Source organism: Melospiza melodia, chromosome 9 (assembly GCF_035770615.1).
Source record: "Melospiza melodia melodia isolate bMelMel2 chromosome 9, bMelMel2.pri, whole genome shotgun sequence".
In the NCBI taxonomy this organism is placed as follows: domain Eukaryota; kingdom Metazoa; phylum Chordata; class Aves; order Passeriformes; family Passerellidae; genus Melospiza; species Melospiza melodia.
In genome coordinates this window covers 36,031,995-36,173,386 of record NC_086202.1, presented here as the reverse complement: position 1 = coordinate 36,173,386, position 141,392 = coordinate 36,031,995, and the positions used below count along the sequence as shown (strand labels likewise).

The following is a 141,392-nucleotide window of genomic DNA, read 5'->3' as shown; positions in this document are numbered from 1 at the left end:
GGACCATTTTGGTTCCTCTTGGGTTCATTTTGTGACCATTTGGGTCCACCTTGGGTTCATATTGTGGCCATTTGGGTTTATCCTGGGTTCATTTTGTGACCATTTGGGTTCATCTTGGGTTCATTTTGGGACCATTTTGTTCCTCTTGGGTTCATTTTGTGACCATTTTGGTTCATCTTGAGTTCATTTTGTGACCATTGTGGTCCACCTTGGGTTCATTTTGTGACCATTTTGGTCCATATTGGGTTCATTTTGGGACCATTTGCGTTCCTCTTGGGTTCATTTTGGGACCATTTGGGTCCACCTTGGGTTCATTTTGTGGCCATTTGTGTTCCTCTTGGGTTTATTTTGGGACCATTTGGGTTCCTCTTGGGTTCATTTTGGGACCATTTTGTTCCTCTTGGGTTCATTTTGTGACCATTTTGGTCCATATTGGGTTCATTTTGGGACCATTTGGGTTCACCTTGGGTGCAGCCCTGGCTGAGCTCTTGTGCTGCCCAAGGTGCATCCATGGAGATCTTTTCAATAAATCCCTGCTTTATTCTGTAACTCTGTCTAGTTTCTGTTCTAGCTCAGCCTTACAAGGCACCAGCAATAGCACAGCAGCTTTGCTGCTGCTCCAGCCTCTCCCAGCTGCCTGTGGGATCCCTGAGGAGCAAAGGGCATCCTCCCCACCCTTTCTGTGGAGTTGTGTGTGTGCTGGTCCAGCAGCCAACATCTGCAGCGCCTCCTGTGCGGCGGGAGCAGGAGGATGGATGGGCTGCTGGTCCCTTGCCAGGTGAGCTGGCAGAAACCTGCACATCACTCCTCAAAACTCTCCACGGGGTCTGATGGATGCTCAGAGCGTTTTGGGGCTGTTTAATTGGCAGGTTTGATGAGAGGCTCTCACCTGTCCCCAGGGAATTCCCAGGGCTGGCAGAAGCAGCGGGGGAACGGTCCCCTGAGCTCTTCTGTTTCTGAGTTTTGTGTTTGGAGCAAATGCGGGATGAATTTTAAAAGGGTCGTGCTTGGTTATGCTCGTGCAATGGTAAAAGGTAAAACTTGGCTTTTCCCACCTCCGCCGTGGGCAGATGGAGCTGTGTTAGAAACGACCCCTAAACTTCATCCCTCAGTGTGTGGGAACAGAAACCTGCTGGGGCACTGCAGCTGAAAGTCACCTTTTGGGTGGGCTCAGAGCTTCCAGAGACAATCCCAGCTCTCATCCAAAACTAATGGAGAGAAAATTTCCCCAGGAAATAGCGACACGGGCCTGAGAGCATTTAACTGGAACTTTACACCAATTAATAGCCAGATAATTACAACCCATCCCCTCCTTCTCGCCACTGACTTCCCCATGTAATTTTCTTTTAATTTTTGCTTAATAGGCATGCAGGAAGGATGAGTTAAGGAAAGGAAAGGAAAAAGAAGAAAGCAGAACTGCAGACTTTGGCGAGCATTAAATTGAAGCAGTGCACAGGCTCTGTTTTGGTTCCCAGGCACAAGCACAAAGTCTCAACTCTCCCCCTGCCTGCTCTCTGATAACGGTGCTGCCCACAGGCTAAGCCCAGCCCGGGGGTGATATGCAAAACAAGAGGGGAAGAAATAAAAGAAAGCACCAGCCTTGCGTTGCCTGGTAAATGTAATTTCAGGTGTCGTGGCCTCTCTGGTTACTCCTGTTCCCTGGCTTCCAGGAAGTGAATTCTGCAGAAGGAAAAGCCCAGATGCCTGATCCATTCCCCTGGTGGAGCTTCTCTTCTCCAGGATCCCACTTCTCTCAGCCTTTCCCTATAGGACACGAGCTCCTTCCCCAACCTCACCTTCATGGCTTGCTCCAGGAGTCCTGTCCCTTATCCCAGGGCAGCTCCTGCTGCTCCACAGGCGCCGGGGCCTCTCCCTGCTGCACTTGTTAAGGTAATGAGATAACTGCTGCCAAGACACTCGTTCATTTAATCAGTATGCTAATTGGTATTGACCAACGTGTGGCAGGCTCTTTGTCACGTGCCAATTAGCAGTGCCTGGAGCTGCTCCAGATCTCCTGGTGGCCACATCTTCAGGTGGTTCCCGTTACAATGCAATAAATCTTGTGTCCTGAATATTCTGGTACAACATACAAATCCTATAGCATTTACATACAGCCTATAAGAATCACTACATTACCACACTGTGCCACATTTTAAACCCTAAAAACTCCTCTTTGGGCCCCTTCTGCCAAGCTGTAGGGTCTGCTCTGAGCCTTGGGCCTGTCTGCAAGCAGAGGGTGTTGTTCCATCAAAAGGGGATTACCTTCAGCTGGCCACACCATTGTTTTCCAGTTGTTCAGTAACTGAGGTATCTCAAAGCTTGCCTTCATTTCAATCTTGCTTACAGTTTCCACATTCTCAAAATCTTTTTCCAGGCAATCATATTTACAAGGCTTTCTTGTTTCATCTTCCCCAGCACAGAGCCTGGTGGTCAGCATCTCCAGGTGGGGACCCAAGGAAATGCCCAGGCAGGGGTGGGGTGAACACGGGGAATCTGAGATTACACAGCCCTGTAATCATTCAGGGCTTGCTTGGGATGGATTGAGGAGATCAGCATCAACCACAGTGTTTTCAGTTGTGCCTCCAGGGGAGTGGGAGGTGGGATAAAACAGTGGGATGGAGCCAGGGCAGGCCAGACAGGATGGTGGCTGTGGAGGAGCCCAGCTGCAGCTGGGGGCAGAGCTGATGCTCAGCACAGGAAAGGGACAAACCCTCAGCCACAGCTGCTGTTGTCCCCTTGAGGTGTTCAGTACTGGCTCATACTCTTCCTGCAGCCCCACTTCACCCAGTGTATCCAACAAAGTGAGTGTTAGCCCTCCCCCATTCCCCAGAAATGTTCTGCAAAATGTTCTCCTCCCATTTTTCCTTCTGCTGCGCCGGCAGCCGCTGGGACGCTCTGGTTTGTCTGGGGTGGGTGATTTACGGCCACCATTAATTAATTTCCCTTGGCCAGGAAGGACACGTCCTCTGGGACTGTCTGTGTGCTGGAGACCATGACTGCATTGGTGTCACCGGAGCCCCTGGCTGCTCCTGGCCTGGCACAATCCATCAAGCGGCGCCGCTCGGCCCCGTGGCTAACCCTGAGCTTGGCCCTGGGGTCTCTTCCCAAAAAGGAGCCCAGGCATTGCATGGAAAAGGCCATTTCCTTCTCCAGGTGGTGCTCTGGAGTTCCTGCCTCCCTCCCACCCCAAAATGGGGGCTCCTGCCCTCAGCTGTGAGTGCTGAGCTGAAAAGGCGGAGCAGAAGTTGGTGCTGGTCCCTCTTGGCTTGGCCCAAATTCAGCTTTTTGTGCAGGAGAACAGCCCTGGCCTTCTCCAGGCTTGGCACACATAACTGCTCCTGGAGCACCTCAGCAAGGGTGAGGGAGCAGGAGCTGCTTGGGTTTATGAGCTATCAGGAGCCCATTTCTCAGAAATACACTGACCTAATCTCGCTCCTATTGATTGGGAGCTATATTTGTACACGCACATGGGGACAGGCAAGTGCTGCTGAAAACACAAAATCCTGTACTCCTGGAAGGGCAAAATTGTTTCCTCCAGCTTTGTTTTCAGAAACAAAGGAGCAGGCAGAGAGCCTGACCCAGTTTCTGGAGGGTCTGTGAGATGAGTCCCCATCCCCAGCACTCACGAGTGTGGTCCAGGCTACATTTTAAGGAGATGCTCCTTCCCAATCCCCAAGGTACCCAGCTGCCCAAAAGCATCGCTTGCTGCTATCACTGCCTCCCTCCCTGGGACATGCAAAGCGGGAAGAGAAAAAGCCCCAGAAAATTAGGCAGAGCAGTTTATCTGACAGGCCAGAGCTCTCCCAGATAAAGGAACAAACAGAGTTTGTCTCCTGGTCAGGGTGACACTTTGCCACAAAAGAAGAGCGGGGAGAAGTTAATTAAACTCTGAAGAAGCCATTTATTAGGAAAGGGAAGTAAGACATGGCTTTTCTTCAATACTGCAGAAAGGTTCATTACAGAGGAAAGGCGTCCTTTAGCAGTTAATAAACTATTTTCTCCCACCTGGCTTTGAGGGATGGCTAACAGAGGGCCCATGGCTCATTTTAATGGGCACTTCTCCAAGGTGTCCATGGCCCATTGGCTGAAAGGGCTTAGAAAACAGCTGTTTCTGAAAGCCAGGGCTGTAAACAAAGGCAGAGCCTTTTCTGGAGCATTTTCCATTGTCTGTTTCCATTTCCAGTGCTTCCATGCTCTGCTCTGTCACCGGGATAAAGGGTTTTCCTCTGCTCATCCCTCCAGTGAGACAGCAGGAGCCTTCATCAGGGGCAGCCTTTTCCTGCTGAGGCATGACGCGCTCAAGAATCCATTGCCACTGGATTGATATGTCAAAACAAAACAAAACAAGCTCACCCAAACCTGATTTCAGATGATGAGGACTGGGAAACCCTTTAAATCCCGAGTCTCTGTTTGCTCCCTGCTGCACTCTGCTCATTCCCTGCCCTGGGCTGGGAAACTGAAACCTCTCACTGTCCCCAGGCTCTGGGATCACAGCTGGAATTCCAGAGGAGAATTTACCAGGAATTTGGAAAGATTACTAGTCACTGTCACATTTTCTAGAAAAATCCTTTCGCCAGGATTTCTTCTCCTGGGAAACTGAGAAGCCTCAGAGAAAAATGAAAACAATAATTATCTGATTTGCTTCTCCTGTGTTTTGCTGCTTTGGAATGTGGCTTGGAGATTGTTTATCCAACATGTGAATTGTTTTTGCTTAATGACCAATCACAGCAGGCTGGAAGGAGTCAGGAGTTTTTAATTAGTGTCTTGTTAAACCTTCTGTAAGTATCCTTTCTGAATTCTTTAGTATAGTTTTAGTATAGCATAATATAATATAATATAATGTGATGTAATATAATGTAATGTAATATAATGTAACGTAACATAACGTAACGTAACGTAACGTAACGTAACGTAACATAACATAACATAACATAACATAACACAATATATAACATAACACAATATAATAATGAATTAGCCTTCTAAGAACATGTAGTCAGATTCTCAATTCCTCCTTCATCCTGGGCATGCTGAAAATACCACATTTTAGAGAGCCTTTTTCTCATTTCAGCTCTGCTAAAATTCAACAGCCTTGTTGTCTATAAAGGCACTGTGCCTGGTGGTGGACGTGACTTTGTCACCTGAGTCCTCTGCCCTGTGGAGCCTTGAGAAGATGCTTTTGCACTTGGTGACATTTTAATATTGACAAGCCTTTTCTTGTGCATCAGTCCCCTGAATTTTGGGAGTCCAGGTGAGTCTGGGAGAAAATAAAAATATAAGCAAGAACATTTGATGGCAATGCTTAGTTAATACCAAAAAGATGAAAACACAGCCAACCTCCAAGAGTGGGAAAAGGACCTTGTGATATTTAGTGAGCAGATAATAAAACAGCAGATGAAATTCAAGGCTGCTAAATGAAAAACAATGCACAGGGGGGAAATCACTGGGCTCTGAACTGGCTGTTACTGCTTGGGAAGGAGGTCTGAGAGTTGTGCTGGAAATATCTGTCAAAATGACACTGCTGGTCCATAGTAGTCCAAAAAAAAAAAGCCAGGGAGGTAAAAGAAGCCAAAATGGGGAATGTTATTGTGCTGCTTAATGAATGTCTGGTATCTCCTGCCTCGAGCAATTTGTGAGGAGCCCACAAAAATGGATGGGAAGAAGCCTAGAAAATTATCCACAGAAGGCAAGGATTGATAAAGAAAGGGCCAGGCATGAAATTGTGTGCGTTGTAAAGCTGAAGAATTAATCAGCAGTGATGGCTCAGCTCAAGGTACACTTGGAATGAGGAGAATCCCTGAATCCCAGAATGGTTTGGGATGGAAGGGACCTCAGGGATGCTCCATTCCAGCCCCTGCCATGGGCAGAGAACCCTTCCCCTGTCTCAGGTTGCTCCAAGCCTGTCCAGCCTGGCCTGGGACACTTCTCTTGTTGAACCCCATGGGGTTCACACTGTCCCAGCTGTCCTGCTGTCCCTCTGGGTGCCATCCTTCTGTCCTGGACACAGGGAACAGCTCGAGAATCTCCCAAAAGTGAAGGCAAGCTCTTCACCCAGCAGCCTGTTAAGAAGTAGGGCTTGATTCCACAGGAAATTTTAGGTAATGGAGGCTTACATAGACTGGGAAAGTGGTTAGATTTTTTCACATGGGGACAAAAAAACAGGATGAAATGTTTTTTTCTCCCCATCCTGATCCAGAGCAGTTGGAGTGAGAAGACAGAGGCTCACTAGTGCCTTGTGTCCCATCCTGATGGTGTCTTGGACTCTCTGCCTTTTCCACCTCCATCCAGACCTGCTGAGCAGCTTCTTGGTGATTCTGAGTGGGCAGAGACAGCCTCTGCAACAGCTTTGTTAGCCAAGCATGGAATACTCCTCATTACTTTTCCTGTGAGCATTTAATCCGTGTGCTGAAGGTGCTCGTGGTGTTCTCCCTCTTGCAAATCCATTGGGAACATCCCCTCATCCCGCTTGGCATCCTCTCCCCAGGGATCTGTGGGATCTTCCCTGGTCAGGGATTTGCAGGCACAGCATCCTGGGAGCCTGGAGCTGATGCTCCACTCCCCAGCAGAGCCTGGCTGCTGGATATCACCTGCCCAGTGGTCCCCTTTATGGCCGGGCAGACAGGCTGAAATTCACAGCCACCGCTTACCAAAGAATAATGAAACACTTCCTGAGGTGGCAATAAATATATCCTGCCATGGCAGCACTCCTCTTCGATCCAGGGAAATGCTTTAAAACTCAGAAAAGTGGGGGTTTTTAAAATTTTTTTTTTATTTTAATGCCTCTCTACTTGCTTATTGCAGCTGGGTGAGGGGAGCGTGGATGGGGTTTGTTGCTCCCTGGGGAATTCCAACACTGGCCCTGTAAGGCAGAGGGTGACTGTGGAAAGCTATGGGTTTTTCAAACCCAGCCCCTGAATCAGGCTCATGGTTGTGGTGGCTTGAAACTGTAATAAATTTCAATGAAATAAAGGGGGTTGGGGTCTGCAGGGGGAACAGGAGCAAGGGGAGGCAGGAGACATCAGATGGCAGCAACCAGCAGAGGAGATTGACTTAATGGGATCAGCCCTCGTTTTGTTCTTATTACCAGCACCTTGGGAGTGCAGCTTCTCTTAATTAATTCCTTTGGTCTCTCAGACATGCAGCTGAGGCCTGTGTCCCATCCTGTGGGCCAGGACAGGCTCCTGCGCCAGAATCCCAAAATGGTTTGGGTTGGAAAAGACCTGAAATCTCCTCTCATCCCATGGGCAGGGACAACTCCCACTAGACCAGGGTGTTCAGAACAGATCTCCTTAATCTGGCTGCCCCCACAGGACACTCGTGGAAGATCCCAAAATCAGCATCTATTTTAAATGCTGGCTACAAATTCTGCTGTAACGTAGGATCCTCTTGCTGGCTGCGTAACTGGGGTGAAACACAGCCAGACCTGGCTCTCCTTTCTCCTGCCACCATTCACTGGCTGGGTGGGGGAAATCTCTTCCCTCAGCCTCCCTTCAATGGTTCACCAGGTTTTTAACGTGGAGCAGGGAAAAAGAAAAGAAAGAAAGAAAGAGCTCAGTTTATGCTCTTGGTATCACTCAGCATTTTCTACGCCCGTGGTTAAGTTGTGATTGCTATCAAGGCTGAGGAAATCTCCAGAGGCTGAAAATCAAGGTGAAAGCTTGCTTTCATGGATTATTTCCAGTCACTTTTCTTCTGGCTCTGCTAAAAATAACTCAGGAATAGCTTTCTTGGAGCATTCCTATTCCCTCCTGGCTGGAACAGAGAAGGTCAGGAGGATGAAAGTGAGCAGCACTGGGGGGAAGGAGCCGCAGCACATCCTTGCTTCTGTGGGTTTGGATGAGATTTGTTTGCTGGTTTGTCTGGGTTTTTCACTTTGATCTCAACCTGATTAACTTTCTCTCTGCATTTCTTCCCTTTAGCCCATAGCTGGGTGTTTTGGTCCTACTGAAGCAAAAAACTTGCTGCTTGGTTTTACCCACTTCTGTTTAAAAATCCATGAGAAACGTCCCCAAATCTAGATGGGGATGACAGTATTTTAAGATTTTATCCAAGACCTTGAGATGATGCTGTGCTGTGCCTCTTGTGTCAGGATAGCCAGCCTGCTTTCCCTTGCAATGGTTATGGATTTTCTTAATTGCTGGTTTGGCCTCTAAATTTCCTGCAGATTTTTAGTCTGGATTGTTTCATGGGATCTAACAGGAGATAATGGTACCCCAGGAGACAGCCAAGGTGTTTTCTCAGGGTGGTGTCCTGGATTGTGAGGTAAATGTGTGTTCTATCCCCATCTGTCAGAGGTGGGGCAGTTATCTTCTGTCCATGGGGCAGTTTGCTTTATGTCTTCCAAAACCCATCCTCCCTCCAGGAGATCTCTGCTGTCCAAGAGCTATTAATTATTAATTCTCTTCTGTCCATGGCCAGTGAGTGTCCCTGCAGGGCTGAGCCAATCCCACCATCCCATGGGGAGATGCTCCGCCCAGGGGAGGAGCCAAGCATTCCTACCTGGATCCAATCTGAGGTTGGAGCACCCCAGCAGCCTTTGCCCGCTGCACTGCCAGAGGAGCAGCTTTCTGCTGCCCTGCATGGCCAGAGGGAGCCCAGGCCCATCTGCAGCCACCGTGGGATGGGGCTGTGCCACCACCCTGACACACAGGGGGACAGGGCCTGCTCTGACTCTTCCAGTGCTTTATTTTGTACTATTGCATTTGTATTTTTAATTTTCCTAATAAATAACTGTTATTCCTACTCCCATATCTTTGCCCGAGAGCCCCCTTAATTTCAAAATTATAACAATTCAGAGGGAGGGGGTTTGCATTTTCCATTTCAAGAGAGGCTCCTGCCTTCCTTAGCAGACACCTGTCTTTTCAAACTGAGACAGGTGAGTATCCAGGTGAGGCAGAATGGAAATTTTCCAGGGCAGAATTCCATTTTGATTTAGGTGAAATGTACATTTTTGAGTTGAGCCTGTGGTTAGAAAACATAGCTATTTAGCCTGATTGCAAGGCCTAGGCTCAGAGAAACTACTTCAGAGAAGGACAGAGATTAGGGGTGGGAGACAGAGGGGGATAGAGAGAGACAGTCTGCTGTGAGAGCAGGGCAACCTGACCTAGGAATTATTTCTGATAAAAGAAGAACTAGCAGCAAATGTCACGCGAAATTCATAAAAATGAATACGTATGAACCTATTGTGAAATTGTATGTGTATGTATTTGAGAGGGGGATAAAAAGGGACCTGAAGTTCCCAGAGGTACGCATGTAATTTCAGGGGAATGGTTCCTGATGTGCCCAGCGCTGAAATAAACATTCCAGCCTTACAACTTCCACAAAAGTTGTGGAGCTGTGAGCTCCTGGAGGAGATCCCGGTGCCAGGCAACTGGAGCAGAATTCCTGCTGTGGCCTGGCTAATGAGAGCCTGACTGCAGCGCTCGGGTGGACCTCGGGTTAATTAGAGGGGGAAACATCTTTCATTTGCAGATAAAACAACTTTCATTTGCAGATAAAACACTTTTCCTGCTGCTCTGCTGCTCGCCCTGAGCTGGCACAGCAGCAAGGGGGACACTCAAGGCATCCCAGCCTTCTTTCCCCAAAATTGCTGCTTCTGGGCCGACCCAAAGAGCTGATTGCCACACGGAGGAGATTGTCTCACAAGAGATTTGTCCCTGTGGAGCCAGCAGAGCCCTGCCGGTCCCGCAGCAAGGCTGTTGTGGGGATTTCTTTGGGTTGGTGCCAATTGCAAGTGCCAGGGTTCTTTGGTCCTGGATCATTGATCCAAGCACAGGAGTTTCTGCCTTGTGTTGTCCCAGCTTTGCCAAGGATGGCTTTACAGGAACGTGGCCCAGGATGGAAGTGGTGGGAGGATAACCCTGGACAAGCAAAAGGAGAAATGTGTGTTTCTCCAAGGGTTGTGGTACAAACCCTGACTCAGGCAGGGCTTCCTGGAGAAGACATTACAGCTTTTTTTCAGCTTTTCCAAGGGGGGCAAAGCCAGGGTTTTCCTTATTCTGGGAGAAAGGTTCAGGTTTTGAAGCAGTGTGCAGAGGTATAAGACAAGGGTCTTTGAGGGTGTTAGAGGTGGTCCAGGGGGAAACTAGAAGGGAGCAACAGCCAAAACCTGAGGCAGCAATAATCCCTTCAGCCCTGGAAAGCACCAGGGCATAACCCAGGGCAGAGGCAGCAGAATGAGAGAGCATTCCAAGGCAGCTGGGGGTATAAAGTGGGTCACCAAGAGCTCAGGTAGACTTTAAAAAAGATTTTTTTTTTTTTAAAAAGCAACATGTGGAAGCATTTGGCAAAATTCCTACTGAATTGAGAAAATTTATACTTATACTTATATTTATATTTATATTTATATTTATATTTATATTTATATTTATATTTATATTTATATTTATATTTATATTTAATTTTTATTTTTGGTTTTGGTTTTATTTTTATTTTATTTATGGTTTTGTTTTAGTTTTAGTTTTATATCTATATTATACTTTTATTTAATTCTATTTTTATTTTTATTTTTATTTTTATTTTTATTTTTATTTTTATTTTTATTTTTATTTTTATTTTTATTTTTATTTTTATTTTTATTTTTATTTTTATTTTTAATTTATGTTTATTTTTCTTTTTATACTTATATAATATTTATATTTATTTTTATGTTTATTTTTTCTTTTTATACTTATATTTATATTTATTTTATGTTTATTTTCCTTGATATATTATATTATATTATATTATATTATATTATATTATATTATATTATATTATATTATATTATATTATATTATATTATATTATATTATATTATATTATATTATATTATATTATATTATATTATATTATATTATATTATATTATATTATATTATATTATATTATATTATATTATATTATATTACATTTATATTATTTAGATTTATGTGCATAGATACAATCCAGCAGCTCTTCCAAAATTGTGGTCCTCTTATTTTTCAAAGGGGGAAGGAAGCCTACAGCACACCTGACAGGTAAAGGTAGGCAAATGCAATGCTGTATTTTTAGGGGCATGGCCATCGTGCAGAGTTCAGCTGGAATGTGTTCCCAAAGATGAGGACCCGACAGGCATTTACAGCATGGAATCCTCAAGTGGATTGTGTTGGGAGGGACCTTAAAGACCATCCCATCCCAACCCCCTGCCATGGGCAGGGACCTTAAAACTGCAGGAAAATATGCTTAGCAAGGTAGTAGAAGGTTTAAGCTTAATAATGAATGATTCTGTATTGTTGATAGAAAGCAGACAAGCAAGCACTGTGTGAAGCAGGTGTACATGTACTTTTAGTAATGTAGAGCAATTGTAGAATCTAGAACAATTGTCTGTAAACTTTAGCAATATGCTATTGGCTAGAAAGTTTTAAAAATGCTCTGTAACAAGGAAATCTTTGGCTGCTGCTGGCTGTACATGATCTTTTGCCATCTTCCTGTTGTCTCAACCACGTAATGAGGGCGATGCTGCAATAAAAGCTCAAGGACTGTACCCCAGCAGTCCCGTTCTGTTTGTGGAAACAAACTCCAAGCAGAGGTGAGCTCTGGGCCAGCAGCAGCCCGTGGATCACACGGAGTGGTCACTCCAGCTGTTTGCTCTTCCTTGGTGGAGCCTGGGACTGATCACTGGCATTAACCATCCTGGCTTCTGCACTCTGATTAAATTCCTGCAGTTCTGGGAGAAGTGGGATAATAAATAACAAATCCTGAGCAGAGAATAAAAAGTGCCTCTGCTTGTGCCCAGGGGCGCTTCTTTGCAAAAACGAGGAGTTTTTGCAAACTCTTGCTCTCTGCCTGTGACTTTTTGTTGCTGTGATGGCTTTGGGGGTGTTGTCTGTTTGGATGTGCATAACCCAGGAGAGCAGTGGCAGCATTTTGGACAGAGAAGTTGTGGGTGACCCATCCCGGGACTGCTCAAGGATGGAGCTTTCAGCAGCGGAAGGTGGAACAAAATGATCTTTAAGGTCCCTTCCAGCCCAAACCATCCTAGGACTCAGCCAGCTCAGAATCCACTGCAGAGCCTTTAGGCAGAGGAAAACAACACACAATAAGCCCTGGGGGAGGGGAGGAACCTGACCCTAAAACTTTTAAATAAAGGGCCAAATACGATCAGCCAGGCAGCAAAATGAAATTAGGATCAGGGTTTGCTGTTTTTCTGGCCGGGCTCTTCTCCCTGTGCACTGCTGGCAGAGCTCTGGCCGTGTCAGCAAAGGCTGGGAAGGTGCTGGGTTGTTTTTTCCTCTTCCAGCTGCTGGGATGGAGTCACCTCCTGTGTCACCCCTGCTCTGATGTCCTTTGGAGGCTGGCTGTGTCACCTTTCCAAAAGTGAGTGTAAAGCTGGAGCTCTTCCATAGCTTTGCTGAAACGCTGGGGGAAAGGGGCAGGAAGGATATGGGAGATAAATTGTCTTTTCCTGCCCATCTGAAAAAAAAAAAAAAAAACAAAAAAAGGAAAAAAAAAAAGAAAAAGAAGGAAAAAAAGAGAAAATAAAAAAGAAAAAAAGAAAAAATCCCTACCAGAAGGGAGTTAAAAGCCCCTGCAAACTCCAGTGTGTCACTGTCATATTTTCTGAAAAAATCTCTTTGCCCAGGATTCTTCTCCTAGGAAGCTGAGAAGCCTCAGAGAACAGGGGAGGCTTTTTAGGTAAAAAAGAGAAAGCAATATTATTTTTTTTTTTACCTTTTTAGGTAAAAAAGAAGGAAAACCATATTATCTCATGTGCTTCTCCTGTGTTTTGCTGCTTTGGAATGTGGTCTGGAGATTGTTCATCCAACATGTGAATTGTTTTAACTTAATGACCAATCACGGTCTGGCTGTGTTGGACTCCGGAGAGACAGTCACGAGTTTTTCATTATTGTCTTTTTAGCCTCCTGTAACATCCTTTCTGTATTCTTTAGTATAGTTTTAGTATAGCATTCTTTAATATAACATAGATATTAGAATGTAATATAAAATTATATATTAGAATAACATATATATATTATTCTAATATGTAATTATATAATACTTTTTTAATAATAATAATAATTATATAATATATATAACATAATATATAATATATGATATATAATATATTTTATATCTATATAATATATATAGATATAATATATAATATATTATATATAATACATAGAATATATATTATATCCAATATATATATTATATATCTATATAATGTATTTATATATATTAGAATATAATATAAAATAATAAATTAGCCTTCTAAGAACATGGAGTCAGATTCTCAATTCCTCCTCCATCTGGGGAACCCAGAGAATGCCACACCAGTGCCTTGCTCTGTGCATGGCAACAGCACTGCCAGCTCCTTCTCCCTCCAATTTGATTTCTCCCCTCTTCTTTCTTATTTTCCCTAAGGACTTTTGAAATATTCTGCTGATTGTTTTGATCCCCCCCTAGTTTAGGAAAGGCCACCAGGAAGGTCTTGTCAGCAATTTAATGGGGAGATAAAAAGGAGATGGGAGAGGGGGATTGCGAGCGCCTGACATCTGGACGGGGCTAATGTGTGATAAGACGGGAGGGCTGGAGCAAATCTGCTCTGCTTGATCTCTGGCCAAGGCAGGGCTTGGGCCCGATGGCTTCAAAGCCAGGTCCATGAGGATGGAGCCTGCCCTGCCCAAATCCCTGCCAGGGCCTGCGGATCAGGTAGATGGAGGCCTGGGGTCCCGCTCGCCCGAGTTTAAAGTCTTTTCTGGCTGACTTCAAAGGGCTCTAAACCCAGATTATCTGCAGTGTCTGCTTTGACTGGGCGAGATAAAGAATGGAATAAATGAAAAAAGGAAGCTGCTGCTTCCAACCCGCGTGCCCAGAAGATGGAAAATGCTTGCAGGACCAGCCAGGGGCTGCAGAAAGCCCCATGATCCACCCAAACCCACACATGGAGCAGGAGCTAGGAAGAACAATTTTAGTTTTTGAGCTTGTTAATTATTTGGTTTATCTCAGTGTTTTTCCATTCCTCCAAGGGCTTGGAGCAGCTGGTTTTCACTACAAACCAGGCAAGCAAACAGGGACATGTTTGGGTGCTGCTTTGGGGCTTCCAACACCCTTTGGCTCCTGTGGAATTGAGTGCTCCAGCTGACTGGGTTTGTAGCAGCTCCCTCACCTTGTCCCCAGCCCAGCATGGATCTGGGGGACAGCTCCGAATCCAGGCTCACTTTTGCCACTTTTGCTCCATTTTGGGTTTCTGCTGGGCTCCTTCTGCAAAGTTTTGCTCTGTGCCAGAGAAAATCCCAATGACAAAAACTCAGCTTCTGGGAAAGGAGTTTTCCCATGAGTGCAGAAGTTTGTGCGCAAGGAGAGCAAAGAAGTTGTAGTCGAATGCGCAAAATCCCTTCTTTTGGTCCAAGATAGGATTTTGTAATTTTTTTTTTTTTTTTTAAGGACAAAGAAGGTGACAATTAGGCACGAAAATAATTTGGGCTGCTGCCTGTGCTGGAGATAACTCTCCATGAGAGATGCTGGCTCGGACGTTTCTTTCTCTCCATCCACAGGTGAGAATAACTTCAAAACTTAAATCCAACACAGAAAGGCAGAGAGGGAAAGGTTTAATTGTCCTGATTCTGCTGCAGGCTGATAAGCTCCCATTGATTTTCTGTAGCCAAGTCTCCAGAGTGAACGTGGGTGATGTTCCTGCAGGTGAGTGCGTGAAAGTTTCTCACTCCTTGGGTATTCCTAATTCTGTATTTCCTGTTTCTCATGCAGAGAGCTTGATGCTTCCTCCAGTAAGTGACCATTTGCAGCACTAATTTTTTAGGGTTTTGGGTTATTTTTTACATCTCCTTTTCACCCTTTCTGTTGGCTTCCTATGAAGGGTGAGGAGAGATGTCTCAGGAGAAAATGTCCCTTCACCAAGGTGCATCCCTCAGCCTGAAGCAGCTTCGTATTCACCCTGTCCTTTAAAACCCTCTGCTCCAGTGGTCTGAATCCCTCCCTGTTTCTGCCTGCAAACTCAGACAGAGGGAAAAAACACAAATAAAGGCAGTACCCAGCCAGGGATCTCCCAATAACTTAAACTATTTTATCCTGGAGAACACAAAAATATCCAACTGACTCTTCATCTATTTGTTTTGAGGATTTATTGGAAAGAAAAATAAATGAACAAAGGAAGAAGGGAGAGTCCAGCAAGTTTTTTGTGCATTTCAGAAACCTACAAGCTCCAAAAATGTTGGATGTCTAGCTGGAACCTGGCTGCTTATCTCACCTGAGCCTCCAAACCCACAGAGACTTTTTTTTAAAATCAGTGCTAATTATAAAAGATTGGTTTGTAGTGAAGGAGAAATGTCCCGAGGAGCCCAAAAGGAGCCAAGCAGCATTCAGACGGGGGGATAGGAAGAAGAGAAAGCCCCAACCTCCCTGGAGATGTAATAGGCTTAGTGGTCCTGCTTGACACATGTCGGATAAAATAAAAAAAAGAACCCACAACAATGTTTATAAGAAGATTAGCTTGAACACGATGTAATTTCTCCAGGGACTGGCCATGTTTGAAGCTCAAACCACCAACTCCCTGAGCCTTATCAGAGTAATGAATTTCCACCACTTTGGGCCATTAAAAAACCTCACACCAGCCCCTTTCCCCACCTGGAGCATCTCGGATTTGGGGCACATCTGTGGGGCTGGGTGGGTTTGTGCTGTCCCCTCTCGCTGGGCAGGAGGGGCAGCCTTGGGAGTTAACTTGCTGGAAATAACTGGATGTGACTGTCTAATTTGTGGCTGCCATCCCTGCAGGGAGAAATCCCTGTCTCTGGGCAGCAGATTATCCTCAGGCTCATTACAACATTGTTCCCAAACAAATCCCCCAGACTCCTGCCTGTAATCACTTTTGCATACGTGTGGGCAAATATCCCTCCAGGTGGGGATGGACCAGGAGCCGTGCGAGAAATGGCAGCAGGGATGTGGCCACAGCCCCAAATGGAAACCACCAGCACTGACCACTGGGCAAATTTCAACCAAAACCTCGTCAGAACCAGGTTTGGTTTCCCTGGAAACCAGTGGACATTGGGTTTGTTGGCCTTTCTCTTGGTTTGCTGAGTTTGGGGGGCTTTTTTGGTTTTTTTTTTTTGTTTGGTTTTTTATTTTTTTTTAAATTTTGTTTTATTTTATTTTATTTTAAGAAAAGCAACTAAAGAGCAGGCATAAAGCAACCAGCTTTTAAAAATTCAGCTGAAATTCTCAGCAGGTTTTAGGTTATCCTATACTTCCTGTGGCTGTTGCAGCAGGGCCATGGAGCTGCTCCAGTGCTTGGTCCCTGCAAGCATTGCCTGGGGCTATTTTCCTTCAGCTCACTTTTTCCAGGAGTGTCCCATGCTAAAATCGATAATTCTTGTGGTTTTAACCCATATATTTTGTATTTTGGTGTATCAGAAGCAAGAGGAAACAGCCAAGTGGCTCTTTGGTATCTGCTCGATAAGAGTGGGGATGGTGCCAACCCCGAGAGCAGGATGGTCACCTGTAGCCAGTCCTTAAACCCTCTTTGGAGACATTTGGGGGACCTCTTTGGTGACATTTTGGGGACAGCCTCTGGGGGAACACGTCAGGGGACAGGTGGGGTTGAGGGATTTTCAAGATGCTTGGTGATGGTGGTGATGTTTGTGGGGTACAAGGTGAGGAGACTGTGAGGTTTTGGGACGTTTGTGGGATATGGAGGGCAGGCTTGTGGTGCTCAGGGGATTTGGGTGGGATTTGTGATATTTTGGAAGGTCTGAAGGAGCGTTATGGCATTTTGGAAATGCCCAGATCCACAGTGGAGCAGCTGGTGGGGGAAGATCCTTGTATCCCACTCACCTTTCCCCTGCTCTCCTGCCTGTCCAGGGACCAATTCCTGCTGGCCCTGCAGGCTCCTATGGGAAGAGCCATGCAAAGCATGGTTTTTCACGGTTGCCCTCGCTTTAAAAATCATTTTTTGCAGGAATCCTCCATGGCCAGAGCGCCCTTGCTGGGGCAGACACTCGGATTGGGTGGTGCTCTCTGGGAGATCCCTGCCTTTACCTCCTTTCCACGATTTATAATCCTCCTCCTGTCATCCCCCTGCTCCAAACAGTGAGGAAATTATTTATTTAGCAAAGGAGGGGCTGTTAAGAGAGATGGATGGTGCATCTGTGCTTTAAACACAGGGAAAAGGGAGAAAATACCCTTCTTCCTTCTTGTTCCCCCCTTCTCCTCCATCTCCCTTGGTGGGCTTGGGCCCACATCTCCTATTTTTCATCCAAATGGAAGGGTTTATTTTTATCTCTCTGGAAAAATAAGCCTTAAAAGTTCCAAGATGGATCACCCGCGTGCAGCTCCTGCAGGGGAAGGAAAATGGGGGGAGTTTTGTGGCCGAGAGGAGCAGGAAGGAATCAGTCAGGAATACTGTGTGGAGCTGAAGGGTGCCTGGACCATTCATTCCCATTAGGGAGAGGTGCAGCACCATTAATAATCATTTCACCAGGAGCCAGCAGGGCTGGGCTGCATTTCTGGAGAGGGAATTTGGGTTTAATAACAGAAACAACGCTGTGCATGCGAATGAGAAGGGGCGGCAGGGCTCTCTTCTGCTCCCTGATATTTATTATTGCTCCACCTGCCCTGGAACAGGAACATTTATTTGGTTAACAGGCATTAGGAGGGCTGTGCCTGCTGTATTTCCTTTCCCAGCCCAGAATCCTTGGCTGTGAAGCTCCAAAAGTGCTGGGTTCTGAGCAGCTGTTACCCCTCAAGGAGGACAGGACCATCTCACCTGGCTGAAGGCATCCAACCAGCAGAAATCACATTTTTTCCATGTTTTCAGGGGGTTCTACACATCACTGCACAGTGAGGCTGGAGTTGGTCAAAACTTATCTTTTCTGGAATTTTTTTTTTTTTTTTTCAGGAGATCATTCTTTTCTGGTTTTTTGGTTTTTGTTTTTTTGTTTTTTTGTTTTTTTGTTTTTTTGTTTTTTTTCCCAGGCACTCATTCTTTTCTGGAAAATTCTTTTATGTTTTTTTTTTCAGGAGGTCATTCATTTCTTATTTTCATTTTTTTTTCAGGAGCTCATTATTTTCTGGATTTTTTTTCCTTCAGGATCTCAATCTTTTCTCGAAAATTCTTTGGGTTTTTTTTTCCAGGAGCTCATTCTTTTCTGGAAAATAATTTTCTGGTTTTTTTCCAGGAGCTCATTCTTTTATGTTGGGGTTTTTTTTCCCAGGCACTCATTCTTTTCAGGAAAATTCTTTTCTCTTTTTATTTTTTCAGGAGCTTGTTCTTTTTTATTTTTTCTTTTTCTGAAGCTCATTCTTTCCTGATTTTTTGTTTTCAGGAGCTCATTCTTTTCTGGAAAACTGTTTTTCTGAGTTTTTTTCAGGAATTCATTCTTTTATGTTTGGGATGTTTTTCCAGGCACTCATTCTTTTCTGGAAAATTCTTTTATATTTTTATTTTCTCAGGAGCTCATTCTTTTCTGGAAAATTCTTTTCTGGGATTTTTTAGGAGCTCCCTCTTTTCTGTTTTTCTTTTTTTCAGGAGCTCATTCTTTTTGGGAAAATTCTTTGGTTTTTTATTTTGTTTTGTTTTCCCAGGAGTTCATTCTTTTCTGAAAAATTATTTTCTTTTTTTCAGGAGCTCATTCTTTTCTGTATTTGGTTTTTTTTTTTTTTTTTTTTTTTCCTTTCAGGAGCTCATTCTTTTCTGGAAAATTATTTTCTGGTTTTTTTTTTTTTTTCAGAAGCTCAATATTTTCCGGATTTTTTTTTTCCAGGAGCTCATTATTTTCTGGACTTTTATTTTTGCCATGAGTTCATTCTTTTATGGTTTGGTTTCTTTCTTTTTTTTTTTTTTTTTTTTTTTTCTTTTTTTTTTTCTTTTAGGAGCTCATTCTTTTCTGGAAAATTATTTTCTTTTATTTTTCCAGGAGCTCATTCATCTCTGGAAAATCAGCGGAGCACAGGTTCTGGAGGTGGAGCATCGCTGCATATTTTGCCCATAAACCCAAATGGTTTAAAATGGACAAAGACATTCCCTTTTAAAGGAATAAAGGGGTAGAAACCTTTTGGGTCTTTCATGAAGCAGCTGCCAGAAAAAAAAAAGCTTTTAATCCTGGTGATTTAAGAGGGCTGCGGAATTAGCTTTTAACCAGCCACTCCCTGCCTATAGAAATATATAATTCCATAAATATATTACATGTTCTCCTGGCACCTCACTCCCTGCCACCTCTGTGGGCAGGATCATCTCAAGACAGACCCCAAGGAACTTGGATTTGGATACAGTTTGCTGATGGCACTTTGATTCCAAAGGGAATTTAACCAGTTTATCCTCAGGAAACTGTGGGGTTTTAATTAACACAGAGGAAAAAAAAAAAAAAAACCAGAGTGAGAACACAACATCAGCTGGGCTCCTGCTACGTCTGACACCTTCATCTCCCCCTCCTGGGGAAGCTCCTGGCCATTGTTTCCTTCTCTGGATGGGCAGGGACGAGGGATGACAGGGAGGGGACAGAGCCACTGGGACACCCACCCTGACAGCAAACCCCTTATTCCAGGTAAAAACTGGATCCAAGGAGGCGTCTCCTCGTTTAGGTGAGCCACTTCAATCCTCTGTCCAGGAAGATCCAGTCCTGTGGAACTGCCTTGGTTTTGCAGGGGCAGGAACAGCCCCTCACAGCCTCTGCCCCAAAATCCAGAGGATCAGAGCCATGGAACGGTTTGGTTTGGAAAGGACATAAGAAATCATCTTGTTCCATGAGAAATCATCTTGTTCCATGAGAAATCATCGTGTTCCATAAGAAATCATCGTGTTCCATAAGAAATCATCTTGTTCCATGAGAAAGCACCGTGTTCCATAAGAAACCATCGTGTTCCATAGGAAATCCTCTTGTCCCAGCCCCCTGGGAGGACAGGGACACCCCCAGGTTGCTCAGGGCTCCATCCAGCCTGGCCTTGAGCGTCTCCAGGGATGAGGCACCCACAGTTTCTCTGTTCCACCTCTTGTGGGGATTTGTTGTGGCCTCTGCACAGATTTCCTCTAGAAGAAAACAGAAAATCCAACAGCAGGGAGGGATCCCAGCTGCCTGTTCTCCTCCTTAGGAAAGGAGGCAAAAAAAGGTAAATTAGTGAGATTTGGGTTTCCTCTCTGGTGATCCACAGCCTCCCGCCTCGCCCAGTACCCCCAGCTCTTATCTCTTATCTCATACCTGCCCTTTCCATCTCGCAGAGTTTGGAAATTGGGCTCCATCTGCTTCTTTCTGATGCAGAGATAGTGTATCACAGGCAAGGCAGGCAGGCCTCTGTAATTAATGGTAATTAATCCCTTAATCCCGGGGAGGTGGGAGGGATGAGCTGCCCACTGGGCACACAGAGGTGGCAGACCCAGAGCAGGAACACTGCCCAAACAACACAGCACCACAGAGATTTTCTGCCCTCGGATTAGCTACATTTCTAATTTCTCTACTTCAATAATTAAGTATTAGCGCAAGAGTTTTTTCCCCCCATTGTAATCTGGTGAAACCACTTTTGCCACTGAAAAAACGGGAATTTTTAAATTTTAATTTTTATTCTTTTTTGGGTTTTTTTAAATGGTTTTTTATTTTTGAGGAGATTTAGAGGTGAAGTTTGCTAGGACAGCTTTGATTCCCTTCTGTCTTTCCTCCTGGCATCGACATTTTGATTTAGAGGTGCCAAAAAGCACCGTTCCACTTGGACCATTTACCACGTTTCATCTGGAACTTTCCTCATTGCTTTCATCCAGTCAATCAAATCTGTTCATCTCTCAGCTTTGCAACATGAAAATACCCCTTTTCTTTTTTGTTTTTTTTTAGGGAAAAAAAAAATTGTGCATGTCAGTTCTTCAGCACCACCAACGAGCAAGAGCAGAAAACATCCAGACTGTGTAATTCCCATGGAAAATGGCATTTGAATGGAGAAAAATTTCTCCTTAGAATGTTAGTTTTAATTTAAAAATATATGTATTTATATTTATATATTTGGCTATATACATATATATATAAATATAAAAATATAATATCTATATATATTTATGTATTTGACTAACTATACATAAATAAATATAAACATATGCAATATAGATAAAAATATATATAAATATATATAAACATATGCAAAACAATATATTTAATATATAAAATACATATATTTATAGAATTATATTTATATATCCTTATATAATATATAATGTATTTATATATATTTTATAAATACAAATAAATATGTATAAAATATAATGATATAGTATAATATAGTATAATATAGTATAATATGATGTAATATAATATAATATAATATAATATAATATAATATAATATAATATAATATAATATAATATAATATAATATAATATAATATAATATAATATAATATAATATAATATAATATAATATAATATAATATAATATAATATAATTCTACATTCCATTTTAATATATTTATATTATTTATATGTTTTTAGATCTTATTTATATTTATTTTAGTTATATTTATCTTATATGTTATATATATAATTTAAAAATATTTATGTATTTATACATATATATAGATTTTTTTTTTCATATATATATATATTTGACTAATTCTGCTTCTTCTGGTGCCTGTGTTTCCTCCTGCAGCAGGAAAGCACCACACCCCAGTGCATGCCAGGAGGCACAATTGGCCTGCAGGATTAAGGCCACGGTGACACATCCTCCATCCTTTACCTCCCCTCCTTCCCACTGGCACACTTTGAGCTCTCAAAGCCACTGGCCCAGCAGGAAACAGCAGGGCACTGTTTTGATGGCCTAAATTTCTCCTGAGCCACCTTAGCAGTGCCTTTCTCCTCTTTAATTGGCGCTGGGTTTGTTGTGTTCCCTGTTTCTGTGTCTCCCATTGCCACTGCTGAAATTTGGGTTCCCTGTTCCTGTGCCTCCCATTGCCACTGCTGAAATTTCTGTTCCCTGTTTCTGTGTCTCCCATTGTCGCTGCTGCAATTTGGGTTCCCTGTGTCTGTGTTTCTGTCCATCAGCCTTGGGTGAGCATTGAGGAGTTTTTGGGTCTGGCACAGGGGTGATTTTACCCCTGGATTTGTGCTGGCCTGGGATTTAAAAGGCTGGGAGATCTCTGTGGGATGGGAGGAGGGCAGAGCATGAAAAGAAGGGGGATGCTCTGGTAAACTTTGTTACAAAATGACACAAATTTGGGATTTGTTGAAATTTGTGACATATGTGGAGCTCCTGGGAGAGGCTCACACCCTCTCCAATGGTTCCTGAGGGACCTTCTCCACCAGGGTGGTCTGTGCCCTGTGCCAGCATTCCCTGCCCCTCCCTGGATTCTTAGTTCTTTTTTTTTATTATTTTTTTCGTTCCTTTTTTTTGTTCCTTTGGCTGTTTATTAGTTCTTATTTGTGCTACAGTCTCACAAACTGTGAGTTCTACAGTGCTTTTTAATACGGTGAGAATAAAGCTGCATCTTTCCTTTTAAAGTTTTTTGAAGGGTAAATTGTCTCATTAAGAAATTATATTTAAATTATTTTTGGTTTTTAACTCAATAACTAACTACGTGTGACCCGCAGCGTGGATTTTATTATTTAATTACACAATATTACTTAAACTCGTGGAGAAGAAGGTAAAGAAGGAGTAGTTTCTGACTTAAAACTACTAAATAGAATTATATATAAATATATATATATAAATATATATACATATAATATATACATTTGTATATCATATGTACAAATATAAATAATATATTATATTACATTATATTACATTATATTATATTATATTATATTATATTATATTATATTATATTATATTATATTATATTATATTATATTATATTATATTATATTATATTATATTATATTATATTATATCTTTGTATAATAGAAGTTTTACATATATTTTTATATATTTTATATGTATATATATTATATATTTTATTTATATATATATATATATTTATATTAATTTTTTATATATTAATATATTCTAGAGCTTTGAACTCTAAGTTTTCTGCTACATGGTATTACACATTTTTATTCAAACTACACACTCATAATCTCAGTTCTATCATTCAATTTTGGAGGTTTCTCTGTGGTCTGAGGTTCTCTTGGGGGTCAGTGTTTATCAGCACAGAAATTCTAAAATTCTCAGCAACCAAGGTTCCAACAAGGATCCACCCTGGATTGGCCAGGGTGTAAGATTTAGGAGCTTTTCCTTTTTTTCCTCAGTGTTAGCAGGCTTGTAGGAAAACTAAAACCTGGCTTTCAAATCAAAAATGAAGCCTAATACCATCCCCGGTAGGTGCCATTAAAACAAAGGACTTTCCTTCATAAATCAGCCTCTGCTGGAAATTCTGGTAAATTTTATTATTTAATTACACAGTATTATTTAAACTCATGAAGAAGAAGGTGAAGAAGAAGGTAAAGAAAAAGGACTAGTTTCTGTCTTAAAAATTCTAAATAGAAGTTTGATACATATGTTTTTTTAATAGAATAATCCATTAATAACAGATTTGTATAATAGAAGTTATTATTTATGTTATATACACATAATATGTATTTATGTATACATAATATATATGTATATAAACAAATTTATATTTTTAATAGAATAATACATTAATAATATATATGTATAATAGAAGTAAAAATTGATGGGATGGGATGGGATGGCATGGCATGGGATGGGATGGCATGGCATGGCATGGCATGGCATGGCATGGCATGGCATGGCATGGCATAGGATCAATGGGATGGGATGGGATGGGATGGCATGGCATGGCATGGCATGGGATGGGTTGGGATGGGATCAATGGGATTATCTCGTGGCACTTGGAGCAGCCTTTGGGGTTTTTTGGGGTTTCAGGGTGGTTTTTTGGGTGGTTTTTTTTTGGTTTTTTTTTGGTTGGTTTTTTTTTTGTTTGTTTGTTTCCTTTTTTTTTGGGGGGGGGTTGGTTTTTTGGGTTTTTTTTTGGTTTGTTTTTTTTTATTTAGTTTTTGGCGGATTTTAGGGTTTTTGGGGGTTTTTTTTTGGAGGTTTTTTTTGGGTTTTTTTTGTGGAAACTGCACGTGGAAATGGCTGGGAAGCCACAAAAGGTGCCTGATGTGAATCCAGGAAAGATGCCCGCTGAAAAGCATCTTGGAAGAGCAGCAACCCTTGATGTAGGAGGGAAAAAATAGCCCTGGTGCTGTGCTGTGTGCTGATGCTGTGTGTGTGCAACGTGGATAAAACCCCAGCTGTGTTTAGCTTTGGTTTTATGTTGCTTTGGATGGCTGAACCGGAAAAGGAAAAAAATGAAAAAAGAGCTGCACATGCACAAAAAACCAGAGCTGGATAAGACCTGGGTCATCTACTCAATACTTTCCTGCCACCAGATGATTGTTCCTGGACTCAAATCTCTGCTCTGAGTTGTGGCTGGGAATACATTAACCTTTAAAACAACAGTATTAGATTTTTATATATTTTCTTTAACCACAGGGCTGGAAACCTGGTAAATGTGAAGGGCAGGTCACATTGAGCGAGTGGTCCCCCAGGAAATTGGATTTTGGGGGGTTTATTCTGAAGGAGCTCTCAGCATGTTGGAACTCCCTTGGAGGTGGTGCTGACCTGGGGCCCAGCAAAAGATTTTGAGAATCTGGAAACTATAAGCGAGACTGAAATGAAGGCAAGCTCTGAGATACCTCAGTTACTGAACAACTGGAAAACAATGGTGTGGCCAGCTGAAGGTGATCCCCTTTTGATGGAACAACACCCTCTGCTTGCAGACAGGCCCAAGGGTCAGAGCAGACCCTACAGCTTGGCAGAAGGGCACAAAGGGGAGTTTTTAGGGTTTAAAATGTAGCACAGTATGGTAATGTAGTGATTGTTACAGGCTGTGTGGAAATGCTATAGGATTTGTATCTTGTACTAGACTGGTTGGTGAGAATCAGAATATTCAACACAGAAGAAGATTTATTGTATTGTAACGGGAACTTCGCTCTCTTACCTCTTGGCTCTTAGCTCTTGCCTTTTACACTCTTACCCCTTTTACTCTGTTACCCTTTACTCTCTCATCCTCTCATCCTCTCTGCCCCTCTCTTCTCTGGGGCCTGCTCTGGGCTGTGGCTGGCAGCTCCCAGCAGGGCCCTGCACCCAGGCCCTCTGCAATAAACCACAAGTTCCACAACCAGAAGAAGATTTATTGTATTGTAATGGGAACCTCGCTCTCTCATCCTCTTTCCCACTCTCTTTACCCCTCTTTCTCTCTCTGGGGCCTGCTCTGAGCTGTGTCTGGCAGCTCCCAGCAGGGCCCTGCACCCAGGCCCTGTGCAATAAACCCCAAATCCCAGCAGGGCCCTGCACCCAGGCCCTGTGCAATAAACCCCAAATCCCAGCAGGGCCCTGCACCCAGGCCCTGTGCAATAAACCCCAAATCCCAGCAGGGCCCTGCACCCAGGCCCTGTGCAATAAACCCCAAATCCCAGCAGGGCCCTGCACCCAGGCCCTCTGCAATAAACCCCAAATCCCAGCAGGGCCCTGCACCCAGGCCCTGTGCAATAAACCCCAAATCCCAGCAGGGCCCTGCACCCAGGCCCTGTGCAATAAACCCCAAATCCCAGCAGGGCCCTGCCCCAGGCCCTCTTCAATAAACCCTAAGTTCCTGACCTGGCTGCAGAAATCTGTCATCTCCACTGCCAGGGCCTGCCCATCCTGCCAGCCAGCAATTCCTTCCCAAAATCCCATCTAACCCTACCTCTGGCAGTGGGAGCCATTCCTTGTGTCCTGTTCCTCCATCCTTGTCCCCCCATTCCCTCTCCAGCTCTCCTGGAGCCCCTTCAGGCCCTGGAAAGGGCTCAAAGTTCTCTCCCAGATCCTTCTCCTCTCCAGGTGAGCACCCCCAGCTCTCCCAGCCTGGCTCCAGCCCCTGGACCATCTCCATGGCCTCCTCTGGACCCCCTCCAGCAGCTCCAGCTCCTTTCTCTTGCAGCATGGAAACCAGCAGGGAATGTTTCTCCCAGAGCTTTGTTGGTGCCCAGGAAGTGACTGCAGTAGGAATGATTTGCCTGCGCCTTTCAAAGTGGTTCCCTTACATTTTCCATCTTTGCATTTCCTTCCTTTATTATTATTTTTTTTTTGCCTGTGTTTCACAGGCAAGACAAGCAGGACACCAGACCAGAGGAGCTCTGCCTGCTGCCTCATCCTCTGAGCATTTCTTCCCATCCTGAGCCTGTGCTGCTGAATTCTTGTGTGCTGAGGTGGTGCTGCAGTTTGAAGTGGCTGGAAACTTTTTCCAAAGGAAGAGCAGGTCCAGTTTGGAAACAACATCTTTTTTAATCTTCTCTCTTCTCTGTTGTCTGCTGCTTTTCTGAGTTATTCAGCAACTCGCAACACAAAGACACAAAGAGAGATGTACTGTTATTATTGGTGGTTGTTGTTCCTAAGTCTTTATTGATTTTTATGAAAGAAATAATAACAATGTGCATGAGGTATCCAGCTAACAAAAGAGGTCCTGCAGTACTCATCTCGAATTAAATACAGAGAAGCAGAATCCAGCTGGGATATTGACAGGCAAAGACAAAGCTCTGCGTTTCAGGGTAGTGCTGGAGTGAAAGCAGGACTCTGCCCACCTTGATGAGGAGACAGCCAGCATTGTTCTGCTCTGCAGCTCCCCAGCAAACACCTCCTGGGGCCAGCAAGGAGCATGTGCTCAGGGGGAGGGAGCTGCTCCCCACGCTCAATGGGATCAGTGGGATGGGATGGGATGGAATCAGTGGGATGAGATGGGATGGGATGGGATGGGCTCAATGGGATGGGCTCAGTGGGATGGGATGGGATGGGATCAATGGGATGGAACAGGGCTGGGCTTCACCTGGGGGGAACTGGGGTATCCCCAGGGCACCAGGTGAGAGCCCATCCCTGCCAGGCAGGTGGGTCCGAGTGCTGAGCTCCAGCCCACAGAAGTGTTTCTGCAGGGTTTTCTGCTTTGTCTGAGGTTCTGGTACATCAAAGCCAGGCTTGGAGAAACCTGGGGGAGCAGGAGGTGTTCCCTGCCTACAGCAGGGCATTGGAGCTGGGTGGTTTTAAAGCTCCTTTCCAATCTGTCAGAACTCAGTGCATCCTTCTGGGTGTCGAGAGTTGCTGGGACCCTGCCACGGGGCTCACAGACCCTAGCACACAGCCCAGAACACCTGGGGATTTGATTGTGACCCCTGGAGCAAGTTACCAGCTTTGTATGAGGACCTGAAAGTCACACAGGTTTGAATGGCGTAATAAAAAAATGATGACAGGGGGAAAATGTAGATTTTAGGATTTTTGGTACGGGGGTTTTGGGGACAAGATGGAGGAACTTGGGCGTGTCCAGCCTTTCTCCTTCTTCTTCTTGTTCTCCATTTTCTGCAGTGATGCTGGCACTTTGGGATTGGTTTAGAGCAGAAGCTCACTGTCTAACACAGGTGATGGGTATTGGGAATTAAGTGTAAATATGTTATAGGTAGTTTATAGTATAAAAGGACAACACAGAGAGTGCCTGTGGCTGCCCTGCTGAGCAGATCTCGGCTGGGCAGAAGAAAATTTTACAGATAAGAATTAATAAACAGCCTCAAGACCAAAAAGTGAAGAGTCCAGACTCGCTCTTCAGTTGCGCAGGCTGAAGCAGAGACACCCTGCACATCTGGGGGGCAGCAATTGACAACCAAAACCTGAGACCAACCCAAGCTGTTCCACGGTTCCCTGACCAGCTCAGGGCATCCTTTTAGCAATGAGAAGGTGGTGAGTGTGAAAATCACCTGGTTTTAAAATTTTAAAAGTTTAATAGTAATAAAATGGTTATAAAAATAGTAACACAATTAGAGTAATAATAATTTGGACAATTTGAATTAGGACAATATGAGACAATAAAGACAAAGAGTTACAGACAGTCCAGGTACCTTTTCTGGGCAGCATAAGTCAGAAAAAGGACACCTGTTAACAGAGGATTAACCCATAAAAGCAGCAGCCTGTTGCATATTCATACACCTCATCCATGATGCATAAATTCCATTCAAATACAGGATTCTGTCTGCGCAGTGTCAGTTTCTTCCTCTGAATCCTAACAGAACCTTCGAGGCAGGAAGAAGTTCGTTTCTTCTGATAAGAGGGCAATAAATTCTCTTCCTCTGAAAGACTGAGGTGTTCTGTGGCTGCTATCTCGCTGCGAGTCCTTTCTTTAAAAAAATACCGTACATAGCATCGTTTCTATTTTAACAATTTTTATAACCTAAAACTATATTTAACACAGTACTTGAGAGAATTAACACAGCATTACTTTCTAACACAACACATATAATATTCATTTGAATATTTGCGAAAAGCCAATCATAAAACACATGCATTTTTGACAGTGAGGAAGGAATGCAGAGAGGAGATCTGTCCCTCGAGGTGGGTCTGACCTCCCTCCTGCTGGGTCAGTTCTGCCTCAAGGGTTGGTGCATCCCTGGCAGGGCAGGGAGGGAGGCACCACCTCTGGCCCTGCTGCTCTGAGCTCCATCCTCTCTATCCAGAAATCTTGGAAAAGCTCCCTCTCCTCCTTTTCCCCCCTTCCCTTCCTGCTGCATGTTCTCACACGTGTCAGGACACGGCTTACACGAGAGAGGCGGCGCTGCTGCTGTTCCACCTGAGAACAAGGGCTCCCAGACACCACATAAAGAAGTGTCACCGTCTTTGTGGCTGGGTTCTCACTCCAAGAATACTCTGATAAGCTCAACGAGGCTCAGGTAATGTCAGAATTTGTCTCCCCCTTGACTTTACAAGGAATTCCTGAGCACGATATTGAATCACAACCATATTGAATCACAGCCCTATCTCTGCTCTTAAATCATTTCCTCCAGCAAAACATCACCCCACAGAGGAAGTCCTTTCAGCCAAGACAAAAATGAAAGTGTTTATTGGTTTGAAAAGATCCCTCTGTGTGCCAGAATCAGTGAGAGAGAGAGGATGGGAGTGTGAGTGCCTCTGGCAATGCCTTCTCAGGGCACTTTGTCATCCAGGCACGAGAAGGAGCTGAGCAAACACAAATATTCAACTAAACTAATATTTTTGGCACTGGGTGAATTTTGATTGTCAGCTTGTGGTGCCCGAGGCAGCAGACAGGAATGAGATGCAGCATCCTTAAGCTTTGTATTCATGGCTGAATTGATGCTCCTTTTCTATTTATTTATAGGTGTGTGTGTGTGTGTGTGTGGCTCTGGGTATTGCTATTTATCTGTTGTGTGAGGGAGAGGTGCTAACGAGGACCTGGACAAGGTAAAACAGCAAAACAAATGGGGTTTGGTCCTCAGGATGCCTAAATCCACCCCAAACTGATGATGTGCCAATTTTCTGTGCTCAAATGGGATTGGAGAGAGGGCCAAGGATGTGCAGGATGGCTGGAACAGGCCCCACAGTTTCCAGGGTCAGAATCCTTCATCCTACCAAGATGTGAGGCAAAAAGAAAGGAAAGCAGAGGAGTGGTTGATCACCAGAAAGTCAAAGCTAAATCTGAGGCTTTTGCAGAGCTGTGGGATGGAAACCTGTCCCCTTCCTCCAGCTGTGCCCCAAATTGGTGCTGCCAGGCTCGACCTGGAGGAGCTGGGCTGGTGGTTTTTGGTTGGTTTGTGGTTTTGGTTGGTTTGTGGGTTTTTTGGTTTGTATTTTTATTCTTGGACAGACACAGAGGAAAATAAACAAGGCTGTCAACCCATGACCCTTCTGAAAAGACAGGGCCACCTTTGGAGCTCCAAATGGTACTGCTGTGGTTGAGAGGCATTCTGTGAGGGCTGCACCAATTCTGTGGGATTTTTCAGAGTTATTTCCTGGAGTGAGCAGGGGAGAGGCTGAGAGGTGGCACACAGCTTTGGGAGGGAGCTGAATTAACCCAGAGCCAAACTGGACTCCCTGGGAGTATCACAAGCTCCGTGTGCTGAGCATTTCCCAGCTCACTTGTCCAGCACCAGGTTTGTTCATCTCCCAGGTTGTCCTTATGGGAAAATGCCAGAACCAAGCTCCTTCCTATAAAAAGATTCAAGAAAATTCCCCTGTTGTGCTCCTTACTCACTGCTGGGTGAAAAATTGAGCTGAAAGACGGAGAGGAAAAGGACAAGAGGTTGTCTCTCTGTTTCTCTTCTCGGCTATCTTTGAGGGTGATTCACCCTCCCCAAATTCCTGGCAATTTCTCTCAGTGACCAGCAGCTCTATCTTGTGTTTCTGACTCATCAGCTGCTGGAAGCTTCTCTGGCTGAGTTCAGACTAACAAAAATGTAAGCACTGGGTTTGATCCTGCATGAAGTTGTTCTGTAGAGGGGCAAACCAAGCAGGAGATGCAGTGAGGAAGAGGTAAAGACGAAGGAACAAGAGGTAAAACCCCAAAAAGGAAACCTGGATGTGGATTTTGAGCGATGGAGAAAAAAAAAAAACATAAAATCATCAGTTCCGAGGCCAAACAAATGAATAAAATGATGAAGGATGCAAAACTCTGAGCTGTGGTTGGTTTCCAATTGTGGCAGTGATATTAGTAATAAAATCAATAGCATTATTAGCTGGGCCTAATAACTGCACAGATCAGATTGTGGGTATTACTCCTCCTGATAACCTGCTTCTGTTGCCATTGCACCCTAGGTAGGCAGGGGTATCTTGTCTTTTAATTAAAGCACATTGATTCACTTGTAGTCATGACTGGAAATGGCTGGTCCCTAGCCCAGGTGTTAAACCTGTCCTGTAGGCTCTTGGAAATGAAAATAAAGGCAGATTCCATGGGGAATCCTCTGCCTGGCAGCCTCAGAGCTGTGTGTGGCACGTGCGACAACCCAGAGCAAGGCACTGAGCATCAAGGTGGCTAAAACCAGGCTTGCCATGAGCTTTGGGCCATTAAAACCCTCCCAAAAATGGAATTTGCAGTGAATTTTGGAGAGTCTGACATTACCTTCCAATGCTCCATTTGATATTGGAGCATCACCAAAGCCCTCTGGATGTTTGTTGACTACTAAGCCCCTCCCAAAATGGGCTTTGCACTGAATTTTGGAGAGTCTGACTTTTTTTTTTCTTCATTATTATCTTTTGAGCATTCAGTAAGTATCTTTTCTGTATTCTTTAGTATAGTATAGTATAGTATAGTATAGTATGGTATAGTGTAGTATAGTATTCTTTAATATAATATAGTATCATAAAATAATAAATTAGCCTTCTGAGAACACGGAGTCAGATCCATCATTCCTGCCTGGAATTGCAGCAGATTTACAGCAATTTCCTCCATCCCTGCAGAGCAAAGGGATCTTTGCTTCCTCTCCACCTCTTGCCAGCCTGCTCTGGGCCTCGAGTTTTTCTCCAAACACTCCAGCCCAAATTGTGAAAAATGCCAATCGCTTGTTTTTAAAATTTTAAAAGTTTAATAGTAATAAAATGGTTATAAAAATAGTAATATAATTGGAGTAATAATAATTTGGACAATTAGGATTTAGGACAATATGAGACAATAAAAACAAAGAGTTACAGACAGTCCAGGTACCTTTTCTGGGCAAAATAAGCCCGAAAAAGGAGCCACATTAACAGAGGATTAACCCTTAAAAACAACAGCCTGTTGCGTATTCATACACCTCATCCATGATGCATAAATTCCATTCAAACACAGGATTCTGTCTGGGTAGTGTCACCTTCTTCATCTGCATCTTCAGGGCTGAGCAAGGCAGGAAGAAGTTCATTTCTTCTGATAATGGAGCAATAAATTCTCTTTCTCTGAAAGATTTGGGTGTCCTGTGGCTGCTATCTTAGTGCAGGGTGTTAAATATTGTTTTAGGTTAAGTTATTACCTAAAACTATATTTAACACACTACTCAAGAAAACCAATACAGCATAACTTTCTAACACAACACATATAATATTCATTTTAATATTTGCCGAAAGCCAATCATAAAATACACATTTTTCACACAAATCTTTGCTCACTGCCAGGGCAAAATCTTCAAGGAAACCCAGCATGACAGGCACTCACCCCTGTTTGCCTCTGCATGGAAACATCTCCTCAAGCACCACAGGAACAGGGACTGGAATGACTCAAAATTGACTCCTTTTTGCTGGGTGCTTGGTTGGCTTTCTCTGGAGTTGGGGGAAATTTTTAATAGTGCTGACTATTGATAATCTGTCACTGGGAATTTGCTCAGCACTCCGCGCTGCAAATGCAAGGTCCTGCTCCCCAGAGTGCCTGGAAACATCCAGGGAAAGCAAATCTAGGGAAGTGGCAGGGAGATGAGGAGTTCCAAGGGCACAGCCAGCTGGGAAGGCTGCAGGGCACGGGACCAAGCAAGGCCTGGGGGAGAAAAAGGGGGAGAAATGTGGGTGTGATGGAGGCTCACTGATGGAGCAACACGGTTCTGGGGTCCCCCACATGGCCCTGAGTCACATCATTTGCCTTTCTCTGCTGCCCTTTCCCTGAAGATGGGGAAACAGGGCTCTGGGAGCTCTTTGAGATCCATGGGTAGAACCACATGGTTATGTGGAGGAAGGCTAAAGGAAGATACAGGGAAGAGGAGCCCCAGATCAGAGACAGATGGAGAAGGGCAGGCACAGCTCCGTGTCCTGTTTGTAGAAGGCAAGGACAGAAACTGCCTTTAAAACAGCCTTGCTGCAAACTCAGAGTGCATTTAACTCTGTTTTAGTGTCACTTTCATTCCTGATGACCTCTGATCCAGCAGGCAGGCCTTCCTTTTCTCCCCTTGCTGGGCTGGGCTCTTGGATTTGTTTTTCCCCTTTCCGTGTTGCTCCCTGGTAATGTCACCTTGAGTCACATCATTTGCTTTTCTCTGCTGCTCCCTGAAGATGGGGAAACAGGGCTCTGGGAGCTCTTTGAGATCCATGGGTAGAACCACATGGTTATCAGGAGAAAGGCTAAAGGAAGATACAGGGAAGAGGAGCCCCAGACAGGAGAGAGATGGAGAAGGGCAAGCACAGCTCCGTATCCTCAGACTGTTTGTAGCAGAATGCAAGGACAGAAACAGACTTTAAAACAACCTTGCTGCAAACATAAAGTGCATTTAACTCTGTTTTAGTGTCACTTTTACTCCTGATGACCTCTGATCCAGCAGGCAGGCCTTCATTTTCTCCTGTTGCTCCCAGGTTTGTTTTTCCCCCTTCCTGTGTTGCTCCCTGATAATGTCACGCTGAGCTGCTGAAGCCAGCTGCAGTTTTGACAGATGATGAACCAGTTCCCTCTGCTTCAGATTTGACATTTCCACGAGCGCTGAACACACATGCTTACAAATTTTGAAAGGGAAAAGAAGCCCCACCACCGCTCTCTCCTTGTTTGGTTTGTGTGAGTGTGTCACTTTGGAGTTGTTGAAAAATGATGCATGGATGGATCTTGAAGTTGAAACTCTGGTGGCACTGCCATCCTTGGCACCTTCATGCCATGGCTTTCCCCCCATCATTCATGCCATTACTCCATGGTCTTGGATTTAACACTCAAAGCTCTGAATATTCCAGGGCTGTGCTGTGAGACACAGCAGCTCCTTCCTCCTTCACAGCCGAGGCAGTGGGACTCAATGGTTTGGGAAAGATGATCCTCTGGGAAATGGGAGGGAGCCTGTACCTGAAACTTGGTCTCCTGGCAGAGAAAGAACAGGGGGAAAATGGCGGGAAGAGCTTTAAAACCATCAGCTGATATTCTTTGAGCTTTCAGCAGAAGAAGCCGAGGGGGGTTTTTCCTTTCGTGTGGATGAAAGCAGGATCAGGCTATTTATCTTTGATGAAATGCCAAGAAATGGTTGATTGTGTTTAGAAGCAGCAAGAAGATGTAATAAATAGTGCTTCCTGCTCTGAGAAATGAGTGAGGAGCCCAGATCTGATAACTGCCTGCACTCATCCTTTGTTTTGTGCAGTGAGCGATGGGGCTCCAGCACCCACAGAGGATCTTGGGGTGGAGAACACACCGAGGTGTGACACCTCTGCCACCTCAAGAGCTGACTAAACTTGCTGAATTGGTTTGGAAAGACAGGAGTCTGCTAAGGAAGGCAGGAGCCTCCCCTGAAATGGAGAATGTAAACCCTCCCCAGCCCTCCCAATTGCTATGAATTTTAAATTAAGGGGCTCTCAGGCAAAAATATGGGAGCAGGAAATAACAGTTCTTTACTAGGGAAAGGAAAAAAATATAAAATGATAAAATAAACAATGCAGTGCACTAGAACAACACTGACAGAGTCAGAACCCAACGTGACACCCTGTGGGTCAGGGTGTTGGTGGCAGTCCCATTGGAAATGTGGCTCAGCCCTCCTGCAGTGTCAGGGGTGGTTCTGTTGGAGCAGGGATCCTGTAGAGAAGGATGTATTCTTCCTCTGAAGATCCAGTGGAAGGAGAGGCAGCTGCTGTTCCTCTGGGGAATCCAGTGGAGAAGCTGTGCTGGTGTCTCAAAACCTCTGGATTGTATCTGGGTAGCAATGCTTGGCTCCTCCCTTGGATTATATCTGGGTAGCAATGCTTGGCTCCTCCCCCTGGATTATATCTGGGTACAAATGCTTGGCTCCTCCCCCTGGATTATATCTGGGTAGCAATGCTTGGCTCCTCCCTCTGGATTATATCTGGGTAGCAATGCTTGGCTCCTCCCCCTGGGCAGAGCATCTCCCAATGGGATGTTATAGTTCTTATCAGCCATGCAGTGACATTCAATAGCTGTTATCAGCGAGTGAACACCACACTGAACATTTTGCTTTGAAAATTGGAAGTGCCACACCAATCCAAAATCCCATTATTGGCTTTTTTTTATTATTATTTTTTTTGCACCAGAGCCAGGGGAGCAGTTCACCCTGCCCATTTTCCAGCATCCTGGTTTTCCCTGCATGGGAAGCACCAGCCTAGGTGGTAAAATCATATTTCCCTTCACTAATCACAGGAATTAATGGTGGCTGAGGCATTAAAGAGGAACAAAAATTTGATTTTAGCCCCAGCAGTGTCATTCACCTCCACATCCTGAACTTCTGGGCATCACCTCCATGCCTCTTTCCTTGCCTGGAATGTGTTTGAACATCATTGGAATGCCATGGGCGGTGGCAGCTGCTCAGGTGACAGCTCCTTGTTTTTGGGACAGCTAATGGCCTCTAATGGGTCCTTTTTGGGAAAGATCCGGGGGAATCACTTTTGTCTGTTTGTTCGGGAGGTTTGAACAGAAGTGGCAACAGAAGCACTGTGTAATAAAACCACAAAAATCACTGTTGTGCTTTCAGGAGGGGAACAGAGGGGAGAAAAACTGCAGGCAGCAGAGATAAACCCAGGCAGAATGATGGAATATTTAATAGTTCAATATTTAATAGTTCACCAATCCCATTTCCAGGGTGTGTTACCCCTAGAGCTGAATTAAGTATTGATCCTTATGTTTTGGTTTGTTTAAAAAAAAAATAAAAAGGCACAAACCCAAGCATCTCCCACCACCCAAAATTTATATTTCTCACACCTGAATGAGTGTATCCCCCCCTCTTTAGGCTGCTTGGGTCAGTTCTTGTTTGGCATCTCCTTCCCAATGGCCCTGCCCAGGGTTTGATGACCCCACTGCTTCCTAGGGCTGTGCTCAGAGCACAGCAATTGGAAAATTTTTAGATTGGAAAATTGGGAATTTTTTCTGGAGCCTTTTCATCAGGGGTTGTGTGTTTTACCATTCACACCTGAACTTTTTGCTAGCACAACTGCAAATCTAGAGGAACTCCTGCAACAGAGGTAGGATTGGAAGGGGCAGGAGGTAAAGGGCAGTTCTGGAAGCTTCTCCTACCAACTTCACCTCTAAAAGCTGTAACAGGGCCTTTTGACAGTGCATTAATGTGCCACAAATAAAAATAATCATCCCTGACTGGTCCAGCTCTTTTCAGGAGGTATCTGCTTGGATAATTTTTAAATTTGTCTAAGGCAGCTTGGAATTACCTCCAAAGTGCTCACTATAAAGCCAGATTGCACTGCATTTACTACATGTGCTTTTAGCTCTTTCTTCCCTGATTTTTTTAGACTTTGATTGATATTTCTGTGGAGGACTTTATTTTTTATCCTCTTTTTAAGTGCCTGTGCTGGCTCACAAGTGACTCAGTACTTGATCAATACTGCTGGTGGCTGTTGGTGCAGCCACTGATGGGAAGCTGGAGGAGAATTATTCCAGCGAAAGCCTCGAGGAAAATCAGTCAGGGAAGGCTGGTGAGCTTGCTTGGCTTAAATCTTCAGTGGTTTCAGAAATGGAGAGGGGAAACAGCCAGTAAACAGCTTCAGGAGAAGGCCAGAGGTACCTAAACACTCAGTGAAGGGAGTTTGTAGTGACAAATCACATTACCAGCAGCCCCCTAAAAAGCGGATTCCCAGTGCCTGTGCACTTGGCAGCAGGGACGAGCCAGTCAGGACACAAGAAAGGCTTTTCTGGTTCAGCTGAAAGGCTTTTCTGGTTCTGTGCTCACCACGAAGGCTGTCCTGACCTGCAGCTGCTTTCCTCTCCAGGGAATCCTGGAGTCTGATGAGATTTCTCTGCCGAGAAACGCCCAGCAGATTTTCCTGCCTGCATCCTTCTGTGAGCCCACACAAATCTCTTCTTCCCCAAGATGTGAAATGTGCAGAGCAGCGCTTGTGAAATTTGCAGATAAGGCACAAGGTGTGGCTGGGGGGAGGGAGTCAAAATCTCCTTCAAGGGTCAAATTTCCTTGTGTAAAATCAGATTGGTTTGGGCTGGAAAGAACCTTAAAGAGCGTCTGGTTTTATTTACTGCCCAGACAGGGACACATTTTGCTATCCCAGGTTGCTCCAAGCCCTGCCCAGCCTGGCCTTGGGTGTCACCATGATACTTTCTGAAAAATCCTCTTTGACCAGGATTTTCTCCTGGGAAGCTGAGAAGCCTCAGAGAGGAATGAAAACAATAATTATCGGATTGCTGCTCCTGTGTTTGCTGCTTTGGAACGTGGCTTGTACATTGTTTACCAACAGGCGAATGTTTGATTGGTTCCATGTCAATTGTTTTTGCTTAATGAACAATCAAAGCCAGCTGTGAGTGAATCTCTGAGGAGTCACAGGTTTTTATTATTTATTCTTTTCTAGCCTTCTTATGTATCCTTTCTCTGTAGTTTAGTATAGTTTTAGTATAGAATATAATACGATATAATATAGTACGATATAATATAATATAATATAATATAATATAATATAATATAATATAATATAATATAATATAATATAATATAATATAATATAATATAATATAATATAATATAATATAATATAATATAATATAATATAATATAATATAATATAATATAATATAATATAATATAATATAATATAATATAATATAATATAATATAATGCAATATAATAATAAATTACCCTTCTGAGAACATGGAGTCAGATCCATCAATTCCTCCTTTGTCCAGCAAATACCACACTCTCACACTATTGGTGTTTATCAATAACACACTCTAGCAAACCATATCTATAAACAATGGTTACAGAAAGAGAGATAATAATTGTTTCAATTCTTTTCCTCTAAGTTTCCCACAGTGTGTCACTGTCATATTTTCTGAAAAATCCCTTCGCCCAGGATTTTCTCCTGGGAAGCTGCGAGGCCTCAGAGAAAAAGGAAAACAATAATTCTCTTATTTGATTCTCCTGTGTTTTGCTGCTTTGGGATATGTTTGGAGATTGTTTATCCAACAGGTGATTTTTCTTTGGTTTCATGTAAATTGTTTTGACATAATGACCAATCTGGGCCAAGATGTGTCAGACTCTGGAAGGAGTCACAGGTTTTCATTATCTTTTTAGCCTTCTGTCTGTATCCTTTCTGTGTTCTTTAGTGTAGTTTAGTATAGTATTCTTTAATATAATATAGTACCATAAAATAATAAATTAGCCTTCTGAGAACATGGAGTCAGATTCATCATTCCTTCCTTCCTTCATCTGGGAGACCCAGAAAATACCACAGACAGGGGTTCTTTGTTAAATGGAAATTGTTTTAATGGGTAAACAGCATCCTGTGTCCCTCAGTGAGCCCTTACAGGTAATATTTGTTCATTTAAGAGGTGAGGGAAAGGTGTGGGGCCAGATTTTGGGGAGGGCCTGTTCAAAGCCTTGCAGTGCTGCAGTGACCTGTGAGGATGCGCCAGCCCTGAGGAAGCCGCCAGCCCAGGTGAAACCAGCCAGAAGTGACTTGTGCCGCGCTCCTCAGAGGGAAGATAAATGCCATCAGTCATCAGCTGTCACAGCTCGTGCCAGGCACATTTTTCTCTCCCTGGTGCTGAGCTGGAAGCACTCTGGAGGCAGCAGGGAAAGCAGGGGGAGGGTGAAGGGGAGCTGAGAATCCTGAACTCCTCCTGTCCCTTGGGTGGCTCTGTCAGTGCTGCTAGAAAAATGTGAGTAAAGCTGGGGGAAACGAGGCGTGGGAGCAGCCCAGGCAGCCAAAGCAGGGAGATAAATGGGTGCAATATAAAATAATAAAAACCCTCTCCAAAAGTTATCCCAGCAAGGTGGGGAGGAAGGAGTGTGCTGGAAAGGGTCAGGGCAAAGGGAGGGGATGTGGAGCTGCTTCTCATCCAGCTCCCAGATTGTTTAAAGCTAATGGTGAGGAACAATTCCTGCAAGTCAGTTAATTCCAGTCCCCAGAGGCAAGGAAATCATCTCAGTGCTGGACTGGGCACGAGCAGGCAGGGATGGGGATGTTCATCCCAAGAGGCAGGTGTGTTCCCTGGGAGCCAAATTCTGATTTGAGTGAGCCTCCCCTGCCCTGTTGGGAGATAAAATGATGGATCTCCTCTTCCCTGAAACCCTGGTTCTTGCTGCTCTGTGTGCCTTGGCAGGGCCAGAGGAGGTGATGCTCTGCTCAGCTCATTCAGACATTTCCTTGGGGATACCTGGCACCAAAACCTCTTCTGTGCATTTAACAGGACCTTGTCCAGTCTCTCCTGGAGCTCAGGCCACCTCTTGGCACCCTGCAGGAAGTGATTTCTCACTCCAGAATCCTCTGTGCCATGGGAAGTGGTGGAGTCACTATCCCTGGAAGAATTTAAGAGCTGAATGGATGTGGCCCTCAAGGACATGGGCTGGTCCTGGAATTGGCAGTGCTGGGGGAATGGTTGGACTTGACCTCGGAGGGCTTTTCCAACCTAAATTACTCAGTGAAGAACTGTTTATCCTTTTCCAACAGCATCCCCAGGGCTCTGCCTGTCCTGGTATTTCTGCTCTCAGTTCACCCCAGGGAGAAAAGCACAAATCCTGCTGAATCCAGGAGGGCTTTGGGTCATGCCGGTAAAACTCCACCACCAAACTCTGCTGGGAACACATAATCCCTCGCTAAGTGAGCTGAGCTCCCCTCACCTCTGGAAAAGCACTTCTGAACTTGCTGTGACCCACGATGTCCTGGGGTAAACCTGGTTTTGGAAATCCTTCCCTGCCTCAGAACTCCTTCTTGGGCTCGTTCTGCTCAATGGCTGAACTGTGCAGTGTCACATTCACATTTTCTGGAAAAATCCCTTGGCCCAGGATTCTTCTCCTGGGAAGCTGAGAAGCCTCAGAGAAAAAGGAAAACAATAATTATCTCATTTGCTTCTCCTGTGTTTTGCTGCTTTGAAATGTGTCTGGAGATTGTTTGAACTGCGCAGAGTCACTGTCATATTTTCTGAAAAATCCCTTCACCCAGGATTTTTCTCCTGGGAAGCTGAGAGGCCTCAGAGAAAAAGGAAAACAACAATTATCTCATTTGCTTCTGTGTTTTGCTGCTTTGCAATGTGTCTGGAGATTGTATACCCAAAGGTGGTTGTTTCATTGGATTCTGGTGTGAATTGTTTGGACTTATTGGCCAATCAGGGTCAAATAGTGTTGGGACTCTTTCCAGAGTTTTCATTATTATCTTTTTAGCATTCTGTAAGTATCCTTTCTGTATTTTTTAGCATAGTTTAGTATAGCATTCTTTAATATAATATAGTATCATAAAACAATGAATTGGCCTTCTGAGAACATGGAGTCAGATCCATCATTCCTTCCTCCCACAAATACAATATCTGGCCTTGACCAAACAAGATGCCATGGGCATCTTCCACCATCCCAGGCTGCTCCAAGCCCTGTCCAACCCAGCCTTGGGCACTTCCAGGGATCCAGGAGCAGCCACAGCTTCTCTGGGCAACCCATCCTCATCCCCCTTGTTCACTTTTCCAATGCCTCAAGCAGAGAACAGGATTTCAGTCAGAATTTGTTCGTAAGCTGATGCTCTGCATGAGCAGGGGGTTTTATTTAAGGAAAGGAAACAAGTGCAAAGGTATGAAATGACCTGAGGATTTTGTCTGAGCGTGACGGGATGGGGCTCTGGTGGCACTGAAGAAAAGAGATAACAAGAGAAAACTTTGACTCTTCAAGATTAATCTTTGCAGAGAATAAATTGAAGCCTTCAGCTTTGAGCCATCGATCGCATTTCGCTTCCCTGACAGTTTTGTGGAAGTACAAATTGCAGACCTTGTGGACAGTACATATTTTTTTTTTAGCCATCCAGCAATTGGCTCATTTATGGGCGAGGATCTCCCTAAAGCCAGGCAGAAGGCTGGGATCTGTTGGGATCCCAATGGAACTGGAGCATCTTTGGGGTCCATTCCAACCCAACCATGCGGGGATCCTATGAATTCCAGCCAGGGAAAGGCCACCAACCCATGTGGTGATCCTATGAATTCCAGCCAGGGAAAGGCCACCAACCCATGTGGTGATCCTATGAACTCCAGCCAGGGAAAGCCCAGCAGTGGCACCCAGCCCACCCTTTCCTCCTCCAGGGGTCAAGTTTGAGGGCCAGAGCACTCCTCCTCTCACAGGAACCTGCTGGTGTTTATTTCCATTATATCATATATATATGATATATTTCATTATATGTATGATATATTTCCGATATACCATTATATTTCAATTAAACCCTTCCCCGGGAGCAGGAGACAATATCAAATGGGATCAACTCAGATTTAATAAACAAAAAAATAATAATTTTTAGCAGCTTAAAGCACCTGTTAGGCACAATCCATCCATTTCTGGGCACAATCCATCCATTTCTAGGCAAAATCCATTCATTTCTGGGCACAATCCACCCACTTCTGCCTGATCCCTGGAGGCCAAAAATTGGTACAGGGTAATGGAACAGCACGAGCTGTGCAAGAGCCTCTGTAGCTGGTGGTGCCCAAGCTCTAGGAATATTTGGGAGGAGCAGGCTGGAAGGGATGTCTCTCCCTGGCTCAGGCCCAAGGGAAGGGGGTTTCAGACATCACCTTTCTTTTTTCATTTCCATCATATTTGTCCAGAAGGGCTGGGCAGGCAGAGATGGACAAGATAAGGGAGCATTCAGTTAATTCTGCTTTAAGCCCAATTCCATTTCCTTTCTAATTAGAGCAGCAGGCGTGTTTTAACAGCTGATTATCTCTCCTGGGCAGTTGTGTGTATTCTTCTTGGCTACCTTCTCAGTTTTTCCAGGCAAAGCTCTGCTGTGATTGTAACATAAATAAAAGGGCAGCAAGGCAGAGCACTTTGGAGAATGCTCTGCCAAGAATAAGGAGCAAGGTTTCCTTTTTCATTCCTGAGGGTGAAAAATGGAAGGTGCTCACCATAGGAAAACATAAACCCTCAGAAGCAGAGCAGAGCCCTCAGCAAATTGTTATTACTAAGGACTGCCTGTAACAAAAAACCGCTCTGTGACAGACACTCAACCCTCACAGATGTTCCAGAACTGCTGGATCTCCAACCTGTGCATCCCATAGGGCCCAGGAGAGGCTCTGAGCACCAGCAGCTCCCCTCAAAGCCTCCTTTGGAGCTGGGAGCAGGACACAGGTGAGGGAATCCCAGCCCTGGGGTGGCTGAAGCCTGTTATTGTTTTATTATTATTATCATGATTTTTATTATTTTAATTTTTTTGGGGGGGAGGGAAAAACCCGTGCAGAGCTGAGTTTATAATAACCTTATAAATATAACCTTATTTATAATAATTACATTATTATTACATAATAATAATAATAATAATAATAATAATAATAATAATAATAATAATAATAATAATAATAATAAGAAGAAGAAGAAGAAGAAGAAGAAGAAGAAGAAGAAGAAGAAGAAGAAGAAGAATTTGTTTGGGAAAAAAATCCAGTGCAGAGCTGAGTTTATAATAACCTTATATATATATATATATCTCCTTATTTATAATAATATTATTATTATATATTATTATTATTATTATTATTATTATTATTATTATTATTATTATTATTATTATTATTATTATTACTACTACTACTACTACTACTACTACTGTTATTATTATTATGGGAAAAACCCAGCGTGGAGCTGGGTTATATAACCTTATATATAATAACCTTATTTATAATAATAATTATATATTTATACATATAAACTTGTTTTTATATATAACATTATTTATATATATAAAACCTTATTTATATATAACATGATGACGATGATAATGATTCTTCTTCTTCTTCTTCTTCTTCTTCTTCTTCTTCTTCTTCTTCTTATTATTATTATTATTATTATTATTATTATTATTATTATTATTATTATTATTATTATTATTATTATTATTATTATATTTTATTTTGTTTGGGAAAAAAATTTCCAATCCCTCCCCATCCTTGGGCTGCCTCCACCACCAGCAATGGGCTGGGAATCCCCAAAGTTCCTTTTTCCACCCTTCTTCCATACTGGCAGCCAATTCCCAGATGTGAGACTGAGTTGGTTTTCCCTTTTCCATGAGCTCACCCTCGTTTCTCTTGGCACTGCCTCTCCCCCTGCCCAAGGGCACACTCCCAGGGGGTGTGTTTTAAAAGGAAAAGGGTTTTTGGCAAAAAAAAAAATTAAAAAAAATAAAAAAGGGAGGGATGTGCCACGGTTGCAGACACTTCACATTGCCAGGATGGCACTTTAAATATTGCCATCCTCTTCATCACGTCACAGTCACTGATTCCAGGTGAAATTCACGGACACCCATCCCACAATAAACACAAAGTCGCGCGGAGGGAAGAGCAGGAGAACCAAAAGCAGTGTAAACACCAGCACTCCTGACACTGTTTTTTATGTTTTGACTCCCTGAAGTCCTGGGCTGGTGCTTAAATTTCCTGTGCCCCATAAAAGCTCATTAAGCAGTTTCAGGGGTCATCTGGATGGCATTTTGCTGGCTCCAAATGGGATGAGACAGCTCCGAGTTAATAAGTCCAAAAGGACCGCTTATAAAATAAGATGTTGTCACAAGGTGTTGCTAAAATAGCAGGTGAGCTGGCCCATTTTGGAGAGCTTAATGGCCCCAGGTTTTAAAAATACCTGTGCTCCATTTCCCCCGACAGATCAGGAGTCTGAGGCAGGTATGGATTTTCCTGCCTGGGTGCTGTAAATTCCAGCTTTTCATCCCAGGGGAGCTCCCTGTCTGCTCAAAGCCCTCCCACTGCCTTTGCCACTCTGGTTTTGGGAATGGGAGCTGCAGGGATGGGCTGGGATCATCCCCATCCCCATCCGCTGGAATAAATCAGCCAAGGCTCCATTTTCCTCATGCAGAAATTCTTTATCACAAAGCTTGTAGGAAATATCAGAAGGCGCTGTGTTAAACCTAATTGGTCAGCAGTGCAGTAAGACTCAGTTCATTCATATTGTATATGTCTATCAAATTTTCTCTGCCTAGAAATGTTCACATTTTTCCCTTTTTTGAGTTCCCATGGGACAAACCTCACTGGTTACACAGGTACATTTGTTTTACATCACCCCCAGAATGGATTGTTGTGTTAAACAAACCTCTCATTCTCAAAACAGCTTCACACGGGAAATTGCAAATTGCTTGTTAGCTGCACTTAGAAGAAATGACAGGCCAGCTTTGGCGATTTCAGCAGAGCAAGGCCTGATTTCATATTCTTTTATAAAACTCTTCTTCCTGTCTGTGACATCCATCCAAGAGGTGCTGCCCTGCTCCCTCTTCCCAGGGCTCAAACTCCTGGGGGATAACAAAGCTGCTCCCACCCAGGTCAATATTCTATTTCTTTTTACCTCATGCTATTTGCCAGAACGTCATGCCCAGCACGGAATTTTCCAACTGCCGAGTGAAATTTAGTCAGCAGAGCTTCCATTATTCCCAATTTATTCCTCCACCAGAGAGTTGTGCAGGATGAGGGGCTGGAGAAAGGAAAACACGGCCCAGCAGAAGCCAGCAAACCAAACCCAAGCAGAATTATGATCCACAATTTATCAACCATTACGTGCAGGGGGTTTCGAGTGTATTTATTGCGATCTGACTGCGAGCAGCTCAGAAATCAATTTGGTAAACGTGGAGGGGAAGGGCAGAATGATGGTTTTGTCATCCTTTCCCTGGTAAATAACCACAGACCCTCAGCTTCTGAAGGGTTTGCCATCAGGGAGAGCATTCAGCCCAGGGTGGGTGAAACAATGAAGTCTGAACTTCATGTTCAGACTCAGTGTTTATTATTTCTTATCAGTAAAACAGTCTCACTGCTGTGAGTTCTGCAGCTTTTCATTAGAAGGCACAAAATGGCCAACAATCTCTTGGTAAGAGGTCTTGTAAGACTGAACTATCCAATTAAGAACTGACACCTGGATTATTTTCCCTTTCAACCCAATAACTGATCCCAAAGAGCTGCAATGGGGACTTTTCAGCCCAATTACAAAATGCCACCCAAACCCATGGAGAAGAAGGAGGAAGAAGAAGCATGAAGAACAAACCCAGGATGACACCCTCTGCCCTCCATCTTGCTTCCATCCACAACACGCTAAAAATCCCAAAACTTAAATTTCTCACACCTACACTGCTCTCCATAACCTATTTCACAATTGTGTGGGTTCCAGTCTATCTTGAAGTCTGGGAAGTTTTCTCCATGAACGAGGGTCAAAGTCAGTGCTGCCCTGGGGGTCAGTACTGGGTGGGAAGGGGGAATATTCCATATAAATCCAGGAAATGGGTGGGTGCAGACACGCTCCCCAGTGCTCACTCCTCACTACCAGCTTTGCCAGGAGAGCTCTCCAGAGACACAGCAGAGGTGCCCGTGTGGAAAATCAGGGCATCTGCTCCCAAAGGTTGGATGGCACCAGCTTTTCCATTTCGGTGATATGCAACCATCTGCTGCGCTTCAAGAGGCAGAGTTTCTTCTCCTCCAATTTAGGAAAAAAGTATGAGATTAGATGAGAAGCAGAGGGGAGTTTTGCATCTCTTTAATAATGACCTTTTTCCAGGTTTTTTTTTTTTCAGTCGCGCTGGGAAGAAAACTTCTATTTTAAAAGAGAAACTGGGTTTCTCATATGTTCCCATGATTCCTGATGCTGGCACTTTCAATTAATCACTGCAAAGAAGCCACCACGAAAATAGCGATACCAGAACTGAATGTCCTCTGGGCAAATGCTGCAAACGCTGCCTGATGAGTTTTAAAAAATGATAAATAAAATCCTTCCTCTCCTTGGCACCTCTCCTCTGGCTCATCTTGTGCAAATCACCTCAGTGAGGAGAATTTCCCAGGCTGTGGCTGATGTTGGTCGGTGGGGCAGATCGAAGCAGCAAGTTCCCAGGTAATTATTTATGTGTGAACTCAGCACTAGGAGATTAAATCTGAGCCTGGGTCCCTTCTCCCTCAGAGCCACCAGGTTTAATCTTGTATTTGTTGGGAATGTCCTGATGAAGGCAGGAATGATGAATTTGACTCTATGTTTTTAGAAGGTTAATTTCTTACTTAATATTACTATGTTACATTAAAGAATACTATACTATACTAAAGAATGCAGAAAGGATACTTACTTAATGTTAAAAAGATAATAATGAAAAACTTGTGACTCTTTCCAGAGTCCTGACACAGCTTGGCACTGATTGGTCAATAAGTCAAAACAATTCACATGAAACCAATGAAACAATCACCTGTTGGATAAACAATTTGCAACCACATTCCAAAGCAGCAAAACAGAGGAGAAGCAAATGAGATAATATTGTTTCCCTTTTTCTCTGAGGCCTCTCAGCTTCCCAGGAGAAAATCCTGGGCCAAGAGATTTTTCAGAAAATATGACAGTGACGCACTGTAGGAAACTTAGAGGAAAAGAATTCAAACAATTATTATCTCTCTTTTTGTAGCCATTGTTTATAGATATAGTTTGCTAGAGTGTGTTATTGATAAACACCAATAGTGTGAGAGTGTGGTGTTTGCTATTTGGGTCCCCAGGACAAAGGAGAATTGATGAATCTGACTCCATGTTCTCAGAAGGGTTATGTTATGTTATGTTATGTTATGTTATTTTATATTAATTATGCTACCCTAAAACTATACTAAAACACAGAGAAAAGATACAGACAGAAGGTTTAACAAGATACTAATTAAAAACCCATGACCCTTCCAGAGTCCAACACAGCTGCTGGTGATTGGCCAAAGAGTCAAAACAATTCACATGAAACCAATGAGACAATCACCTGTTGGACAAACAGTCTGCAAACACATTCCGAAGCAGCAAAACACAAGAGAAGCAAATGAGATGATATTGTTTTCCTTTTTCTCTGAGGCTTCTCAGCTTCCCAGGAGCAAAATCCTAGGCCAAGGGATTTTTTAGAAAATGTGACAGTGACACCCAGACATGGCCCAGCCCTTGGATGCAGCATTGTGCAAGGAGATCCCATCCTCCAGGAGCTTCTCTGCCCTCTCCAGGCTGCTCAGCTGCAGGGAGCCCGCCTGCAGCAGCTGGGAGGGGGCTGATCTGCAGCATTTTTTTGTGTTTTTTGCTTGTTTCTGGGTATTTTAGTCCAGTTCAATCAGCTCGCAGGCCTTGCTCCCCTTTCTGACCTTTCATTTCTTATGCTGATTGTTTGCCATGAAAATTTGTGCCTGAGCCAGGGAGAGAGGCAGTGTGTGAGCCAGCTGGTACCTGAGCTGGGCAGAGCCCCGGGCTGATGCACAGATTATTTTGTGATGACTGGCTTTGATCCAGAGCCATGGAGACGTGAAGGTTTGGCCTTTGCCAGACAGGAGTTATCACTCCCCTTAAAAAAAAACCCCACAGCATCAAATCCACAAACTCCACCAAAAAAACCAAAGAAGCAATAATTCACATCTCTGTTCCTGGGTCACGCTTGAAATTAATGAGTGGCTTTGCAAGAATTGGCCACTTTTCCTTTGATTAACACGGTTTGGACTCTTTCTTTGCCCATGGGTGCCTGAGCACAATCAGCTCATGCTTTCAAGCTCTCCCCCAGCCTGGAGAAGACAAGGTTTTGTTTTGCAATGAGATGTTCTGCTCATCCCATGACTTCTGAAGCAAATGCAGTGAGCAAGCTGTGATGAGACTGGTGTGAGTGGGACATGGATCTCCATCCCTGAGAGGCATGAAACTCCACACCAGCATCCACAGGGATGTAGTGAAGTCATCCCAAAGCATTTCCTGCCTGATGCTGGAGCTAAAGGCCCAAAAAGTGGGAGGCAGCCCCAGGGAGACTGAAGCAAGGCCCTGATGGGGAGGCAGGGAGGTGAAAGTGGCTCAGAACCCCCAGGTTTGTGTTATGTTGTGGAAGTGGCATTTCTATGAGACCCCACTGAAGAGGGGTGTTTGGGAGGCACCAGGCCAGGGAGGATTTCTTTGTGGGCAAAGGAATATTTATTAAGGGGAATTTGGAAGTTTTCCTTCCCTCGAGGGATGTGTGCATGTAAAAAGGAAAAGCCCCACAAAAGCTGCTGGGGTTTGAGCATCACAACCTTCTTGCCACCCACCTCAGGCCACTGTTCCCTCTCCAGCATCACCCAAATCTCAGCTCGGGATAGGTGCCACTGCTGGCCTTTCCCTTGGCTGGAATTCATAGGGTCACCACATGGGTTGGGATGGAAGGGACCCTAAAGATGCTCCAGTTCCATTGGGATCCCAACAGATCCCAACATTCTGCCTGGCTTTAGGGAGATCCTTGCCCATAAATGAGCCAATTGCTGAATGGACAGAAAATCTGGGGGGATTTGAATGCTGTGCTGGCCCCCCCTGCTCCTTCACCCATAAGATCTGTGTGTCTGGTGATGATGACAGCAAAACAAGAGGGGGAGAAAAAACAACCCTCGCATAGGAGGGGAAAATAATCCAGCCAAGGGGAAGGAAAAAACCAACCCAACTTGTCCTCTTACAGCATGAAACCCTCCTCCCCTGGACAGAAATAAAAGCCAGAGTGAAATGAAGGTAAATGCCAGAGGTTTAAGCACTGAGTGTGTTTTAAAGGTTACCTTTCAGGGGGTTGGAGAGAGAGCAGCAGAAGGGGAAGGAGCTGGAGCACTTCCCATTGCGAGGGCCACTCCAGCCCTTAATGGATTTTTATATCCCTGTCTGGTTTTGTGACATTATTAAAATTGCTTATTTTTCTTTTCTCTTTTTTATTTTTTCCCCTTTCTTCGTCTGGGGGAAGGGATCAGGGAGGGGAGCAGGAGGAAAATGGCTGAACATCTGCATGGCTGATTTGGGGCAAAACCAAAGTTTTGGGCAGTTTTTGGGGAGGTGAGGGGGGAGCTGTGTCTAGGTGTGTGCACATGCTGGGACAGAAGGCACAGGGTTGAATTACAGGCGAGAGGAGGTGACATTTCCAGGGCTTACCTGGTGGGGATGGAGAAATGAAGATTTGTTGTCAGCCTGGCAGAGCTCCTTCCCTCATCCTCACCATCAGCTGAGATGGGAAGGGGTCTTAGGGAGATGCCACCATCCTGGAGCTCGTGGAGAGGAGGAAAGGAGGCCTGGGCTGATCTGCTGGGCAGCTTTGATGTGCCATTCACATTCTCTAAAAAATCCCTTCGCCCAGGGTTTTCTCCTGGGAAGCTGAGAGGCCTCAGAGAAAAGGAAAACAATTCTTATCTCATTATCTCATTTGCTTCTCCTGTGTTGTGCTCATCAGGAATGTGTTTGGAGATTGTTTACCCACAGGTGATTGTTTCATTGGATTCTGCTGTGAGTTGCTTTTACTCAATGACCAATCAGGGCCAAGCTGTGCTGGGACTCTGGAGAGAGTCACGAGTTTTCATTATTATCATTTCAGCCTTCTGTCTGTGTCCTTTCTGTATTCTTTAGTATAGTTTACTATAGCATTCTTTAATATAATATAATATCATAAAATAATAAATTAGCCTTCTGAGAACATGGAGTCAGGTTCATCAGGTTCATCCCTGGCCACTCCCTCCATGGAAAAGCTCCAGCAGAACCCCCTCAGCTCTAATAAAATTAACTGAATCTTTAATCCAAAGTAGGGGTGATTTCTGGTTTTTTTTCTGATTTTTTGAGTTGTGTTTCTGGTTTATTTCGTTTTTTGGTTTTGTTTTCTGTCTTTTTATTTGTTTGTGGTTTTGGGTTTTATTTTGTGGTTGGGGGGGTTTTCCCCCTTTGTTTGTTGGGTTTTTTTCCCCCTTTCTTTGTTTGTTGGGTTTTTCCAGAGTTTTTTAAGAATTATTTCAAATGATTTTTAAAAATTACTTATTATCTTGTTTCCTTTGCTCTGATTTAACCATAAGTCCCACCTTAAAAATACAGGGGAAAAGCAGCAAGACAAGCAGTTCTTGGGAATATATGGAGCTGACCCAGAAGTCGTGGAGCAACCAAGCAGTGACAGGAGGACTGGAAAGGTATCAGTCTTGTTTTTTGTTTTTGTTTTTTGGGTTTTTGTTTTTTGGGGTTTTGTTTTAATTTTTTTTTTTTCTGTCTGTTTGGGTTTCTGTTTGGTTTTTAGGTTTTTTTTTTGGCTTTTTTGTGTTTCTTTTTTTTTTTGCATCCTCCCTTAAGGAAAGCACCAGCACCTTCTTGGGCTTGTTCATGGGGTGATGGCAAAGGAGGAAGGATGGGCTCTCACAAAGGGGAGAAAACCATTGGTTACTCCCTCCTGAGGTGATCTGCTGTGTGCCAGAGTGTATATTTAGGTTGGGGTTGATTTCTGGGCTTTCTCTACTTGAAAAGGCTCTTTATTATTAGAAATCTACAGTTCTGATAGGAACAGTGGTGGATCTAAGACCTGATCGGTCTCAGAGTGGAAACCTCTCACACACAATTGGTGTTTATCAATAACACATTAATTAGCAGCAGAGGAGGGAGGTGGCTCAGAGGGAGTCACAGGGAGCATCCCTGTCCCAGAGCCTGGCCAAAGCTTGGCTTGGAGCAGCCTCTCACAGGTGTCCTTTAACCAGAGGGGACCTCTCTGAATGCCATCAGGTTTGGTGCTGAGCCCTGATTTAAAGGTAATTAAAATTAATTAGGCAGCCTGGCTCCATCAGGTTCCACAGGAGTGGTGGCTGCTCCAGGAGCTCAGGCTGAGAAGGGGTTTTTGAAATCCCTGAGATGCCCAGAGCAGATGCAGGTTTCAGCCAAGGAGCAGGGCTGGTGATGGGCTGTTTTACTCACTTGGAATGTCCTGATGAAGGTGGAATGATGGATCTGACTCCATGTTCTCAGGAGGCTAATTTATTACTTTATAATACTATATGATATTAAAGAATGCTATATTATACTAAAGAATAGAGAAAGGATACTTACAGAATACTAAAAATCTAATAATGAAAACTCCTGATTCTTTCCAGAGTCCTGACACAGCCTGACCCTGATTGGCCAAAGAGTCAAAACAACTCACAGCAGAATCCAATGGAACAATCACCTGTGGGTAAACAATCTCCAAACACATTCCACATGAGCGCAACACAGGAGAAGCAAAATGAGAGAAGAATTGTTTTCCTTTTCTCTGAGGCTTCTCAACTTCCCAGGAGAAAAACCCTGGGCAAAGGGATTTTTCCAGAGACTGTGAATGGCACAATAGGCACTAGAGACCCCTCAGCAACACCCACTGCCCCACAGTCACAAACCCCATTTCAAACCAGGCACCTCCAGCCCCCACAGGGATGTCAGGATCTCCAGAACTCCTCAGTGGCTCTTGCTCTGCTCACCTGCTCAGAATTCCAGCAGCTGCCACCCTCCTAGACTGCTGCCCTGTGCCCATCATGGGGTTGTGGGTGCAAACAGAGACCTCGAGCCCCATCTCAGTATGTGAGGATGGAAATTAAAACGTTAAACAGAGCTGGAGAGGCTCTTTGGACAAGGAGAGGGCAGGAGAGGCTCTGTCACCCTAATTTTTTAAGATTTTCTCAGCCTTCTGATGTTGACATCCTTGTAGTGAACTTTCTCACACGCTTCCTGTAAATAACTCATTGTTTTGCATTCCTTTATGGAGGAGGAGAAATTTGCTGGACTGTTGGTTTGCCCAGTGTCATTGGAGAGGCGGCACTGTCACCCTCCAATCCACCGCCACTTTTGGAAATCTATAAATGTTGGAGTCAGAAAATAAACTTCCCTTTTTTCCTTCACCTTGAGAACAGCGGTGTGCGCTTGTGGTTTTTTGTGCCCTATAGTGACAAAGCTCCTTGGACAAGGAGAGGCTGGAGAAGCTCTTTGGACAAGGAGAGGCTGGAGAAGCTCTTTGGACAAGGAGAGGCTGGAGAAGCTCTTTGGACAAGGAGAGGGCTGGAGAAGCTCTTTGGACAAGGAGAGGCTGGAGAAGCTCCTTGGACAAAGAAAAGGGCTGGAGAAGCTCCTTGGACAAGGAGAGGCTGGAGAAGCTCTTTGGACAAGGAGAGGGCTGGAGAGGTTCCTTGGACAAGGAGAGGCTGGAGAAGCTCTTTGGACAAAGAAAAGGGCTGGAGAGGTGCCTTGGACAAGCACATGGAGGTTCAGGATGAGGGGGGATGATTCACATGGACAGAGGGCAGGGTTAGCTGGGGTCTTTGGGGGAAACTCTTCCCAGTGAGGGTGGTGAGGAGCTGGCATTGAATCCCCACGGAAGCTGTGGCTGCCCCATCCCTGGAAGTGCTCCAGGCCAGGCTGGATGGCAGCTAGGGTGGTGGAAGGTGTCCCTGCCACGGGAACAAGCTCATCTTCAACAAGTTCATCCTTCCAGCCCATCCATGCTGCGATTCCACGGCCCGGAAGGAGACCAGGAAATGCACCTGGAGGCTCACCACAAACAGGAACGCGCTGGGATGTGTGGCTGGAGACCTCCACCTGTGACCTTCCCCTGTGGGTCCCTGCAGGTGAGGTGCAGGCTGTGCCACGTGTCACTCACCAAAGGATGTCCCCAGCGCTGGGCAGTGACACTCATTGTTGGCAGGGCCAGGCTGAATGGAGAAAAACAAGGGAGATGACACCCAGAGATCAGTAATTCCTCCCCCTCACTCATAACTCTGTCAGCCCTCTCAGCTGCACTGTCAAAATACGTTTGTCACAGAACAGTTCCTGCTCTTCTTTTATTTTCTGTGATTATTATTTTTTCCTTTCTTTCTGACGCTGGCTGAACTCATCCTTTTGGAACAAAACCCAATATTCATTTCCTCTCTGGGCAGTTGATTTTATTATTGGCTCACCTGCTCCAGCAGTTGAAAAGCTATAAGACTGGCTGGGTCTTCAAAATTAAATTCTGCTGGATTTTTTTTTTTTTTCCTTTTCCCCAGCCTCACGTATTCCATGACTGCACTGGCAGGGAAGTGGAAATGTATTTGGCAAAGGTGTTTTCTGTCTGGGATAGGGATGAGCAAAACAGGAAGCCTGGTTCACTCTAAATCAGCATCTTTGCAAAGGCTCAGCCTGTTCCAGACCTTGCTTGAGCCTTTCCCACCTTTTCCTGGGGATGAAGTGGGGCTGTGGGCAGCCACTGATGATGTTCTGTTGGGAAAAAATGAGGCTAAAAGAGGAAAATGTGGGATACTTTGAGGGTTTTTTGAGGGGAGGAGAGCTCCAGCTCACCTCCAGCTCAGCAGCTGGTGATCTCTTATGATTTAGGTTTCATATTTTTATTTTATATAAATAATTTTTATTTTGGGAAGAGTAATTTTAGATGATTGGCTTTACCATTGCGTGGTAAAAGTTGATAGGTTAAGAAATGTTCATAGTAGGAAAGAGTTGACTTCTGATTGAATTATAACATCTGTATTGTCTCACCCTCCACACGGGACTGAAAATGGAATAAAAGTTTTTAAATATCCAAAAAAACCAAAATCAAATTAATCCCGTTTTAACCTTAAAAATAAAACAACTAAAAACCATTTGTAAAATTTTTATTCCATTTTCAGTCTCACTTGAAGGCTGAATTTTCTCCAAATCTATTTCCCTTGTTGGGGGATTGTCCCCATTTTGGGGTGGGACACAGGGGAACAGTCCCTTTTTTGGGGGATTGTCCCCATTTTGGGGTGGGACACAGGGGGACAGTCCCTTTTTTGGGGAATTGTCTCCATTTTGGGGTGGGACACAGGGGAACAGTCCCTATTTAATAATTTAATAAAATAGCTATATATTTAATTAACTATTTAAAAATTTTAATACATTATAAGTATTTCTTAACTTATTAATTTTTGTTACACTATATTATAAATATTTTTAAACTAATCATTTAAAATCACATCTCATAAATCTTGCTACAATATATTTTTCATAATTTTATTTCTCTAAAATATCTAATCTTGTTTATAAGGTTATTTTTTGCAACTTATTTCTAGTTCTATTCCTCTCTTAATGATATTTTATATTATTCTGTAGTATCTCTAAATCAATATTTCTTATTGTAAAATTTACATACATATATATACTTTTTATATATATATGTATATAAACATATATAAATACATACTAATATAATATATAATATATAATATATAATATATAATATATAATATATAATATATAATATATAATATATAATATGTAATGTGTAATGTGTAATGTGTAATGTGTAATATATGATATGTAATGTATAATATACTATTATATAGATAATGATATATATTTATATATACAATATAATTAATATATATAAGTATAAAAACATATAAATATATAAAAACCTATATAAACATACATATAAATATTTGTTTTTATATATATAAAAGTATATTTACATATATACTTTATGTATAAGTATATACATATTCATATATACATGTATAAAAATTTATATATATATATATAAAGTATATATATAAAGAGTATATATATATATACACACTTTATATATACATACAAATATACACTTCACATACAAATATTTACTAAATATAAATTTTCTATTAAATTAAAAATTTTTGTTAAATTCTTTACAAATCCATTTCCCCACAAACAAGGGGCCAAGAGCTGAGCTCATTGTTTCCCTGCAGGAAATGGATTTTGCCAAAAACTGGAATTTTTCTGTGCCCTCATGCCATGGAATCTCCATCCTGTCCTGCCTGGAAGTGCCAGCCACGAGGCAGAGCTGGGCTTTTTACTGGAAGGAATATTTTTAGCCTGGCAAGGTTGAAACAAATAAAATAAAGAAGAAGTTTATTCCTTTAGACAGTCGTGCCTTGGTCTGTCACAGCGAGCACAGGGATGGCACCAGCACCATCCCAGATGGATCCAGACCTGGGTCAGGGCTGGCCATGTGTTGGGGCAGGAAAATCAATCACAGCTGAAAATGAGAGGAAGGGGAGGTGTGAGAAAACCTGGTGGGTGTCAGATGAGCCCCCCTGAACCTGCCCTGAGAGATGTCCCAAATTCCAGGGACAGTGCACCCCTGGATGCTGCCCTGGGAAATGCTGAAGGGCGTGAGCTGGGGGTGCTGGTGATGCTGCCACTGCTCCCCAAAATTCCTCCCTGCGATGGGGAGGGCTCTAAGAGCCAAAATGAGGGATATGGGACTCCAGGGGCTCCCCAAAATGCAGTTTATTACATCCAAGGTGTTACAGCAGCCCAGGGTGCTGGGTGACAGAGCTGTGCCCACAGCTGTCAGCTCCAGCTAGGCCTGGAGACCCTTTGGTTTTGGTTCCAATGCATCCTATACTTTTCTTTTGATTACAATGCATTATAGACTTTTCTTTTGGTTACAACGCATTATATACTTTGCTGAGCATCTTAATACAGCAGAACCAATCTATACCTCAACTATTATCTATAGCCTATCATAACTACTATAATTACCATATTCATGTTACTGTTCTCCAATCACTACAAGTTAGTACATCACAGTTTAAGCTAGAAGTTGATTTTTTAGTTTTCTTGCAGTAGAAAATTCTGAGACCTTTTTTCTATTTGCCACATTTGCTGCCTTGTTTGCCTGTGCTATCTTTCTGCTTGGTACAAACATCTTCTTGTTTGGGGTGAGTTTATCCTTTGCTCTAAGCCATAAAAACCCCTTCTAACTAACACACCCTTTGCCTCCTTGGTTATCCAGTGAGACTGGTCAGCAATTCTTTTCTTCTATATCAAAACTTGCTTTCATTTCTATTCCTTCATCAGACTCTACATTTAAAAATCTTTCTGCTAAGCACACATATCTGTGAGACTTTCTTGTCAAACTTTCATCCTTCCCAACTGTAGGCACAGGTGAGGAGGGCCATGCACCCACCCTTCCTCCAGGCTGGCATTTCCCTGTGACCCTCCTGGTAATCCAGGGGCAGGAGGATGAGGAGCAATCTGAGCTGTTATCTCAAGGTCAGCAGACACTAATTACCAGCTGCAATCAAGGAGAGGGCAGGACCAGCCTGGTTACTGGGACTTCAGGTGGCTCCTGTGGTGAGCTGGCTCCCAAACCAGCTTGGAACCCAGAGGAGGGGGATAAATCCCAGTGGAGTGAGTGCAACACCTGGATTTTAGGATGAGGAGGGTGCAGGAGGCCCCGGGGGATGTGGAGGATGGATGGATGTGTGGCTGGCTGGGAAAACCTCTCTGCCTGCATCTCTGCCCTGCCAGGGCACACAAAGTGGGTGCTGCCTTTGTGCTGGTCTGGTATCAAACCCCTGCTGAATAAAGACCCCCAGGCCCCAAAATCAGCACTCCCAGCCTCCCAAATCAACACTCCAAGCCTCCCAAAATCAGCACTCCCAGCCTCCCAAATCAGCACTCCAAGCCTCCCAAAATCAGCACTCCCAACCTCCCAAAATCAGCACTCCCCTTGGCTGTGCTGCCCAAGCCAGGACAGGGACTGGAGATGGGGTGGAGGATGGATCTGAGACCCAGAGAGTGCTGGAGCAGGTGATTGTTTTATTCTTTTTGAGGAAGCAATTGCCATGTGGCACTGCCTGGCTTTACCTGAAGAGTGATTATTTTATCCTTTTGGGGGCAGGAGGATGCAATTGCCATGTGGCACTGCCTGGCTTTACCTGGAAGGTGATTATTTTATTCTTTTGGAGGAAGCAATTGCTGTGTGGCACTGCCTAGCTTTACCTGGAAGGTGATTATTTTATTATTTTGGAGGAAGCAATTGCCATGTGGCACTGCCTGGCTTTACCTGGAAGGTGATTATTTTATTATTTTGGAGGAAGCAATTGCCATGTGGCACTGCCTGGCTTTACCTGAAAGGTGATTATTTTATCCTTTTGGGGGCAGGAGGATGCAATTGCCATGTGGCACTGCCTGGCTTTACCTGAAAGGTGATTATTTTATCCTTTTGGGGGCAGGAGGATGCAATTGCCATGTGGCACTGCCTGGCCTTACCTGGAGGGTGCAGCTGATGAATAGGAGTGTTTCACTTGCCTCGGGCTGAGCCACAGAAAGCTCAGGAGAGTTTTTTTGCTGAGCTGCTCCATTAACACAAACAGACAGCAACGGGAGCTGCTGACACCGGGGTTAATTAAATCCATCTCTCCATCAATTCTTATTCAGCCATTATCGATGGTCATTAGATCAGCGACAAAGTGACAAGCAAACAGTAATAGACTCATCTTAACCCTTGTGCTGCTGGACGAGGGGGGAGGTGGCTTCCCTGCTCAAATTCTGCTCTCCCTCGGAGCATCCCAGCTGTGTCTGCGTGTCCTCTCAGTGGCCAGGTCACATTCTTCCAGCAAGGAGGAGGAAGGGACACATTCTCCCCGTGTCCCTCTCTGTCCTTCTCCCACAGCTTCATGGCCCAAGGTCACACAGCCCCAGAAGGGTTTGGGTTGGAATGGAATTCAGGGATCATCTTGTTCCATCTCCCTGCCATGGGCAGGGACACCTTCCCCTATCCCAGGCTGCTCCAAACCCCACCTGGAACACTTCCAGGGATTCAGGGGTGGCCCCAGCTGCTCAGGGCACCCTGTGCCAGGTTCCTGCACTGTTCCTCAGTGGGTGTGACGTGGTGAGATGAAGGCTGAAAGCAGCAAGGTCCCACTGCCACGGCACAGAGAGAGGGTAGGATGCTCTGGGGCACCTGCACCTTAATGTTGGTCCCCCTGGTCACAAAATTCCCCTGGTCACAAAATCCTTTTGGTTACATAACTCCCCTGGTCACAAAGCTGCCCCAAACTGCCAGGCAGAGCAATGGGCTGATGCCACCCTCAGCAGAGACCCACAGAGCTGCTGTGCACACCTGAGCAACCAAACAAACCATGGAATAAAGCCCCAGGGATAACTCCACCTGTGAAAGGACTGAGAAGAAGGAAAAGGGAATATTCAGCTCCCAGAAAAAGGGAATATTCAGCTTCCTCCTTGCAGAAGGCAGAGCTGCTCCCCCCTGCCCCACACCCATGTCCTGCAGGCCCTTCCAGTGCCACTCACACTTTTGCAGCCAGCCTGGTGGGGAAAAGCTGTGGCTGCTGCTGCTCTGCTCCCCGTCCCCCTCTGATTAACAGCTGAAATGAGAACTGAAGGCTGCCCAAGGGCTGCAATACATTTTCACGCTCCCGCCGCCGCAGCCAGTGAGGCAGTGTCCAGCTCCCTTCAAGGTCACCCACAACCTTCAAGTGACTTTCCAGTGCTTGTGTCCTGTGGTTTTAGCTCCTGGAGTGAAGAGATGGCAGTGCTGGCCCACGTGATGATGGGCTGTGAAATGTCAGCAGTAAAATAAACACGTAATTTTGTGCAGGTAAATAACACAAATAGGATTTTTATTTTTTTTTTTTGTCTGCTTGTAAATCATAGAATCGCTGAATGGGTTGGATTGGAAGGGACCTTAAAGATCATCTAATTCCAACACCCTCCCATGGGCAGGGGCACCTTCCACTATCCCAGGGTGCTGCAGAGCCCCATCCAAAATGGCCTTGGACACTTCCAGGTGATGCTTTGTGAAGGCTGGCCTGGAACAGAGACTAGATAGAGTTAAAGAATAAAGCAAGGATTTATTCAAAGGATCTCCTCCATGGATGCACCTTGGGCAGCACGAGAGCCCAGCCAGGGCTGCACCCAAGAGGAACCAAAATGGGCACAAAATGGACACCCCTGGTCATGGGGTCTCTCATTTTTATAAGTTTTGATCCATTTGCACCTTGCAGTTCATTGTCCATTTCCAGCTTTAGCCCATGCAGTCCCACCCTGCTTGTTTTTCTCTCTCCAGCCCACGGTGTTTGTGCTCCTGGGCTGAGATTTGGGTCATTTGTCCTTGGTGCCCAGCTGGAGCAGGAATTGTTTTGTCTCCCTGCTCTGTGCACAGAGCTCAGCATCCCTTAATGTGAAGCCCAGACCCACACACTAAAGCAGCACAAAGGTGACAAATATAAAAGCTAAAACCTGATCTGAAAGGGGGAGTAACTGCCCTCCTCAGCACAGCTCCTGGTCCAGGAAAGTGCCTGTGTGTGGTGGGGATCCAGCTGGGATCCCCCTTTTCCAGCTGGGAAAGGGAAAAGTGGCTGGGTGTGAGTAGGGACAAACACTGAGCAAAGCCTGAGCTTGTCCCCGCTCTGGGAAGGGACCAGGGCTCTGCTCAGCAGCTCAAACCTCACACACACCCCTCCCCAAAAGGGAAATAATTGCCATATTCATTTGTGGAGGGAAATAATTACTTCATTCATGACACAAAGTCAATTTTTGTCCTGAACCAGAGGGAGCCCTGCACTGACAGAGGGAATTTGAAGGAGAGCAAGAATCAGCCTGGCATTTGTATCCTCAATTAAAGGCGAGAAGGAGCCAGCGGTGAGCTGGGGGGGCTTTTCTTTCCCCCTCTCCCTCTGTTTTTTTGCACATCAAATTAGATAACAGCTAAAATGTTCTGACTTCTCCAGCTCAGGCTGGGGGGAAATGAAAGGTCTCCTTTACTAGCTGTACTGAAATCAAAAGTTGACTGAGGCAGGAGCTATTTCCCTCCCTCATTTTGGGGCAACTGCTGGGCAGAGAGGGGAAGCCTGTTGGTCCTTTAGTGGGGCCAGGAGAAGGGCATGTCTGCATGGGTTAATTGATGGCTACTAAATTATATGGGAAAAGAGGCAACTGCAGGTGCTTTTTTGTGTAAATATATGTGTTTTTCCCCATCTGCACCACCATGGTTGAAGGGGTGATCTGTGATAGAAAACTGTCAAAACATTGATGAATATTTCAGGAGGAGCCGCATGCATTGCACAGAGCTTTTCTTAAATGTTTAACCAAATCCTAAATCGTTGGGAGGGTTGTTTAGGAGTTCATTCAGCAGCAGTGGGAGCAGGGAGCCCGAGGGCGTCTGGGCTGTGATATCCTTGTGTGAGGCTCAGCACTTGCCTTGGGATGGGGATGACACCATAGGGAATGTCATGGAATCCTGTAACGGGTTTGGAATCATATAATGGATTTGGAATCGTGTCATGGGTTTGGAATCCTGTAATGGGTTTGGAATCCTATAATGGGTTTGGAATCATATAATGGCTCAGAAGGGCCCTCACAGACCGTCCACTTCCAACCCAAATATCCTTGAGGCCCTGCACACGGCGAGCTTTCCCTGCCTCCAAAACCAAGCGCAGAATGTGGAGATCAGCCCTGGCTCCATCTTCCTCCCTGCATCCCTCAGAGCATTCCCAGCCTGTGTTTCTCCTGGGCACTGGCTAAATGCACTTCCTGACCCTCACACACTTGAGCACAGCCCTCTGAGAAGGTTTGCAAAGCTCTTTTTTCTCCTCCACGTTGACTTTTCAGCACCTGGCTTCAGCAGGGAGCTTGTCCTTGTTGGAGGGATCTCAGCTGGAGCTTTGGGGCCAGGCTGGGAACAGCCAGGCCAATCCATGGGCATTTGCACCATGGGGAAAGCAGGGAGCAGCTCTCAGCCTGGTGAGTGGAAAAGTCCTGCTGGCTGGTAGCTATTCTGAGGGAAGGCATTAATTGAGGACCAGGGGGAAAACAATAAAGCCATGCCCGAAATAGAAGCTGTCAAAACGTCGTTGCTAGGAGTGAAGCCGAGCCCAATTTATGATATTTTCTTCCTGTTGCAGAGCTTCAAAGCAGCTGTAAGGGGGCCCAGGTTTGGGGTTTCTTTGCTCCCACCAAAGCCAAAGTTGCCAAAGCTGTCCCCTGTGCCCAGGGCTGGCGCCAGGCAGGCAGCGCCAGCCGGGCACCATCGGGGCTGATGCTTTTCCCTGACATTTAGAAGATGCCTTCAGGGCCCTTTGCATTTGCTGCTCCAAAGATTTGCTTGTTTATTTTGGAAATTAGCAGCCCTCGAGCTTTTTGATTGAGAAAGCCTCTAAGAAAAAGGGAGTTTTTTCACATGGAGGGAGGATCGCCTGCAGGACGGACGATTTGCTTCCACGATAGGGAGAGAGAAGAGGGATTTTTAAGCAGTAGTTTTGATGCTTCACGTACAAAACGAATGGGTGTGTGATTCTGGGAGCAGGACCTCCTGGTGAATCAATCCTGGAATACCAACCTGGGATGGGCCCTGGGGAGGACCAGTATCCCAACAGGACTGACTTCTCCCAGCAGCGCCAAGTGGGAGCAGGGTGATTTATGCTTCTCCCACCCCACCTTGCCTCTCCATAAACAGCATTTCAGCTGAAGAAGATGAACACCTCACTGGATGAGCACTAGTAAGGGGACGAAAGGGGGGAAAAAGCCTGCTCTGCCTCCTGGGCTGGGCACGTATGGTGGCCTGTGAGGGCTGTTGGCGTCAGAGCCCTCCCTGCAGAATCCTTTTGGGTTCTTCCCATGCCATGATTTCCAAGGACTCCTCAGGAAAGCATTCTCCTTCCACCAACATTATCTCACAGCACTTGCCATCTTTTTTTCTCCCCCATGCAGAAAGCTGCAAACCGAGACCCCGAGGTGCACGTGCGGCGCCAAGACAACTCTGGGATCTCTCTTTTAAAGCTATATTTTCCATTTTGCAGTGTTCAAACACCATCTGCTGTTTTGCACGGCGGTGCTTTCACAGGAGGGGAGCGTTTTTAGGTGTAAATTGTTCTTTAAAGTACATATTGACAGTGCTGGAGGCTGAAGAGGCTGGAAAAACCCTATGGGAAGTACCACGGCCCTGGGCTGTAATGGCCACTCTCACTGCGGGGGACTTCATGGTTTGATGGGATAGTGGGAAGGGATGGTTTTCTGTGAGGCACAGGGTGCCCAGAGCAGCTGTGGCTGCCCCTGGATCCCTGGAAGTGCCCAAGGTTGGGTTGGACAGGGCTTGGAGCAGCCTGGAACAGTGGAAGGTGTCCCTGCCCATGGATAGGGGGGTTGGAATGACTCCTTAAAGTCCCTTGCGACCCAAACCTTGTAGGATTCTATGAATCAAGGCCAGCACGACCCCAAAAAGACCCCTTGGGTTTATAATAATGAACTGATAATGCTGCCTGTGATGTGTAACTTTTGGGAGACCTGGGTTATTCAGAGCAACAAGGCTTCATTTCAGAAGGATGCTCCTGATAAAAACCAGGATACTGAGCCCACCCCTCAGCTAATCCTCTGTCTCTCTTTCAAGGCAAGTAAAGCAACAGCAAATAACTGGCGGAGAAACAGTCCCTGATCTGCAGCACTTCAGCCAAATATAGTCCCAACAATTGCAGTGTCCCTGCTCCGGTGTCCCTGGGATGGAATGGCTGCAGCCCTGCACTGTCCCAGCACTAATTACCTGTCTCATTGCCAGCTATCACCTTATTTATTTCAGGAGCTGTAATTTATGTCGGGCCAAGTGGCCCAATTAGAGCAAGGTCAGGGAGTGGCTCCTGTGGAAAGGTGAGAGCCAGAGCCAGGCAGTGCAGCAGCCTCTGGCCCAGCCTTTCCAGGAGGATCCCAAATCCCTGCATGGCCCAGGCCTGGGCACGCTCCCCAGCCAAGCACAGGGAAGCAAACTTTGATTTTCACATGGGATCTCGATTTTCTTCTCCCATTTTTCTATTTCATCTTCACTTTTTTTTTTTTTTTTATTTTTTTCCTCCTGCTGTTCCAGGTTCTTGCTGGCAACAGCAGCAGTTGTGTTTTGACGAGTTAATAAACATCTCCCCCAGGAGCGAGGCAGCTCCAGCATGCTCCGCTCCGCCCGTGTTTCACGTCTTGACTAACAGAGTTTGCCGAGCAAGAGGTGTTTTTCTAATCTGAGCACTCACGTTTCCCGCCTCTCCCCGGAGCTGCTGCGCTTCCCTGCTGCTGCTGCCATGCTGCTGTTATCTCCTGGAGGGCATCCCGTGGCTGCAGCCCGCCCTCTCCTTTCTGCCACCCCCAATCCCACGTTATCACTTGGATCCCGTGCCTTGGAGCCATTTATCAGCCTCGGGAGTTGAGATAGCAGGGGTCATCTTGCGCTGGGACCTGTGTGCTCCCATGGCACTGGATTGCCTTCATCACCAAAACCACCACGAGCTGCTGCTGGGCTCTGCAGGGCTGGCACACCTTGTCCTGCTCCTCCCAAGCACCTCCATCACTCCTCCACCCATAACCTATGGGTTGTGGCAGCCTTGCAGACCAAAATCCAAGATTTCATCATCATTTTCAGACCAGCATGTGAGGAAGGGCAGGGGAACCTGAAGAGGGACGTTGCTCCACATCCTGCTGTTACTGGGATGCCCCTCAGGGCTGCATCCAGCTGGAGGTGGCTGCTGCCTTCGTGCCTTTTGGCAAGAGGAATCGAGTCCTTGGACGTGGCATGAGGCAGCCCTGGGAAGGTGGAGCGAGGCCCATGGAGCCGAATTGCCAGTTCTGACTTGTAGAACATTATTGCTGCTGAATTATGGATGGTTATTGCACCTCCTGGACGATAAATTATTGAGCTGACATGCTGGATGGAGAGTGAGGAGCAGGGGCCCTGCTCATGGCAGGCGGGTCTCGAATGTGGTGTCCTCACCAGGAGTGGAGGATGTGTTGTCCCCCTGTCCTTCCTGAGCAAGAGGAAGCTGTTTCCACAGCTTAGCCCTGCTCACCCTGTCTCACCCAGCCAGCTGTGAGGGCAGCCCCAGCCACAAATCCCTGGTGAGGGATCCTGAACAATCCCTGTACTGGGACATGGACAGAAACTCCAGGGTCCCCTCTCTGCCTATCCTGCAGCACCATCACGGGCACTTCTGAGCCAATAACCTCTCCTTGCCCTCAGGGGGACGTGGGGCATGATTAGGTGATTCAGCTGATTAGGTGCTATTTATCTCCCAGGCTGTGCTGGTCCAGCAATCCTGGCAAGGTCTGCTGAGCCCTTGTCCGACACGTGCTGCCGGCAGCCTTGGGCTTTAGGGACTCCCTGAGGTGGCTGTTCCATCATGTTTAACAGACCTTGACAGACCCGTGTGCCCTGTGAGTTTGCCTAAATGCTTTCTGGGGGCCACTTAGGCTGCAGGTCTCCATAGCACCCTGTGGCAACGAGTTCCATAATTTAATCGTGGGTGGCGGGGAAAAAGCGCCGTCTTTTGTTTGTCCCTAAATCTGCTGCCTGATAACTTGATTTGGACACTCCTAGTTCCTCTCTTGGAAGAAATGGGGAATTATCACTGCCTCTGCACCTGCTCCACAGCACTGCTGCTTTTATACCATCCTGCTGTGGCTTTTCTTTCCCTCTCTCCCTTATTCATCCCTCCTGGCAATTTCAAACTCTCCTGCCAGCTCTGCTTCACACGGAGGATGGAGATGGGAAGATCCCTGCTCTGCTTTGTGGCTGTGCTGGTCTCCCTCTTCTCTTCCAGATGCTCAGGAGGCGCCACTGACAGCAGTCGAGGTGCTGGCAGCTCCCTCTGGAGCAAACCCTGCTTTCAGTGGACACCCCCAAGGTGTGTCCTGGTGGTTTGGGGTGCTCGCTCCATCCCCTTGGCTCCCTGTGGACTTGTGGAGCTGATCCCTGTCGCCCTGCTGGTTCCCTGTGGGAGCTGTTCCCAGTCACCCTGCTGGTTCCCTGTGGATGTGCGGAGCTGTTCCCAGCCACCCAGCCCAGCCTCTGCCATGGGAAAGGTTCCTAATGTGGCTTATGTCCACCTTGGGAATCACCATCTCCTAACCAGCCTTTCGTGGCCCCAGAGGAGCAGCTTTCACCTCCACCCTCCTGCAGGACACAGATGCTGTGAAGCGCCATCAAGGTGGAGGAGAGGGGTGACAGGAGGGTCCAGGAGGACACGCGGGGTTGGGTTTGTGTCTGCCCCTCCCCATGCCCAGCAGGATTTCCATCTCCTCTCAAGCTGAAGCCAAGGAGACTCTGGGGTGGGGGGAAAGCGAAGCGCTTTCCCTAATCGAATCACACGCCAGCGTCACTTGTAAAGCTCTGCAAAGCAGAAAGGACTTGGGAGCCACTGAACCACAAACTCCTGCTCCCTCCCCGGTGCCTCGTGGAGATCCTGCCTCTCCTCTCCATCTCTTGCCCATGAGCTCAGCCTGGGAGGGGGCCAGGACTCAGAGACCCCACCTCGTTCCCCACACCAGGTATCCCATGGGCTGGAGGATTTGGGGATATGGAAATGGTGTCTCCACCATCTTGGGGTGTTCATCTTGGGGTGTTCCGCCCTCTCTGGTCATGTCCCTGACAGGGGATGCATGATGTCCTGCTAATCAAGGGGGTCTCCTCCATCCTAAGCTCCTGTGAAGGTGCTGCACCTTCTCCTGAGCCCCCAGGCACGGAATGTGCCTCCCTGTTTGGAGGTGAGGGGCAGGACAGTCCCTTGCCTTTACCTCCCTGCCCTGAGCTTCACCTGGGGAGCCCCAGTGTGGGCTGGGGGAGCCCATGGAGAGGGGGAAGGAAGGGAGGGTGCTGGCTGTTCCACCCTCAGGGAGCATGGGAGGAATTCAGCAGGGAATCACAGAATCATGGGAAGGTTTGGGTTGGAAGGGACTCTAAGGATCACCTTGTTCCAAATGGGCAGGGACAGCTTCCACTGGACCAGGTGGCTCCATGCCCTGTCCAGCCTGGCCTTGGACGCTTCCAGGAATGGGGCACAGCTTCTCTGGGCATCCTGTGCCACCCTCACAGGGAAGGATTTCTATCTTACATCTCTTCTACATCTCCCCTCTTTCAGTTTCAAATGCTGCCTCCCCTTGAGCTGGCCCTGGCAAACTGAGGGGACACACTTAGGTGACCCAGGTGTCCCCCAGCAACAACCTGCCTGTCAAAATACACTGCTCCACCCGTTTTGCAGGAAAACCTGCTCTGTCCTCCTCCCACCCTTTTTCTGTCCTGTGTGGAGAAGTAAATTCCTTGTCCTTTCCAGGCAGCATCCAGGATTTCTCCATGGCAGGAACAGCATCCTTGCAGCAGGTCTGTCAGCAGGAATTTCTGCAGCCTCCTCTGGTGCTCCCAGAGCTCTCAGGTGAGGAAATCGTCAGCAGTAGGGGAAAAAAAATGAAATGAACCACGGCTAACTCAGTGTTTACTTCGTGCCTGGTAACAACAAGCTGCCTGTTAAAATCCCCTCTTTACAAACAGCAAAGGGATTTCAGCCTGGCTGCATTCCCAGAGGAGGGAAGAGGATTTCCGTGGGGCAAGAGGAGACGTGGCAGGGTGAGCTGGTGGGGAGGCAGTGTCAGGGCATCGGGGCAGCAGCATGCCAGGGAAATCAGAGCTCTCTGCAAGGCTTTTCCATGCTAGGAAAGCCCTTCCCAATGCCTTAACTCCATGCTATCAGCAGCTTTGCTGTGCATCCCCTCTTTTTCCCCTGAGTGCTGGTCTTCAGGCGCTCTCTCCTTCCTAATGCCTGATTAGGTAGGCAGGGCTGTTTGTCCCGATAGCACAGCTATGGATAATGCCATGCAAATTGCCTCCAAGACCTCTGAACCCCCAAATAAAATAGCACCTTTGGCTACCCCTGGCTGCAGCCTTTCCCGCTGACCACAGCTGCAAATAACGTCTGAGGGCTTGAAAGAACAAGCTCTTTTAAAAATAATAAATAAATTTTTTGTCCTTCCCACTGATTGAAATTTTCTTTGTACTGTAAAGATGTCTTGATAAGTTGGTGCCAGCAAGCCCAGCCTTATCCCAGAGGTATTTAGTGAAGAGCAAGGTCTGAAAAGAATCCACAGAGGATGTTCCAGCCCACCCCAGGTCTGCTCTGCCTCCAAAGGAAGTTTGGGTGGGAAAAGGACCCACCCCTCCCATGACGGTGCGGTCAGGGCTGAAGGGCGCCGTGACCTTGCATCCCGAACAAGGGAGTCTTTGTCTCCCCTCCCGACGAAGCTTTGGGAGTTCCCTCTGTTTATTATTCATCTGATTGCCACCTTTTTTAACGCTTTCATGCACCCCCTTCCTCCTGCCTGTGCCTGAGACCCCAGTGTCCGGCCAGGTGAGCTCTCTGCTCAGGTGTGGGATGAGCGGGTCCTGCCGCACCCCTGAGCGGGAGCAGCGCCTCCCTTTGCCTGGAGCCCTTTCCGTGTGCCATCCCCTTCCCCTTGAGCCCCTCTGGGCTGGAGCCCGCCCGGTGCAGCTCCTCACACCCCGCTCGGTGCTGGGAGCGGCCCTGCAGCGCCGGGAATCTGAGTGAGTGACACGTTCACGCCTGGCCATTAGAGGGAAAACCGGGGCTAGTGCGTAAACACCTGGGAGGAAAAACAGCCCTTTGCCTTAATGATAGTTTGTCATGTCATATTTTTCTCAAATGGTGCAACGGGGGTAAGTGAACCCTTCATTTGCATGGCTTTAATTCGTATTTTGAATACCAGACTGCCTTAAACGCTGCCCGGTTTAACCCACCCCCTCTCGCTCGTTTTCCACACTCTGCTTCACTTTGAAATTGCCCTCATCTGGCCTGATCCAGCTGGAAAACACCTTTTTGTCCTGCTTTATTTTCCCAGAGCTCTTACCCCCCCAGTGCCAGCACTGCTGGGTGTGCATCAGGTGCATCCCTTCTCCAGGCTTCACTCCCTCGACAGCAACTGGAAATGAGATTTTTTAATTTTTTTTTTCCTGCTCTTCAGCCTTTTCTGGCACGTCCCACTGCCCTGTAAATACCGGCTGAAGTGCAGCCGAGTGTGGGATGCTCGAGGTAGTACTCAAGGCAGCTGCACCACCAACTGATGTGCCGGTGGCCTGAGTTCTTCCTGGTTTTTGGGGGTGCCTCTGGCTGAGGGGGAGGGTGGCAGAAGCAGCTTGGGCAGTGGCAGGTCTGATTTTTAAATATACTGTGAGAGGGAGTAGCATCCTTAACCAAAGATCGATCTTTCCTTGTGTAATTGAATTTGACACAATAATTGAATTTGACATGTACATAGAGCCAAGGATCTCTAATTCCTGAGGCTCAGAAGATGCCTTGGAAAGGTGAGGAAACCACTGTTCCCATGCATCCACCAGCATCCAAGGATTATTTGGGGATGATCCCATAAATGTGCCTGGTATAGCTTTTTGAGTATCTTTTGGGGTGGCCAAACATCCACTGGCGCACCAACCAAACAGGTGGAAAATGGTTTCTTGGGGGTCGTGTTGGACAAACATAAGACATCCAAACCTGAAGCATTAGCTAAAGTCACCCAAACATTTCTTTTAGGTTGGCTAACTGGCAAGAGCTCATGACAAGTCCACAAGGTTCTCCAAGGTGGATTTTCATTTTTGGGTGGCAGCTTGCATGCAGCACTGCAATGGAACAGCTTCTGCATCCTGCCAGGGTTTGCACTGCAAGGTGGGTTTCCATTTTTGGGTGGCAGCTTGCATGCAACACCCTGATGGAACAGCTTCTGCATCCCGCCAGGGTTTGCACTGCAAGGTGGGTTTCCATTTTTGGGTGGCAGCTTGCATGCAGCACCCCAGCTGAACAGCCCTGCATCCCGCCAGGGTTTGCCCTGGCTCTGAAGGCTCGGGGCAGGCTGAGCCCTGGGATCCAGCCCGTGGCTGGAGCAGCTCGCCGAGCCTGTGGAGCTCCGGCGCCAAAGCCGCGGCCGCGGCTGCACCGGGCTGGCAGCGAGGCACAGGCTGTAATTACTGCCAGGGCGCCTTCCCCCCGCTGCCCTAGCCCGAGGAGCTGAGCAGCTGCCAGCAATTAAAACTAGTTAGCAGTTCCCAGGATGTTTTAACCATTTCTAGGCGGCCGTGGAGCAGCTCTGGTTGGCACTCTGATGGCGCAGACTCTGCTGAGCATGTGCCTCTGCTGAGTTTGAGGGTCTCTCTCTCCCCCAAAAAAGCATTGCTGAGTCCTTTTGGCCTCCCTCCCTTCCTCCACTGAGCCAGGGTGGGGTTTAAACCCATTCTGAGGAGGGACTCAGTGGCTGGAAAATCGCAGCCCCACCAAAGCTGGCAAAGCTGGGAGGTTGTTTGCAATTCTTTACAAGGACGGAAGTTTGGGCATATCATGGAACAGTTTGGGTTGGAAGGGACCTTAAAGATCATCAGTTGCAAACCCCTGCCATGGGCAGGGACACTTTCCACTATCCCAGGCTGCTCCAAGTCCTGTCCAACCTGGCTTTGGACACATCCAGGGGAAGCCACAGTTTCTCTGGGCACCCTGTGCTGGGGCCTGCCCACCCTCACAGGGAAAAAATTCCTTCTCACATCTCCTCTAAACCTCTCCTCTTTCAGTTGAACACCATTCCTCTGTCCTTGTACTATGTGCCCCAGTAAAAAGTCACTCTCCATCCTTTTTATTAGCCCCCCTTAAACCCCAAAGGCCACATATCAAGAAGCAGTTGCAGGATACTTCCCTGAGTGTGTGAATTTCATCTTTTATTACTCGTGTGCGTCTGCATCTGTTATTTTTATGCTCCTGCAGGTACATCCTGCAGCCTGGGTTTTAATGCCCATTTTTTGGGGGGGGGGAGGTGAGAAGAGGGGTACAAGAAGGGACTTTTGGAAGGGGTATGGAGAGGGACTTTTTAAAAGAGTGTTTGGTGAAAGACAAAGAGGGATGACTTCAAAGTGAAACAGGGCAGGGTTAGATGGGGGTATTGCAAAGGAATTGTTCGGTGTGAGGGAGGTAAGGCCCTGGCACAGGTTGCCCAGAGAAGCTTGCCCCATCCCTGGAAGTGCCCAAGGCCGGGTTGGACGGGGCTGGGAGGAAGGAGATGATCTGGCAGTGCCTTCCAACCCAGCCCGCTGCCGGCGCTGTGCCAGGAGCGCGGCAGGACGCTGCTCTCACGCCTTACAGAATTTCCGCGGGGGGCTCGGGGGGTCCCGGCTCGGCTGGCGTAGCGCGGCTCCCCCTGGTGCCCGCCGGCCCCGCTGCACGGCGGCTCCCACCCATCCATCCCCCCACGAATCCATCCATTGCCCGGGATGCCTGCGCCAGCCCCGCGCATCCCGGGCTGGGCCGGGCGGGGCGCGGCTGAGCCGGGGCTCCGCTGCCGGCAGAGCCCGCCCCGGGCCCGCCCCGGCCCGCCCCGGCCCGCCCCGCCCGGCGCCGGGCAGCCCGGCAGTGTGGCGAGGCGGGCGGGCAGCGCTCCGCTCCCGGTGCCGCCGCCGATCCCGCTGCCGCCGCCGCCATGCCGCCGCCCTCCCTCCTCCTCCTCCTCCTCTCCTTCTTCCTCCCCGCGCTGCTGCTCCGCCGGGCGCTGGCCGCCGCAGGTAAGGGAGGGCACAACTTTGGGGGGCTCTGCGGTGGGCGGCATCCCCCCTAAAAAGTTCGCTGCGGTTGAGGTGCCCGGCTTTAGGACGCCGAGTTGGTGTTTTTATTTCTTTAACGTAAAGGTGGCGGGGGGATGCTCCAGGGGAGGATGATGCTGGCAGGGGGATGCTCCGGCCCGCGGGGGATGATGCGCTGGGTGGCAGCGCTCCCTGCTCCTCGGGGATGCTCCGCGGGGGATGCGGGGCTGGCAGCGCTCCCCGCTCCGATGCTCCGGGGGGATGCTCCGGGGGGATACGGGGCTGCTGGCAGCGCTCCCCGCTCCGGGGGAGATGCTCCGGGCGATGCGAGCTGCCAGCGCCGCTCCCTGCCCGCCTCATCGTGCCGCTTCCTTATATTTCTCTCTGTCTCTGTGTGTATATATATATATTTATTTTTCTTGGCAAAAGCAAAACAAACCCAGCCCTGTTTTGTAGTAGCGCCGGCTGTGATTTCCCCGGCAGGTCAAATAAGTAACTATTCAGCCTGGATTTTTTGATTTTTTTTTTTACCGATTATTATTATTGTTAAATCTGCATTTTTATAAGCTGAGCGACTGATGGCCGGGCAGCCGAGTGGTCTTTTCCCTATGGCTGTTCAAAGTTTCCTGTGCGCAGCCCAATCTTGTGATTGAGATGCGCTTAAATCCAGCCCTTCCGTTAGCAATCCCTGCCACAGACGAGAAACAGAGGCACGTCTCTCCTGCTGCCCTCTCTCGTTAGGACTCCTGCCATCAAACTCAGCCTTTCCTCCGTATTTCCCCCCCCTACATCCACTCCACAACTCCTGGACATCCTCGGCACTTTGTCCTTTGTCATCCTCCGGCGGTGGCAGAGCACAGCCGCCCGCGTTTACTCTCCGCGTGTAAAAAGGTGTGCTCGAGTGCAGGGCTCGGAAGGGCAGCCCTGTAAAGTTTGATGGTTTTTCTGGAGGCTGGCAGAGCCCGTGAGCGTGTCGGGCAAGGTCGTTATCCCGCCGGGAATTCGGGATCTGTCGCCGCCCGCAGCTCCCGGCTGCGAGGGTTTGAGGACGCGTCGCGAAGCACAGATCGCTCTTGTTAAGGAGTTGAAAGCGTCTCCTGACGAGCTGATTTTCTAGGAAAATGAACCAAGCCTTCTTTTCTGAAGCGTAATTAAGGTGACGAGGAATTTTTCAGGGAGGGAGTCTAATTAGATTAATATTTTTTCCGCCTCCGCCGCACAAAGATCCAGTGTGTTTCGGCAAATGGGGAACAGGAACGGCACTATTGACTTCTCCAGGGGCCCGGACCTTGCTGCAGCAGCGTCCTCCTGCCAGAAGGAACTCTCTGCCTCGGTGGCAAGGGAGAGGTTTGAGAGCTGGCAGCGGTGCCGTGGGGATGGGCAGCGAGGGACCCGGGGGCTCTGCACAGCACCGGGGTTTTGGGAAGCCTGGATTAGCCGGGCTGGATTAGCCAGGCTGGATTAGCCGGGCTGGATTAACCAGGCTGCTGTTGCTCAGGGTTTAGCCAAGCTTCCCGTGGATGCTGAGGGGAACTGGGGGGCTATCACTGTGTTCGTGCCTGGCTCTGTCCTCTGTGCGAGCCAAGTTCACGCAGGGGTTGAAATAAAACTGGGCAGGAGGGAGGGAGAGAGGGAGGGAGGGAATGGAGAAGGAAAAAAACAAGTTAAACCTGACCCACCTGGCTCAGTTTGAGTCTGGGGAGCTCTCTCAAGGCACTGTGCTGCTAATCTGGCATATGTACGTGTGTGTATAATAAAGTTTTTAGCTGGAGAGCTATAATTAGTGTTTCTCCAGGAGAGTTGTGTAGTGGTGGCATGTGATGGTGCAGAGGAGGGAGCTGAGATGGGTGCTCAGCCCTGGTGATCATCCACTCCCTTCCCCATCCCTGCCTGGCTTTTAGGGAGAGGCAGAATTGTTTTTACCCAGAATTGTTTTCACCCAGAATTGTTTTCACCCAGAAAACAATTTTCTCTTTCAATAACAAAGAATGCACATGTTGTTTGTGCCGGGTTTTGCAGTGTGGGGGTAGAAGTGTGGTTTTGGATGGGAGTTTGAAAGCCAGAAAGCATCTGGTCCACTCATCCATCCCCAGGAGCGCTGCTGGGTGAGAGAACCCAGCTCCCAGCGTGTCCCTGACCCTGGGGCATTGCCTGCCAGGCTGCTCTGCAGGCTTCATCCTGCTCCTGTGGGTAGGAAAACAATTTGGGGTGAGGATTTGGAGCTTGCTTGAGGGTCTTTCCCGAGGCTGTGGGAGAGCAGCTGAAATCCAGAGGGTGACCCTGGAGGTGGGGACTCAGCTGACAAAGGTGTTTTTGGACAGCTGTCATCCTGCTGAAGGAGCATCCTTCCATCCTTCTGCCCTGCCAGCAGCAGGAGAACACCCAGGGCAGGGGGTGGAGGGGGGACAGCAGCACTGCTGTCCCCCAGCAGCATGGGGACATGGGTGGCAGGAGGCTGCCTGCCTGCTGCTGCCAGCCTGAGCAGATGGCTGGGCAAAAAATAATGCTCCTGGACCTGTTGCCTATCAAATCCTGCCCTTTGGAGGTGGAGGCTTGAGGACAGGGGTGTGTGGAAGGATCTGCTTGGGGTTTTTTATCTCCTTCTCCTTCAGCTGCTTTGTAGTGGAGCCCTCTCTCTCTTCTTTAGAAGCCGGTGCTCTCTGTGTGTGATAGCAGCAGAGGGAAATACTGGAACAACAGCCACAAAAAAGGAGAGAAACGGAAAAAGACTGCTTTGGAGGGGGCAGAATCACTTGGAAATGGTAGTTGTAGGGGGCAGGGAGGAAATCCAGCTTGCATTTACTCTGCTTAGAAAGCAAAAGCTGACCCTGTAAGGAGCTTGGAGGGTTCAGCTGTGTCCTTCATCTCTGTAGGGTCCCCTGGGTCCCTGGGGTGCTGTAGATGCTGATTCCCTTTCCATCCCTGTCCTAGTCCAACAGGAATTATAGATATATAAATATATAAAAACCAGATCTGTATTTTGGGTCAGTTAAGTGAGCCAAATGCTGCAAGGCGCTCTGCTTCCCTTCCATTTCCAGCAGTGGCATCCCCATGGCTTTCTCCCTCCCATTGGGATAATCCTGGCAGCCCTGTGGTGTTTTTGAAGAGTCCTGAGCTGGGCAAAGCCAGGCTGGCAGGCCAGTGCCAGGCCAGGAATGCTGTGAGGTGAGGACAGAGGGGCTGTGTGGAGTCTGAGGAGTTCATTACAGCAGATGTTGGTGCCCAAAAAGCCACAGGTTCCTGCTGTTTCCTATTCATTTGTATCTTCCCAGCTTTAGCGATGCCAATGTGAGTGAAAACATTTCCTGGGAGGGCTGGGGGGCAGATAAATCATCAGCCCCTTCCCTCTGCCCCATTCCTGCCATCCCACCCGAGGGAAGGAGGGATTAACAGGGGTGCAAGGGATGCCTGAGCCTGCAGTGGCTGCCATCAGCTCCTCTGTGGCAGTTGGAGGCCCACCGGCTCCAGTTTTGGTTTTCCATAATCTGCAGAGCTGTAATTTGCTGTAATCAGTTGTATTGTGCAAGCCACCCCTGCCTGTGAGTCAGAGCACGGTGGCACCGAGCTGACACAGCCCTGGCCCTTGGGATGCTGGGCTCTGTGCAGGGCATCTGGGTCTGCTGAACACTTCCAGGAGGCATCGATCTCCTTAAAATATCCCTCCTGGAAGTGTTCAAGGCCAGGTGGGATTGGGTCCTTGTCCAGTGCAAGGTGTCCCTGTCCGTGGCAGTGGGGCTGAAATGAGATGAACTTTAACGTCCTTCCAACCCAAACCAGTCTGTGACTCCCTTCTGTTCACCCTGGGCTGAGGGGAGCCTGGGTGATCCTTCCCTGGCTCTGCCAGAGCTTAATGAAGCATTGTGTGAGCTGTATCTCCCAAAAGCAGAGCCTTTGTGGTGAACCAGCAGCTTCTGAGTGATGTCTCCCCTCACACTAGGCCAGAGCAAATCCTGTGTGACCTGCACTGGGGCTGGGAATTCAGCTTGGGCTGAAGGGAGCCGGGGTGATCCTTCCCTGGCTCTGCCAGAGCTTAATGAAACGTTGTGTGAGTTGTTTCACCAAAACCAGAGCCTTTGTGGTGAACCAGCAGCTTCCAAATGATGTCTGCCCTCACACTGGGCCGGAGCAAATCCTGTGTGACCTGCACTGGGGCTGGGAATTCACCCTGGGCTGAGGGGAGCCTGGGTGATCCCTCACCTTGGGCTGAAGGGAGCGTGGGCAATTCTTCCCTGGCTCTGCTAGAGCTTAAGGAAATGTAATGTGAGGTGTGTATCCAAAAAGCAGAGCCCTTGTGGTTTCCCAGAATCAGTGAACCAGCAGCTTCTGAGTGATGTCTCCCCTCACACTAGGCCAGAGCAAATCCTGTGTTACCTGCACTGGGGCTGGGAATTCACCTTGGGCTGAGGGGAGCCTGGGTGATCCTTCCCTGGCTCTGCCAGAGCTTAAGGAGATGTTGTGTGAGCTGTGTATCCAAAAAGCAGAGCCTTTGTGGTGAACCAGCAGCTTCCAAGTGATGTCTGCCCTCACACTGGGCCGGAGCAAATCCTGTGTGACCTGCACTGGGGCTGCACTAGGGCTGGGAATGAACAGCTCTGGCTTGGGAGAGGCAGAGAAATCCCAGAAAAAAAGCCCAGAAAGCTGCTCTGATGTCTGGTTTCACACCAAGTAAGAATTTGGCCATCAGTCCCCAGCAGAGAGGGGCTGAAATATAAGAAGAGAAGACACCGAGGCCTCCAAGGATGCTCCAGCCCTGCAGGCAAAGGAAGGAGGCCTGGCACAGCCCATGGGAAGGTGGGAAGCAGAGCTCACACACCAGACAAACACATTTTATTCCTCTCAGGCTGTAGGACACCCTGCCTCTGCTGAGCATGGTGGTGAGGTCCCTCCCCAGGACCTGTTTCAGTGGCAGCCCGGAGGCCTGGCTGGCTAAGCCCCCTCAGGAACCCTCCATGACTTCTCCCTCTCTATCCCTGCAGGCCTGGCTGCATTTTTACTCAGTAAAAATCTCACTTCTGGAGTGTGGGCTTGCTGTGTTCTTCTCCCTGCACAGAGGGTGATGCTGTTCCTCAGGGTCCCAGCTGGGGTAAATAAATAAAGCATTTCTGCCCTCTGACGGGGCAGCCCAGAGCAAAGCATCCCCAAGGCTGCTGCACCAGGAATCATTTTTGAAGCCTCCTGGTTTCTCGGAGGCCTGACTCACGGCACAGGAATGCGCTGGGCTGGCAGCCCCAGACCTGCTCCTCAGCCAGGGGAAGAGCTGCTGCTGCTGCTGCTGCCGTCTCCTCCTCCTCCTCCTCCTCCGGAGCCCGTTCCCCATCCCAAACCGCTGGGCTGGGCTGGTAGCAACCACGTGTTTGCTGAGCTTGGATTTTTAGGGGATTTTTTTTTTCCATCCCTCTCCTATTTGCCTTTTTTTTTTTTTTTTTTTTTTTTTTTTTTAAAGGGGCTCAACCTCTTTTTAAAAAATTTTTTAAATTTTTATTGGGCTCAGCACCTCTGCTGAGGGAAAGGCAGAGATCAAACGGCAGCCAGGCTGGGAAAAGCTGGGTGAAGCCACGCTGGAAAACGAGGAAAGGGAAGGGAAGCAGGAATTATTTAGCACGGGGCTTGCTCCAGCGTGTCCTGCACTCTGCCTTTAATCTCCTGCGAGTCCCTCCCTGCCTCAGCCCGGGTCTCCTCTGCTCCCTCCTGCCTGGGCTGGCTTCTTCCACTCTTAGGGAGGCTGATCTCCGTTCCAGAGGGCTCCCCCAGACCCACACAGGTGGGGTGTAGCTTGGTCAGGTGTGTAGTGAAACACCTGAGCTGGTGGGGAACACCTGGGCCTCTTCCTTGACTGGTGTAACTGGGGGGGTGTTGGAGCTGTAAGCTTTAAACCAAACTCCTGATGGCTGGGGGAGTGTCCTGGTCAAGGGACAGTGGTGACAAGTTTGTGTTTCTGCTGGCAGCCCAATCTTCCTCTGCGGAGAAAGGGAAGAAGGATGAAAGCAAAGCAAGCCCCGTGTCACCACCATGCTCGGCAGAGGCAAGGTGTGCTACAGCCTGAGAGGAATAAAATGTGTTTGTGTGGTGTGTGAGCTCTGCTTCCCACCTTCCCATGGGCTTTGCCAGGCTCCTTCCCCTGCCTGCCTGGCTGGAGCATCCTTGGAGGCCTCAGTGTCCTCTCTTCTTATGTTTCAGGCCCTTTCTGCTGGGGATTGATAGCAAACTCTCACTTGTTTAGTGAAACATCCCCTTTTCAGCTAATTCCTTGCTGCAATGAGGAGGAATCACCAGGTCCCAAGCCTTGGGAATGGCTGTGAAGCCACGTGGGATACGAGCATGGGGATGGCAGTGGCACTGGAGGCCCAAAATTGGCCTGTGACCATGGCACTTGTGTTTATCCAAGTGAAATATAAATCAGGAGCTGCATCCCACTGCTTGGTCTGAGTGGATGTGGCTGACACAGTCCCCCAGCATTTAAAAATCAAATGGTTTTGAGCTATTTTTCCTGTTTGGCCTTGCTTGCTGTGTAAGTTCAAGGCAGTGCTGGTGTGTTGTGTTGTTTGTTGTTGTTTTTTATGCTCTGGGAGGTGAAGGGCGTGAGTTGAGACACTCACTGCTTATATTATTACTGAAGAGTAGTAATATACAAGTGAGCAGAGCTCTTCTGTCCTGGAATTCAAGGTCTGGGCTGTCCCTTTCTCCAGGGAAGCAAGTCCCTTTCAGGAAAGCAAGAAGACCTTATGGATTTGGGGAGCGTTTTGTGTGATACCTGTGTGCACACACACACTACAGCACAGGTGCCCTCGCTTCTCTCCCCAAGTTATTCCCACATCTTTTGGGAATAGCAAAGGAGGAGGAAAAGGGCTGGTTTGTACCACGAGTGATCCCTTCCCAGCTGGAATCCCCAGGGCTGTGAGCACAGGCTGTCAGCCCAGTTGTGGCAGAGCCAGACACAAAAGTCACATCCCGGCACCTCTCCTGCTTCCGGGGGGTCCTGCCAGTGTGGTTTGCTTCAAGACCCCATGAATAACCTTTGCTCCCCTCCTTCGCAAGCCTGCACGCAGTGCGAGAGCTGGGGGATTGTTTCCCTTTGAAAGAGCGTGGAAAATCTCATTTTGGGACGTTTAATGCCTATTAGATCCATCTGCCTCCCTCTTGAATGCAGGGAGAGCCCAGGACATCTAAGATGGGTGGGCTTGGGGGCTCTGCGGGCATGATGTTCAGGATCCCTGCAGGTACAGGATGGTACAGAATGCTAGGAAGAGGTGTGGGGAGTGGAAAAAAAGCTTCTGTGGAGGTAGGGAAGTGCTCTTGGAGCTGATGTTGCTGCATGTGACATCATTTTTGGGTGCTTTGTCTTGTGCTAGGCATGAGGTGCAGCACGCCTTGATGTGTTGAGCCAAAGGCTGTGCAGGTAAAACGTGGGTGGGAGATGGGGAGTGCTCCTTCCTGGAAGGCACCCTGGTGCTCCTCACCAGGCATCCCTCCCTGTCGGAGCTGTATGGAGAGAGATGTGGTGGTTCTTCAGTGATGGGAGATGAGAGCAAGGTTCTGTGCACCCAGACTTTGTCCTGCTGTTGCTTTGTGAGTCTTTCCTTTTATGGGGCTCCTGTCCTCCTCAGGAGCTGCCACTGCCATGGAAGTGACCCCTTTGCCACATGAACAGCATTTAAATGCCTCTACAGGTCCCATTTAGCCACTAAAACGGGGCAGTTTGGGCTGGATGTACTCCTGGGTGTACCTGCCCCTCCTGGGGTGGATGCAGGACGGAGGGATGGGACACTGCCAGCCAAATCCAGGCTTCCCTGCCGGGTGCCTTGCAGAGGTGTGAGGCTATTAGAAGGGCTGTGTTGCACTGTGCAGCGTGGGAGTTCTCCTTAGGCAGGAGGTTGCAGAGCCCAGGAATTCCTCAGGACACATTCCTGGGAGGAGGGACACGCCTGGGATGCAGCAGTGTCCTCAGAGCTCTCCAGGCTGTGAGGTTCAGGGCACACATGAGGGCATCCACAGCAGTGGCTGAAGGCATGAGGTGAAGACTTGGTTTCACTGACCCTCCAGTGGACTCCCTCCCATGGTGTCTGGGAACTGTAATTCCTGCTGACTGCTAGCTGGAGGACTGGAGCAATCGGGATGGAGAATAATCCCATTGCTGACAAGGTGGTGTTCGGTCAAAGCTTGGACTCAGTGATCCTGAAGGTGTTTTTAAACTTCCATGATTCATACCAGGGCTGTGGAGGGTTTAGTGGAGATGGATGAAGCAAAGTTCTTCCACTGGCTTGATGGGCTGTGCTTCCCTCCCATCTTCAGAGGGTCTGGCTTCCCCTTTTGGGGTCTGTGAGCAGGGGCTGCTCTCCCATGGGCTGTCCCCATCCCACGCCATCACCCGGCTGCCTTATTGGCTCCATCTGTTTGGGTTGGCTTGGAGAACAGAAGGGAGGGTGTTTTCCAGCAGCCAGAACGTGGTTGCTATTTAAAACAACCAAAAAAAAAAAAAAAAAAAAAAAAAAGAAAGAGAGAGGAAAAAAAATTGCGGTCTGCTGCCTGCTTTTCGTTTCGTCCGTGGAGCCGAGCAAGCGTCCCCACCCTCACCTGGAGGGGCATCTCTGAGGGCTTTGCCGGGCCCTGCAAGCCAGGGCAGTAATTAGTGCTGGTCTCAGGGAGGATCCTGCAATGTGGCCGTGCTCTCTGCCCCGGGGCCGCTGCTGCCTTTGGGGTGGCCGCTGCCCAGGTGTGGGATCCAGCGCCTCCCTCCACCCCTGTTTATCCCAAACAAGGGGTGCAGCCTTTGCCTCCCTGCTGCCACGGCTGGTTTGGCAGTTGCTGGAGGGTGCTACGGTGTTCCTGCACTGGAATATTACTTTTGAAGGTTTTTCTTTCCCCCTTTGACAGATGTGAAATGTAGAGACAGGCTTAAAATGAAAGCATGGCTCCCAGAGTCCAATTACACAGCAATTAGAAGTAATCAGCGGTCTGGGACGCTGAGCTGGAGAAGGGGTTCGTGGAAGGGTTTTCTCTGCCACCTTATCTTGGAGAAGCTTAAATGTCCTGTCTCTTCTGCTGTCTGGGCCCTGGCTGGGGGCCATCTTCACAGAGTGGGTCAAACATTGCTGGAAATCTGAATTAGGCTGGGATTTAGCTGTTCCTAGAGCTCCCAGCTCCTGGCTGGGTCTGTGGCATCCCTACCCTGCTCCCTGGGCTCCCTCTCCCCTGAGTTCCATCTGTCTGTGTTTTGGGGCATTTAGTGACGTGGTGTCACTGCTGGGTGCATATTGTCATTCCTGGGGCCACTCTGGGCTGGAGAGAGGAAGAGGAGGTGGCACTTGGGGCTCCCCTGCCAGCTCCATCCAAGCACGTCCCGCAGGCCTGCAATTCCTGCCATCCTCCCCTGTCTTTAGGAGGAGGTGCTGACTCAGTTGTGGAAGCAGGTTTTCCTGCAGGATGTCTGATTCTCCTGCACATCATTTTGGCTGCTTTTCTGCAGCCAGAGCCTTGCAAGCGCCTCCTTCCGCGCTCCGGCGTCGGCACTAACGGGATTTGTTACAGGAGAGGGGATTTGGCTGGGGAGCTGCTCGGGTGACTGGGATCCTGAGTGTGATGGAGTGGGGTGTGGGCTGCCAAGGGCTATAAAACTCTTTTCCTCCCCCTTTTCATTCCCTCTTTTCTTTTTTTTTTTTTTTTCATGTGTGTCTCTGCTTTATGGTTTGCTACTGGTGAATGACTCGGTTTGGATTTAAGGAGTTAGAGCCTCGTGGCTAATCCCTATCCTGGCTTGTGGATCCTTTGGATACCCCAATATATATAAAATACATATGATATATATGTGTGTGTATATATAAAACAAGGCATCAAGGCACTTATTTCATATTTCTAAAATTTATAAACCAAGATAAAAATGCTGGCTGTGCCCAAAGCTGGAAAAGCAAGATCCAAAAGCCAAGAAGAGGGTTGGGTTTTGCTTGGGCTGAGCAGTGACTAACCAGAGCTGAGCTTTTAAAACAAATGCTTGGGATAAACTGGTTATGCAAACCGGGGCAAATTGGGCAGGTTCCTTTGTAGTTTATAGCAAAACCCCGGGAGTGTGGGGCGTGTTGGGGCCGGTCCTGCTGGGGATGGAAAAACCCACACGCCGGCTTTGCCGATGGGGTCGCAGCCGACGGGGAGGGATCCTCAGGGATAGGGAGCAGGGAAAGCCACAGGTTCAGCTCTGTTCAGCTAAAACCTTGAGTAACACTGGTCCTAAACACAGAGCAGGTCAAAAATAGATGGCTTTTCTGCCTTTTTCAAGTGTGGTTTTTAATATCTGCTCAGAGTAATCCGTGCTGTGCTCGGCTCCGAGGAGCTGTGGGGCTTGCTGGTCCTGTGCTGCTGAAATTCACCAGTTCAGAGGATTTGGGGTTGTTTTTTTGCCTGGGACATGCAGGCGTGCCAGCAATGCTCTGCATGCCTTGGGAAGGCTGTCAGGCTCACAGACCACAAGGCTTCTGGTTTCCATCACAGCCGCCGCTGTTTTGGCCAGGGGCATCCTTCCATCCATCCGTCCGTCCGTCCGTCCGTCCGTCCGTCCCACAGCCCTCCCAGGGCTCCTCTCCAGCGCGGTGCTTTGAGGACACTGGGAGCAAGAAGGGGCTACAAGGCCCCTTTGGGTGGATTTTTGACTCCACCCAGCCCCGTGGGCTGGGAGAAGGTGATGCCTGGCTTTTTGGAGAGGCAGGGTAATGCTCCATAAGAATCCCACTTGCTGCTTCCTGCTGGATCAGGCTTCTGGCTCAGCAAAGACCAGCTTAGGCTGCCACAGTCATTTTGAGGGGGGAAAGCCTGCCTGCTGGATGGAGCAGAAAATTAGATGAAAACTGCCTAAGAGGAAAATAAAAGATGATTTTTTGTATGCAGGAAGGGGAAAAGAGGAGGTGAAGTTGCTGCTTAACCCCTCTGAGCATTTCTGGACCTGTTCACCATTCCTGCATCCTAAAGGATGCTGTTTCTGGCTCGTGCAGAGGGATGAGGTTGGATGTGGGGCCCTGTGAGAAATGGATTTGTAAAGAATTTTTAAAATTTGATAGAAAGCTTACACAGTCTTGTACATTTGTATGTAAGCATTGAGATAAAGTGTGTTGACTTAGGAAGGTTATGGAATAGAGATGATGTTGTTGAGCGAGGGATTGAATAAGAAATAAGTTTTAATAAGTTTTAAAAATGGCTTTGTAAAAATATGAAACTAAATACTAAATACTAAGCTAAAATATTAAACTGAATACTAAACCAGGACAAACAGATATTTTAGAGAATTAAAATTGTGAAAGATGTGTTGTAGTGGGATGATGTGGGGTAAAAATATAGGTGATTGGTGTTAGAAGTAACAGTGGTGTTAGAAGTAACAGTGGTGTGGTAAAATAAAATCTTAAATAAAATCTTTTAAAACACCTCTCAGCCGCCCCATCTCTGTAAAAGCTGGGAAAACCAACAGGACCCCAGTGGTCCCAGGCTGGCTGGGGAAGGAAAACGTTCCCTTGTCGAGCGAGTTCTTGCTGTGCTGCTCCTCCCTGCCTTTCCCTCTCCCCTGGCTGTGTTTTCCTCAGTATTTATGGCCTGGCTGGGAGGAAGGGGACGCTCCAGCCGGGCTGTTAATGACCCCTGCACGGAACAGCAAAGCCCACTTAGCAGTCTCGGCCGAGGGGTTTTAGTGCAGCCTCTCCCCTTTCCTCGGCGAGGGATGGACGGCAAGAGCTGCCAGCACCATTCCCTGCTCACAGAGAACAAGGGCTGGGGTTTGTGTGCCACGGGGAGGCGGGGGAAGGAGCCTGTGGAAAGTTTAGGGGGGAGAATTCAAACCATATGTTCCGCCCAGGGTCGAGTTGCAGAGCTGAAACCAGCAGGGAAGCCAAAGCAGCCGGAATCCTGCAGCTTGGCTGGGCTTTGCATTGCTGTAGGTGTGGGGGGGATCCAGCATGGCCTGCTCAAGGATGGTTTTATAAAATAAACCCTCCCTAAAAGATGATTTGGGTCCCAGTCCTGGCACTCTGCTGTTCTGTGTGTTTAGCACTGGGGTCTCCAGGGCTGTTTCCAGGCCTTGGGGTTCCTCTAAATAATGCTGGGAAGAAGCTTGTCTGGGTTGTCCTGAGTTCATGGCGTGTACAAGTTTGATGGGAAGTTGAAGGAAGACATTTCTGCCAGAAAGGGAGTGCCCGCAGCTCGTTGGAAAAGCAAGGGTGATGTGCCCTGCACCAAGGCTGTCCTTGTGGTCTCTTTCCAGCTACACAGAGGAAAGTCAAAGTGGAAAAAGTTATGTGCAGGCAGCTTGTAGAGTCATACAGGCATCAGACCTGAGCAATCTGAGCTGGGTGAAAGTGCTTTGAAAAAGAAACCCAGAAGCAGGAGAAGCACCGAGGTCTCTCAGTAAACTTTTTGAGCTGGGAGATCTCTTTTGTTCCCCAGACTAAAGGCATGGAGACAATATCTGATTCCCCAGCCGGCTCCACGGAGCTGTTTGCAACCTGTCAGCTTGGAAACCATCTGCTCACAGCCCGTGGGGACTGTGCTGTATGTGGGACACAGGGGGAGGGAGGCTCTGCCGTGACCCCCGTGGGATCCAGCCCCTCTGCACCACCTTGTCCCCTGCCCCAAGGGGAGCTCCTGTGCCTGAAACGCCAAAAATCCCCATGGATTTATCCTGGGCCTTGCTGGATTATTTTTTGTTGCTTGTTTGTTTGGGAAGGGGGGGAAGTTTCTTTTTTTAGCTTCATTTCCTAAAAAAAACCCCAGACTTTTTTTTTTTTTCCTTATCTGCTGTGCTGTTTGCATGTCTGCATCCCTCTCCCTCTGACTCAGAAGAAGATGTCTCGTAATTAAGTGCCTGTCTGATTAGGAAATTAGCAATAAAGTTCTTATCTAGCCTGGTTGGCCAGTGAGAGGGATCTATTAATATCCCACTTAAAAAAAAAAAAACCAACCCCAAAACATCAACAGCATAACACTTGCCACCTACTATTGGGGAACACAAATGCCATGTGGGAGGGAGGATTTGGAGCAGCAGATCCATGGGAAACAGGCTTTGCTCTGCTGCTTGGGGGACCACGGTGTATGAGCAGAGATGGGGCACCTGGAAATTAATGAAGGATTGAGGAAAAGGCTGGAAAAACCTTAGGCAAGGTGAGGGAAGTGCTGAAGGCCACTCTCAGGGCATGGCAAGAGACCTTAATCTGGCAGGTGACCACTCGTTGGCAGGTGACCTTAATCTGAAGGAAATGATCCTTTGCTAATGATGTTTGAGATGGAAGGGGAAGCAGCAGAGGAGCATCCCACGCCTGGGTCAGCAGGGAGAGGCGGGGAGGCTTCCTTCCAGCTCTGCAAGAAATCACCTGGCATGTGGGATGAGGGGCACTGATGGCAACCACGGGGCTCAGAGGTTGGAGGAGTTTGGGTTATCACAGACTTGTGGGCCAGGATTATCCTGCAGCTTTGGCTTTCATGGTTTTGGGGAGCAGCAGTCCCTGGCTCCTCCGAAAATGGAGCACCAAGAGGAGGGATGGAGGGGGGAAGAGCATCCTCCACTGAGGTGGTTTCAGCTGCTCCTGCAGGTGCTCAGGGGGTCCCCAGGGTTTGGTCTGGCTGGTGTTTGTCCCTTGGGCAGTGCCGCAATAAACCTGGCTCTTGCCTCACTGGGTTTGGGACACTCCAGCTGCCCAGGAGATGCTGCAATCCAAGAGGAGCTGAACCTGAGGGAGGATGGGTGATGAGAGGAGTCCTTGTCCTGTTGCAGACAATATTGCAGAGTCGCCTGGGTTTTAAAGCACGTTCTTTGCAGAGACAGGCTCTTGATGTAGTGCAGGAGAAGGCTTGGAAAAGCAGGAGGAGGTTCTCAAGGAGCTGGTGGAGACGAGAACCTGGAGCTAGGAAAGCTGAAGTATGCTTTCTTCCAGCACCAGGATGTTTATTGCAGATATTTCAGAGAGATGGCATATCTTTTGATTCAAAACAAAAAAAAAAAAAAACAACCCTATTTTGAGACTGCTGAGAAAGTGACTGCCCCTTGTGATTTTTCACAGCTGAGATCATTTCTGGCGGAGTGAATCCACTCTGGAGGTTTTAGGCTCGATGTGTATGGGTGAGCTCAGAATCTGAATTTTTATGGGGTGTGGGGTGGGGGTAAATCTCAATCACTTTGGATCAAAAGATGCATCAGTGAAGAGGACTTTCATCCACTTTTGGGGTGAACTGTGATCTGGAGCTGCTGTGCTGTGAGGGAAAACAAGAAACGAGTGTTTGCTGAGAGCACATTAGCAAAAGCTGGAAGGAATTACTCCTCTTTTCAGAAATAGGTAATGCACATCATTTTGGGAGACACTGAATTTCACCAGTGCTTATTCAGGCCCAGATTCAGTCTGTTCCCTGGACTGCAGACTTTGGGAGAAGAAATGAAGTCCGAGGCAGAGCAGGCTGCCTGTGGGAGGGACTGAGGCTCAGAGCAGGCTTTAATTTCAGCGGTGCAGCAGTGTAATAGTGTTGTTTATAAGCTTCTCTTGCCACATGAAAGCAACGTGGCATTATCCTGCTTGGCCCTAAAAGCAGGGAAGCAGCCAGAAGAGGCCTGATTACAGAGCAGCAGCTCTTTCTTCCCATCACTACAAAAGAATAGACAATAGAAAGCAGGATCCAGTTTTAGCTGCAGTAATGCAATGCCCTCCTTCTGGTGGTCATGTCACATGCTGCCTGAGTAACTCCCAGCCTTGTTTTGCCTGGAAAACCACCCTTGGAGCGAGGGAGGGAGGCAAGGAGGGAGGAAGCAGTGGCTTGGGCTGGGTGATGCTGGGATCGAGTACCCAGCTGTGGGTGGACGCTGTCTCTGGCCCCCTTTGGGACCTTCAGCATCTGTGGGGACAGCAGTGGAGCTGGTGGGCTGTTGGTTTTTGGGTTTTTGGGTGGTTTAACTGGAGCCTGGGGTGTGCTTGGGAGGCTGAGCCTGAGGCACTGGAATAGGAACTCACAAAATCAGTTTTGTGCTTGCTCGTTGCTCCTGCCATGGGCTTCCCATCCACGTATGAGAGGGGCTAAGGCATCAAAAGCATGGATTTAAATTCTTCTTCCCTCAAGGATAACAAACTTGATGGTTTTAATGCATTTTGGAAGCAGGATGGGGGGTGTTTCCAGGTTATTTTGTGTTGCTTGGCTTCCCCAGGTTGGGTGATGTGTGTGGGATTTAGGAGGTGAGTGGGTGGTTGCTAAGGAGAAAGGGGACCCCTCTAAGGCCCTGTTGTCACCCCCAGCATTGCAGGAGGTGTGGAGAAAATTCCAGTGCAGATAATTTTTTTAAAGTAGCCACAGGTCACAGCTGGCTCGCTTTGGGCTCTGGCATTCCCCAAAAAAGCTGGATGGGAAAGCAGTGCAGGGAAAAACCCACAGCAGAAACCTGACAGCTCTTTGTGCCCGGGACAAAGGGCTGGTTTGGAGTTACAGGGAAGAAAAGGAGCTGTGTTTGTGGAGGGAAAGGTGTTGTAAGATGGGTATTGGGACTGGGGGGAGCCAGATGAGGCCAGAATGAGAAAATACATTGTTGAGGATGATTGAGGATGCTGGCCCTGGGGAAATCTTTCACCAGCCTCCTGGTGCTGTGGATGCTGATTTTCCCACTCCTCTGCAGCTTTAAACATGCAGGGCACAAACTGTCCCTGGGCACTGGAGTGGCAGGAGGTGGGTGCCCACTGCCAGCATCACAGGTGTGTGCTGGGGATGCCCCCAAGCCCCAGAGCGGCTCCTGCCCCCAGCCTTTGTGGGGTTTTAACCCCATTTCCCCTCCTGACTCAGTCTGCAGTTAGGGGCACCTTTTATTACACCTTTTTTATGCCCAAGACTAATGGTTCAGGCTGAATATGTTATCAGAGCAGTGTCTGATAAGTTTTCTGCCTCGAAGCCCTGGGGAAGTGCTTGTTCAGGGCCACTGCAATAGATTTTCCTACTCTTTACCAGCTGCCTAAAAACGGTGTGATTTTTTTTTTTTTTAACTTGCTCCTTAACTGAGCATTATTACTTTAATCAGTGGGAAGAAAAATGCAGGGCCCAGCCAGTGTTGTCCATAAAGGCTTGCAATGCCTCTTTGTGCTTTCATAAACCCAGAAATGGCTGCTGATAGGGAAGAATGAATCCCTGATTGCTCAGATGGGCTCGGACCCTGTGAGGGAGGTGACAAGGGTGGAGCTGTTGGCTCGATCTTGGCTGTGGAGGTGACTGAGGGTGGCGGTGAAGAGGGTTTGATGTGGATGTGGAGCTGTGGAAGCACCAGGATGTTGTGGAGGGGGATGCAGAGGCCCCAGGTGAAGTCTGGAAGACGGGAGGAGGTCCCACATGGAGTGGGACGCTGAGCATCCATGGAAGCAGCCTCATGTGCATTAATCCAGGAGCTGCCTGCAGCTCCCCTTTCAAGCTGTAATTGCCAGAGCCGGGAGAGTCAATCCATATCTATTTAAAGCACTTCAATAAATAAAGATACTAAATAAAATCACAGTGGCCCTGCACTCTCTCTGAGCTTCTAGGATTTCCCTCTCCCCTCCCCACGTTTGCTTCTTGGTGCATCCGGAGGTGAAGGAAGGGAAGGGATGGGAAGGGTCGGGAGTCTTGGCTTGTGTGGCTCACCTACACCTGTCAGCTGAGGGTCTGGAGCCAGACACCAACCTGGACAAATCAGGGAGATTGTGCCACCCAAATGTGGGATCATCACCCCAAATCAGGACCCAAATGAGGCACACATTTCCCCAGGGATGTTTTATTAAAGGCACTTTTCCATGCACAGCAGAGGAGTCCCAGTGGCCGCTGTTTTCTGTGGCAGGGAGGTGACAAGTGGGGAGCTGTCTTTGCAAGTCCTCTGTAATGCTAATGGAAGTGCAGGTTGGCTTTTTGCTGTTGTTGTTTGGGGTTTTTTTATTTCCCCCCTGCCCCTCCCTTGCCGAGGACTAACCAGGGAACACTTGTTGGAGGATAAAATTAAAAAGCCCGTGGTGGTTTATTTTGAGGGCAGTGTGTTTGCTTTCACTTCATGCTGGAGGGAATTGCTCTGCTGCTGTCAGCAAATAAATAAAATAAGAGCTTTGTTTTAAATTAGACTTTCTTCTGGTAGCTAATTAGGCGAGCTGATACCTGCAGTTGCATTACCTAGGCACCGACTGTACCCAGCATATTTGAGGCATATGGCTGCTGTCGGCAGCTTCTAAACTTCATTAGCCCCTCATTATGATTTTTTAAAATATCCCCTTAATTGGCTGCGAATTCCCTGAGGCTCTGATGGCATCAGGACTCCTTCCCTGAGAGGCTCAGGGATGAAGCTGGGGGATGCTGTCCGGCATGGGGTACACTGCGATGCTTCCCAGCCACCGAGGGCAAACTTTTGGGTTCCTAATTGTGAAAATGAACACTCCGAGCTGGTTTTGGGTGTTAAGAACATGCAGGCCTCATGCCGTGGGGGGAGCTGAGGGAGCGCCAGGCTGGAGCCGCGGCTCCCGTCCCACCTGGAGGGAGCTTGGCTGTGTCTCTGCTCCCCTCCTCGCCGCTGCTGTGGGCTGGCTGGAAGTTCCTGTCGGTCCTGTTGGGGATGGGGATGAGCCCCGGGCAGCTGCAGAGCCGGGGGCTGAGCAGAGCCTGCCTTCCTCCTCCTCAGAGCAGAGCCCGCCGCCCTCATCCTCAGAGCAAGAGCCTGCCTTCCTCCTCCTCAGAGCAGAGCCCGGGGCCCTCCTCGCCAGGGAGGAAGGCTCTGGGGTCTCCTCGCCAGAGAGGAAGGCTCTGGGGTCTCCTCGCCAGGGAGGAAGGCTCTGGGCTCCCATCCCACAGGAGGGACTGCGAGGGTGCCCAGGCTGAGCCCTGAGGGCTCGGGCTGGTTTGGGAGCGGCTCTCAGCTCTCACCCGGCATCTTTTGGGCTGAGATCATCAGGAGTCCATCCCTGAGGGGCTGCCCCTGGCCGGGATGAAGCTGAGCGTTGCTGTCCGGCATGGGGTACACGGTGCGGTGCTTCCCAGCCACGGAGGGCAAACTTTTGGGTGGCTAATTGTGAAATGAGCACTCCGAGCTCTTTTTGGGTGGAGAGGACGGGGCTGTCCCGGCTGTCGCCCCGCGTCCCCCGGCTCCTGCCTGGGGCATTCCCAGCTGGGCTCCCGGCTCTGTGGGCTAATGAAGCAGAGTCATTATTATCCCCGGGGATAATTACCGGCCCTTGCGCAAGGCGGGGGCGCTTCCGACCCCTCGGGCCTTGCCGGGAGCCGGGGCTGGGCCCTGAGCCCCGCGCACCCCTCAGTCAGTCCCCCGGCCCTCCCCGGCTCTGCTCGCTGCGGGCAGGGGCCAGGGGAGGGGGTTCTTCCTCCCCCTCCTCCTCCTCCTCCTGCCCCCATGCCGCATTCCTGCTCGGGAGGAGATAAGGATCCAGTCTGGCGCCGGGGTTTCAATGCGCTCCCTGATTATCGGCAGGCGCCGGGCAGAGCCCCGGGCAGCGATAAGTGGGGAGGGGGCTGCCCTGCTCTTCCAGCCCACTTAAAAGCCTTTTCCTTTACTTTCTTTCTTTCTTTTTTTTTGGTGTGGTTTTTTTTTTGTTTTTTTTTTTTTTTTTTGCTTGTGCACCCAGGGCTGCTGGGGCCTCACACGCTGCGCTTGTGTGGGGATGGAGGGGGACGAGGGAAAGACGTCCCAAGCTCAGCAGCTGGGTTCACAAAATCACTGAATAATTTGGGTCCGAAGGGATTGTAAAGCTTAAAACCATGGGCAGGGACACCTTCCCCTATCCCAGGTGTCTCCAAGCCCTGTCCAGCCTGGCCTTGGACATTTCCAGGGATCCGGGGGCAGCCACAGCTTCTCTGGGCACCCTGTGCCACGGCCTGCCCACCCTACAGGGAAGCATTTCTCCCTAATATCCAATCTAACCCTGGTCTCTGACAGTCTCCCATTGTCCTGTTCCTCCAGACCCTTGTCCAAAATCTCTCTCCAGCTCTCCTGGAGCCCCTTTAGACACTGGAAGGGGCTCTGAGCTCTCCCTGGAGCCTTCTCCTCTCCGTGTGACCCCCAGCTCTCCCAGCCCGGCTCCTTGCAGAGGTTCTCCAGCCCTTGGAGCATCTCCTTGGCCTCCTCTGGACTGGCTCCAGCAGCTACAAGTCCTCCTTGTGCTGGAGGCCCCAGAGCTGGACACAGCTCTGCAGCTTGGGAAAGCCACCAGAGGTCATTGAGTCTCAGCATTTGGGCACAAAGATGTCACCCCCAAGCACATGGGGATGCTTTCCTCCCCTGGGAGGGGGGGACATGTGTGTCCAGCATCACCTGCTGCAGGCACTGTGTCCGTGGGACACTGCCTCTTCTCCTTCCAGATGTTGCATTGCACATCTGGGCCTCCCACGTTCCTCACCAGCCCCCTGCAGCTCTTCAGCCAAGGTCCCTTCTGGGTTTAGGGGCTCAGGGCAGGGTCTTTATCAGCTGGGTGAGCCCTCCACGGGACAAAAGCTCTTATCGTGTCGGTGTCAGGGCTGTGGCATCTCTGTCTGTGTGCAATTAAACCCCATGTGTCTCCTCTCTGCCAAGGAATCTGGAGGCGAGGGAAGAGCCTTATCTTCCTGATGGTGGCTGGAATGCTCTTGCAGCCCAAAGGCATTTGTCTGCTGTGCTAATGCTGGGGATAAAGAAAACCAAAAAAAAACCCAAACTCAACAAACCCAGGGAGTTTTGCCCTCTCTTTTCACTCTTAAGCTTATAAATAACAGTGCAGCATCCTGGGGAAGGGTGGTGGGGTTTGGGGTTTTTTTTCCTAAAGTTTTTTTCCTCCTCTAAGTGTAACTCTGGGCTGATATCCCAGGAATGTGATCCCTGGTGCTTGTAAAAACCCAGCTTCTGGCCTCCTCCTTCCTTCCCAGCATTAAAGAGCCAGGCCTTGGGGATGAACTGGTGGGATCTCACATCCACTGGGATACTCCACAACGCATGGGGCCTCTGGTTTCCGCTGTGAGCTCTCTGAAGCTTCCTGCATTAATATTTGATGCTTCTCCTCGGGGTGAGCATTAACAAGAAGTGAGCACCACCAAAAAAAAAGTGCTTTTTTTTGGTTTTAGTGGAGGGGAGAGAGAAAGAAGGAGGGGAGAAAAGCTGAAATGCAATCGTTTTTTATGGCTTTCCGGAAGGGCTTGGATGTGGCTTGGACAGCATCGGGTCAGGAGCAGAAGGAGCAGATAGCCCCAGATCCTCCCTGCCTACTTGCATCTTTCCCTTTCAGGTCGTAAATATAAAACCACTACTTGAAAAACAAAAAGCTCGTTAAGCTGTCAGCGGGCTCCCTCTCGGAGGGTCGTAAATGTGTCTCTGAGCAGTGGCTTTTGTTCCTGTCATGGCTGGGCTCAGGAGCTGGGGCTGCAGGGAGGGAGGGAGGGAGGGAGGTCCGTGCCCATAGGGCTGCTGCTGTGGGGCTCTGACCCCACCGACATCCCGCTGCCGTCCCCTTAAGGCTCCCCATCTCTTCTTGGTCTTCCTTGTGGACCTCGAGGTACGAAGGTGCTCCAGTGGGGCAGGATTGCGTGAAAACCGCCAATCACTTGTTTTTAAAATTTTAAAAAGTTTAATAAAATGGTTATAAAAATAATAATATAATTAGAGTAATAATAATTTGGACAATTTGGATTAGGACAATAGGAGACAGCAGAAACAAAGAGTTACAGACAGTCCAGGTACCTCTTTCTGGGCAAAATGAGCCTGAAAAAGGAGCCACGTTAACAGAGGATTAACCCTTAAAAGCAACAGCCTGTTGCATATTCCTACACCTCATCCATGATGCATAAATTCCATTCAAGCACAGGATTCTGTCTGGGCAGTGTCAGCTCCTTCCTCTGAATCCTGACTGAGTCTTCAGGGCTGAGCGAGGCGGGAAGAACTTGATAATGGAGCAATAAATTCTCTTTCTCTGAAAGATTTGGGTGTCCTGTGGCTGCTATCTGGTGCGAGTCTTCTCTTAAAAAAAGTATCTTACATAGCATAGTTTCTATTTTAACATTATGTTATATCCTAAAACTATATGTAACACACTACTTAAGAGAATGAATACAGCATAACTTTCTAATATAACCCATATGATATTCATTTGAATATTTGCGAAAAGCCAATCAGAAAATACGCATTTTTCACAACTGGAAAGATGGGTGCTGCAAACAACTCGATGGGTGAGGGTCTTCAGGAGAAATGGGTGCTGATGTCTGCAGAATGGGGTTTATGTTTGTAGCTTACAGAACCCAGGCAGTCTGAACTCCTGAGCTGCTGCCCATTGCCTTCTCCTGGGAGGCGCTCTGCACGGGGCAGCCAGGAGAGCTGGTTGCTGTTAGGACTGAGCCAAACTCAGGTTGTTCCCATGGTGGGGTTTTCCCTTTGTCCCTAGATATGCAAAACAACTTTGGGGATCCCGATGTGGGGACAGAGAGGGAGGAGATGCAGGGCTGGCACCGATGTGACCCCACGAGTGCCGGGAGGCTGCTGGTGGGTGCAGGAGCAATCCGCCCTGGTGTGGGAAGGATACCAGCATTTTAGGGCCTGTTCTGCTTCCAGAGGGGGATTTTCCATGCTGAGAATAAGGACCCTCGTCCCTGTGATCTGGTTGTCATTTAGGGCCCCGGTGTTTCTCCTGCAAGCAGCCACTCCCGCATTAACATCTAATTAGCAGCAGCTTAAAAACCCCCACGCCTGAACTGCCTGAACCGGCAGGAGAAAGAAAAGGGTGAGGAATTAAAGATGCAAAAGACCTGTTAGATCATCTGGTCCTTCCTTTGGGATTGTTCCGGCGGTGTTTTGTCCAGTCTTGTTCAAAAAGTCTCCAGGGCCATTACGGCTTCCCTCAGAGGGCTGTTTCATTGTGTACCGAGAGAAACCTTCATAAATGTAAAAGCTTTATACAATTGAGGTAAAAGAAACAGATTGAGTCATTGTATTGTTCTTTGTAATCAGCTTTGCTGTTCATTAATTTCCTTCCCAAAGCCTTATTTAGGCTGGGAATCTGAGAGAAAGAGCACGTGTGAGGGATGGTGGGAACAGGCTGCTTGGCTCTGGTGGGCTCCTGTGCATCACCCCGCTCTCCCTGACAGCCTGAATGTGTTCAGACACCTCCAGGAGCCCTGGCTGCCCCTGGGCTGGCCCAAATTCTGCTGCAAAGACGGGGATAGGTTCATCCTGCAGCGGGGTCTGGCTCTTCTGGGCAGCTCCTGATGCTGGAGCTTTCTCATGTAGCTGGTTTGAGGTGACAGCACACAACAAAGGCTACAGGTGGGCATCAGCTGGTGCAGAAATGAACAGAAAAGAGGAGGCACAACGCTCAGCCTTGTGCTGCAGTGGCTCGGGGCTTTGGGAGCCGTGCCCTTGACTGCAGGCTGTGCAGTGACACGGCATGGGACACGCAGCATCCCTCTGTGTCCCTGACACATCAGATGCTTTTTGCTGGTGGCGTGTTCTGGGTGAGGCTTCTTTAATTAGGTCTCTCTATCCTTCCGTGTCCCAGTGTGTGTTTGCTTTTTTAACCTTGCCAGCCTGCTGGATAATTTTTTCCTTTAATGTGCCTTGTTTGTTTCCCTTTCCAAACAGTGTCCTTCCTCCTTTGGTATTTCAGGGGAAGGTGTCCCTGCCCTTGGCAGGGGGGTGGAATGAGATGATCTTTAACATCCCTTCCAAGCCAAACTGTTCTGTTATTATTTTCTTTCCTCCCTGTTTTTCTCCCATCCTCGTCCCTAATGCTTCCCCAAATCCCTTGCATCGTGTCTGTGCTCTTCCAAGGGGAGGTGCTCCACACTCAGGCCAGCTGCCAGCATGGCCCAAGTGATGTGTCCTTGTCCTTCCTGTCCTTGTGGGACACCTGGGCCACCAGCAGTGTCCTTGGAGGCGCTCAGCGGTCTCACGTGCAGTAAAAGAGCAGCAGTGCCAGATGTTGCACAGCCAGCTGCTGCTCCTTCTGCAGCGTGGTCCAGCCTTGGACCAGCTTTAATCCTCGCCACTGGAATGCCCCAAGTGCTGATCCTGGGCTCTGCCAGAGGGAATGGCAGAAGAGGAGTTTTGGGGAGAGTTGAGGGTTGTTTGTTGAGCTGGGGGGATCCCAGCCTGTCTGAGGAGCTGAGGGAAGCTGGCTTGCCAGGAGTTTGGTGCAGCAGTGAAGGATCAGTGGCATTGCTCCAGGTGGCTGTTTGCATTTCCTGCCTGGAAATGCAGCTGCAGTTGCACGGAGGAGACAGAAGTGATTCCTGCTGTGATCCACATTGCTCCTGAGCGTCACTTCTCTTTCCACCACACCTTCCCTTGCTGTCTAAGGGCTCTGTGGGCTCTCTTGCAGCCCCCTTTCCTTCCCCCAGAGCACCCTGTTGGCCGTGGGCGGGTGCGGAGGGAAGCTGTGGGGAATTCCCAGTGAGGAGAGCCGGGGCTGATCCTGCCGAGCCAGCTCTCCTCGCTCACAGCCCTGCTGGAGCCTTCCCAAACATCAGCCCTGCAGCCTCGCCAGGCTCCCCAGCTCTGGGCATGGGGAGGAACCTTTCTCAGGGCTGGTCTGTGGTGCTCAGAGCCCTGGACCACAGCATCTTGAAATTCTCAGGGCATCCTTTATTGCCCAGAGCCTTTCTCAGGGCTGGCCTGTGGTGCTCAGAGCCCTGGAACAGGGTGTCCTGCACTGCTCAGGCATCCTTTATGCTCAAAGCCCTATTGTAATACCATTTCTGACTCCTTTTTTAACCTGATTCAAGTACAAATACATTTCTTTCAAGTGTTTTCGCTTTCTTTTTTCTTTCTCAGGTGGTCTACACCGCTGTTTCACTCTCTGCATCTGCTTTAGCCTGTAACCCTATTCAAGGGATGTTCTGCAATGCTCAGGGGATGTCCTGAGATGCTCAGAGCCCTTTTTGGGAGGGAGCCCTGCAATATTCAGAGCCCTGGATCAGGGATCAATATTGATCAGCCCTGGATCAATATTCCTTGCACTGTTTAGGGCATCCTTAATTCTCAGAGCCGTTCTTGGAGATTCCTGTGGTGCTCAGGGGATGCTCAGAGCCCTGGACCGGGGTGTCCTGCGCTGCTCAGGGTATCCTTTATGCTCAAAGCCCTGTTCAGGGGATGTTCTGCAATGCTCAGAGGGTGTCCTGAGATGCTCAGAGCCCTCTTTGGGAGGGAGCCCTGCAATATTCAGAGCCCTGGATCATCTTGCACTGTTCGGGGCACCCTTAATGCTCCGAGCCCTTCTCGGAGGTCCCTGTGGTGCTCAGGGGACACCCAGAGCCCTGTGCCAGGGTGTCCTGTGCTGCTTGGGGTGTCCATTTCCCCATTTGGAGCAGAGATTTTTGGGCCCTGCCCTGGCTGGGAGCTGTGGGAGCAGGTACCCGGAGCTGTGCCGGCGCAGCCGGGGCCAGATGTTTCCCAGATGTTACTCACTTCCTGTCTGGCCTCTCCGCATTTAGCTTTTTATGTACTTGTTTGTTTTGGACTACAAACAAAATAAAAAGGGTTTTTATAACCCTGTTCCCGTGGGGCTGTGAGTTCAGGATATAATCTGGAGTCTATTCACTATTGTCTCAGTCCCCCCTTGCCCTCAGTGCCGTCCCTGGGCACGCACAGCCTCACTCAGCCTCACGCTCTGCTTTTGTTAAAATCCTGTTTTTCCCACATGACGTCTTCCCTCCATGGACCGTTTTTCCTCATGACCCCTTCCAGCTCCCAGGGAAGCACGGGGAATATCACTGGGCAGCTTGGGATGGGGGCTAGAGGAGGAAACACCACGTTTCTCAGCCCCAGCCTGTCACTGTGTTGTTAGGAGGGCTCTGCAGAATACCTGTGGTGACACCCAGCATCCTGCTGGATTGCATTTGTGAGGAATTGTAACCACCTTGCCTGGCTGAGGATGTTTGGAGAGTGAAACAGCCGTGTAGACCATCTGAAAAAGGAAAAAGAAAGTGAAAACATTTGAGATAATATGTTTGTACTTGAATCAGGTTAAAAAAGGAGTCAGGAATGGTATTACAAAATGGAATTAGGGGTTGGGGGGGTGAAAAAAATTATCTAAAAGTATTGTTGCGGCATGCCAGGAAGTTCTGGTAATCACTGTGACAAAGCCATGGAGTTTTTCTCTCTGGAAAAGATGAGGATCAGAATCTGTTTGGTGGATGATCCTCTCTTCCTGTCCCCCTGGATCTGGGGGCATCCACTGTAACACCAGCCTGGCTCAAACAAAATGAACCTGGCAGCTTCCCATCCAAATGTGTGTGCTCAGCTCTTTCTGCTCTCCTCACACCTCATTTATATTTTTTTTTTCTGCCTGTTGGGGTTAAGGCCCCTTTTCCTCTTTTCTTTCTCCTTCGCTCTTAATTGCCTGTTAAATAATTTAAATATTTAGGACTAAAGGGCTTCAATTATCCATTAATTTACATTAGTAATTTATATATCAGGCTGAATGGACACAGTGTTAGTGTAATGGGTCCCTGTGGACTGGCAGCAAGGGGGCTGCAGTGCGTTTTCCTGGAAGCATGGATGTTTCCTTACCCTCCCAGCCTGGATGTCAGGCGTGTGAGAGGCACCCCTGCTGTGGGGTCTGGGGTCCCATCTCCTTGGGATGGAGGTGTTTGGGTTCCAAAAGAGCATTTTTGGGTTTTTTCACTGTGCGTGTAGGGAGCTGGGTGTGTTGTGTGTTGGTGGAAGCATGGAATGGTTGGGATTGGAAGGGACCTTCAAGGGATTTTCCAGCCTCCCTGCCACTGTCCCAGGGTGCTCCAAGCCCCATCCAAGTGGCCTGGGACACTGCCAGAGATGGGACAGCCTTGGAGCCCCGTGTCCCCTGGCCAGTGCCAGCTGGCTCTTCCCCCAGGACGGGGATGGGGCAGCATCTTTTTTCCTGTGTTCAGAAAATGTCTGGGGAGGATTTTGGGGTTTCCAAGTGCTTGTACACGTTTGGTTTGACCCCAGCCCAGCAATGGGCTAGCTGGCAGTCCTGGTGACAAGTCATTGCCAGTGGCATTGCCAGTCCAAGCAGGAATCCTCAGGATCCATCCCTGATGGGCTCAGGAATCAGGGGCAGTGTGAAAAATGCCAGTCACTTGTTTTTAAAATTTTAAAAGTTTAGTAGTAATAAAATGGTTATAAAACTAGCAATATAATTAGAGTAATAATAGTTGGAACAATTGAGATTAGGACAATATGAGACAATAAAAACAGAGTTATGAACAGTCCGGGTACCTTTTCTGGGCAAAATAAGCCTGAAAAATGTCCCACGTTAACAGAGGATTAACCCTTAATAGCAACAGCCTGTTGCATATTCATACACCTCATCCATGATGCATAAATTCCATTCAAACCCAGGATTCTGTCTGGTCAGTGTCAGCTTCTTCCTCTGAATCCTGACTGAGTCTTCATGGCTGAGCAAGGTGGGAAGAAGTTAATTTCTTCTGATAATGGAGCAATAAATTCTCTTTCTCTGAAAGATTTGGGTGTCCTGTGGATGCTACCTTCCTACAAGTCCTTTCTTTTAAAAAAAAACACCTTACAGAGCATAGTTTCTATTTTAACATTATGCTATAACCTAAAACTATATGTAACACACTACTTAAGAGAATGAATACAGCATAACTTTCTAACACAGCACATATGACATTCATTTGAATATTTGCAAAAAGCCAATCAGAAAATACACATTTTTCACGGGCTGCAGGGCAGGGCAGGAGTAAATGGGAGCCGGGGCTGGCCCGGAGCAGAGGTCGCTCAATGACTCCCATTACCCGCAGCACAGCGCCCGTGGTTAAAGCAATTAGTGCCAATCGTTTATGGAAATGCCGCCGCTGCGGGACAGCCGGGGGAAAAGGACGGGCTGGTGGGCACCGGGATTTTCCCCTGCTTTTTCCATGACGTTCCGTATGGGTGACCCTTTGCCCTTGCTCCCCTGAGAGTTTGTGGATCACCTAGAAGCCCAGGATGCTGTAGAGAGATGCCCAGGATGCTGTGGTGGGATGCCCGGGATATTATTGTTTACAACTATCAGTTATTGTTTACAGTTAGTTTCTGAAGCCTCTCAGCTTCTCAAGATAAAAATCTTAGCGAAAAGATTTTCGTAAAATATTTCAGTGACACCCAGTATGCTGCACAGGGATGCCCAGTGTGGGGTGTCACTCACTCGGGGTCACTAAATGTGGGTGTGTTTGAGGATCCCCAGTATGAGGGAAGAGATGAGAATCTTGACTCCATGTTTCAGAAGGCTGATTTTTTATTTTATGATACATATTACATTAAAAGAAAATGATATATGAAAACTGTACTAAAAGAAAGAGAGAAAGGAAACATCAGAAAACTAAAAAAAGAGTGATAACAAAAAACTGCTGCAGAGGGATGCCCTGCAGTGTCTCTGCCCTCAGAGGTGCCCCTGAGCCCTGCAGGAGCCGTTCCACTGCTGTGCCTGGCACGTCCTGCACCCACCAGAGCCATGCTCAGCGTGTTTGTCATGGAATTCAACATGCCAAACTTCATTTTACTTGGCAGCATTGCGTATTTTGAAGGTCAATTTTTACCAATGCCTTGGGGTCTCAGGGTGTTGGTATCAATACCGACAGAGGGAGAGGATGGTGTGGGAGGAAGTGTTGGCTTGTTGCAGCATCAGCAGGGATGCTTCCAGGGGAGTCCCACCCACAGAGGGTGGCACAGACCCCCAAAACTGGGGCATTTCCAGCCTGGTACCCATGCTGAGACAAAAGGGATGCTTGTGGGAGTTTGGGCCACCCTGGAGTTTAGTTTGGAATGGGTGTGCCAGAGGACAAAAGGAGGAAAGAGAAGCTTGGTGGTGTGGGAGCACGGGCTCTGTCCAGAGAAGAAAAGGTGGAAATTCCCAGTGGTGAGAAAGGAAGAAACCTGTGGCGACACAGGGTCCCGTGGAATTGAAATGCCAGAGAGGGGAGGAGGGTGCCAAACAACACCAGGAAGCTCTCGAAGGCTCCCCACCTCCCTGGAAATGGAGCCTGAGGAGAAAAGGCTTTGTTTTTTGTGGGGTTTTCCTTCCGTGCTCCCCAGAAAAACCCCCAAACCTCATGGTTTTATCAAAGCACAGCTTTTTTCCTCTGCATTAAAGCAGGTGTGAGGTGCTGGGAGCCCAGCTGGCTGCGGGGTTTAGAGGGAAAGGAATAAAACTGATCAAGGTAATGGCTGAAATCCTTTTGCCACTGGCAGGACACCTCTCTTTGTGCCACAGAGGGGAAGCCACGATGGGCTTGAGGTACCTGCCCCCATCCCACCTGCTCCTGGCTTCAGGGATCAAATCCTAGCCCAGAAAAGGGGATGGGGAAGCCTTGTCATCTGAGCTAGTCTCACTGGTGCTTTGGGGGCTTATTCTTTAATAAGGATATTGCTGAAAGAGGGGGGAGAGAGAGAAAAATCTTAATATTTGACATTCAGCATCAGCAGGGATTATTTTTTTTTCTTAAATCTTTTTCTATCCCCGTTTCTCCCCCTCCCCCCATTTTTTCTTTCTATTTTCCCCCGCAGTAAAACGAGAAGGGAAGGAAAGGGCAGAGATAGGACAACAAAAAGCAAAATATTTCCAGCCTCCATTTGTGGTGACTGTTTTGTTGTTGTCGGGGCTTTTTTTTTTTTATCATGGCAACAAATCTGAAAGATTAAGGGCAACTTTAAAGACTGTTTAATAAAGGGACCTTAATCAGCCTCTCCTGTGATGTTCCTCCCCCAGATGAATTAATGGGGAATTAGAGGCACGGAGTGGACCTTTTCCCTAGTTGTTCTTTTTTGTGATTAAATAATAATATTAATAATAACATGATGATGAAAATGATGTCAGACCAGGGCAGCGTTGCTGGCAGTGCCTCCCTGGGCTGGGCTGAGGGCGGGAGGTGATGCTGGGCCGGCTCGGGTGGCACAGGGAGCCCCGGGAGCTGCAGCAGAGGGATGCTGCTCCCAGCCCACGCCTGCCACCGAGCGAGCTGCGGGAGAAGAGTGGGAAAAGCGTCGGGAAAAGTAGGGCAGCAGCTGGTGAGGGGCTGCAGGAGAGAGAGGCTGGCTGGAGGCGGCGGGGAGCGTCCTTCCAGCCAGCCCTGGCTTCCCGCGAGGAGAGAGCGGGTGAGAGAAAGACAAAAAGGATGGGTGGAAAAAAAACCCTCCCAAAACCAAACACAACCCTCCCCCCCAGCTCTCTGTTCCTTTTGTACTGCTCTTCCCTCCTCTGCTGCCTCAACTTTTTGCTTTACCTCGTTCGGCTTCCTCGGGGTGGGACGTGCTCAGCCACCTCCTGGATTTTGGGACTGAAGTGCCACCACCCAGGAGTACCAAACCTTGTGGGCCACTTTGAGAAGGTCTGTCAGGGCTGTCCCCACTTCAGTGGGTTGCTCAGAGGGTGAAAGCTGCTCCCTCCAGCCCGTGGTCCTGTGGGATGTGCGTGCCCAGGGAGGGATGCCTGGTGGGCAGCAGAGCATCCCTCTCTTCCCGAGGAGCACTGGCAGGTTCACAGCCTTTCCCACTGCTGCTGCTGTTTTAAAGTCACTTTTTGTGCCCAAAGTCGCCTCCAGATTTGCACGTTCAGGAGAAAAAAGCAAACCCACCCATTGCAAAACAGCCTCCTGAAAGTTGCACTCTCAAGGGGAACGCTGGGGAATTTACATTTTGAAATATGTATGCAATTTGGGTGAAGGGGAAATCGCTCTCTGTCTGCAAAAGCGTGGACTTTCTTTCTCCCAGAGTTAGCATTTTTCCAAACTGCAGTGCTCAGTTGAACAGGAGACTCTTTTTAAAATTATTTTTTTATTTCCTTCTCTGCGTTTTCCAAGGAGAGCTCGCAGCTTCCAGTTGGAGTTTGCTGCAGTTTGAAGGATAATTAATAATTCTTTGGACTTTCTGGCGTTAACCAGGGCAACAAGTCCCTGTTTGTTCCGTGTTTTCTTCTCCCTTCTCTCTTTTCTTGTTGAAATGATTATTCTTTTCACAACAGGAGCCCAGCACACGCTGTACATGTGAATAAACAGCGCGTTACCGCCCTCTCCGCTGCTGGGGCTTTCCTTTCATGGGCCAAAGCAAATAAATAAAAAGTTCATATAATTATTATATCCATTAAAAACAACGCTGTTGCTCAGTAAACAGAACAAACCCGACAAGAAGACCGTGACAATGGAATTAAAATAGCACAAAGGGAAGTGTCTGTGCCCGTAACAAGAACCAGCGCTAGATGAAATTTGGAGATAGTTTTCCAACAAAACTGCTTCCCTGAAGGGAATGTATAAAACAGCACAAAAGAAGCCAGCACAATAGAGTGTAACAGGGATTTGCTGCATAATTCCTCCTCCTTTTTTTCTTCCTTTCTTTCTTTTTTTTTTGATTTGAATTCACTCTGTTTTCCGTGGGTATTTACAGGGATCCGCGCGGCTCACGGCGCCGCTGAAAGCAGAAATGAGGAACAATTTACACCAATCTGCCTGTGTCGTGTTGTAAATCCATTTAATGAAAAATGAAGAGATTTTTACCATAAGGGATCTCAGCTGTTTACACTTCTCAGGAGGCTTCTCCTTTGATTATCATAATCATAAAGATAAACAAAAGAGTAGTGGCTCCATAAATACTCCAGTGTAATGCATAACCAACAAGATAAATCTCTCTCTTTCCAGCTCCCAGGATGGGAGGTGCTGCCAGAGCCTGGGTGTTTCTCTCCTTAGGGGATTGGGGATGGTTGGAATTTGGGTTGGACTCTTAGCTGAGGCTGGCAGGAGCACAGGGATGCAGTGGTGGGATGCCAGGATGCTCAGTGGGATGTGTAGGGATGCTGTGGTAGGATGCCCATGATGCTGAGATTGGATACCCTATGTGAGGTCACCCTGCCTTAGTTTACCTCTCAGGCTGCTTTGCCAAAACCCGACCTGAGGATTTAGCTAAAAAGTCGATATATTTTTATATTTATTTATATAAGTGAGGTAACTTTTGATCAACAAGGCTGTTACATGCAGGAATATCTGTGGGGCTGCCCAGCTCCTCCTGCCCACCCTTTTCTCAGCACAGACTTTGCTTTCTTTTTTCCTTTCCCTGTCCCCATCGAGTCCTGGTTTAATAGAGATATGCAGCCAGGGAGGCCAGCTGCAGGCTCTTCCTTTGGCTGGGAGAGCAGGAATCTGCTTATTTTCTTTTATTTCTTTCCAAGGGTGTAATTAGGGCTGGCTGGGTGCACCCCCTCATTACCCAGGCTGGGGAGGAATGCTCTCTAATTATCAAGTTTGCCTGTCGCCGGGCAGGAGGGACAGGAGGGACTTGTAAGCTGCTGGGAAATGCCTGTCTGTCCGTCCCTCTCGGGCTGGGTGGGCTCTGGGATGGAGGGATGGGGCTGGATGGTGCCAGGTTTGGCACGAAGGGGCTGGAAGAGGGCAGCCAGTGGAGGAAAAGGAGCGAGTTGTCAGGCAGAGATGCTTGGGGGAAAGGTTAAGTGGTTCTTTCCAGGTTTAGTTGTTAATAAGAGTGGTGAGCATGGAGAAGCCAGATGCAGACTGCAGCTGCTTTTCCTGGCTGGTGGGAGCAGGAGGGGATGGGCTGCAGCTTTTGGAGGGGCACAGAGGTAGAACAACACCTTCTGCACACCCCTGGGCACAGCAGCACCCTGGGGGCTGGGTTTCTGTGCAGCCCCTGCAGAATTACCAAGCTTGGGGACACGAGGGTGGTTACCCCACAAGCACAGCATCCCTGTGACCGTGCTCACAGGGGTCTGAGGATGAGGGAAGAGATGAGGATCTGACTCCATGTTTCAGAAGGCTGATTTATTATTTTATGATATATATTACATTAAAACTATACTAAAAGAATAGAAGAAAGGATTTCATCAGAAGGCTAGCTAAGAAGAGAAAAGAAAGAATGATAAAGGCTTGTGTCTCGGACAGAGAGTCTGAGCCAGCTGTCTGTGATTGGCCATTAATTAGAAACAACCACATGAGACCAATCACAGATGCACCTGTTGCATTCCACAGCAGCAGATAATCATTGTGTACATTTTGTTCCTGAGGCCTCCCAGCTTCTCAGGAGGAAGAATCCTAAGGAAAGGGTTTTCCATAAAAGATGTCTGTGACACATCCTCATGGGTTTTTCAGCTCAAATTCCAGCCTGGAGGTGGGGTAGACTCATGGGATGTTTTGGGTTGGAAGAGACCTTTAGGGATTGTGGTTTTCCAGCCCTCACCATGGGCAGGGACACCTTCCACCATCCCAGGCTGCTCCAAGCCCATCCAGCCTGGCCTGACACTTCCAGGGATCCAGGGGCAGCCACAGCTTCTCCAGCCAACCTGTTCCACCACCCTCACAAGGAAGAGCAACTTCCAGAAATTTCCTTCCTTTGACTTTGAACCGGAATGAACCCGGGTGCTGGGTGCCACAGGTTTTCCTGAAGGTTCCACACTCAGCTCTGTGGCTTGTGCTGGCAGCTTGGGGCTGTCCCCTCCCGGGAGGGAGAGGTTAATGAGCCACACTGAGTTAATGAGGCCGGGGCTTACATCAGCCAGCTGCAGCCCTGGGGACCTGTTACATTCCCTGCATCTCACAGTCAGCACTTCCCAGCCTGTGCCTGAGCAGTCCCAGGCTGCTGCAGGCACAGGGGTTTGTGGGATCTGTGTGAGGAGGCAGCAGGGAGAGAGCTGGATGTGGGTGCCTTCAGATCTCCCTAAGCTGTGCTCAGTTCCAGCCTGCATCTTGGGTTGTCCTCTGTTGGAATTCAGCACATCCCTCTGGCTCTCCTGGAGTGCCAAGAGCCCTGCCAGGGGGCTCAGAGACCCTGGCACAGACACCTGTGACTTTGATTATGACCCATGGAGCAGATTACCAACCGTATATGAAGATCTGAAAGCCATGACAAATTAAGTAGAATGATAGTGAATTTATCACGGAGTGGAAAAGTAGATTTTTGGGGTTTTTGGTATGGGGATTCAGGGGGCAAGGTGGAGGGATCTGGGTGTGTCCAGCCTTTCTCCTTCTCCTTCCTGGCCTTCATCTTCTGCTGTGATGGTGGCACTTTTGGATTGGTTTAGAGTAGAAGCTCAGTGTCTAACATAGGTGATGGGTATTGGGAAGGTATGGTAAATAATGTACACGTAGTTTTTAGTATAAAAAGATAATACTGCCCTGAGGGCAGGCAGAGTGCCTGGACTGTCGTGCTGAGCAGACCTCGGCAGGGCAGGAGAAAGAATTTTACAGATAAGGAACAATAAACAACCTTGAGACCGAGAAATGAAGAGCTCTGACTCCTTCTGCAACTGCTGGGCTGGGAAAAGAGACTTTCTGAAATATCTCGGGGTCACTGTGAGCAGCCAGAGTCCTGAGAGTCCTCCTTTCTCCCTGTTGTGTCTCCAGTGGGATGTGACCCCTGAGAAGGGACTGTGGCTTGGTGTGGCACTGCTCCACCTCATGGAGACGTTGCCTTTGAAGGTGGCACCTGCTCCTGGCACCTCCTCAGAGAGGGGGCTGAATGTTTGGGGCCCCCTGTGTGTGTGGGAGGCAGAGCAAGGGTGAGGAGGGGGTGCTTGGGGAAGAGAGGATGGTGTGTGGGGGAGGAAGATGCTCAGGCTGCTTTTAGGAGGGGAAGTTTGAGGGGGTGTCACCACTTTGGGACAGAAAGCTGTCCCAGTGGCAGCCCATGGGAACAGGACAGGCCTGGACTGGCGATGGCAGCTCCCCTTGAGCTCAGGGATGGGCTGGCATGTGGCAGGGATGCCCTGAGTGAGGCAGGTGTTCTGGAATGGCAGGCAGCCATGCCATGGCTCCAGTGTCACAATGTGCTGGAGTTGAAATGGCAACAGCACTAATCTCTAAATGAGCCTGTTCTCATTCTCCCTGGAGGCAAGGGAGGGGGGATTTGGGGAGGGGGGCAGCCCCCTCCAGCCTTCCAGACACCTCCTGGAGCCCAGCTGGTGGCTGGAGCATCCCCTCCATCCCTGTCTCAGGAGCCAGAGCCATTCCCATCCCTGCTGGAGGATTGGGAAGGCACATGACTCCTCCTGTGGCGCTGCAGATAAGCTGTCATGTATTTTTTCATCTCTCCAGGAGGATTTTAACCCACCTGGCAGGTTTAACTCTTCCCTGCCAGGCCTTCCCAGGAGCCCTGAGGCACTCAGGGATGTGGGGAGGTGGGGGCAGAAGGGGTTAAGCATCCACAGCCGCCGAGATTTAGCTGGAGAAACACAGGCATCCCAGCCTAATCCCTGCATCCTTCCATCCTTGCCTGCCTGCCTGGGACCGGCAGGAGGGAGGGGTGGCCCTGGGTGATGGGCAGCCACTAATGCTCCTGTAATCTTCCAAATATTTGGAGGGATAACAATTGCAGGAGAGAGGATTTTAACGCTTTCCTGGGGAGGTTTGCTTGGCCATTGCTGCAGGGGGAGTTGGTTCCCGGGCTTGCCATCCTCAGTGGCACATGTTTGGGGTGATGGAGGGGGGGTTAAGGCTGGATCCCACCCCGGTGCTGCTCCTTTTAGGGGGTCGAGGTGGGTTTGGGGTCGTGGTTCTTGACAAAGTTGCAAAGGCTGGCGGCAAACATCTGCAAATCACCCCCAGGGAACAGATGCTGCAGATAATCCAGCTCAGCCCCTGCAGATTAAAATGTGTGATGAGGGATGGGGAGAGGAAAAGAAGCGCCTGTTCCCCTCCTCCCTTTTCCTCTCCTTGCTCCTACTGCAGGCTTCAGGATTTGGTCCCGTGGGTTGAGCTGGGAGCTGCCCCCTCTTTTTTGTCTCTGCCTGCCCACAAAGAGCTCCAGGCACCCCAGAACACCGTGCCCCAAAGTCGTGTGAGATTGTGGGATGGTGACAGCCTGGGATTTCCAAAAAAAGCCCCCAGAAGAGATCTGGGAAGCAGGCACCCACCTCCAGCAGGAAGGAGGGAAGCCAGCAGATGGGAACCCCCTGCAGACGTCTGCCAGGGAGATGATTACAGGCAGCGGAGCGCGCTCTCAAATATTTATTAGTTTGTCACTGCTGGGAGTTTTATTGCTGGTGTGATTGCAGGGCGGGAAATCCCGGCTGTGCAGGGCTCCTTTCCTGCTTTCCCATGCAAAAACATCTCTCCTGCCTGCTGCTCCTGCGGGTCACTGGGCCGCGGTGTCACCCGGGTGGCACCGGAGCCGCGGTGGCCTCTGCGGGCGCTGCAGTTGCACCGCTGGGAAAGTGCCTTTTTCTGGGGTTTGCACTTGTTGCTGGGCGCTCAGGGCTCATGGCAGCAGCAGTTGTTCCGCACAAGCAGCGTGTTCCTCCCCCCGGTGTGGATTTTTGGGGGCCCCCATGAGTGCCGGCAGAGGCAGAGGTTTCCCATGCGGCGGGTGGCAGCGGGGATGAAAGGCTGCCGTGATGGCTTGTGATAAATGTGCCCAGCATGCTTCTCCTCCCTTTTCTCATCCACAGTCCCCCTTGTTACCATGCCTTAATTCTTCCCCAGCGTGTTTAAATAGCAGTGAGCGTTTCATGCTGGAGGAAAACGCCCTGCCCAGCTGCAAATGCTTTTTTCCCAGCTAATTTCTGAATGGAAAAATCACCCTCCCCCTTGATTTGCTCCCATCCATGAGTCTGGGGAATCTGTGGGCTTGGGGCTCCATGGCATGGCCCCAGCTGTGAGTCTGCCATGAAGAACCCATCATCCTTTCCTCCTGTTAGAGCTGTTTTTTTGGCCTCACATCTTTCTTGGCCAGAAACAAGAGATCCCTCAGTTGTCGTGAGTTTGCAGGATTTTAACCTTCCCAACGTGCTCCTGGCTTAAAAGGTTCAGGTGTTTTGGGTTCAAACCTCAAACCCAGCAGGTTTTTGTAGCCACTAAAAGGAGATGTTGGATCTGGCTGGTGACACCATCCTGTTCCACCTTCATGCCCAAAGTCACTGTGCACAAGTGGAGAAGAACCTTAAAGACTCAGCATATATTTGGGCAGAGCCCCTCTTGGAGCAGGGTCTGGATGGGATTTTTGGTACCACCAGGAGTGTTTTTTTCCCTGCTAATGTCCTGAATGGAAAAATCACCCTCCCCCTTGATTTGCTCCCATCCATGAGTCTGGGGAATCTGTGGGCTTGGGGCTCCATGGCATGGCCCCAGTTGGGAGTCTGCCATGAAGAACCCATCATCTTTTCCTCCTGTCTCCTGTTAGAGCTGCTATTTTGGCCCCAGATCTTTCCTGGAGAGAAATAAAAGATCTCTCAGTTGTCGTGAGTGTGCAGGATTTTAACCTTCCCAACATGGTCCTGGCTTAAAACGTTCAGGTGTTTTGGGTTCAAATCTCAAACCCAGCAGGTTTTTGTAGCCACTAAAAGGAGATGTTGGATCTGGCTGGTGACACCATCCTGTTCCACCTTCCAGTCTCTGTGCCCACCCCACCTTCTTCCCCAAAGTCATTGTGCCCACATGGAGAAGAACCTTAAAGACTCAGCATTAATTTGGGCAGAGCCCCTCTTGGAGCAGGGTCTGGATGGGACTTTTGGTGCCACCAGGAGTGCCTCAGCCCCAAGCATTGCTCTGGGGGCCCAGGTGGCTCCTCTGCAGCCTTCACCCTTCCCGTGCAGACGATCCCAGTGAGTCACAAATCCGGATTTCCATCCCCATCCGGCCGTGACTCATCCCCTCCCAGCTCCCTGCTCCTCTTGGATGACCTGAAGTCTTGTTCAGCATCACCAGAGTGGTGATGAGGTGGGAGAAAACATATCCTTGCTGCTGGCTGTTGGAGAAGGATCTCTCCTCCTGGCCTGTGGGTTTGGATCAGGGCCATGAGCACTTTGGGGTGTCACCTCCATAGGGGAAGATCCTCCCAAAAACTGGCTCTTGAGGATACCTGTGCCCATTCCCAGCTGCCAAGCCCAGGTCTGACTTTGCCACAGGGATGCAGGGAGCCTCATGTCAGGGAGGTTTGCACACAGGCCTGTGAGTGAAGTTTTGTTGGCTGCCTCTGCTGCCAGTTCGATTATCTCCTGCCAGCCCCCTTTGCCAGGGAATTTAGAGCCATGGCATCAAAGCGGTTTTTGAAATTAACCAAAAAAAAACAACACACAAACAACAGAACAACAACTCAGCGGATGAAAAATTGATTGGCAGATTAAAAAAGGGATGCTTGCTGCTGTGACAGGTGAAAGGCTGCCCAGCAGGAGCAGTGGCCTGAGGTGCTCACAGGGATTTTGTTCCCAAGATTGTGTCAGGAGGGGGGTCACACACCTTGGCATTCCCTGTCTCCCTGCCTGCCATGGGGCCTGGGAAAATCACAGGTCTGCAAATGAGATGGGGAAGGAAATAACCAGCAGCAGAGAGGTGGGGAAGAGCCAGAGAGAGAGAGAGAAATTAGCCCAGAGTTTAATTCATTGTTTCCAAAAGAGCAGTTAATGGATTATGACAAATGTCCTACCGCTCTCCCTTAGTGCTGTGTTAAATGGAAATGGAAAGTCAATTTTCCTAAATGGATTTTAAACGACTGACCTCGTGCCTTTTTTTTTTTTTTTTCCCCTCACTGATTTTTGCTCAGGAGGAAGCCTGGTCATCTTGTTCTCTTGGTGCATCTGATTATGGTTTTTTTCTCTTCCTCCACCTCCTCCTCCTCACAGCTTGGGATTCTGCTTCTCTCCATGCAGCACCACTGCTTGCCAAGGGTGATGGAGGGAGTGGGCTCCTTTCTTCTTCCTGCCAGCTCTGGAGATGTTATCGTGGGGCTGGGGATATTTACTGTTCTCCTGCACGCTGCAGTGCCTGGAGTTGAGAATCACAGCTCTGGCTGGGGGAAGAGAGGAGGAGGAAAAGCTCATAACTCCTTTGAGTGTAAAGAAAAGCCTCGAGATGTGACCTGACTGCTAGTGAGATTCCCAGGAACAACAGGTTAAGCAGCAGCATCCCTGTGCACCTGTGTGGGGGTTTCTATTACTCCTGTGGTATTTGGGGTTGATCTTAATGGGCTGGGAACAGGTCTCCTGCAGATGATGCTCAGCTTCAGTCAGAGCATCTTCCAAGCTGCTGCTGGGAATGAGGCACCCTGGAGCTCCCACTCCTAAGGGATAACATTCCTTAAGCACAAGAGTACAAGATTTTTCTTGGCCTGGCCTGAGCAGACACGACCTCCAGTTGTTTTTGCATTTAGATGGCTTTTGAAAGCAAACAAGCAGGGATATGGAGCTCCCCAGGGCACAGCTCCACGTTTTCTGGGATACTGGGAATCCTGGTGGCACCTTTGGGTGATGTTCTCTGGAGGTGCCTGTGCTGGAAGCCATTGCTCCCCTGTTGGGTGATGCTGACATCCAGGTGCTGGCAGGGGGTGAGATCCCAAATGCAGCTCCAGTGAAGGTGTGGATGGCTCAGATTTGTGCTGGGAATATGGTCAGCATTCCCAGGACAAGCCCTGCCAGCATTTTGCTCGGAGCATGCCCATGCATTGCTCAGGGCTGTGAGGAGGAGGTGTGGGCTGGGGGACACCAGCCCCTTTGGAGCCTCTCTGTGTCCCTGTCACCATCCATAGACCTGGGTTTGTTTTGCTTTTCCCTTGCAGTGTCCTCTAGTGAGATCACCCAGCTTTGGGCCGGGAGTGTAGATGGGGGCCCAGTACCCAGGTGAAACAGGATTGATCCCGCAGCTCTGGGTTGCTTTCAGAATCACTGGGTTGGAAGAGACCTCCGAGACCGAGTCCAACCCAGCCCCAACACCTCAGCTAAACCATGGCACCCAATGCCACATCCAGCCTTTGTTAAACACGTCCAGGGATGGTGACTCCACCCTGGGCAGACAATTCCAGTACTTTATCACCCTTTTATCAATTATCCCTAATATCCAATCTGTATTTCCCTTGGTGCAGCTTGAGTCTGTGCCCTCCGGTTCTGCCAGCTGCTGCTTTGCCATTTTTGCTTTCCCGGCCCTCCTCGTGCACTGTAGCCCCCCGTGTGTGTGCAGGGCAGGGAGGGAGCAGCGTGGAGGAGGACCTGGGGCGGCTGCTGAGCTCCGTGTGTGCCAACAGGGCTGGAGTACAGCGAAGTGCTGCCCGAGTCGTTCCCGTCGGCGCCGGCCGAGACGCTGCCGCACTTCCTGCGCGAGCCGCAGGACGCCTACATCGTCAAGAACAAGCCCGTGGAGCTCGTGTGCCGCGCCAACCCCGCCACGCAGATCTACTTCAAGTGCAACGGCGAGTGGGTCAACCAGAACGACCACGTCACCAAGGAGAGCCTGGACGAGGTCACCGGTGAGCAAAGCCACCCTCTGCCCTCCTTGTCCCGCTGCTTTCCAAGCTCTTTCCCCTCTTGGCACATCCACGCTTGTTGAATTTGCAGGTGACACCAATGAGAGGAGGAATGAGTGACTCTGACTCCATGTTCTGAGAAGGCTAATTGATCATTTTAAGATACTATACTATATAAAAGAAATCCTCCAGGCAGGCCATTGGTGAAAGCACCGTTCACAGACTTTCCCAGAAAAATCCTGGGAAGCTGTGGAGAAGCTGTGGTCTTGTATTTGCGGGATTCCCAGATGAATGTGACTCCATGTTCTTAGAAGGCTAATTTATTATTTTATGATACTCTAGCTTATAAAAAATACTATTCTAAATAATGCACAAAGGATATAGACAGAAGGCTACAAGGAATGATAATGAAAACTTGTGACTCTTTCCAGAGTTTTGACACAGCTGGATGGTGGTTGGTCATTAAGTCAAAGCAATTCACATGAAACCAACAAAACAATCACCAGTTGGTAAACAATGTCCAAACACATTCCACGTGTGAGCATAACACAGGAGAAGCAAATGAGATAAGAATTGTTTCCCTTTTTCTCTGAGGCTTTTCAGCTTCCCAGGAGAAAAATCCTGGGCCAAGGGATTTTTTAGAAAATATGACTGTGACATGAGAGGTTTTGACTTTAAAACCACTCAGGTCTTAGATCCACCACTGTTCCTATAAGAACTGTAGATTTCTAATAATAAAGAGTCTTTTCATGCCTTCTGGATAATAAAATCAATACTAATCATGACCTGATTGGGAACCTACTACCACACCCCTTCCACAATCAGGCCTGGGGAAGTCACCCTGCCTGTTTTCACTCCTACCCTTGTGCAGGACTTGGGGTTCTTACAAGGGATTTTGAAGGCAGCATGTTTAAATCTGATTAAAAAGAAAAAAAAAAAAAAAGGGGCTGCTTTTGTACAAAATGCCTAATCAACATGTAGGAGTCATTGCCAGGAGGGGTGGCAAAGGCTGGCAGCTTATGCAGGTTCGCAGAGGGATTAAGTGTTTAATGGGTAATGAGAGCAATTGCAGGTAGGATTTGAAATGCCTGTTGATGGCAAATGAGCTCTTTTCTGCCTCAGAGGAGAAATCAGCCTCTGGCTGCCTGGAAAGGGGTGAGAAGGTGGTTTAGGCATTTTAGGGGGATGTTACTCCATGGGGTTGGGCTCTGCAGAGCTGCTCAGTCCATGCCTTGAAACATCCTGGCATGAGAACAAGATATGTGGCGCTGGATATATCATGTAAAGAAGGATATTTGCTAAAATTGGGATGCTTTAGCTCAGCACCCACCTTTTCTGTGCCAGTTTTGGTACCTGGGGCTGCTCAGGAGTAGAGGAAAGCAGTTACATTTCCACTGTAAGATCTGCCCTCTGCTAATCCCTGCACATGTGGCATCCTGAGGGCTTTGAATCAAGGCAGCCTTTTGAACTGCAGTGGTGCTAGGCTTAGAGGAGAGACTTCACCAGCCTGGAGGAGCCACCAGTATTTTGACGGAATCTCCTCTTGTCCCTGTGTTTTTTCCCACCTTGCCCTTCCCTGGTGTCTCTTGCTCTCCACCCTGTAGCAGCCGTGAGCCGGTCTGTGCTGGGGTGCATCCCTGAGCCTGCTCTGGAAAGGGAAGATCCTTTCTTTCCTTTCCTCTGCAGCTTTTTGAGCCTCTCCTCCTCAAGCTGCTTTAGCCATTCATGGGGTGTTTTTGCTCTAGAGGAAAAATATGATGCCCAGACAGGCTGTTCCTTTGCTTCTCTGGAGGCTGACAGGAGCAGGGGACACTGCTTCTCTTTTTTTGGGTACATCTCCACCTCCCAGCTCTTGCAGAGGCCAGATTTGAAACCCTCGCCCCCGTGAGGCACAGTCAGTGCTGGTCAGTGACCGAGCAGCCTTTGCCAAGGGGTTTTTCATTTATTTATAACATCTGGCCACACTGGGTGCAGCCAAAGGTCTGTGTGCCCCACACGTGGCACTGGAGGATGCTCAGGGGAAGATCACAGAACCAGGGCAAGGAGGGAGCAGTGGAGCTGCCCTGTCACCCTGCCAGCTTTCCAGCACTCACCACCAGGCACTCCCAGCTCTGGTGGCAACATCTGAGCAGTGTGGTCCAGCTCTGGGTGTGATTCCCCCCTTGTTAATTTTTCTAGTTGTCTTTTCCTCTAAGTTTCCCACAGTGTGGCAGTCATATTTTCTGAAAAAAATCCCTTGGCCCAGGATTTTCTCCTGAGAAGCTGAGAAGCCTCAGAGAAAAGGGAAAACAAATTCTTATCTCATTTGCTTCTCCTGTGTTGTGCTCACATGTGGAATGTGTTTGGAGATTGTTTAATCCAACAGATGGCTGTTAGGACTCATTTCTCTGGAGCATCCTGTGGGATGCCTTAGTGATGTGCAGTGTGGAAAGAAACACCCTATTTCATAGACTTATGGAATGGTTTGGGTTGCAAGAGACCTGAAAGATGATCTAGTCCAACCCCCTGCCATGGGCAAGGACACTCTCCACTAGCCCAGGTCATTCCAAGCTCCATCCAGCCTGGCCTGGAGCACTCCCAGGGATGAGGCATCCACCTGTTGCTGTGGGAATTCACTTGCTTTGGTCCAGCATCTCCCTCTCAGCTTCCAGCCTGCTGTGCGCCCACGGTCTGGGGAGGAAGCAGCACACACCAACCTCCTTCATCCAGGCTTCAAAGGTGGCATTGCTGCTGTCAGGGAGTGAACCAGCAGTGCCTGCAGGTGATGTGGTGCATGCTAAAAGCTGCTGCTGTGGGCATCTCTGCCTGGCAGCCTCCCTAAGGAAAAGGGAGCTGGAACCAAAGTGGTTGAAGGTGGTAAAAAATCTGCATTTGCAGTGCCTGACATTGTTGGGGAAAGCTGCTGGAAAAGGCACAGAGGAGAGCTGGGCACAAAGGCACGGGTTAACATGGCTAGTTTTTAACTGTCCTTGCTTAAAAGCTTGGAAAAAGGGACCTTTAAGAAGAAGAAGGGAAAAAAAAAAAAGGGAACTTTTAAGATGACGTGTCTTGAATGAGCCTGGCTCAGTAATGCTCTGACTGCGTCTGATCCAAAACATTTCATGCGGAAGAAAGCAAAAATAGGCCAAGTCAGAGAGGATCATTCAGCTGGCTGAGGAGAGCTGGGCGGGGAGGGCAGCTCTGTTTGGGTGCCTGGGAGCCCTTAGGAAGTGACTCCTGTGTGCCACAAGCTCTGGCTTCAATTTTGGGAACAGAAGTTGGGCATTTGCAGGATGCTTCCCACCTTTCCAGGGCGCTCATCCCTTCCCAAGATGGATTGGAGCCATATCTGCGTTCTGAATCCTTTTAAAATCCCAAAACTGCTTGGCCCAAAAACCTTTGCTTTTGGGGTTTTCTTGTTGTGGTTCTTTCTTTTTTTTTTTTTTTTTTTTTTTGTTCCTCCTGAATAGTGACAAAATAAATTGTATTTCCTTGTCAGCTCTTCTGCAGGAAGGTGGCAGGGAGACAGTAATTGCTCCTCACAGCACTGGGAGTGAGCTGTAACAAAATTACAGCTGGGGAGCGTGTGGCTCTCGATCACTGAAATTGAGGCCTTTTTAAAATAGAAACTGAAAAAAAAATATGGGCAGGTATTGCTTAAAATAAGGAAAATAAAGCCCAAGTCCCTCCTGCCCTTGGTGGTGATCATTGGTGCTCCTGCAGTGCAGGGGAACATGTCCTGGTTGTGGTGGTGTCACCTTTGCCATGGGCAGGCTGATTTCTTCGAGGTTTTATTTGTCTTGTTATATTTGTATTTGTCTTGTTATATTTGTATTTGTCTTGTTATATTTGTATTTGGCACAGACAGGGGAGGTTTCTCCCCGCAACAAAGCATCCTTCAAACCCTGGTGGGTGGGAAGGGGTGCTTGGATGTTGGGATATCGGGAAGATGTGGGAGGGAGCTGGTGGAGGAGGGTGATGCCCTGAGAAATGGTGAAGAGATTCTGGTCCTGGGGGGAAAAAAGAGGCACTTCCACGTGATCCATGGCCCTGGCTTCATCCCAAACCATCCTTCAGAGGTAACAGTCATCCTGGTTTGTGAAGTGCCAAGCCCAGAGGAGAAGGCTCCAACCCTCTGGCCTCCAGCTTTGCACATGATTGAGAGACACAATGCGCTGCTGTACAACTCTAGATTCTAGAGAAAATGTGGGAATTCCACTACTAATATCCACAACAGTGGATATTAGGTGCAAACTTCAGAAATTTAAAGGGCCTGATGTAAGAAACCTAGAAAAATCAGTGCATGAGGCATGGAGAGTAAATAGTGATAGAGAGGAAGCATATAAGCAGGATATGAAGAAATTTATGGCAGTAGTAAGGGCAGAGAAAGGAGTAGGAAGACAAAATTGGTGCAACCAGGGAGGTCCATCCGGACTGGGCAAAGATCAATGTGCATTGTGTACAGAGTTTGGGCACTGGAAAAATGAATGTCTCAAATGGAAGAGGGACAAGGGAAGAAGGATGGTGTCAAAGAGGATTGAAGGGGACCGGGAGATCCTACCCCAGAGAATCCCCTGGTTATAACAATGGGACTGGGGGAAGAAGGAAAGAGGGTGAGATTTTTAGTTGATACACAATCAACATACTCAGTATTGAATAAAACCCTGGTGCCCATAGGAAAGTGTTGGAACTCAGCACATCCCTCTGGGTGTCCAGAGTTGCTGGGACCCCTGTCGGGGGGCTCAGAGACCTTGGCACACAGCCCAGAACACCTGTGAGTTTGATTGTGACCCATGGAGCAAATTACCAACCTGAAAGCCACAGAACTTTAAATAGTGTAATAATAAGGTTATCACTAGGTGAAAAGGTAGATTTTGGGATTTTTAAAATAGGGGTTTTGGGGACAAGATGGAGGGACTTGGGCGTGTCCAGCCTTTCTTCTTCTTCTTCTCTACCTTCATCTTCTTCTGCTGTGATGTTGGCACTTTGGGATTGGTTTAGAATAGAAGTCTAACATAGGTGATAGGTATTGGAAGTAATTGTAAACATGTTATACATAGTTTGTAGTATAAATAGATAACACCACCCGGGGGGCAGGCAGAGTGCCTCTGTCTGTCCTGCTGAATGGACCTCGGCTGGACAGGAGAAAAATTTTTATAGATAAGATACAACAAACAACTCTGAGACTGAAAACTGAAGAACTCCAACTCATTCTTTGAACACACGGGCTGAAACAGAGCCTTTTCACATATCTCAGGGCTGCAATAAACGGCAAACTCCCGAGAGGAAAGGATTATATTATGGTACAAGGAGCCACTGGCCAATCTGAAAAGGCTTATTTTTGTAAACCCCTTTGGGAAACAATGGGGCAATCACAAATTTTTTTTATCTGCCCAATCCTCCAATGGCTCTTTTGGGAAGAGATTTATTAGAGCAACTACAAGCGACTATTATCTTTAAGAATGGAGGGATTACTGTGGGGTGCTGCCTCAGTTTCCCCGCTCCTGGATGCCGTGTCTCTGTCCCCCTGCAGGGCTGCTGGTGCGGGAGGTGCAGATCGAGGTGTCCCGGCAGCAGGTGGAGGAGCTCTTTGGCCTGGAGGATTACTGGTGCCAGTGCGTGGCCTGGAGCTCGGCCGGCACCACCAAGAGCCGCCGGGCCTACGTCCGCATTGCCTGTAAGTGCTGCCCCAGGCCTCAGGGCTGGGCTTCCGTGTTCCTCACATCCTGGGCTGCCCCAGTGTGTAATTCTGGGCTTCTCATGAGGGGGTGGACACTGGTGCCAGTGCGTGGCCTGGAGCTCGGCCGGCACCACCAGGAGCCGCCGGGCCTACGTCCGCATTGCCTGTAAGTGCTGCCCCAGGCCTCAGGGCTGGGCTTCCGTGTTCCTCACATCCTGGGCTGCCCCAGTGTGTAATTCTGGGCTTCTCATGAGGGGGTGGTGAGGTCTCTGCACAGAGCAGGGAGACAAAACAATTGCTGCTCTAGCTGGGCACCAAGGACAAATGATCCAAATCTTAGGCCCAAGAGCACAAACAATGTGGGTTGAAGAGAGAAAAACAAGAAGAATGGGACTTCATAGGCTAAAGATGTAATTGGACAATTAACTCCAATATGCAAATAGAGCAGAACTGATAAAAGTGACCCCCGTGCATTTTGTGGCCATTTTGGTTCATCTTGGCTTCAGCCCTGACTGGGCTCTTGTGCTGCCCAAGGTAGATATACTGAGGGCTCCTGATAAATCCCTGCTTTATTCTTTAACTCCATTTAGTCTCTGTTCTAGGCCAGCCTTACAAGGCATCACTCCCATCTGCAAATGTCCTCCACTTTCTGATGAGCTTAGGAAGACCCATCCCTGCGGGATGACCCTGGTTTTCTCTCCCCACCCCATCTGTAGCTTTGTTTCTTGGAGTCACCATCCCCACCTGTGAGGCAGTGGCACTAGCTGGCACATTTACCAGGTCCAAACGCCCTTCTCCGCTTTCTGATGAGTTTGGGATGACCCATCCCTGCTGGCTGACCCTGATTTTTTGTCCCCACCCCAGCTGTACCTTTGTGAGAGTCACCATGCCCACTGGCCAGGGTGGTGGCACTAGCAGAGTTAACACTGCAGTGCCCAGCAGCGTGCTCAGCGCTTCCCAGGGTTGTATTATCCTTAATAACCCAATGTTTATTATCTTTAATAACCCAATGGATGGTACCTTGCACGCTCAGCGCCTCCGTGTCCTCCCAGTCCCTGCTGTCACATGTCACTGCCCGGAGCTGCTCCTGGGAGTGTCAGCCTGGTCAAAGGCCAGTTAGTCAGGCTGGGCACGCCTGAATTTGCTCAATTAGCAGATGAGATGGCAGAGCTACAGGGGACAGCCAGGCTTGCCCGGTCCCAAATGGATTTGGCTATTAGAAGGGTTATAATCCAACATGTTACCCAAAACAGAGTGATGGATCAGCTGTGCTGCTGAAGGGTTATGCTGGGAAAACCAGGGACTCAGAGAACCATAGAATCACGGACAGTTTTGGGTTGGAAGGGAGCTTAAAACTGACCTCATTCCAGCCCCATGCCATGGGGAGGGACACCCTCCTCTAGACCAGCTTGCTCCAAACCCCCTTGAGCCTGGCCTTGAACACTTCCGTGGTGTTTTTCGGAGCAGAGGGTTCACACATGGAGAGAGAGGTTGGGAGCTGTAGCAGAGGACTGCAGCACCATCTAGTGATGCTCCTGCTCCTTCCCAGGCTCTGGAGCAGGACACTGCTGTGTCCCCCACATCCTGAGGGGCTCTGCTGGGAGGGATGAAGAAACAGTGGGTAAGCTGAATTTAGCCCCAAAAGGAAAAGACAGGATGGGGTATAAGCTTGCATGCACATGAAGGAGAAAATGAAATGTATCATCCACCATGTGCTGCCCCAAATCCATCCCGGAAAACATGGTCCTTCAGCTCCTTCCTTCCAGGGCACGTTTTGCCCTGGCTGTCTCTGCCAGAGGGACTTCCTGACCTGAGGGTGCTTGGTGCTGAGGTGCTCACCAAAGTTTGGAGGCTGCCCTGTTCCTGCTGCAGGCTGATAACCCCTGGCTTCTCCTTCCCCTCCCAGACCTACGGAAGAACTTTGATCAGGAGCCTCTGGGCAAGGAGGTGCCACTGGAGCATGAGGTGCTGCTGCAGTGCCGCCCACCCGAGGGGGTCCCACAGGCTGAGGTGAGTGGCTCCTGAAGGTGGGGTGTCCCATCCCATCCCACCCCATCCATCCCACCCCATCCATCCCATCCCACCCCATCCCATCCCATCCCATCCCATCCCATCCCATCCCATCCCATCCCATCCCATCCCATCCCATCCCATCCCATCCCATCCCATCCCAGATGATGTCCTGTCAGCTCTCATTCAGCAGAATGGTTTATTTTGGGCAGCATCCTCTCCCATGCTTCCTGAGGTGCTTCAGAGGGAAGATTTGACAAGGAGGCACCCAGGGAGTTGTCTTGATGGGAGCAGTCACCAGTGGGAGCGGAGGGCTGGGAAAATCAGTCCAAATGGGTTTCCTGCCATGGTAGTGGAGCTTTCCTTGCCCACAGCTCCATCAGCTGCTGGGAGCTGTGTGCTGAAGGGAGCCACAGTGTCTCATCCTTGGCCAAAACACCAGTAACATGCCCCAGTCAGGCCTGGTTTGGCCCAGTTTTCAGGAGAAATAAACCTAGTCAGAGGCAAGATTGTCCACTCAGTGGTTAAAGTGCTGAGGACATCTTTGATCTTGGTCATGGCTTAATCCCCATCCCTTCCTTTCATGCCAGGTGGAGTGGCTGAGGAACGAGGACGTCATCGATCCCAGCCAGGACACCAATTTCCTGATCACCATTGATCACAACCTGATCATCAAGCAGGCCCGGCTGCTGGACACTGCCAACTACACCTGCATGGCCAAGAACATCGTGGCCAAGCGCCGCAGCACCACGGCCGCTGTCATCGTCTACGGTACCGGCCCGCAAGGGGACCGCTGGTGCTGGTTGTGCCCCCAAGTCAGGGGGGACTACGGGCACTTCTGGGAGTGCTAGGAGGGAATTAGTGCATGGTGATAACCAATATCTGCAAAACAGGTGCCTCCAGTGGCTTCCAAGGCAGTAAGGAGAGGTTTGAGGTGGAGGGGTGGAGGTGTTTCCGAGCATTCTCAACTGGGTAGGTGTGACCGTGTTCACAGGGGTCTGAGGATGAGGGAAGAGACGAGGATCTGACTCCATGTTTCAGAAGGCTGATTTAGTATTTTATCATCTATATTACATTAAAACTGCACCAAAAGAATGGAAGAAAGGATTCCATCAGAAGGCTAGCTAAGAATAGAATAGGAAGGAATGATAACAAAGGTTTGTGGCTCAGCTCTCTGTCCGAGCCAGCTGGGCTGTGATTGGCCATTAATTACAAACATCTAACATGGGCCAGTCAAAGAACTACCTGTTGCATTCCACAACAGCAGATGACCATTGTTTACATTTTGTTCTTGACTCCTGTCAGCTTCTCAGGAGGAAAAATCCTAAGGAAAGGATTTTTCATAAAAGTTGTCTGTGACAGGTGGGAGGGTGGATGGTGGTTGTATCCAGATGGATTGCTCTGACTTTCAAAGCAGCTGGAAAGCTGTATTTGGCTGAACTTGGCTATGAAATCAAAGGTCTCCTCAGGGACAGACACAAAAAATATTTGCCAAGTGGAAAAAGGACCAAAGCAGTCTTGAGCATCTTGGGCACGGGGTGGTGACACAAGAGGGAACTTTGTGGTTTGCTGTTCACGAGGCTGAGCTGTAACAGGGGGTCACTGAAGGTACAAGAACTCAAGGCTTAGCTCCAGCCTGAGGCTTAGCTGATGGATTGGGCTCCAGAGCTGACTCTGCCCCTCTCCTCTGCAGTGAATGGTGGCTGGTCCACCTGGTCCGAGTGGTCTCCGTGCAACAACCGCTGTGGCCGGGGCTGGCAGAAGCGTACGCGGACCTGCACCAACCCCGCGCCCCTCAACGGCGGCTCCTTCTGCGATGGGCAGCCCTTCCAGAAAATCACCTGCACCACCCTCTGCCCAGGTGAGCAGGGCTCAGGAACGGCCATGCCCACGCTGCCTGTGCCCCAGGCTGTGGTTGGGATTGTTGGCATTGTTCAGCCTGGACCAGAGAAGGATCTGAGGTGACCTAATTGCAGCCTTCCAGTACCTCAAGGGAACCTACAAGAAACATGGAGGGAGTTTATTTACAGGGGCCTGGAGTGGCAGCACAACAGAGAAAGGCTTCACACAGACAGGATTCAGAATGGCTTCATAGGGGCAGGATTAGATGGGATATTGGGAAGAAATTCTTCCCTGTGAGGGTCGGGAGGCCATGGCACAGATTGCCCAGAGAAGCTGTGGCTGCCCCTGGATCCTTGGTAGTGCCCAAGGCCAGGTTGAATGGGGCTTGGAGCACCCTGGGATAGTGGAAGGTGTCCCTGCCAGGGCAGGGGGTTGGAACAAGCTGCTCTTTAGGAGCACTCCCCAAAGTGGGAAGGTTTTGCTGACCCTGAAGTGGACAGCGTGTGGACGGAGTGGAGCAAGTGGTCAGTGGTTCAATGGGGCTTGGAGCAGCCTGAGATGGTGGAAGGTGTCCCTGCCAATGCAAGGGGCTTGGAACAAGCTGCTCTTTAGGAGCACTGGGATAGCACTCCCCAAAGTGGGAAGGTTTTGCTGACCCTGCTGTGTCTGTGCCCACAGTGGATGGTGCCTGGACAGAGTGGAGCAAGTGGTCGGCGTGCAGCACCGAGTGCACCCACTGGCGCAGCCGCGAGTGCGCGGCCCCCGCGCCCCGCAACGGTGGCAAGGACTGCAGCGGGGTGCTGCTGGACTCCAAGAACTGCACTGACGGCCTCTGCCTGCACAGTGAGTACCCAGCAGGGTGCCCACAGGCATGGGGACGTGCCACAGGGGATGCCACTCTGCCTGTGGCGCTCTGACATTGGCCACGCTTGGTTGGCTGTGCCTCCAAGCTGATGGAGTAGCTGCTGCCACCTGAGTTTTAAGTGGTAACTGAAAACACCTTTAAAAAGGTGTTTTCAAGCATATTTTGCCCCTTCTAGAGTTATTTCTTACCTGGAAGAAGAGATATTGGGGATTTTGGGGTATCTGAATGTGCTGCTAGCATTGAGGCCCCTGTCCCGCCGCTGTAGGTTTGCGGTCTCTGCTGGAATAAAGCTGGTTGTGGGTAGGCAGGGCAACAGGAGGGGTTTCTCAGCCACACCATGAAAACACCTCCCCTGGCTCACTGCTGGCAGTTCTGGAGGCGTTTTTTTGAGAAATAAATCTATAATGATAATGATGCTGCTACCTGTGAGTGGGCATGCTGCAGGCAGCCAATGCTGCCACCTGCTGCTGTGTGACACCACTGTCCCCTTTACTGCCTGGGCACGGGGATGTCCTTGTCACCATGCTTTTACCTGGGTTTTGGAATGCCCCAGGGAATGATGTTGATTTCCCACACCCCCCACCCTGGGCTGGCTTACCTCTCACTTTCTGTTTCATCTCATCCCCATCATCACCTTCACCTTTTTCTTTTCTAACTTTGTTTTTCCTAACAGATAAAAGAATTCTAAACGAGCCCAAAAGCCACCGTAAGTGCTCATTTCATGGCCATTCTTTTTTTTTTTGTTGTTGTTTGTTTGTTCCTGTAGTTTTGTTCTGTTGAATTCATGGTAGGGATTCCCTGGCAGCTGGGAGAGGAAAGGGTGGGAAGATGGAACAGCTAAAGCCCACTCTAAAACTCCTGTGGGTTGTCCTGTTAGGATGTGAGGGTTGCTCACAGCTTCATGAACCTGAGCTGCATAAACCCAGCGTTTCTGAGACCCTTGGTGCTCAGGTGAAGTTTCCATGAGCTGTGGCCAGGTGTCCTCCAAAGATCTGAGGGCTTCACCTCCATCTCATTCTCTGGCATTGCTCTTGACTTCCTGCTCTTAGAAAACACTTTCCATCCTCTTGCCAGCCTTTCCAGCAGGCCCAGGGAGCATCCTTCCACCCATGCCTGAGTCAGTGGTGGGACTGGGGAGCGATGGCGGGTCTTGACGCGCTTTCCTGCTGCCCCTTTTTTCACCTCCGTGTCCTTAATCCCCCTCAGTGCTGGAGGCCACGGGCGATGTGGCCCTGTACGCCGGGCTGGTGGTGGCCATTTTTGTCTTCATCGTGATCCTCATGGCCGTGGGGGTGGTGGTGTACCGGAGGAGACGCCGGGATTTCGACACGGACATCACCGACTCCTCGGCCGCGCTGACCGGGGGCTTCCACCCCGTCAACTTCAAGACATCCCGGCATGGTAAGAGCCATGGAGGTCCTCACCAGCCTTAGGGCCAGCAGAAACAAAGTCACAGGAGAGGGTGGATCCTCACTGGGCTCCCAGTCCTGTTTTCCCAAGGGAATATACTGACTTTTGAAGGCCGAAGTGGAAGTGGTCAGGTGTTGATGGTGGGAATCAGGGCAGCTTGGTCGGGTGCCCCATGGCAGGGGTTTGGAATGAGATGAGAAGGTCCCACCCAACCCAAACCATTCTGGGATGTCTCCTACTGAAGCAGTACTTCTCCATGCCCTTATTTCCACCTCTGTCTTCATCCTGTGTTTGGTGCCCCTGCAGACAAGCCCCAGCTGCTGTACCAGCTTGGTCTGGTGCCCCATGGCTGGGGTTTGGAATGAGATGGTTTTGAAGGTCCCATCCAACCCAAATGATTCTGGGATGTCTCGTACTCAAGCAGTACTTCTCCACACCCTTATTTCCACCTCTGTCTTCATCCCCCACCTGTGTTTGGTGTCCCTGCAGACAACCCCCAGCTGCTGCACCCGTCCATGCAGCCGGACCTGACGGCCAGCGCGGGCGTGTACCGCGGCCCCATGTACGCCCTGCAGGACTCCTCTGACAAGATCCCCATGACCAACTCCCCTCTGCTGGACCCCCTGCCCAGCCTCAAGATCAAGGTCTACAACTCCTCCACCGCCTCCTCCTCCTCACCGGGGCTGCACGATGGCACAGACCTGCTGGGGGGGGTCCCTGCCACCGGCACCTACCCTGGGGACATGGCCAGGGACGGCCACTTTGCCAACGTGAGGAGCAAAGGCCTGGGCTCCCAGCACCTCCTCAGCCTGCCCCGGGAGCATAGCTACAGTGCCAGCGGCACATTTGGCTACCTGGGAGGAAGGCTCACCGTGCCAGGCACAGGTAAGCTGCTGGCTGGGATTGTGTGGCTGCTGTACCATCATCTTGTCCCTGTGTGAGCAACCCTTTGCTGTGGCTCAGGGAAGGAAGGCAGAAAGCCATTCCCAAGCCAGGCATCTCAGGCTGGAGGTTACAGCCTCCTTGGGCTTGCCTTGGTCTTTCCCTGCCATTTATCCAGGGCCAGCACCTTGCAAAAACCCCCAAAGATTAAGATTTTCCTTCCTAGTGAAGGAAAAGCTTTGGCCTGGCTCATGCCTGCAAGCATGGGACAGCCCAGAGAAGCTGTGCCCCTGGATCCCCAGAAGTGTGAAAGGCCAAGATGGACAAGGCTTGGAGCAGCCTGGCGTAGTGGAAGGTGTCCCTGCCCAAGGCCAGGGTGCTGGATGATCTCTAAGGTCCTTTCCAACCCAAAGCATTCCATGTTTCTGTGACCTGGAGGTGTTCCTCTCCGTGCTGCCCTGGCTCCCTGCTCTCCTTGTGCTCTCTGGCTGGGGTGGAGGGTGGTTTCTCCCTCACTGCCCGTGGCTGAGCCCCGTGTGTGCCATTGCAGGGGTGAGCCTGCTGGTGCCCCACGGGGCCATCCCCCAGGGGAAGTTCTACGAGATGTACCTGGTGCTCAACAAGGCTGAGACCGCGCTGTAAGTCACCCCGCTGGCCACCCACCCTCCTCGCTGGCCACCACGGAGTTCCCTGTCCAACTGTGTCCCTGTCCCTCCCCAGGCTGCCCTCTGAGGGCACACAGACCGTGCTGAGCCCTGCAGTGAGCTGTGGGCCCACGGGGCTGCTCCTGTGCCGCCCCGTGGTCCTGACCATTCCCCACTGCGCCGACGTCGCCTCCTCAGATTGGATCTACCAGCTGAAAACGCAGTCCCACCAGGGAAACTGGGAGGTAAGGGGGCAACCCAGGCTCTGCAGCCAGCAGAGACCTTGGAGGGCAGGCACAACCCCTTGGATGATGGGCTGACATCCCTCAACATCCGTCAATCTTGGTGTCTCTGTGTGACCGTGCTCACAGGGGTCCCAGGATGAGGGAAGAGATGAGGATCTGACTCCATGGTTCAGAAGGCTGATTTATTACTTATGATATATATTACATTAAAACTATACTAAAAGAATAGAAGAAAGGATTCCATCAGAAGGCTGGCTAAGAATAGAAAAAGAAAGAATGATAACAAAGGCTCTGTCTCGGACTCTCTGTTTGAGCCAGCTGACTGTGATTGGCCATTAATTACAAATATCTAACATGGGCTAATCAAAGATCTACCTGTTGCATTCCAATTCCACAGCAGCAGATAACCACTGTTTACATTTTGTTCCTGAGGCCTCCCAGCTTCTCAGTAGGAAAAATCTTAAGAAAAGATTTTTCATAAAAGTTGTCTGCGACATCTCTGTAGGAAGTTGTGACCCTGGATGAGGAGACCCTCAACACTCCCTGCTACTGCCAGCTGGAAGCCAAGTCCTGCCACATTTTGCTGGACCAGCTTGGCACCTATGTCTTTGTGGGGGAGTCCTACTCCAGGTCAGCCATCAAGAGGCTGCAGCTGGCCATCTTTGCTCCCACTGTCTGCACCTCCCTGGAGTACAGCCTCAAGGTCTACTGCTTGGAGGACACGCCAGATGCTCTGAAGGTAAATATCCCCTTCCCAAAGCTGTTTGTGCTGGCAGCAGGATGCTGCCTGGTGCCTCTCAGGGTGGCCTGGCCCTGGGGAGCAGCCAACCTGATGCAACTGCCTGCAAAGTGACCACAGTGAAATAATGAGGTGTTTACTGCTTTGCCTGTCCTTCCTTGTCCTCTCTGAAGGAAAGAGGGAGGGAGGGTGTTGTGTAGCTCCTCTGCTGGGACCCCTCCTGCAGGCATTACGCGAGAGGTTTGGCTGCTGATGGCCAGGTTTTTATAGATCCTGCAGGGATCCATGTCTCTCCCTGCCCTGGAAGGGTTTTTGTGACCGTGTTCACAGGGGTTCTTAGATGAGGGAAGAGACGAGGATCTGACTCCATGTTTCAGAAAGCTTGATTTATTATTTTATGATATATATTACATTAAAACTATACTAAAAGAATAGAAGAAAGGATTTCATCAGAAGGCTAGCTAAGAAGAGAAAAGAAAGAATGATAAAGGCTTGTGTCTCGGACAGAGAGTCTGAGCCAGCTGTCTGTGATTGGCCATTAATTAGAAACAACCACATGAGACCAATCCCAGATGCACCTGTTGCATTCCACAGCAGCAGATAACCATTGTTTACATTTTGTTCTTGAGGCCTCTGAGCTTCTCAGGAGGAAAAATCCTAAGGAGGGATTTTTTATAAAAGATGTCTGCAACAGGTTTTGTGGCATAGATAACATTGAGTGCATCACAGGAAGCTGGAGTTTGGATGCTTTGGCTGCCTGGACCCGCCAGTGCTGGGGCTGTTTGGTTCCCTGTGACTTGTCCAGTGCATCCTGTTGGGATTGATGTGGTGCCTCTAGGTGTGGATGCAGGCAGGGCTCTGGCTCCTGGCTTGCCCTTTTCTCCTAAAGGCTGCTGGTGTGATGAAGGAATGGTGTTAAAAGCAGATAGAGTGGCAGGTCAGGAGTGCCTGAGCATTGTCTTCTCCAAGGAGTCATTTATGGATGCTCACATTAGGAAATTCAAGTTTTAGGTGGGGCTGGTGTATGAGATGAGGTGGCAAAAGCTGTTCTCCATGCTGTCTCTTCTTGGCAACTCCTCTCCCCCATCCATCCTGGCTTTGGGCATGGAGCTGGGCAGAGGAGCAGCCCCTGCCCTTCCCCTGGCTCTCACCCTGCCTGTCGTGGTGCCCACAGGAGGTGCTGGAGCTGGAGAGGACGCTGGGAGGGTACCTGCTGGAGGAGCCCAAGCCCCTGCCCTTCAAGGACAGCTACCACAACCTGCGCCTCTCCATCCACGACATCCCGCACGCGCTGTGGAGGAGCAAGCTGCTGGCCAAGTACCAGGTGAGGGCCGGCCTGGGGCAGCTGGGCTGCCACACTGGGAGCTCCATCTCAGCCAGGCACCACGGGGCTCTGGGGCTGAGCTGTCCCCCAAAGGGTTAGAGGAAAAAGGGGACTGGTTTCCTGCTCTTTTTGGTGGGATGCTCTCTGTGAGGTCTGTCGCTGGCTGGGGTCTCTGTACAAATAAAAAACTGCTGGGAACGTGCCTTGAGCTGTTTGATTTCCCAGCATCAGCCTCATTACGTGGTTATGACAATGGGAAGATGCTACCAGCTCACATCCCAGACAGCAGACCAAGAACTCAATGTTACAACTCACTTTATAAGTTTTTAGACCAATCACACAAAGCAAAAGCACATTGACAGTAGTTCTATCCAATCACCATAAACTCATGTACCTTTGGTTAAACAATGCTTGCTTATTTCAAATACAACACCTGCTTGTGAGCCTTCAAACACAACGCACAGGGCTCCATTATTACACTTAGAACTTTCTAATAATACTAGAAAAGTATATCTAAAGACATTAGAAAGTTCTAGATATGCTAGAAAAGTAGATATAGCTAGATATACTCTTCTGCAGCTTAGGGAGTTATTCTAGACAAGAATATTGGCTATTCTAGACACCTTAATACACAGACCTTACTTTGTCCTTACTTTTCTACTTCTTATATAATTTTCTGCTGACCAATCTCATGGCTGCTGCTTAGCTCCAATCACAGTTCTGCTGTCTCTGAGGCCTGCTTCTGCAGCTTTCCCAAAACCCCCTGATTTTATGGATTCCCACACGGTCCTGGTGTCCCAGCTCACCCCTCACGGGGTGGCTGGAGGAGGTGGGAGCTGCTGGAGCCCCGGCTGAGCCCGTGCTTTGTTGGCCCACAGGAAATCCCCTTCTACCACATCTGGAGCGGCAACCAGCGAGCCCTGCACTGCACCTTCACCCTGGAGAGGTACAGCCAGGCCTCCACCGAGCTCACCTGCAAGATCTGCGTCCGGCAGGTGGAAGGGGAGGGGCAGATCTTCCAGCTCCACGTCACGCTGGGAGAGGTGAGCAGAGGGGAGGAGGCACCAGGGGACACGCTGGGACATTTGAGCAACATCTCACCCTGTCCTTCCTCTTGCAGCACGGCCGCTCCTCTGACACCCTCCGCTCCCACCACAGCGGCGCCACCACCGCCTCCACCTCCACCTCCACCACCCAGGTGGGACCCTACGCCTTCAAAATCCCCCTCTCCATCCGGCAGAAGATCTGCAACAGCCTGGATGCTCCCAACTCCAGGGGCAACGACTGGAGACTTCTCGCCCAGAAGCTCTCCATGGACCGGTGGGTGTCCCCAGGCTTTGCTCTCCCCAGCTGGGAGGCTTCACTCTGTGCTCCCTGCCAGCTGCAGACATCCAGAGGGGTTGTGTCCTGCTGTATAGGTCCATCCAGAAATGGGAACGTAGCTCTGCATAGTTATATCCATCTCCATCCTTGTCACATGATTTTAAACTTTAAAAGAGGTGAGGTTTAGGTGAGATATTGGGAAGGAATTGTTCCCCTGAGGATGGTGAGGCCCTGGCACAGGGTGCCCAGAGAAGCTGTGGCTGCCTCATGCCTGGAAGTGTTCAAATCCAGGTTGGACAGGGCTTGGAGCACCCTGGAAAGGTTGGAACTAGATGATCTCGAAGGTCCCTTCCAAGCTAAACAATTCTGGCATCCATCTGTGCCACAGTCCTGCATCTCCTGTCACTTTGATTGGCCCTTGTTTCTCTGGGAAGATGGCCGTGCCATTCCCACCTGGTTTCACCCCAGGATCTAAGGGAGAAAGGGTCATTTCACCAAAGCAAAGCTTACATTGCTTTTGCATGAATGCCAGCTCTGTCTAAAAACTGCAGACAGTCTCTCCAGGGCTTTGGCATTCACGTTACAGCGTTTCCATCCAAGTCCATGTTCCTAACAGGTTCACTGTGGTGGTGTTCGCAGGGGTCTCAGGAAGAGGGAGGAGATGAGAATCTGACTCTGTGTCTTAGGAGGCTCGATTTATTATTTTATGATATATATTATATTAAAATTATACTAAAAGAATAGAAGAAAGGATTTCATCAGAAGGCTTGAGCAGAAAGGTGAAGAATGGAAAGTATAACAAAAGCTTGAGAGTCTGAGACAGGTGGACTGTGATTGGCTATTAATTAGAAACAACTATATAACTAATCAAAAATGCACCTGTTGCATTCCACAGCAGCAGATAACCATTGTTTACATTTTGTTCCTGAGGCCTCTCAGCTTCTCAGGAGGAAAAATCCTAAGGAAAGGATTTTCCATAAAACATGTCTGTGACAATCCAGCATCCTCCCTCCTGCCACCTCCAAAGGGGCACCCCAGCAGCCCAACCCTCTCCTGCTTCTCCCTTCCAGGTATCTGAACTACTTTGCCACCAAAGCCAGCCCCACGGGGGTGCTCCTGGACTTGTGGGAAGCCGAGCACCAGGACGACGGTGACCTCAACACCCTGGCCAGTGCCTTAGAGGAGATGGGCAAGAGCGAGATGCTGGTGGTCATGGCCACGGAGGGGGACTGCTGATGCTGCTCCCCACGCCTGGGGGGCCAGGAGGATGAAGCAGGGGCTGAGGAAGGGTCCTCCCCCCGTGGCAGGGGGAGGCACATCCGTCCTGAGCGGGGAGGGCACCTCTCCTGCACCACTGTCAGCCTTAGAGACCCATCCTCAGCGTTTACAAGCAATCCAAGTGTTACACAGCATTCCTCCTCCTCCTCCTCCTCGTGGCACGGGGAGGAATTAGGGCTTCTCGAGTCAATGGGATGGGGGCTTTCCTTTTCCTTCTTCTTTTTGGGTTCCCTTCCTCCTCCTCCTCCTCCTTTAATAGCATTTCTGCGTGGAAGAGATGAATACAATCCAGGCTTAACTTCTGTCAAAGGCTTCAGGCAGCTTAACGAGGCAAATAGGAAAGAAAAAAAAAGGAAAAAAAAAAAAAGAGTTTCTTAGGAAACGCAAATAATTTATTATCCAGATCTTTGGATGTGTCCTTTTTAAAAAAAATATAGAAAAAAGAAAAAAAAGACAGATTTATAAATCTCTTTTTTTTTTTTGGTGTGTGAGAGCAAGAGCGTCGCTGTGGTCGGGGTGGCAGAGAGAGAGATTTCAATGGACACACTTTTGTAGGGAAAAGCGTGTGATCCGCGTTGAGGAAAACATGTTTACATGTCCTGGGACCCCCAGGGAGTCCAGAGGTTGAAGTGCCTCCCCACCCCTCTGCTTCAGGGCTGGCTCAGACCCTTCCCAAGGCTTTTGTCCTTGCAAACTCCCTTTTCCAGTGGGAATGACAGGTCCCACTCCACCTGCAAGGAGGGATGCTGCCCTGGGTTTGGGGTTCAGGGTGGGCAGAGTGCATCCAGATCTGGGTATTTTTAATGAATTCTTCCCTGGCATGGTTTTGGGGAGCTTTTTAGGATGGCTGCGCCTTCATTTACACAGGTTCAGTGCAAACCAAAGATTTCAGTCCTGCACCAACCTCGGGACTCGAGGCTAAAGGGGGGGATGTAAACCCAGCAGGGTTTTGCAGTGGGCACCCCAAGCCTGGGCTGGGGCTCACAGGGAGGTGATAAACGGGTGTGGAGGGGTCAGGGGAGAGCAGGGGCTGGCAGGCTGGGATGTGGCCACTCCAAACTGCCTCCACTTCAGGTCCCCGCGCTCCTGCCTGGATTTTGATGCAGTATTCCAGCACGGATTCAGGGAGGGATGCTCTGGTATTCCCAAGCTGCCAACCAGGCTGAGCATTTTCACATGAGGAGTGCTAAGGTTTCCATCCCTCACTGCAGCTCCTGTCTTTCCCTGGAACGGGTTTTTTATAACAATGGGGAAGCTGTGGGGTGAGTGGGAAGTAAGCCAGTGGTGGGCAGGAACGAGGTTCCTCACTCAGATACGGTGTCTTGATGAAGGTAAAACATTTAGGTTGCCTGCAGGTAGAAAAAGTTGCTCACTGAGTGCTGTATCTTAGAAATTTGTCTGTTAAAAAAATAAATAAAGATACGAAGGGGGTGGTAAGCTCAGGATTAGGCTAGGTCACACTGCCAGGCTGTGGGTTCTCCGTCAGTGGAAGTATTAGGAGCATGACAGCATGACAGTGGAAGTATTAGCTGGGACAGGACAGCTTTCCTGTGGGCAGCTCCTGAGGCCCTGCTGGAAACCATTGAGCTGCTCCCTGCTTGTCTCAGGGTCCCTGGGGTTCACTTCTTGCTGGGTTTCAAGGCTGTGGGAGAGAAGGGATCTTTTCCCCTTGTGCTGGGTGGGAAAACTGCTGCTGGGAGAGCTCCTGTGCCACATGAGAAGGGGTTTATCCATCCTTTGGGTTGCATTTGACCAATTCTGAGACCCTCTGAGCTAAGGCAGAAAAAGCAGATTTGGAGAGCAATAAACACTCAGTGGATCAATCCAGCTGCCCGTGGTCTCCAGGGCTCCTTCCTCAGCTCCACGGGGCTCTCTGAGGGATGAGAAGCTCCCTCGGGTCACCTGGGAATCTCTCTGGCTCCCATTCTCTGCTCCGTGGATCACTGTGCTGGGACGCGTGTGTGTCTGTCTGTCCGTCCTGCCCGTGGGTGCCTCTCTCCATCCCTCTCCATCTCTGACCCCCTTCCTTTGGGCAGGCAGCAGGCCCTGGCTTGGCTGAAGTGCGTCTTTGGGGAGCTGCTCCCCGTTCCTCTGACCAGCAGCAGGAGCAGGGCAGGGGGATGCAGGGTTTGCCTCCATCTCCATCTCCATCTCCGTGGGTGCCAGCTCCTCCACACCTCCCAGGGGCTCCTCCAGCCAAGGCATTCCCATGGTCTGGCAGTGTCCATCTCTTGCCCCAAAATGTGTTTTCCGTATTTATATGTCCAGGGAATGGGCCCGGTGGCGTCTCCTCTAAACCCTCGTCTGTTTGTTCTGTAAACTAAAGAACTGTAAATAAAGTTTAGCATTCCTATTGTAACAAATTAATTTTTATGCAATAAATTATATTTCCTAGTCTAATAATAAAAAAAAAATAAAAACAAAAAAAAAAAGGAAACCATCTGCTTAATCTGCTTGTCACTCTGCTGTTCATCACTCACCATCCCTGCTGGGTTTGGCCTCTGCAGGGATTGGGGATCCCTCTCTTGTATTTGTGGGGCTCCCAGGTGAAGGAAGGAATGATGCATCTGACTCCATGTTCTTAGAAGGCTAATTTATTATTTTATGACACTATATTATATTAAAGAATACAGAGAGGATACAGACAGAAGGCTAAAAGAAGTCATGAATCTCATGACTCTTTCCAGAGTCTGACACAGCTTGGCCCCAATTGGTCATTAAGTCAAAACAATTCGCATGAAACCAATGAAACAATCACCTGTGGGTAAACAATCTCCAAACACATTCCAAAGCAGCAAAACACAGGAGAAGCAAATGAGATAATTATTGTTTTCCTTTTTCTCTGAGGCTTTTCAGCTTCCCAGGAGAAGAATCCTGGCGAAGGGATTTTTCCAGAAAATATGACAGTGACAGTGACATATCTGGTCAAAACATTCCCTGTTTGACGTTGCAACAAATAAAAATTAGTCCGTGACATGCCTACAGTTCACATATTGCATGTTTCATATTAATGGCATAATGAACATTTTCATTTTTGTGCTAAAAGCAATACATGATTTGGGCTAATGTCTGTGTTTTAAGTAGTTTCATGCATTAAAACAAACACCAAAGATGTGCACACTGACCATCCACACTGGCTGGGGGTGAGAGAATGTTTATCTTGATGAAGGCCCAGCAAGGGAAGGAGGCCAGGAGGGTTTGCAGGGATGCTCCAGGAGCCCCCTGTCCCTGCTGGGCTCACCTCACTGCCACCAGGAGATGGCATCGCTGTCCACGCTCTGGGCAGGAGCGGGAATTCTGCAAGCAGGGAGGAAAAATGGGGACGAAACTGCTGCCCTGCCAGCACAGCGATGGTAACGTAGCCACAGGAAAATGCCCAGCCCTGCCAGAGTGGCTTTCCTTGTAAAGGGTGTTACAGACAGCCCTGTTCCACCTGTCCCTGCCTTGAGACATCACACCAGGTTGGTCCAACTCGGCACAATTCCCCCTTTCCTTCTCCTGTTGAAACTCCCAGTTTTCTGACTCCCCTTCCACTCCAACCCCCGAAAATCCCTGCAGTGGCACATTGAACTTGGGCCCTGTGAAAAATGCGTATTTTATTATTTACTTTTCACAAATATTCAAATGAATATTATATGTGTTATGTTAGGAAGTTATTCTGTATTCATTTTCTTATGTAGTGTGTTAAATACAGTTTTCGTTTGTAACATAATGTTAAAATAGAAACTATGCTATGTGAGATACTTTTTTTAAAAAGAGAGGAATGAGGTGGTCCCACTAAGATAGCAGCCACAGCCCACACAAATCTTTCAGAAAAAAATAATTTATTGCTCCATTATCGAGTTCTTCCCACCTTGCTCAGCCCTGAAGACTCAGTCAGGATTCAGAGGAAGAAGCTGACACTGCCCAGACAGAATCCTGTGTTTGAATGGAATTTATGCATCATGGATGAGGGGTATGAATATGCAACAGGCTGTTGCTTTTAAGGGTTAATCCTCTGTTAATGTGGCTCCTTTTTCGGGCTTATTTTGCCCAGTAAAGGTACCTGGACTGTCTGTAACTCTTTGTTCTTATCGTCTCGTATTGTCTGAAATCCTAATTGTCCAAATTATTAACACTCTAATTATCTTGCTATTTTTATAACCATTTTATTGCAGGTAATTGGGACTGAGGAGGCGTGGCCGGGGGGGCGTGGTCAGCCCTGAGGGGGCGTGGCCATCCAGTGCCTCCCGCCTTTTTCATGCGGGGCGTGACCAAGCTCCATAGGGGCGTGGCCAATCATTGTGGAGGCGTGTCTCTGTGGCTGGTGGGCGTGGCCTTCCCTTCAAAGGCGGGGCGGGGCGGGCCGGAGCCCTGAGGCGGCGGAGGCGGCCGGGCCGGGCGGGTGCCCCGTAAGTGTTTCGGTGTCGGGGCCGACCGGAGCGGGGCCGCGTGGGTAGAGCGGGAGGCTGCGGGGAGGGAGGGAGGGAGGGATGGAGCGGCGCTCCCCGCTGCCGAAATTCCCGATTTGTCCGCAAAATCCTCGGTTTCCGGCATTTCCGCCTGGCCCGCGGTGGGCTCTGAGGGTGCCGCTGCCCCGGGGTGGGAGGCTCTGAGGGTGCCGGTGCCCCGGGCCGGCTCCTGCGGTGTTTTCAGGTGTTCTTCCTGCGCCTGGTGATGATGCCGTGTGTCTCTGTGAGTCATTTGTCACGGCCGGCTGACGTCGAGCTGGGCTGGTGCTGGAGTAGTTTACGAGCGGTTTGCAAGTGCTTTCCGAAAGCCCGGCCGCGTTACTACGAGTTTGCGCCTTGCTCTGCCGAGCCCGACGGCGCTGCGGGTTCGGCAGCTGCCGCTGGGTGTTTTTTGGAGCGTGGCATGAGCTGAGCGAGGTTTCTCACTCCTGCAAGTCCGAGGGTGGACGGGTTAATTATTAATTATGGGTGGAATTACGGGCGGTGTGTGCTGAGTCTGTTTCCCCGTGGCTCCCCATCCGTGCCTCGCTCCTCCAGTGTCTGCCTGCCGAGGCCCTGGCAGGGAATGCCCAGAGCAGCTGTGGCTGCTCCAGGATCCCTGGGAGTGCCCAGGGATGTGTTGGGCAGGGCTTGGAGCAGCCTGGGATAGTGGAAGGGCCCTGGTGTGACAGTAATGTCCCAGCCCTGGCGTGACAGTGTCCCAGCCCTGGTGTGACCATGTCCCCGTTGTTTCCCAGCACGATGTTCCCGGCAGGCAGCAGCCCTGCGCCGGACCAGGAGCCCCTGCTGGAGGAGGCCGTGCGGAGCGGGTACAGCCTGCAGAAGCCCAGGGACCGCTGGCACGGCGCCTACCTGATATTCTTCCTCCTGGGCATCGGCTCCCTCCTGCCCTGGAATTTCTTCATCACGGCCAAGCACTACTGGAGGTTCAAGCTGCAGAACTGCTCGGATGAGCCCGGCCCGGCGGGGCAGGCCGCCTCGGACCTGCGGGTGAGTGCTGCTTTGGAGGCAGAAAAACATCACCTGCCCTCCTTCCTAACAGGCTCGTTTTGCTCCTCTGTTTCCCCATAAGGTTAGTGAGCATCCTCTAGGGTCTCCCCTGCCCCAGAGGGAAAAGTTTATTTGGTATTTATTCACAAATAGCCACAGGGAAGATGCTTCAAGTCATCTTGTGGTCATGCCTTTTCCCTGTATTTGGAGTGGGTTGAAGTAAAGTGATGCTCCTTTCTGGTTTGGGGCTTTTGAGGCATGGTGGCAGCGTGTTTGGAGTTTAGGTGGGGTTAAACACTTCCATGATGACACTTTTCCCCCATCAGAGCTCTGTGTGGGAGGAAGATGTCAGGTTGGCTTTGGGGTTTATTTGAAGGGCTCAGCAGAAAGGGAGAAGAAGTGGGTACATCCTGCGATGCCAAAAATGAAGGCATATCTCTGAAGGGTGGGAAAACCCAAGGAGGGAGAATAGTTGCCATTGCAGATGGATCAAAGCCCAGCAAGCAGGAGAGAGGAGTGTGGAACCTGAGCTGGTCCAGGCATGGATTACATTTGCCACCCACCATTGTGCTGCTGCATTGGAAATGTGGTGCAGGGGCTCTGAAGCACTTGCCCAGTTCTCTCCTCACTGCTGGTGTGAGCCCATTTGTGGGAATGAATGATTATTTCCCTGGGATGTACTGTGAGCACACTTCTGCCTGGTGCAAAGCATTAGAAAGTCACTTTTCCTGCCCAGAAGCAGAAGCAAATTAACTTTTTAAGCAAGTTTCCTCAGTATCCCCAGGATGGTTTGGAGGCTTGCTTTACGTAGGTGGCTAAACAAGCTGCAGTTTTAGCAGCCAGCTTTGTGTTTTGCTTTGTCTTTTCTCTCCTGATTCGTCGTGTGGCCGCAGAGCTTTGAGCCTCCTGCTTGGCTGAGCTGATGCCACAAGCACAGAGATTTAAGTCTCTGCCTATCTGGACCCTCTAGGAGTGATTATTAGATTTCCTGTTGCTTCCAGTGAAGCTCCTGATAGGGAAGAGGAGATGAACGTGCTTGTAAACTGATTAAAAATGATGCCAAGCTGTAAAAGTAATGAGCTGTGCAGAGAAAACCTGCCAAGTGCCTTCTTCTGGTTGGATGTGATGAGACCTCATCTCTGGAGCTGGATAAGTGCAGAAAATGAGAACCTGCTGTGATAGGGGTGGACATGTAGGTCATCCTCCTGTTTGTGTGCATCATCCTGCCTGCTGGCTGAGATTCCTGCAGCAAAAAAATGGGATTGAGCCCCTCGAGGGGAGAGGAGAGGGAGCAGCCACACTTTGATGGTGCACAGCACCATGGCAGCCCCTTCTTTCACCGTTTGTTTTTTTCCTTCTGTATTTGTGTCCCTGATGTCCTGAAACAGCCCAGGGCTACGGGAGGGCAAATCCCAGAATTGCCATTGCCCTGAGCAATTTGCAGCACTGCCAGGTGGACACCTACACCATAACTCCCTGTTGTGCCATATTCAAGATCTGAAATTCATGTCTTTGTTCCCCCTGCAATGTTCTTTACTTTATTTGGGTTTTGGTTTTTTTTCCTGGCAGGACTATTTTGAGAGTTACATCTCCATTGCCTCTACCATACCCTCAGTGCTGTGCCTGATTGGAAACTTCTTGCTTGTCAACAAGTAAGTGTTGCTCTGATTCCAAGTACCCAAGCCACATTTCTCCCTGGCTTTGCTCCTGTCTTCTTTCCAGCTTCCCAGCTCCGGGGGAAACCACAGGGCACCCTGAGCTCGGCCTCCCTGTGCAGCCAAAATTCCCCTCCTTGAGGTGAAGTGGGAGAAGCACTTTGCTTTACAAGTGCCTGCAGTTGGCCTGAGTAAATAAATTCCTAATGAATTCCTTGGTTAATTGCTTGGAAGCAAAAGGTTTTGCCTTTTAAAAGTACCTTTATTGTCATCAGGGTTGGCAAAAGCCAGGCTCATCCAGGTAGGAGCAGCACCTTGCCCTGCCCTTACCAGCCCTTGAACTGGGATGAGAAATGGACCAGCTGCTCCTTGTTGAGGCTCAAGCCTCAAACAGCCTCCTGCTTTCATCTGTACCCTTCCTTATCCCCCATCAAACTGCTGCGTGCTTGCAGGCGTGGCTTTGCATGGCTGACATCCAGATTCCAGCTCCCTCACCTGCTCCCACCTCTCTTTATCCTCTTTGCCCTTCTGCCAGCACAGGAGCTGCCCCTGTCCCGTGTTTACCCTTCACCCGTGGCTGGAGGCACAGCAGTGACTCCCTCCCTTGTGCCCAGGGTCGCTGCCAGCGTGCGGATCCTGTCGTCCCTGTTTGTCATGCTGGCTGTGTTCCTGGTGATCACCGTGCTGGTCAAGGTGGACACCTCCACCTGGACCACGCCTTTCTTCGCCCTCACCGTGGGCTGCGTGGCCGTGGTCAGCAGTGCCTCCACCGTCTTCTCCAGCAGCATCTTCGGCCTCAGCAGCTGCTTCCCCATGAGGAACCTGCAGGCCCTGCTCTCAGGTTGGCTGATCCCGCTGGGATCGTGCTCCTGGACTTTCCCTGCTCGGCTCTGTGGTTTTCTCTCTGGGGGTTTTGTCATGTGGGGGTTTGGTTTAGAAGCTTAACTTTGCCCTAATGATAAAGGGAAGTTGCTGGAGGAGAAACTTGCTCGGTCACATGAGCTTTGGTTTCTGTAAACAGCCATAAAGTGACCCTGGAGTGCTGCTGGGTGCAGGGAGAAAGGAGGGAAGGAGGTGACATCCCCCTGCCCTGTCATTTCCAGCTTTGGTTTCTGTAAACAACCACAAAGTGACCCTGGAGTGCTGCTGGGTGCAGGGAGAAAGGAGGGAAGGAGGTGACATCCCCCTGCCCTGTCATTTCCAGCAGCTTTGCCTTGTCTGCTCCTTTCTGATCAGCGTTTCCATGAGTGATGAGGGGCAGCTTGGGAGCTGTGAGTGATGAGCTCCCTGGAGCATTGATAACATTATAAATGTGCTGTGGAATGGTTGACAAACCAAGAGGAGAAGCAGGGGAAAAATCAGGATGGTGAAATTTTTCCTGGGGCCAAGACAGGAGTGTTTTTAATGAGTTTATCTCCGAGAAGGAAAGCACCACATCCCTGAGATGGCATTCCTGCCTCTGGTGCCTTGAATCCCATCTGGGGGAGTGCAGAAGGAGGCTGATTGTGTGTGCTGGTGGGAAGCCAGGTTTAGGCTTTGGGAAGGGTTTGGGCTGTTTCTGCAGGCCTGGGGAGCTGCAAGCCCCGAGCCTGTGTGTGCTGTGCTGCGTTGGAAGGGGTGCAGGAGATGCAGAGGAGCGTGTTTGTGCCCTAGCTGTGGGGCAGTGCTCCCGGGGGAGCCGTGCGTGTCCCAGGAGCAGTTTCTGGGGCGCCCCTGTTGCTGTGTGTCCCTCACCGTGCCCGCTCTGTTGGCACACGCAGGCCAGGCCATGGGCGGCACCGTCAGCGCCGTGGCCTCCGTGATAGACCTGGCAGCGGCGGCCGACGTCACCGACAGCGCCCTGGCCTACTTCCTCACTGCCGACATCTTCATCGTGCTCTGCATCGTGGTGTACCTGCTGCTGCCCCGGCTGGAGTACGCCAGGTGGGTGCCGGCCTGCCGGGGTGCACAGAGGGATTGCGCTGGGGTGGCTGGGGATCCAGGGGACACTGGCTCTGCTGCTGTCCCTGCCCTGTCCCTGCCGCCGGCCACGCTTCCCCTTTCACCCAAACCACAGGCCGAAACTGAGCCTCGGCCCAGGGCTGAGCGTCTGCCAAGCTTTCCCAGGGCCCCCCGTGCTGCCGCTCCCAAAATGTGTGGAGTCAGCAGAGAGCCCTCACCCAGGGCCGGCCAGCCAGGAGTGTCCCCACACCCTGTCTGCCACTGGTCTGGTTGGTGCCTGTAGCCCCCAAGGGCCTGCGTGCAGTGGGGTCCCCTCTGTGAACGCTGAGGGTGCGCAGAGATGGGGACAGGGGATGCTGGGTGTGCAGGGGTCACCTCTCTGTGCGAGGTGGGAGCTGCACGTGTGGTGGAGTGTGGTGTTTGCCAGGGTCCCCAGCATGAGATGAGAAATCTGACCCCATGTGCTCAGAAGGCTGATTTATTATTTTATGTACTTATATTAAAGAATACTATACTAAACAAAAAGATACAGACAGAAGGCTTAACAAGAATGAATAATAAAAAACTCCTGACTGAATCCTCAGTGTGACACAGCTGATGGTGGTTGGTCATTAGTTAACAGCAATTCACATGTTTGGATAAACAATCTCCAGGCCAGGGAACACAGCAGAAGCTGAGGCTCCTCATCTTCCCAGGAGAAGAAATCCTGGCAAAGGGATTTGTCAGAAAATGTGACAGTGGAGTTGCTGGGTGCAGCAGGCATAGCTGTGTCTCAGCTGCATTCCCCCCTGCTCCCCTGTGTCTCTTTCTGCAGGTATTACCTGAGCAGCCAGAAGGAGAGCCCCTCGCTGGTCACTGTGCCCCCTGACGGCTCCGTGGAGCACCAGGCAGAGCCAGGAGGCGCCGGGAGCTCCTCCTCCTCCCTCGCAAGGAGTGCTAGCATCCCCCCGCTCCGCCCCATCCTGCACAAGACTGCCCTCCTCGGCTTCTGCCTCTTCTACGTCTTCTTCATCTCCATCATCATCTTCCCTTCCCTCTCCTCCAACATCGAGTCAGTCAGCAAAGCCTCGGGCAGCCCCTGGAGCACCAAGTACTTCACACCCCTCACCTGTTTCCTGCTGTACAACTTTGCTGACTGGTGCGGCAGGCAGGTCACCGCCTGGATCCAGGTGCCAGGCCCCAAGAGCAAGCTGCTGCCTGCCCTGGTGCTCCTCAGAACCATCTTCCTCCCTCTCTTCATCCTCAGCAACTACCAGCCGCGGGCTCACGTCCGGACCGTGCTGTTCGACAGGGACATCTACCCCGTGCTGTTCACAGCCCTGCTGGGGCTCAGCAACGGCTACCTGGGCACCCTGGTCATGGTCTACGGCCCCAAGATCGTGCCCAGGGAGCTGGCCGAGGCAGCAGGGGTGCTCATGTCCTTCTACCTGGTGCTGGGGCTGGCCCTGGGCTCTGCCTGCGCTGTGCTCGTGGTGCACCTCGTGTAGAGGGGGCAGCCAGGGAGGGGGATGCCCTCAGCTTGTGGTGCTGCTGCTGTTGGGGGTTTGGGGCTTGGAGGCTGCCTGCCTGTCTGGGCAGGGGGTGGCTGCATCCAGGGGGGATGCAGAGGGAATATTTCCCTTCTGGGAAGGGGCATCTCCTGTGCTTGGGAAGGTTCTGTCAGACACTGTCACTCCCAGTTGAATGGAGCAGGGACCAAAACAGCCTCATCCTGCCCAGGATGCTCAGGGACACCCTCCCTTACCTGTGTGCCAGTGGTTTTAAACTGGACCCAGGGCTTCTGGGGCCACCTTGGCTCTTGGTGCTGCACTGTTCAGCCCCTCAGGGGTTGGTGGTCTCAGGGAGGGCTCACCCCTCACTCAGCTGTGATGGTGGTGTTGAACTAAAAAGGATTTGAGCCCTGGAGCACCTGCTCACAGCTTAGGGAACAAATAGCAGCTGCCCCAGGGATTGGGGCACATTTTTGCACAGATTTCATACAATCATTGCACAAAAATAATTTTTGTATGTACATATAAGGGAAAATGCACCACTTGGAGATTTTCTTGCTTTAATTTTTCTGTATAAAATTGAACTGAGGGATCATCTACCTCCTAGCATGGTGCCACTAGTGCTGGGGACTATGTCCTGGGCAAGCTGAGAGGAACATTGTTCCTGCTGTGACTGTGGTGTGACCCCAAGGCACGTGAAATGCTGAGTGAGCCTAACCTGAGGTTTTTAGGGTGTCTTCAGTCTGTGCTCTCTGTGAAAGCCAGGAGGAGGTAGGAGAGAGGCCCTGGTGTGAGGTTCACAGCAGAAATCTGCCTAATTCCTGTAGACAGGCACCATATGGCCTCCAGATGTTCTCAGAGGGGTGAGCTACTGTGACACCCAAAAATATGGCCCAGCCAAAGACAACTGGCTTTTAAAGCCGTTTAAACTCCCATATGCCAGCACAGCCCGGACTCAATCCGATTGCTGTGTGTATTCTCTCAGATGGGCTGGGTTTATGCTCTGGGAGAGCTGAGGTGATCAGCAAGGGTGTGAAGGCAGAGCTTGGCGGTGCAGTGAGGCTCAGGGTGCTGGCTGTGCCAATGGGTTCCTTGGCTTAGGAGCAGGTGCTCCATCCCTGGGCGCTCTCTCAGCACCTGCTGCGTGTGGGAGAGCAGCAGCATCCATGCTGGCCACTGCCCGAGGGCTGAGGCTGGGGTGCTGGGAGCCCCTCCTGGGGCCGGAGCTCCCATCCCCTCCCTGCTGCTGGAATTATGCAGCACCTGGTCAAAAAGCCCAGCCCAGCCTGGTGCTGGCAGCCAGAAATTCCCTTTGTGGCCTTCGGGGAGCCTGTCTTCACCCCGTGCATTTCCCCCCAGTCCAAGGAATGGTGAGATTTGGCTGGGTGTTTTACTGCTTTGCATCTCTGCTCCTCTCTCTTTGTTACAGCCCAAATTCCTCTGCAGGGAGAGCTCAATTATCTGGTACTGTTGCTAATAAAGAGAATTCCTGATCCTGTGCAGCTCCTGGTGTCTGGAATGATTTCTCTTGGAGGTGCACTGATGCATGCAGTTCCAGCTTGCAGTTTTCCTTGTGGCCATCCCTCTCTCCCAGCTTGGATTGTGAACTCGGGGAAATCCCTGACAAGGGAGAGCCCTGAGATGACTGATTGGAGAGCATTCCTGTGGCAGAGGGAGTGAGCAAAAAGGGGATTTATCCTCTGGTTTTGGTGGCGTGCAGCTGAGGAGGGTTAACAAGTGAGGAGGAAAGTCAGTGCAGATGCAAACTGGGTGAGAAGCAGGTCTGGGCATGGGATGCCATGGTGAGCAGGTGGATGCTGCCAGGCCTCTGGGCCATGAGCTGTGGGTGATGCCCTGCAAAAGGAGAGGGATCACTTGCAGGGAAGTGATGGCAGTGCCTGGGAGGAGCCACGTTCCTGCTCAGCGTGGGCCGTGCCAGGTAAGGAAACCTCGAGGAGGGAAATGGTGCTGGAGGCTGGAGTGAGGCTGCATCTGGGAGAAAGTAGAAGTGCAGCTGCACCTTGTGCCGGGCTGGGTTGAGTTGTGTCCCTGCCCATGGCAGCAGGGCTTTGGTGCTAGGTGAGCATCCATTCCAACCCAAACTTACCCCCTGATCCTGGGATAAATTGGGATAAATGCATCTTTGACAACAAAAGCAGCCACGGAGCCCAGCTCCAAGGCTTGGAGGAACACTGCAGGGATCCACACCTGTGTTGGTGTTTGAGGCTTCTCAGCATGAGGGAGGAGATGGGAATCTGACTCCATGTTTCAAAGGCTGATTTATTATTTTATTATATATTGAAAGAAAATTATATACTAAAGCTATACTAAAGAATAGAAGAAAGGATTTCATCAGAAGGTTAGAAAGGAATGAATAATAAAATCTTGTGACTGACCAGAGAGTCTGACACAGCTGGACCATGACTGGTCATTAATTAAAAACAATCCACAATGGAACCAATCAAAGCTGCACCTGTTGGCGAGCAACCTCCAAACCACATTGCAAGCAATCAGATAATTATTGTTTGCATTTCTTTTCTGAGGTTTCTCAGCTTCTCAGGAGAAAAATCCTGGTGAAAGGATGTTCATAGAACATGACAGTGGCACACAAACTGCCTTCCAGTGCTCCAGGAGCTTTGGGAGAGGCAGCTGAGCTCCAGAGACAGACCCTGGCTGGAGCTGAGCTGGCTCCTTGTGTCTCCCTCACCTGCCTAAAAATGCACTCCCAGATTTCGTTTCTGTGATCACCACTGTCCCCTCACCTGTAGGAAACAAATTTATGTGGATGCTGGGACTTTTAAGGTAAAAAGAAGGGAAGTTTAATTTTTCATTCCAACGTTTATAGATTTTCAAAAATGCCAGTACATTGGAGGATAGCAGTGCTGCTTCTCCAATGACACTGGACAAACCAACAGCTCGTCAAATTTTTCTTCTTCCAAAAAAGAATGTAATGCAATAATTATTTACAAAAATGTGCACTAGAGAATTTGTTACAATTCGTTATGCAGCTATAAGTGGCTTTCTCCAAAGCCTTGCCTGGGCTGTTCTCTGTCACCCTGGTTTTTTAAGATTTTCTAAGCCTTCTGATGTTTACATTCTTGTAGCAAACTTTCTCACACACTTTCTGTAAATAACTTATTGTTTTGCATTCTTTTATGGAGGAGGAGAAATCTGATGGACTGCTGGTTTGTCCCGTGTCATTGGAGATGTTGCAGACATCTTTTATGAAAAATCCTTTCCTTAGGATTTTTTCTCCTGAGAAGTTGAGGGGCCTCAGGAACAAAATGTAAACAACGGTTATGTGGAATGTAACAGGTGCATCTGCGATTGGTCTCATGTGGTTGTTTCTAATTAATGGCCAATCACAGTCAGCTGGCTCGGACTCTCTGTCTGTGATGCAAGCCTTTGTTATCATTCTTTCTTTTTTTTTATTCTTGGCTAGCCTTCTGATGGAATCCTTTCTTCTATTCTTTTAGTATAGTTGGGCGCTTGAGGCCGAGCTGGTCCTGCCCCTCCACCCCCAGGGGAAAAACACAAACCCTGCCTTTGAAACCTTGCCAGCCAGCTGCAGGCTTGCCCGGCTGCTGTTCTCCTTTTTCCCTGCTTTATGGAGTAATTTGTACTATATTTACACAGCAGTGATAAACAGTTTTTAAAATGGAAGCAAAGAAAAACGCTGCTGGATGAATTGTTACAAAAAAGCCCTGTTTGCCATTCCAGCAGGGGGAAAAAAAAAGGGGGATAAAAATCACCATCCTAGGGACATGCTGTTCATCAGATCTGGGTATTTTTTCCCTTGATTTGTGTGCCTAATGTGAGCAGAAGAAGTCGCAGATGCATGCTGAATTCTGCAGGGAACATATGCATGCATTTAAATCATTTACAGCATTTACTGGTGCAATTGTAAAGCACATTATTTTTCTGCATTTGTAATTAGGCTCCAAACAGATGGTGAAGGACTGTAGCTCCTGATTAGACAGCCTTGTGCTCTGTTGGACGGCGCTGCGA

General features: G+C 48.9%; 2 protein-coding genes across 4 annotated transcripts; both read left to right on the top strand.

The window, feature by feature from the left end:
- The first annotated feature begins 69,398 nt into the window (after positions 1-69,398).
- On the top strand, positions 69,399-129,281 carry UNC5B (unc-5 netrin receptor B). 3 transcript variants are annotated; one of them, XM_063164250.1, is made up of 17 exons: positions 69,399-69,503; positions 108,418-108,639; positions 114,149-114,292; positions 116,202-116,305; positions 116,896-117,076; positions 117,999-118,166; positions 118,826-118,990; positions 119,686-119,718; positions 120,219-120,413; positions 120,912-121,307; positions 121,855-121,942; positions 122,025-122,193; positions 122,699-122,932; positions 124,107-124,256; positions 125,135-125,299; positions 125,377-125,576; positions 126,650-129,281. In XM_063164250.1, exons 1-17 carry the CDS (start codon positions 69,422-69,424, stop codon positions 126,813-126,815), a joined length of 2,862 nt encoding a protein of 953 aa, XP_063020320.1. In that variant the 5' UTR covers positions 69,399-69,421; the 3' UTR covers positions 126,816-129,281. The 3 variants fall into 3 exon arrangements, with proteins under 3 accessions (XP_063020320.1, XP_063020322.1, XP_063020321.1); XM_063164251.1 differs by lacking the exon at positions 69,399-69,503 and adding an exon at positions 89,405-89,509; XM_063164252.1 differs by lacking the exon at positions 119,686-119,718.
- Positions 129,282-131,216: 1,935 nt separating this feature from the next.
- Positions 131,217-138,886, top strand: SLC29A3 (solute carrier family 29 member 3). The gene is made up of 6 exons (XM_063164249.1): positions 131,217-131,248; positions 132,046-132,298; positions 133,868-133,950; positions 134,568-134,794; positions 135,714-135,876; positions 136,709-138,886. Exons 2-6 carry the CDS (start codon positions 132,050-132,052, stop codon positions 137,379-137,381), a joined length of 1,395 nt encoding a protein of 464 aa, XP_063020319.1. The 5' UTR covers positions 131,217-131,248; positions 132,046-132,049; the 3' UTR covers positions 137,382-138,886.
- The last annotated feature ends 2,506 nt before the right edge of the window (positions 138,887-141,392 follow it).

What these genes read in the sequence shown, in the direction of transcription:
- UNC5B (XM_063164250.1), top strand. Translation starts at nt 69,422, where the DNA reads ATGCCGCCGCCCTCCCTCCTCCTCCTCCTCCTCTCCTTCTTCCTCCCC. An exon ending in GAGCCTGGACGAGGTCACCG is followed by an intron (nt 108,640 to 114,148) that starts GTGAGCAAAGCC and finishes GTCCCCCTGCAG; the next exon opens with GGCTGCTGGTGCGGGAGGTG. An exon ending in ACACGCCAGATGCTCTGAAG is followed by an intron (nt 122,933 to 124,106) that starts GTAAATATCCCC and finishes TGGTGCCCACAG; the next exon opens with GAGGTGCTGGAGCTGGAGAG.
- SLC29A3 (XM_063164249.1), top strand. Translation starts at nt 132,050, where the DNA reads ATGTTCCCGGCAGGCAGCAGCCCTGCGCCGGACCAGGAGCCCCTGCTG. An exon ending in AGGCCGCCTCGGACCTGCGG is followed by an intron (nt 132,299 to 133,867) that starts GTGAGTGCTGCT and finishes TTTTCCTGGCAG; the next exon opens with GACTATTTTGAGAGTTACAT. An exon ending in CCTGCAGGCCCTGCTCTCAG is followed by an intron (nt 134,795 to 135,713) that starts GTTGGCTGATCC and finishes TGGCACACGCAG; the next exon opens with GCCAGGCCATGGGCGGCACC.